The 144179-nt window shown below is 41.3% G+C and overlaps 3 protein-coding genes across 3 annotated transcripts; all 3 read right to left on the bottom strand.

Annotated features, from left to right (window-relative positions):
• Positions 1 to 25090: 25090 nt before the first annotated feature.
• Positions 25091 to 33082, bottom strand: Epgn (epithelial mitogen). The gene is made up of 5 exons (XM_032916537.1): positions 32783 to 33082; positions 32157 to 32243; positions 28858 to 28978; positions 27719 to 27871; positions 25091 to 26279 (listed from the first exon to the last, which is right to left on the bottom strand). Exons 1-5 carry the CDS (start codon positions 32910 to 32912, stop codon positions 26225 to 26227), a joined length of 546 nt encoding a protein of 181 aa, XP_032772428.1. The 5' UTR covers positions 32913 to 33082; the 3' UTR covers positions 25091 to 26224.
• Positions 33083 to 38185: 5103 nt separating this feature from the next.
• On the bottom strand, positions 38186 to 124185 carry Mthfd2l (methylenetetrahydrofolate dehydrogenase (NADP+ dependent) 2 like). Its single transcript, XM_032916743.1, has 8 exons — positions 123931 to 124185; positions 108403 to 108587; positions 107364 to 107486; positions 99416 to 99568; positions 98253 to 98360; positions 85217 to 85309; positions 57582 to 57707; positions 38186 to 39424 (listed from the first exon to the last, which is right to left on the bottom strand). Exons 1-8 carry the CDS (start codon positions 124044 to 124046, stop codon positions 39312 to 39314), a joined length of 1017 nt encoding a protein of 338 aa, XP_032772634.1. The 5' UTR covers positions 124047 to 124185; the 3' UTR covers positions 38186 to 39311.
• An 11444-nt stretch (positions 124186 to 135629) lies between these two features.
• On the bottom strand, positions 135630 to 137671 carry LOC116912726 (C-X-C motif chemokine 2). Its single transcript, XM_032916858.1, has 4 exons — positions 137529 to 137671; positions 137322 to 137442; positions 137120 to 137203; positions 135630 to 136373 (listed from the first exon to the last, which is right to left on the bottom strand). The coding sequence occupies exons 1-4, from the start codon at positions 137605 to 137607 to the stop codon at positions 136358 to 136360; spliced, it is 300 nt and encodes a 99-aa protein (XP_032772749.1). The 5' UTR covers positions 137608 to 137671; the 3' UTR covers positions 135630 to 136357.
• Positions 137672 to 144179: the final 6508 nt, after the last annotated feature.

Below are 144179 nucleotides of genomic sequence, written 5' to 3'. Positions count from 1 at the left end.
TCATGGAGGAGAGGAACACCGCTTACTGACTTGCTTAGCTTGCTTTCTTATAACACCCAGAAACACCAGCCCAAGAATGGCACCACCCACCACTAGGTGGGCCCTCCTACATCAATCACCAGTCAAGAAAATACTCCATGGTCTTGTCTACAAGCCAGTCATTCAAAGTTCCCTCTTCCCAAATGACTCTAGCTTGTGTCATGTTGAAAGGGGACATTTTTTTCAACTGAAGCACTGGTGTTATGCACATTTCTTCTTCTGTGGCATTTAAGTTAAGCATATTTTCATGACACTTGAGCTCCAGTTTGTACTCTTTCTGCTCACTGACTGTCCTGGTGAACTTTCAATGAAGACCATACCTGAAATAATCCTTTCTCTTGAAACTTTCACTGATGTTCCTTACCACATCAGTCCTTTGTCATCCTAAAACTTTGGACTTCTTCTCATGCTTGATGCTTTCCTTCTTGAACTGGAAAGTAAGCTCTAGGATGAAGTGACCATTTCTCTCTCAACACTGTGATCTCCATGCTTAACTCGGTAGACGGCATATTCGGGCACTCTCTACTAGCTATCTATCTCTTGAATAAACTGATTGGCAATTATACACTGATGTGGAACAATATGTACTTATTGTATGCTATACAATGAAAACAGAACTGCAAGTTATCATTGCAGAGTCACTATGGGGCAACATTGTCTAACACTTGAAAGATGTTCAGTAATTATCAGCTATTGTTCATATTAACGCTGACTTTGAAGCTGTTTTTCTGGGCTGGGAGATAGCTCAGTGGTAGAGCACTTGCTTTGTATATAGAAGGTCCAGAGTTACACAACACTCTGATTTTCTTTAATATTCTTTATCGGTGTCTGGATATTCTGCAGTCTCTAATTGGGTGTCTTCTACGTACGAAAGCAGTTGGTGCATAGTTGTTGGATGAATTTATGCATTACCAAAGCTGAATTCCAACCTACAAATTAAAGGAAGCGACTGAAACTACATTTGGACAAGGATGTCCTATATCTGGTGGTGATCAGACATGAGAACGTTAATAATTGTTGCAGCTGTGATTCCTGATGCCTTAGCCATGAGGTCATTATCTCAATTAGCTCCTGGACTGGTTTTGTTAGACACGAGTGATGCAAATTTAGATCCAATAGAAGAGAAGAGTGCGCCATTAGCCAATCCACTTAACGCTACTCCTCAACCTCCATCAGCACTGCCCAGAAATATTTCTCAAAACATGGTGCTACTGAAGACTCCAGAACATTCCAAAGAGTGCTTAGAACAGTGGTCAGAGGTTAGATGAATCCTGAGGAAAACACTGTGCAGCCAGAGATGAGGCAAATCAACACTGCTTCCATTGGTCATTCAGCAATTAGAAGCTGAGGACATGTGTACGTCACAGAAAAATTAATCACATTTGATGTGCATGAAATAAAAATACGAAACAATACTGAACCCTGAGGTAAGCCCGAATGGAGTCAGTAGGTTCCCATCCCCCCTCAACACACTGCTGTCTGGATCCTACAAATTTCCGATAAAATTTGAATTTTCACTTAGTCAAAAATATTTTAAGATTTCATTTAAGCCTTCCTTGAATCACTTGTTACTTGGAAATGTGCTCATTGCGAATTATTTAAGGATTGCCCAGTTATCTTTTTGTTGTTAATTTCAAGGTTAATTCTAATGTCCATTTTAAGTACTCAAAAATCATAATAAATTCTGATCACACTCCCTACCTAGAATTTGTTTTGATGACTATTTCATACACATGTCTGCAGTTATCAGATATATTCTATAAACATCAATTAGATCACATTGGGTGATATCACTATTCAGGGAATAATTTCTTACTGGTTTTCATGAGTGAGTGCTCAGAACACACATGGATGGGTTTGTATATTTCCCTGATCTTTACATTTACTGGTTAATAATAAGTGCACGAGGTATTTTGGTTTTGTTGGGAGCAATTTGGTGAATGCAGAATAGTGGTGATTTCCCTTGAAAATGGGAATTTAGGCAAAACTATCACATGGCCGTTGATAAATACAGTTATTTTATTCTAATTTTAACTACTAGTATTCTCTCATCTTAGACACTGTGTGTGTGTGTGTGTGTGTGTGTGTGCGCGCGCGCATGTGTTTCCCTTTTACCACTTCTTTCATTGTATCCCATAGGTTTTGACAGCTCTTATTTCATTTTTATTTGATTTAAGGAATTGTTTCATTTCCTTCTTGATTTCTTTAATGATCAAATGCATCATTTTTCCTAGTTTTTCTATCGCTGTGATAAAACAACATGCCAAAAAAGTAACTTGAAGGAGAAAGGGTTTATTTCCGCTTATAGCATATAGTCCTGTATATGAAGACAGAACTGAACTCAAAATAAGAATCTGGATGCAGACACTGCGGCAGAGGCTGCGGAGGAATGCTGCTTCCAAACTTGCTCTCTATGGCTTGGCCAGTTTGTTTGCTTATACGATCCAAGACTGCATCATCCACAGTGGGCTGCCAACCCTACATCAATTATTAATCAAGAAAACGTCCTACAGACTTACCTACAGGCCACTCTAATGGAAGCATTTTCTCAATGGAGGTTCTCTCCGTTCATACGAACTGAGGTGGTGTCGAGCTGACAGCAAAACGACTCAGCACATTCAATGGTGTATGTTCAGACTCCGTGAGCACGAGCGTGTTCTGCAGTTTCCATTGTGGTTGATTTCTGGTTTTAGATCGTCATGCTCAAATAAATATATAATATTGTTTATTTTCCCTGTGTTTGTTGAACCTTGCTTTGTGTTCTATCATATGAATTCTTTTAGAAACAGGTCTAAGAGGTCCTGAGAAGGGCAATCTTCAGTATATAGAGAAAAAGAGAATTGTCTATAGATATTATTAGATAAATATGGTCTACAATGCCTCTTAGTTCCAATGTTTCTGTTTCGTTGTTGGTGAGATGGACTATCTATTGGTGAGAGCCGAATACTTAAGACATGCACTATCATTATATGGGAGTTAATCTGTCTTTACATCCAGTACTTCTGGTTTTATGAAATTGGATAATCCATATTCCATCTATCTATATTTAGAATTGTCGGTTAATTGTTCTTTTAATGAGAATGTAATGACCTTCTTTACTTCTGACTAATCTTGGCTGGGATACATCTCGTCAGATATTCAAACTACAATATCTATGTGCTTTCTGATTCGATTTGTTTAGAATGCCCATTTTCAACCTTTCACTCTTTCATTGTTTGGTGCATTTCTTAGAGGAAAGAAATAGATTAATCTATTTTTGAAATATAATCTACTAATCTACGTCTTTTGATTGAGAGAATTGAGAATAATGTCATTCAATGCTATGATTGAAAGGTGTGTGTTCTTTCCAATCATTGTGTTGATTTTGTAGAGTTTGGTGTTTTGCTGTTTCTTATTTTTTTTAAATACTATTCTAGCATGGTGTGAGAATGAGATGAGATGTCCTTTGGAACTAAAGTCTTTGGGAGCTCCCTCCTTTAATGAATTTTCTATTTAGAAAACTCATTAAACTTGTGTTGTTCTTTTGACAAGGAACTAAGAAAAATCATGTATTCAAGAACTCTAAAGAGAGCAAAATTAATACCTTTCTCCCAAGCAGAATGAAGCTCCAATGAAATCTTTCCTGTGGACTTTGGTTAAGGAAAGTCACTGTACCCGTGCTGAAGGGGTACACCCACCATTCTTTTGGGCTCTCCCAAGACACCTCAGGAACACCCTGGATATGTCCATCTTCCTCTACAGAGAGAAGCATTTTTCAAGTATTTTCTGTGGTTCTTTGCTTCTCAGTTATGCATTCCTTTAGTCTGTGTTAACTTGGAACGTTTATCTTTTTCCTTCAACTATTGATAGATAGTTATGTTGCATATAGTAATCTGAGTTAGCAGTTCACATCTCAGAATACACTAGTCTTTCCTAGTGCGTAGGGTCTCTGCCGAGAAATCAGCTATAAATCTGATGGGTTTACCTTTGTGTGGGCCTTTGTGATTCTATCTTGCAGCTTTCTGCATTTTTCTTCGCTCTCCATATCTAGAATGTTAACTGAAATACGGAATGCAAAGGCTTTTTTCTGGCCTTTCTTGATGTTCTCAATATGTCTTCTGATTTTAGACAGCCATTTCTTTCCCTAGATCTAGGAATGATAAATGCAGCTAACTATCCCTTCCATGCCCAGGCGTGGGTGGAAGATAATTCCCCAGTGGCTTTCACTAATATTGGCTGGAGACACAACCTGTATTAGCACCAGCTCATGATTGGTCCTGCCTGCTCCCCTACAGAAATCTCACCTGCTTTAGTAGATTGTTTGAGCTACTGTCTCGTAAAGGACTAGAGCACACAACTTATGAGTCTACCTGTTTTCTTCACTGTAACATAATGGGCTTCTAATCTGCCTTACTTCCAAGTTCCCATCACAATTAATGTCTTGTCTATCCTGAGTCCTTGTTAGCTAGTACATAAGGAACACTTTCAGGGAAAAGGCTCTTCCACTGACAAGGAGGAAAGGTGGTACCTCTTTAAGAAATTTGTAACATGCCTCAAAGTTTTCTTTTTATTCATCTTATGATCTTTAAGAAACATATAAGAAACTAGCCAAAGTTACAAAGTTATTCTAGCTCGTTCGTAAAATGACCTGAGGAAAATTTTACTGATTACTATGCTCAATTCTTGTCTGGAAATGTTTACACCAGCCTTCTCTTCTTTTAAACAAGTGATTCTGCTGGGACTCAACATGCTCAAGCATGTGGCTGCCTCTTCACGGTGTCTTCCCTGTGTGAATATGTATACGTTTCTCCAGCCATGGCCCTGTTTTCTCTGTCTGAGGGAAAGATCACTTTACAAATTGAGTTGTGCTCCTGAAAACACCAAGCCTTTCTGCATTCCTTTATCTGCAGCCTGTACTGACTGGCTTCTCTCACCTGTAAGTGAACTCCTGAATGCCTTCATGTTGCGTTTTTCCATCATGCTTCTTTTTTACACATGTATATTTTTGTTGATGGAGGGTCTATCAGGAAACAGAAGCACAGGTAAGGGCATGTAAGTGGGAATTTCATATAGATAAAGGGCTGGGCTGTATCTCATGTTTGCTGCAACTGTTGGTGTCGGTGCCTTAAAATTCTTGTGGTCCATTTTTGTTGTTTGGTTTGTTGCCTCAGTCGTGACATGGCGTCTCTTCCTCAGGGAGCTCCCATGTGCCTCTTCCTTTTTCCTTTAAATAGTTATTCTAGCTACCATCTACTGTTGAACCAGAACTCACTGATGAGATGATAAGGTGTGAAAAAAGAAAGGGCTCTACAATCCTAAGACTGTATCTTCCAGTGAATTGATTTTCTTAGGTAAGGTGAAGTGTAAATGTTTCTTACCTTGCTTTTTCTCTTTCAGATGGAGTGGTCTCGATGACCTGGCACAGATAGAGTGACATAGAGAGGCATAGATCAAATGGCCTAGATTGAGGAGAATGGATGGCCATCCATTTCAGAAACAAATCATAGCATAAAGGGCAGACGAAACCTTTTCTATGGACTTTGCTTAGGGAAAACCTCTGAGTCCATTCCAAAGGGATAGGCGACTTTCCACTGTTCTTCCTTAGTTCCTCGTCATAAGAACACCATGGGTTTTCTAAAGATAAAAAACTATTAAAAGATGGGGCCTTTAAGACTTCAGTCCCAAAGAAATTTGCACTCTCATCCTAATCTGCACAGCCTCCAGGGAATTAGCAACATCGATGAAGTGTGTGTTTCAGCGGCTACTGCCTCAGGTGAGTGTATTTCCCCAACTCTCTGAATTCACCGATTTCTCTAGCTTTGAAGGGAGGTGCTATTTGCCTGGTGGCTGAAGTTCTCTGAAGGTTTTTGCTCTAAGGTGGGGAGTGACAACTTCTTCGCACTTTACAGATCGGGATTGAAACTGCTGTCCCTCAACCAGGAAAGATGCTAGTAATGCTCCTCTTTGGAGTCAACCAATCCTGTTCTTAGCAGCATGTTCCAAATGAGATCAAAATTCATGTATTTTCCAATATTTAAAATACTCCATTAAAAATAACAACACATCCCACCCATAAAGCCAGCAATTATGAAGATGAAACAGAATGATTGATTTGAGATCAATGCCTCTCTGGTCTACACAATAAGTTTCTGCCTAGCCCAGGTTTTATAGTAAGACCTTGACACAAGAAATAAATTCCTTATGAGACTGAATAAACTTGTCACTAAAAACAATAAAATGCTCATTATTCGACCTCCGTGAATGTATTTTCTTTTTGGAGCACACACACATACACACAGTATAAAAAATATTACCTGCTTATAGAATTATGAAGAACTGACTTGTGAGGGAGGCGGGACCTTGAGAAGTACCTACAGCTCTATCATGTGTTACCGGAGCAAAGGGCCTATGAAATATTACTATTACGGCTTGAGGATTCAGGAGTGGGGACTGGAGAGCTGACTCAGCAACTAAGAGTGCTTGCTGCTCTTATAGAAGATACAGGCTTGATTCTCAGCTTCCACATGACAACTTACAATCATCTGTAACCCCAGTTTTAGGGAATCTGCTCTTTTCTGAACTCCATGGGCATCAGATATGCACAGTGGTCCAAAGATCTATATGTAAGGAAAACACTCATAACAGAATAAAACAAAGTACATATTTAAAAAGAGTTCAAGAGTGAACATGAATTAGAGCTGTGGTCATAGAAATTTCTAGTAAAATATGCTCAGGACTCATTGGATTTTTTTTATACCATATATAAGTTTTCAAAGACTCATTAGATTTCGTTTATTACTTTGTAGAAATTTAGTGGTATTTGAGCATACTCACCTGTTTCTTCTCATCTCTGCAGGATTTTCTGTCAAGCAGATACAAAGCAGCTTTAGTAAATGCCCAGAGACCTAGCCCAATGCCAAAACATTCCCATTTGAAAGAAAAGCAGTGTTAGCAGTTACGTTGCTGAGAAGACCAAATGGACTCCAAAAGTGGACATGATTAAGGGACAGCTTCATTCTGCAGCCGGAGCACAGAGTCAAGTCAGCGTGCTTACTGGAGACCATTGTAGATCAGAAAATAGGAAACAGATACGGGAATGGGGTACGCTGAGAAGTAAGAACATCTTCAGCTCTGGGTGGTGTGGTGAGCTGAGATGGGACATATCAGGAGGCTTCGAGGAGGTTCTCCAGCAGTTGGTAAGAACAGGAATTTGTCATAAGGGATAGATGTCCTCTCATTCTTGGAACTTTTAGATAGAAAAAATGGACACATTGCCATGATGGGGAAATGAATTCTCTTCTAAAGTGATTATTTTTGTTGTCACACAAAAATTAAAACTGATGACTTGTGTGGTCTTGAAGATTGTGGGGGTTTCTCCCCCTCAACCAACAAATAACTAATTCTGTAGCAGACACCAGCTGGGAACCTCTAATCCAACTTGGTTCAGACACTACCTAGAGATAATGTGAAATTCCACAGGTTGACAACCGAGCCTCTCCCTGTGTTCATCTATCCAAAAGTTCCCTACTCCCAATCCTTTTTGTTTGTCTTTCAATGGGGCCTCCATTACCCAATTCCAATAATAGGCTTGGTATAAAACCTTAGCCAGGCCTATCAACTTCAGCTTTCTGCATGGCCTTTCTGTGTAGTATCTTATCTCTAGGTTATAGGAAAGAGTTGCTTCAAACAGAGAGGGTCTGACTTAGAAGAAAGTGGGTCTGGGTATTTCTCTATAGTCAGCTCCAAGAGAGTAGTGACACAAATTAGAATTTCTCTGAGCCATTTTGGGTTGAAGAAATTCTACTTCCTATGGATTTCTTTGAGGAAAAATTATAAGGGAACATGAATAAAAATTCTCTCTCTCTCACTCTTTCTCTCTCTCTCACTCTTTCTCTCTCTCTCTCTCTCTGTGTATGTGTGTGTGTGTGTGAGAGAGAGAGAGAGAGAGAGACAGAGAGAGAGAGACACACAGAGACACAGAGAGAGACAGAGAAAGATAGAGAGAGACAGAGAGAGAGACACAGAGACACAGAGAGAGACAGAGAAAGATAGAGAGAGACAGAGAGACAGAGACAGAGAGATTCACAACTATAACCCATGCTTTAAGTGTAGTTTTGTACACTTAAAGGTTACACCTTCTCCTTGATGGTTTTATCATTGAACTTTAACTCATTTTAAAATGTTTTATTTATTTTTATGTGAAGATATGTTTTGTCTGCATTTATATATGCCTATGTACCACCATATTTATGGTTATTACCCAAAAGACCCTGAAGTCATTGGATGTACTGGAACTGGAATTAGAAATGTTGCGAGGCAGCATGTGGGTGCTGGGAATCAGTACAGCGCTGTTCGCCGCTGAACATCTCTCCATTTGTGAGACTAAGCTGTCATACCACTGCCTTGGAGTTAAAATATTTGAATCATAGATTAGTCTGCATAGATTAGGAGACCCTGAGGCCAAAAAACCTCATAAAACTGAAGAGAATCCATGGTGTACAAAAGGGCATCTGAGAAAGGGCTCTCCAGTTCTCTCCAAGATTCCAAATTCATGTATGACAACCACATACCCTTGTCAACTAAGAAAGGATCCTTGTTCATGACGAAGATTGGAGATAAACAACATGTGACTAAGCATCCGAGAGGGAGAGCCTCTCATACTATGGCAAAATAAATAAAACACACCAGATAGAAATGTCCTCATTTGTGAGGAGTGTCGCAATATTGTGACGGTCTAAACAATGTTTTCACGTATGCAGTTGTTGGGCTTTTGGTAGTACATTTAATTATAAACACTAATTCGTTAAAACTGGCAGTGGGCAGGATTCTCCATCTTCTATAAAAGAGTTATTTAATGGAATGAAATATTTTTAAAATGTAAACACTTCTGTCTTTTCGTGGATAATACAGAACACTTCAAGGGATGTTTAATGTTATGAAATACCATTAGGTGCAATATCAGAATAAATTTTGTTTTTAATTATTTATATTGTGCTACTTACCCACACATGAGAGAGAAGAAAGATGATTTAATGACTTCAGTGTCTGTTTATTCATAAGCATGACGGCTCTCTTCATTTGATTGCCTGAATTGACGTCAGTTGTGTATTATAAACGCTATAAGATAAACTTCATAAGCCAGAGTTTGTTTCAGAAAAAGTTTTAGAAAGTGTAAACATTACAACATTTGTGGACAGCTGCATGCTTGAAGAACTATTTTGTTCAAGGGCACAGCTAAGTTATCAAACAAGATTAAAGTCCCAAGTAAGAGGGAGTGCACACATAACCACAGTCCGGGCAACCTAAAAGGTCAGATAATATAATTCTGTAGTAGTCTGTAAAAGTCCAGGTACATACATCACATTTGAGATGAATACAAAAGTAGAATTGCCCACTAAAATGTATTGGCCAAATTGATTTTATTGGGGTCAGCTTAATATAGTTAATTTTACCAAAAATTATTTGTACAATAATCGTTTCATTTCTGTGCTCGCATTTGGTGTGATTCCAGTTACTAGTGGGCAATACTGCAGCACCAAATTACTAAATGGAAAACACCAGAAGGAATTCATATATTTTAAAAAGGATGCCATGGGGAGAGGCAGGGTAGACTCTCCCACCATCCCATTCCACACTTCCCATGATGTGAGTCACCCCTTTCCCATGTGTCCATGAAGTTTATGTTACTCCTCCTAGCCACTGAGCCATTCAGATTGTCAGTGTGATGTCTAAGTCGTCTTTTTGTAGTTATTGAACACTGAACCACAGTATTTCCCTCATACCTCTCAATCACCACATCACAGAGACACTGTGTTATCTCATGGCATCCTGAGAAGAAGGGGCAAGGGCATTATAAAAGACTGTTTTGAGAACCAGTTCCATTGTGTAGTCCAGCATCCAGGTTGAGCTTGAACTTTGAATCCTCCTACCTCCAGGGCTTTGGCATGCCAACATACTTAGATATTAGATACCATTATTCTGTATTATCAGCTGCTATTTTGAATCCTTATAGTTTTCGGTTGATTACTTAAATTTTACCATAGGTACTCATATACAGGGAAAACACAGTAAGCTTAGATTTTAGTACTTCCTGTAGAGTCAGACATGTCCAGGGAATACTGAGATGACAGTAGGGTTATTTTTAACTACTCAACCAGTTTTTATATTACTTTTACTTTCTTTTGCATCCCCACCAGTTTAGATTATTATGTCGAATCTGTGGTTTAAGGGAGGATAATTCACAGTCCCCAAATAAAAACAATATTATCTGAAGCTCAATGAACAGTGATTGGGCTGCGGGCTCTGCTGTTTGCCCCAATGTTGAAGTAGACCCATCACTTCTGAATGTGTCTCTATTAGAAGATAAAGTGGTGACTCTCAACCTGTGGGTTGTGACCCATTGGAGTTGTCTATTTTCTGAAAACACAGATATTTGCATTGTTTCATAATAGTAAACAATTTAGTTATGAATTAGGAACAAAAACATAATTTTATGGTTGGGGGTCACCACCACATGAACTGTATCAAAGGGTAGCAGGATTAGGAAGGTTGAGAACCCCTGCCTTAAAGAAATTCATTTAAAATGTGACCTCTAAGGGTGGCCCTGAATTGAATCTGTATCATAAGAAGATGCTTTTGGACACACAGAGAGACTCCAGAAAGGTGTGACTGCAAGGAACAAGGAACACAGAGCCACTGACCACAAAGTCACAATGAAAGGGTTCAGAAGCAGGGTCTGCGTTGGGACATGAGATGCCAGGAGGGATGGCCCTGCTATGTGGAGTCCTGAGAGGAGACTCTGTGTGTCGATTCAACACAATCCGACACTAACACTGCTCCTTCTGCCGTGGAAAGATGGTGATATGGCCAAGTGACTCTGTTGGGTGAGTCTTCATGGAGTGATGTCCTGTCCCACTACCGGGGCAAATTGACACTGTGCTCCAGGAACATGTCACCAGAAAACAAAGGACTGGTAAATCCTACTTCACAAAATGCATCAAATAATCCCAGGGATGGCAGCACATGCCTTTAATCCCAGCACTCAGGAGGCAGAGGCACTCAGGAGTCTCTGTGAGTAGATCAGCCTGGTCTACAGAGAGAGTTCCAGGAAGCCAGGGATACATAGAGAAACCCTGTATCAAACAACAGCAACGACAAAACCCCACAAAAGCAACACAAAATGAACCAAATAAACACCACAAACTTTTATATAATGACCAACCTATTAAAAGTACACAATTTATTTTCAGAAGCTTCATTTGGAGAATTGGGTAAAAAACAGTGTATGTTTTGAACAGGAATGAATGTTCCCTAACTCTGTGACCCGTTAGTACAGTTCATGTGCTTAAATGCTTGGCCCACAGGCAGTGGCACTATTGCGAAATGTGGCTTGTTGGAGGAAGTGGGTGGGCAGGCTCTGAGGTTTTATATGCTCAAGTGTGACAGTCTCTTTCCTGTTGCCTGTAGATAATGAAGTAGAACTCTCTGCTCCTTTTCCAAGATCCTGCCTGCCTGCATGCTGCCATGGTTGCCACCATGATTATAACGGACTAAACCCCTGAAACTGTAGGCCAGACGTGACTAAATGTTTCCCTTTATAAAAGTTGCCATGGCCATGGAGTCTCTTCACAGAAATAAACCCTAAGACAAATAGCTACCTCAATCATGACAGTTAAGCTCAATATCGAACTTCTAACTTTACCTGTACTTTAAGTATACTATAGAGCTACAGATATTAAATGTATGTGTTTATTGGAATGAAAAGATGAATGTTGAGTGGAAAAGTAGAAAAAAACTTGGAAATATGGCTATAAAATAAAGTTTTGCATCATACATTATAAATTGGTACTGATGAAAAAACGTGTTTCTTTTTAAAGAATAACTAAGATTTTTAGTTTGCTATCTGTGGTGATTTGAATAGGTTTGGCCTCCATAGACTCATGTGTCAGTGCTCATCCTATAGAGAATGGCATTATTAGGAGGTATGGCCATGTTGGAGGAAGTGTGTCACTGGAGGGAGGGACTTTGAGGTCTCATAAGCTCAAGTTATGCCCAGTTCGGCACACAATTACTTCTGTTGTCTTCAGATCAAGGTGTGGAACTCTCAGCTTCTTCTCTACCACCATGTTGGTCTGTATGCTACCATGCTTCTCACCACAACAATGTACTAAACCATTAAAACTGTAAGCTAGTCCCAAATGAAATGTTTTCCTTATAATAGTCACAATGATCATGGTGGTTTTTTTCTGAGCCATAAAAACCCAACTAATACACTATCTACAAAAGAAACATTTAAAAACTAAAATATATGCTACTGTTGTGGATAAAAAAATCTAAAAAAAAAACCACTTTATTTATAATAACAATATTTAGCTATAAAAACATCAGGCTTATATTTTTGTTCAAAGAGAAATATACACAGATTTGGGAAACATAGGTGTTCATGATGGTTCACTGGTAGACAGAGAGACTTCTGCTGCACAAGCCTGGAGACCCGAGTTCGATTCTTGCAACCTATATTAAGGTGGGGGGAGGGGGGAAGAACCCACTCCACAAAGTTGTTCCCAGACCTCCACATATACACCATGACATGTGGACATGTGTCCCCCCAACACACACACCATACACACACCATAACAATAGCACGAATTTGTTATTACATATGAAAAACATTGTGGAATATGCATTTGCAACACAAACAATGAGGGAAAAATACCTAAGCATTTAAATTTCCTACATGTGAATGGGACGCTGCTGAAATGCCACTTGAAAGCGAAACAGTCTCTCTGAAAATGCATAGGGAGCTCGTAAGATAGAATTCAAATGCTCAATAAATGCATAAAAACACCGAGTTGTATTCCAACTCACCTCTACTGCCTCGTTTTTTTTTTATTTCCTATAACATCATGTTTCTTTCACTCCTTTATTCGTTTTCTTGTCATTTGGCCCAAAGGGTGTTCTCTAGTGTTTTCCTTACTCTCTTCTTTTAGGAGTGAGATAGACCACTTTTCCTTAAGGCCCAGACATTTAAGAAGAGCATGCTTAACCTCACCCTTAAGTTCTATAATTTATGATCTCTGCCAAGCAGACTTTTCCAGCCCTTTTTTTGAACAAGACCTTTCACACTTGAAACTTTTTCCTGAATTTTGCCTCAGTTTTCAGTGACATCAGCTTAACGTGGTGCTAACTTTAGTGTGTTGCCACAGATTTTGCTTATTTAGTTGTAGTAGCAGTAGTAGCAGTAGCAGTAGCAGTAGCAGTAGTAGTAGTAGTAGTAGTAAGTAGTAGTAGTAGTAGTAGTAGTAGCAGCAGCAGCAGAAGTAGTAGTAGCAGTAATAGTAGCAGTAGTAGTAGCAGCAGCAGGAATAGCAGTAGTAGTAGTAGTAGCAGCAGCAGCAGCAGTAGTAGTAAAAGTAATAGTAGTATGGGTTGGGGATTTAGCTCAGTGGTAGAGCGCTTGCCTAGGAAGCACAAGGCCCTAGGTTCGGTCCCAGCTCTGAAAAAAAAGAACCAAAAAAAAAAAAAATAGTAGTAGTAGCAGTAGCAGTAGTAGCAGTAGCAGTAGCAGTAACAGTAACAGTAGTAGTAGTAGTAGTAGTAGTAGTAGTAGTAGTAGTAGTAGTAGTAGTAGTATTGATTATTCTATTGATTTTTACTTACCAAAAATGTCTGGGTTTTTTATTCTCCTTCCCACTTAGATGGGATATTTCTCACCCTGTGTCCTTTTGTCACCTACTGAAACATAGTCTTCATTCTTGCTGCAGTTCTTCCAATATGATTTTCCATGCTAAACTTGCAGTCTTTAAGAAATGAAAAATATAAAACCTACATCCTCTCATTTCTATTTGCTAAGAAGGACAGCCATGCGTTATTGGTCTTAACGGGAAAGTTTGTAATGAAATAGAAGTCAGTTACCACCAAATCATTCCTTGAAAAGGTGAAGCATTGATTATACTATGGATCATATAGATAAGATACTCATGCATAAATTACTTTTGCACTGCAGTGTCAGAATACCTGACAGAAACCGTCTGTGGGAGGAAAGATTTATTTCAGAGGGCTTCAAAGGGTTCTGTAGCAAAGAAGGGAACATTGCAGTAAGAGTTCCTGGTGGTGGAGAGAAAAATGAGGAAGAGGAGTGTGGAGTGGCACTGGGGTGCACACACCATGATCTGCTTCCTCTAATAGACTCCTCCCATTCATCAGAGTATGTCACTGTGTTACTAATCCACCAAGGGATCTACCCATTGATTAGGTCAGAGAGTCCGTGACCTAATATCCTCTAGAAATTCAGTCATGGCTCTACTTAAAGGATATCTTACTAATCCTCTTAAGTGTTCTCAATCCTAGTCACACTGACCATCAAAATTAACCATCACAACTCTACCAGACTAGTTGACACCTAAACATAATTGTGAAAATCCACTCCTGGCTTCACAAAAGATCTGTGCCTGTCTCACAGTGCAAGATGCATTTCACCCGTTCCCATGGGTCTTCACAGTCTTAATGGTTTCAACACTGTTCAAAAGTCTTCACTAACAATCAAAGCAAATTTTTAGCTGTACGCTACCATGAAATCCAAAACAAAATCACACACTTGTGGAACGGGGGTATAGCAAGAACAGATCTTTTAGGTAAAATCCAAACACAGGAGGGTAACAGTCAAACCTGTAGTCAGTGCATTGCATTGAGAATGTTTTGTGTAAGTGCAGAGCCCGTGCTTCTGGGATATGAGGGAAACATGGTGAACCCATGATGTTTAGTTTCATTATGATAGAACTGCGCTCACGACAAATGGTTGTTCTCACTGAAGCAGGACTGTCCAAGTGTAAGCGCTTCCGTTTTGTGCGTCAGAGTTTCCAATCTGTTATCTGAGTAGCTGTTTATGCCTCTGAAAAGATGTTGCTTAAATTATACCACAGTAAGTAAAAACAATTTACTAAAGTGAACGGGCTAAAAGGAAAGTATAGACCTTTATGCATGTCCTCATACCAGGATTTGACATCAGCCTTAACTTCCGAACTTTTCTTTTTTGTCTTATAGTAAAAGATACATTGTTTATTGCATGTATTATGGAAAGGACTCTTGTTACATTGGGTTTTGTTTTGTGGTGGCTACCATGAGAGGAACTTCACATGGAGGACACACAGGGAAAACTATGACATATAATTTAGCTTCAATAAGTTTTGTGCTTCCAGCTTGGGAAGCTGGAATATTGCTATTCAATAAGCTAGAACAAACTTACTGAAGTTTGTTATTGAAGAAGCCTGAAGCCAAAATTTGATTGTGGTTGGATTGTCAATCAATGTTCTTCTGTCCATGGATTTTGAATAAGATGTTTTAGAAGCAATTTCTTAGGAAACCTAGGGTGCTGAATATTTCAGATTTTCTTTTATATTTTAAAACCATAAATTTACAAAAATGACAGAGGTAGCACAATATTGTCCTTGTAATGAGAATAACATCTTTTGTTTTTTATTAAATGTATGGCATCAAATATCTCCAACAGTGTGTTCTAATAATAACTGTGTGTGTGGCGGGGTGTTATTACTGAAAATGTGGGTTCCCAGTCATACCTAACAGCATTCTGATTTTCTCAGTCCATATTGAAACCTGGGAATCTGAATTTTAATGAACCTTCCCTGCACATAACTCCTCCACCTGATAGATTTCAGAAATCATCCATACAGTAGCAGCTACGTATAGGAACATGGCTGCCAGCACATCACAGAAACTTGTCTTAGCCTGGATGACCCCAGGGTTCAAACTCATCTACACGAACAGAACTTATCTTAATGGCGAACACGCTCTTTCCAGATACAATTGCAAAGGCAAGTAAAATTCAAACTGTGTTAATCTGAAGATTAAGATTATTAAATAGGATCTACAAATCTTGATTAGAAGAATACCAAGAAATAGCTTTTTTTCTAGGAAAATATTTACATGAAGTTAGCTATATATGCATGAATTGACAGTTTCAGAATCAATAAAGGATTTTTATTTTAAAGTAACTATAGAAATTGCTCATAACTTATTCATGGATTAGACAAGAAACATACAAGACTGAAATTCAAGTAATATGAGTGCTATGTCATTGATAAAAGTAGTCAATAAAAAGTCTTCCAAACTATATGTAAGTTATTAGTAATAAAACATTTATATAGGTGATTTGAACATTCAATCTTAAAAATATATATTTGTTAAATAAACCAACTTTGAAGTCTTTTGTTGTTAAGGTAGGCAGTATGTTCGATTTCAATCTTCAGACTTGTTTTTGAAATTCCTTATTGTAATCTTACTATTTTACTAGTACTATTTATGCAGAAAAATATTTAGCTTTATGTTTGAGAGTTGAGAAACATCTAAACTCCAAACGACAAAGCTGGGTCTATGTGACAAGGCGAGCCTTACGAAACCTCAAAGGAGCAAAAAATTTATATACTTTCCATATAAGCCTTTGAGTGAATTGTATGGTCTGGGAAGAGATAATTATTACAGTCACAGCTGATGGGTCTGCAGTCCAAGGTCACAGTTAGAGCTTCCGTGTCTGGTTTGACTTTGCCAGGGTTTGAATTGGAAATCCCCCCGGTAGGCATTTCCCACTCTGTCCCCAGCTTATGGTGCCCATTTGGTGCTTCTGAAGATGTTACTTAATAGGTGGGCTCTGGGTGGCAAAAGTGGGATGGCCCTTTGGATTGGATGGCTTCTTGCGTTCTTCCGGCTACCCTAAGACGAGTCATAACCACGTGATCTGGCCACCACTAACGCTGCTATAGGCACAGTCGCTCCTGTAGCCATGCCCTCTCCTCCAAGATAGGCCGAAGCTTCTGTGGAACCACGGGTCAAAGTAAACCTTTGCTCTCTTAGGCTGTACTACGGAGTATCTTGTTCTCTCTGCCGCTGGCTCGGTCTCAGGCAGTCTACTGCAGTCACGTAGCCGCTGTTTCACAAACCTAAGATTTCATTCTGCTAGTTTGGGAACGCAGTCTGAGACAGAGATAAAGTGGCCTCTGACAAGGAATGCCACTAAAAATTCCAGGGCTGAATTTCACTTATCTAGTTAGTTGAAACCCCTGACTCTCTTTCAATGGCAATACCTGGTATTGAACGTGGTGGGATGTTCTGTTTGCCACCTAAACTTAGGGTCGCAAAAAATCACAACTAAACCTAAACACGCAACAGAGGTAAATGGAAAATCTAGGCGATCTTCAGAAGGGGTGGTCACTGAGATGCAAATAACAAACAAACAAACAAACAAACAAACATTGTCTTAGCCAAGTTCCATGTATTCTCTTAGCTCCGCAAAGACGAAGCACTGGAGGATGATGCTGCTGAGCTCTAAGAAGCATTGATTGGTAGCATGCTTCGTTTGCTTACCTACAGGAGGCTACCAACCCCTCAGGAAAATGGGACTGCAGGAGGGTCCATCTGTCCGGCATGCAGTTCCTGGTTCTGGTGTTTGTATTTGCATAATTTCAGACTCAAGGTGGGACAACTGGGGGCGCCACCTCTCTTGTCTCCTACAGGCTTCCTTTAGTCTGATGGTACCTTCTTTCTACTGAGTGTGTTGTGAACTCCTAACCAACTTCTTGCCACTAAAACAAGCACAAGTTGGGCTAAGTTCCTCGCATTTGAACTGAGAATCAAACCCAGGGTCTTGTGTATGCCAAATACAAGCTTCATTACTAAACCACACTTCCAGACCAGCCTGGGTTAATTTATTGCCAAATGTGTTGCAGGAAGTAAAACTTATTTCTTCACCACTTGAACACTTGACTGAACATTAACAGTTTGCTCAAAGCAGAAGGAAAGGGTTGGAGGAGTTGTGACGAGAGCAGGGACAACCACACCTCTACCTTAGCTCTAGGAGTCTGCAATGGAAGGGTGAAAAGTACATTACGTTTGTTAGTTTAAGACAATTCTGTGTGCAAGGTCTTCTAGTCATTTATAGCTTGATGGGAATGAACAAGCGCGGTGAAAACAGGAATTTGAATCCACAGTAATATGTGTCCTCGAGACTCTTTCCAAAATTTGGGTAGATAAGAAAGTTAATGACAATCTCTCCACATTCCTAAGATCTTACAGGAAAATACTTCAGATGCTTAAAATAATTACAACGAAATCATTGAGCTTGAGAGACAAAGGCTGTGATGATTTTAAATCATGCTTTTGTTCGGATGCCTATTTTGAAACAAGTGTATTTTGGCATAGTGAAACAATTTGTGAATTATTTGCGTTTGGTATTTGATTATGTAGGATTTCATCTGAGATAAACACTATATAGGTGCATGGAACTATTGAGCAGAGCTGATGTGAAAACACAATATATACACACATGAGCACAGGTAAACATACGTGTGTTGTAAGCTATACACATTCTTATCTGACATTATAAAATCCCATCCAACTCAATAACTCTGCCTCAATCATGTGAAATTAACTCACAGTCTACAACTCTGCCAACCCCTGCTTCCACAAATAAACCGTAGGTCATTTTAAGATAAGTCTCTTATTTATGGTATCATCTATATATATCTTGGCTATATCAAATATAGAATACTGTTTGACCATCTTTAGTACTGTCCTTTGCTTGTCTGTTTCTTATGCCGTCAGTAACATTTTCAGATATTATTCTGAAACCCCAATTTTTCAGTAAATCCTGTGGATGTTTTGCTCCACTTGGTGGTGTGATTATTTTCAGAAACTGTCTTAGTTAGGGTTTTACTGCTCTGAACAGACACCATGACCAAGACAACTCTTATAAGGACTACATTTAATTGGGGCTGGCTTACAGGTTCAGAGGTTCAGACCATTATCATCAAGGTGGGAACATGGCAGCATCCAGGCAGGCATGGTGTGGGAGGAGCTGAGAGTTCTACATCTTCATCTGAAGGCTGCTAACAGGATGTTCACTTCCAAGCAGCTAGGATGAGGGTCTTAAAGTCCACACCCACAGTGACACACCTACTCCAACAGGGCCACACCTTCTAATAGTGCCACTCCCTTGGCCTCGCATGTACAAACCATCACAGAAACATATGTCACCTCATCATAAACTTATTATAGTGAGAGTTTAATTACTTATTAGGATGGCACTGCTTGTCTACATACATCAGCTCTAATTTAATTTCATTCTAAAATGACTCTTTAAGTATAGTCTACCCACTTTATGAATGAAACAGCTAACATTTAAAGGGGTGCAATTCTTACTCTCAGTCACAAAGCTAGAAAACAGTTGGATTTCTGACTAATATTATAGATCCTGCTTCAAACAGCCTTGATCAAGGTTAGCTAAAACAGTGTCTTCAGAAAAGCCAGCACTCACCTGCCTTGCAAGCAGACAAACTTAGAACACTCCCTTCCATAACTTAGTAAAAGAAGTCCTTAAATGTTACTTACCTTTGGTTAGTTCTTGATCTGACAAGACAGTCATAACAAAGTACCCAGGAATCACTGAGTATTTCTTCTATAAACAGATGTTATCCTCTTCCAAGTGGCAAAGTTTAAGTTTGAAGAAGTAAAACAAAACAAATAATAATCACAACAAAAGATAGCCCCCAGGATCAAAATAAAGCACATATAGGGGACAGAGCTAAACGTTAGTCTATTACACTGAAGGGACTTTTTCTGTTAATCAGTTTGCCCTAGTGCCCAACAGTACTTTCCTCCTTGCTGTCTCCAGGACAAGATGCTGTATGTAAATTATTTATCACTCTGCCTTATCCTACCAAAGGATACATTGGCATTACTATCATCATTGAGACTTAGTTAAGGACATAACACAAGTTCACCATCTTCATCTCTGTCTGTGATACATGGAGGGACGGCCAAAGATGCTAATACACTAGCAGGATTTGTGATGTGCCTTGGGATCAGGGGAAGGGAAGATGAGGACCCTCACACTGCTGAGTGACGAGTCCTCGCTTGGTATGGTGTACAATTGGACGTCGGTGTCACTCAGAAAGACATGCCTGGTATGCATTCATTTCTAAGCAGCCATTAGCCATAAAGTACAGGATAACCATGCTACAATCCACAGACCCAAAGAAGCTAAGTAGTAAGGAGGGCCCAAGGGAGGGTGTGTGAATCTCACTCAGAAGCGAAAATAAATAGACATCAGAAGTGGAGGAAGCAAGGGAGCTGGGTGGGAGAGGAGGTGAGGAGGGGAACGGGGATGGAGATCAGGTATGGGAAGATAGGGCTGGAAGAGAGAATATCAGTGGGGATGGGCATCTCTGGGACTAGCTGGAGACCTGTGATGGGAGAGGCTCCAGGAAGTCCATGGGACTAAACTAGCTGAGACTCCTAGCAGCTGGGGATATGAAGACTGAAGTGGCTCCCTCCTGTAGCCAGTCAGGACTTTCAATAGAGGGAGGGGGACATCAACCCACCACAAAACCTTCACCCAAAGTTTGTCTTACAAGATGTACAGGGATAAAGATGGACCAGAGATTGATGGGACAGCCGACCAGTGACTGGACAAGCTACGGGAGAGAGCCAACCCCGGACACTATTAATGGTACTCTGCTGTGCTTGCAGATACGAGCCTAGCATAACTGTCATCTGAGAGGTGTGATCCAGCAGCAGATGGAAACATATGTAAAAACCCATAGCCAAGCATCAGATGGAGCTCAGGGAATATTGTCCAAGACTGGGGGACAAGATTGACGGAGCCTGAGGGGTCAAGGACACCACAAGAAGACCTACAGAGTTAACTGACTTGGGCCCATGGGGTTCACAGAGACTACCACCAACCACAGATCATGTAGGACTGGACCTAAGCCCCCTACACATTTGTAGCAAATACGCTGCTTGGTCTTCATGTGAGTCCCCTGACAATTAGAACCGGGCTGTCTCTGCCATTGGATCCCCTTTCCCTAGCTGGACTGCCTGGTCTTGCCCCAGTGGGAAAGGATGTGCTTAGTCCTGCTGAGAACTGGTGTCCCAGGGTTAGGAGATAACCAAGGGGGTCTTCCCCTTCTCTTCAGGGAAGGGAAGAGGGTATCCGAAGGGGGGATTTATAAGTGTAGGACTGGGCAGAGAGGAGGGGGACTGAGTATAAAGTAAGTAAATTAGTTAATTAACGAAAAACATTAGGCTAATATTATTAAGGGTAACAGTCAAAAAGAGGAGTTAATAAAGAGTTTTCTATCAGTTGCTGGGCAGGCAGGTGGGAGAAGCTAGTGTCAAGCTTTGAACTGGGAGGTGACTTTAGCAGACTAACTCGCTGAGAAGATACACCCAACATGCACCATAGCAGAAAGCAGCTGGGCATGTGGGCAGGGCAGTGTCTGAGTCATCACATGTCACCTTGCCAGCTCCCAGGTGAGCCTGGCTTCTCCTGCCAAGTACATTCCAGGGCAAGTCTTTGATCTGAGCTCTCCTCTGCCCTGTGAGGTTTGCAGCACAACAGGGCCCTCTACAGTCCTCTTGATAATTAAATTTAGATGAGGAAAGACCTTAACACTAATCCAAACAAGGTGGCAGGTTTAAAGGCTCCTAGGAACCTTGCTTAAGCACCAGAAGCCGCTTGGTGTTGAGGACCAAGCATTCCTAACCACAGCGCTGCAAGACAGTTTCTTGCCTTCTCTTCGCAGGAAAATATCTTGGCTTCTAAATGTGGGCTTGATTTAAAAAAAAAAAAAGGAAGTCAAAGGAGATAATGTCTGTGGGTGGGATATTCCTGATAACCATCAAAGTTTTGTTTTCTTGATAATCAAACCATGTTTCTTATAACTATTTAATAGAACTTCATATCCAAAGGACCCCATGAACTTAAACAGCCTCAGGGCTTGCATGAGAAGCCTTGTGGCTGGAGTGACAGCCATCACACGGTTATTTTTCATATCTCAAATTGTTGCCTTCATCTAGTCCATCAAAACTTAGTATTTTTCTCTAAGAGGCAAGTTGGATGAGGGTAGGACTGAAGGTAATGAAGAGGAAGACAGTTTCTACCGAATTCTACTTAGATGTTTTACTTCTTGATTCTGACCACCAACCACGGTCAAGTGCACCCACTGAAGGTGCCAGATGACTCTTGTCCACAGATCAACCAGGAATATTCTCAAGTGATCTCTTTATCTCTTCAGTCCTGAGGATAAACCTGGCTTTCTTTCCAGTCTCCACAGTCTGTGAACTCTGCTGTCAGCAGACTCGTCACTCTTGTCCTGACCCCACCCTGAGACTGGTATGCATATCTTAATCTGAAGATGACCGTAGGGAATTTCTGTGGTTGATCCATGACAAAGGCATATATATATATATGAAAAAACCTTCATATATATATATATATATATATATATATATATATATATGAAAATAACTGTTTTTTTTATTTGTCGAACACTTGGCTACCTCTCTAGGCTCACCAAGCAGTTAGCCTGCAATCAGAATTTTCCATACTCTGTCAGGAAACATTGTCTAGGCTATGGCATAGAGAAAGAGCTGAACGTTGTGTGTCCTTGAACAAGTCTGCACAATTAAACGTGTGTCTGTCAGGTTAATTAAAACAGTGCTTTGAAAGCCTTGGAAAGGCTGATAAATGACCGTGCTAGCGCACTAGTATGACCCCTTGATTTGTTAAAGAATTTTATATTGGTTCAATACCTTTGTACAAATTTAAAAGACTAGAGGTGTCATTCTTTCAAAAAGAGCTACAGCATAATTTGTCGTTTTTAATTTTTAGAATTTTGTTGTCGTTGTTTGGTTTTGCTTTATCTTTAAAACAGTCTAGATAAGTTGTAACCCAAAGGGCCTTGAAGATTAGAGATTGTCCCTCTGCCTTCTAAATGCTGGGATTGTAGACCCACCACCAATCCTAGCTTCTCATTAGCAATTCCCTGAGGACCAGTCACAAGCTTAGCTGTGGCTGCTTGCTCTTGATCTTAACTGCATTTCAATCTGCACACATCTGTGCTCCTGTATCTGAGGCATAAAAATGAGAAAGAAGGGCCGTGAGGTGTTTAGATAAGACTTGACAGAGCAGGGCCATCCACCTCCTTATCCTGTAATCACATTCCTATCCCTGATGAGCTGTTTCTTCGGAAGCAGCAGGTATGGCCCCCAGTCTTTCCCGTTTAAAGTCAAATAAAACAACAGCACCCACAGTTTTAAAAACATGGATCTTCTCAAGACAGAAACTCGTAGGTCACTAGTAGCTCAGAGGCTCCCGTAGTCACCAATCTATTTGAATAATTAACACAACTATCATCCAGGACTTGAAGAGTATGCTACTGGATAGATCTGTGTCAAAGGTTTGGACAGAAATGTGGACTCACCCAGATCAGCAGTGCCAGACTGACCAATTCAATTTCAACACTTCCACTGCATCTGGCCGGTATCCAGATCTGATGTCATCAGTCAATGATGTAAGTCAGAAAGAGTGGTATTTTGCAATAGGGATTCTGGTAACCCTTCCCATATGTGTGGGTGGCAAGCTATCAATATTTATATCACACGGAGATAGCATGTAACATTTTGTAACATAGAGAAGTCAGTTGGTTTGCTCACGAGTCTTCTGCACACGAGAACTGTCCTTGTGTTCAACATCAACAATTTAAACTGCTGATATTTGTCTTATGTTCATAAGATTGTTTCTAAATTAAACATAATGAAGGAAAATCTTATTGACGTCACCAAAAGGGGGCATGTCAAAATTTAAGGGCTAGATCTTTATGGCAGCAGGAAATTCTAAAAGATGGGTTAGTTTATAATTTCATCCCACGAAAGCGTGACTAGAGAAAAAGCTAACTTGGGATACAGTGACAAGCTGTTGTAAATCAGCTTTTGTTTTGTCTTGCTTTGTTTGTAAAGTTACTAGCTTGGTATGGCTAATATTACAGGATTTGCCCCACCCCATCATAGTCTGAAGAACTACATCGTGAAGTATTCGTGAATATGGCTGACCTAAGGATGTACTCTCACAGAACTGAGAGGCACACAGGAGGAGGCGAAGGGGGAATGAAGGAAGGCGAATATCTTGGACTGTCCAGTTTTGTTGCAAACGCCATAAATATATCACCGATGATCCACCTGCATGGTTAAAAGCATAGTTCTGAGGCCAAGGTTTTAATGAATTGTTCTTCTCAGAGTTTTATTGTATATCTATTTCAGTTTTTCAGATGTGCACAGATGTTGCCAGATGTTCCTTCAGCTCCATAGGTGTGTCAGAGATTCTTTTCTGACAAAGCAACTCCCGTTGTTACATCAGGAGATCATTTTATACAATAGCCCACAAACAGGCAACTTTCATAAATCCTGGTCTAGGTGTCTGTGTTGTTTTGCTGAGTGTGTTTTAAATGGTTAATAAATAATGCTATGTGAGTGAAGAAGATTGAACTGGGATTGTTACTGGGATTTTTTGGGGGGGGGGTTGTTTTTGTTTTGGTTAACATTTCGATTTGACTATAGGGACGTCAACTCTCTGATGTTCTAATTTCGGGTTATTGTGTCCGATACATGTAAGCACTTACAGACAGTAAATGTGCGTGATCATTTATGGTGTCTGTTGCCTTTCCTCAGGTAGTTCTTGGTCGATTGGAAGTAGGCCTCCAGTGTTTCTTCCTGGACGCTCTTCAGCTTTTGGACCTCTTTTTGAAATGCTCAGGAAGAGGTAGCTTTCTAGGTGTGGCTACCGGAGTCACTGGGTGGAACCAACACTCCCCACCCCTTAGCATGATGTAACCTTGCCATACAGAAAGTGCTGACATGCAAAGCAGCGCCATTACACTCCTTCTGGAGGAAACACAAAGACAAGGAAATTCCTTCTCTTCAAAGGAAAGCAGAAGGTTGTATTCTTAAGAGCGGATGAAAAGCTATGTCAATATATGCATGGGTCTTATGACTAACTACTATTGGAATGATATTGAAGCCTGATTTTTTCTTTTAATTGCCCTCACAATCAAATCGTTCTACCTACGAGAAAAAGAAGTAAGCCCCTGCCTCTTGACTGAATCCAGAAAGGAAAGGCAGAAGCTGTTACTACTTTGTAATTTCATTTTGTATTTCCTTTTAAAATAAATTATTACTTTACAAACTGAACATTACAATATATACTAAGGGTAATATCCAGGGGTGTTGGGGAGGGGTAGAGATGGGGCGGAGAATAGAAGCATTGAGGATAATCTTACTTGCCATGCAGATATAGGAGGGGTTTTTTTTTCTTCTATTATAGTTCAATTTTAGAACTACATAGGTCTTGTGGAAAATAGAACCAAAGCACAAGGAAAGTAAGAGACTTGCCCAAGACTGGATCATGTAGCCTAAACAATTCCAAAGAGGTATACCGATTCCCAAATAAGTATTTCTAAGATCGTTTCTTTTTCACTTATGTGCAAATCCGCTATTAACCAGTCAAAAATGGTTACATTCCCCATGCTGTTGTTCCCATATCTAGTTTTCAGTTTCCGCTTTGGGAACAATTGTAGGCTTTTACTCATTTGGTGAATTCTAGGACTTCGGTTCAAGTGATGGATACCAAGTGTGAGTCTTCCAATGAAAGGCTGAGATGATGCCCAAAAGCATCTGGGACAGATGAGCCATTACAGGCTCTATAATCCATATAGGAACAGCTGTTTACCCGCTCCAGGTGACTTTCAGTCCTCAGGAATTCACCTGCTTTTTCCAAACTATACAGATGGAGTTTGCAAATGGTCACAAGCTGGGTATGATTCATGCTTGCCTTGGACACTCCGCTCCTAGTGATTTAGGTTTAATGCAATTTTGGTTCACTGGAGGAACTGAGCCATTCATTGCTTTCATCTAAAAGTTGATACCAAATCCCCTGAAATCCCATGAGAACAGACGGTTTGTGATGAGGTCCATCAGGACAGGTGCCCATAACGTTGAGTACCGAAGAACCCAGGAGTGCCATTACTTTGGCTTGATGTGTGGCCAAAACAATTAAAATGAAAATTCACATCTGAGATGATCAGAAGCATGGAACAAGTCTTCCTGTGGTGACAACAACCACCCAATACCAAACCCCAGGAAGGGTAGGGAACTTGGCTTCTGTTACTGTAGTTCATTCACTGAGCTTCCATGACACCCAAAGATGACCAAAGCTAAGAGCCAGGTGTCAATTACATCATCATGACCACAACCTCCGTTATTTTCAAGTCAGTTTGTCACATTTTGTATCATCCAAAGATCTCCATGGGAGTCCCTGTTGCTTTTGACAAATGGCTTGATGACTGTATCTTATAAGGTCTCACAATGGTCTCCCTCCAGAGCAGATGATGTAGGGTGATTTCACATTTAGACACCTAAAACAGAGAGAACATTGGTTTCCGTAAGAGGGCTGTGTGTTAATCCTTATGGATTACACCTACTAGTGTGCTGTTAGAGCGGTTGCCCTTCGTACTCTACCTAGACGCCATTTATCTACTGGCAGTTGCATCACCCAGCAGCAGGAAATAACCCATGCACAGTAGCATCCTGTGCTAGAGAATTACCCAGGGCCATTAGAGTAGCTTGTTAGCAAGTTTCTAAGAGATTGTAAGGCCCTGATCCCTATCCTCACTGTGATCATCATGACCCAGGACTGATTGATATAAAGCATTAAAGCCAAGATGGACTCCACTTTGGGATGGATTTATGATACCATTCACATCTCCACTCTTCCTGTGGAATCAGGCTGAGACTACACTGAGCTGAAGCCACATTTTTTTTTGCTTAGTAGCTTTGGACTGCATTGTCATCTTTCGTTAGCTCACGACACATTTGTCTTAACTGTCACACCACTGTCACATGCACAATCATCTACATCTTGGATTCTTCTTCTAGAAAGCGTGACTTTCCATGCCAGCTCATGAATGTGTACAGATATTTCTTCCTCCTCCCACTTCCTCCCCCTTCCTTCTCTTTCTCATTTTTATTCTTCATCTCTTTGACCAACATAAAGCTAATCAAACACATATTCAACCCTTTCTGATAGACATCTATTAAGCAAAACAAACTTATCTAATTTTGGTCATGGAATTTTAGTTGTTTTTTTTTTAATGAGAATAGTGAAAGTACCATAATATGAATATTATTGTAGAAATATATTTTTAATGTGACTCTTATTAAATTTTGACTTTTCCTAGGTGTATGGATTTAATGAAAAATAACCAGTGTGGGGAAACTAGAAATAATATGATACATACATAACTAATATAAACTTGTCAGTAGATTAAGTTCTTAATATTGGGTTTTTATCAGTAAACAATATTTCTGAAGATAACTTCCCTTGATGACTAAGGAGAAAGTGGCGAATGTTTGTCACATGTTTTCATTCATTTAATATTCATTTCTTAAAATTATTTTTACTCAATATTAATGCTTTGTTGGACACTAAATGTCTACTCATCAGTAAGATATATTTAATCTCTGCCTTCAAAAGGCCTGCTATCTTTCCCACTTAGAACTTTGACTCAGGTAAACATAGATAAGAAGAAAGGGAACTATAAATTTCCATTATTCTAATTATATTGGTAAGGACTTTTCACCTTTCTTTCTCTCTTTCTTTCTTTCTTTCTTTCTTTCTTTCTTTCTTTCTTTCTTTCTTCCTTTATTTATTTTTTAAGCACTTGTCTGGGTTCATGAAAAGGCACCAAAAACATTACAGAGGGGCTTCTCAGACACACACATCAACAGTAAGAACTCAATAAATATTTGTCAAGTGAACACACACAACTAATTTAATGCTTTGTCTTTTTCATACCTTTTTCTTACATAGCAATAGAAGACAGCAAGGAAAGCGCTGATTAGCAATCCGACGCCAATCCCAATCGCAATGTACTTTTCATAAGAATCCACAGCATATGATGTTAGGGTCAAATGCTCACACCGTTCTCCCGTATAACCAGTAAAGCATCTTCAAAGAGAGAAAAGAACATGCAATGGTAAAGCCTACAGTGACAGAAGAACCAATAAGTGATGTATTTCAAAGAATGGGAAAAGAGACATTTGCTAAGGCACACAGGAATCAGTCCATTAATGAAACAGCCTGCACTTTAGCACAGCCAATTTAATAGGCTTCACTCGTTCCCTCATTGACAGGAGGAAAAGGTAGAGTGCTTGTCAAGAAACTGAGCAAATCCGTGTAGGGTAAGGGAGGGTCATGGTAGCTCCAGGATGTTATCTTCCAGAATAGATTTTCTTCTTTTGGAAATCTGTCTCATCCCGGAAACCTGTGAAAGTTCAGAGTCACCTTTGCATATTGTCAGAAATGCAGATACTGACTTGATAGTTATAGATCTTAAAGTCAGCATTCCAAACAAGTTTCCTGTTCTGTGCATGCTATAGTCTGGGAACTATAGTTTTGAGAAATATGGATAAGTAGTTTAGAAAAAAACAGGTCATAATATTCAAATACAATGGCCAGTCACATTCAGATCAATCGTCATTTCCCCCTTCCCCTGCCATCCCATCATCCCATTCTTTTTAAATTATTTTCGAGATTATAATTACATCATTTCTCCCCACTCCTCTCCAACCTCCAAGAACTCCCATGTACTTAAGAGGAACAAGGAGCTTTCTGTGAGACTGTCTCTCCTAGAAATGACAGAGGAAACACCCATGAGGTCTCCCCAACATGGCCGCTTGAACATGACTTGAACAAGGACGTCAACAGACAAGCTAATGTGGACCAGGGTTGAAGTAGGACTCATGATTTCTCAACCCCATATGAAGAATTATGGGTAACTAAGGAATGCTGGGAACAGGAAGAATAGTCTTCCCCAGGGAAGTACAATTCCTATTGGCCAACAAGAACCATTTGTAGTGGACAAGACAGAGCAGTTTGCAACTGCTTCACCTTCTCCCATCTCTAAGACTTGCTAAGTTCTTTGCAGTAGTTACCTGCAGATGGCTTTCTTCAGCTCATGGTGGAATGCGCATGCTCCGTTAATGCAGTAACTATTATGGTCTTCCAGACAGGGATGGGAGAACCTCAAAGCTACAGGTTCTTCTATGTAGTCAGCTAGGAAAAAGGGATACATTAATTAACATTTAAATGTGTCCACTTTCATAATACAAGCTCAATACATATGTAAAGAGACATTTTATTTCAAGAATATTTTAGATGCCTTACCCTTGGAAGTGTTGGAATTTTTTTAGGGGGGGGAGGGGTGTTCTATCTAAAAGGTTGGGTTCCTTGTTGTTCCACACATTGTTAATTAGTTATAGGGTGGAGGTGGATTAGGATTGTCCCATTCTTTACAAGCGACACAATAAAGCATAGAGATGAGTTGGTCAAAAGGTGGCAGCATTGGTTCTAGCTTAGGAGGAAGTTTTGAACCATGGTTCCCAATGTAACCAATGCTAATTAGAGCAGACCTCATATCACTTTGCATTTTCCCTGCATATCCCTAGGCAGTAATATGTCACCCCCTAGGGATGTAACTTTGCTCAATAATAAAATAGATGCTTATTTCCTCTTTAGAGGAGAGGATGAAAATCCCCTCTTTCACTCTTCCATGAACTTCCAGGAAATGCTGACAAGAGAGGGAACATTTTCATTGATTAGCTAGAGGGGGGCTGCCAACGCTTGATATAAGAAGCCAGAACCAGTGTGGGCTCAGGTGGACACAGGTAATGGCAACACTACAACAGACTAAGTGAACGTTCTGCTTAGTTAAGAGGTGTTGTGGAGAAGTGGCAAAGCCCTGGGGGATGGGATCCATTGTAGCTTTTTCTTTCTTTCATTTCAACACTGCAAAAATGACCATAGTGTGTTGTTTGTGACCAGAAACCTCCTCGAGGGACACCCGTGTGAGGAAAGGGTACTCTGGAAAATCATCTGGGTTTCAGGATGCTACTAGTGCTGGCATGCGAGCCGGAACACCTACTTGCACCATCCTTGGTGCTGATGCAATGGGAAAGAGTCTTTGGGAAAACCGCATAATTGAATCATTGCCGTCTTTAAACTTTTAAGTACAATTGGTGGCATCTTATGGTGTGTTAAGTGCATAAATCCACCTCCTTACTATTAGTCATTCCCCATGCTATACTACTGTATGTGCCTTCCTACAGAGGCTAAAGCAATCCTACTTAAGTGTCTTTATGGGGGGAAAAAACAGACTTAAAAACATTCCTTCTCATGTGAAAAAATATTAAATCTCTATATACCAACAAGATACCATATCGCTTTGCTTAGAGGACACATACCAGAGCTTAACGTTGACATTCAGATTTGCAGACTGCGATATTTTTAACTTAATTTATCCCTTTAGGAATTTATTTGGAGACATTGAGAGTCTCTGCCAGAGCCTGACAAATACAGAGGTGGATGCTCCCAGCCAACCGTTGGACTGAGCACAGGGTCCCCAATGAAGGAATTAGAGAAAGGACTGAAGGAGATTTGCAACACCATAGGAAGAAAAACAACATCAACCAACCAGACCCCACTGGAGCTCCCAGGAGCTAAACCACCAACCAAAGAGTACCCATGGAGGGACCCATGGCTCCAGGCACATATGTAGCAGAGGATGGCCTTGTTGGGCATCAATGGGAGAAGAGGCCTCTGTGTAGGGGAATGCCAGGGCAGGGAGGTGGGAGTGGGTGAGTGAGTAGGGGAGCACCCTCATAGAAGCAGTGGGGAGGGGGAATGGGATGGAGGTTGGCAGATGGGAAACCAGGAAAAGGGATAACATTTGAAATGTAAATAAATAAAATATCCAATAAAAAGAAGAGAATTTTCATTCAAATTGTACTGAGTTATTCTTAATTTAAAACAAACCAAGTTCACTTAGGCAAATCTAAAGGATTCTCTTGAAAATATGAGAATTTGAAAGAAACCATTTCCAGAGAAAGGGCACCCCAGAGAGACTTAGTTTTCTTTGGAGGGGAAGAAGTTAGTTATAACTTCATTAAAGTGTTTATAAGATATAAGATGTATATTTTTAAGTTAAAAAGCAAAACAAGAGGCAATAGCCCACTGTTAGAGACTTAGCATGCACAAGGCTCAGTCTGTCCCAGCATTGCAACAAAGCAGGGGAAAATACAAACTTTTTTCCCACAAAGAAAGCAAAGGAAAGAAATAGCTCCTCCCTTTCTTCATTGCTGTTGTTATGTAAATCAGAGACTTCATTTACAGCTCAGCAATCTGAGAGAGGAAAAGGGTAAGGGTGGAGGTGCTGGAAACAAGTCTATGACATCAACCATTGAGATGAAACCATGTCCTCAAACTTTCTTATATTTTAGGGTTGTGGGCCCAGCCTTTAATGGCTGAGCCATCTCTCCAGCCTATCTTTAAATTTTCTACACATTCTTTGTAGCAAAATCGACATCCAAAAACCAAATGAGCAACACATTTTTTTTTTAGGTGTTTAAAATTATTGGCAAAATGGGGATCAGTTAGGGATTCCCCTTTTTTCATTTTTAGAAAAGAACCATTTGGCTTCATCTTCTTTTCTTGGCTAGACCCTGAAGACAAAATAAAGAGTTCCTGGGTCCTGTTCACAAACCATCATCTCTCTATCAGGGGCCATTATGAGTTCTGTGAGAGTCATTAGCCATTCAGACTCAGGTCTTGACAGGCAAGTTCATCTCTAGTTCACATAAGTTTGAAAGGTGTGCTACAATGCCATGCCCAGCAGCAGCAAGAAGTCTTCATGATAAAGCACATTGAGATGGAAATATATGACCACCACCAAGGATAACCAAAGCAAGTTTTGACCAGGAAATGCAGCATACGCTAAAATGACAAGCCACAAGAAAAGGCCTTCCCAAAGATCAACAAAAACACTGCTTCTTGTAGCTGTCATTTCTGTGGCTGCTAAGCTTCCTGTCCTAGTCAAAATACAATGTCTCTCCTCTAGAATGTCAAAGTCATATTCAGTTACACCCAGTATAAAGGGTCATTGGGAGTCAAGCAGAATCCCAACGGAACCCATGGCAGGTCTCACATTTTAGGAGAGTAGTGGAAGATACACAGCTTCTCTCACCCCTGCCTCACTTCCTTCTTGTATATATTTTTTTAAAAGGCAACCCTTGGCAGACACACCTAGTTGTCACTTCAGCTTAACTTCATCTCTCTGAAGTAGCTGATTATCTAAAAAGATTTAGTTAAAAATTTTCAACTGTTCTCCGTCCTAATGCAACATTCTGTTGAAAGTTTGAAAGAAGTCCCTTGAACTAGAGTGGGAAGAAGAGGATACCTTCTGTGATGTTAAGTGTCCAGTCGCTCTGCTCCGTCGTACTGGGAGGGACCGCCTCGGCTTCTTCACTCAGTGCTGCCTTCATTGCTGTGGTGGGGAGGGGGCGGGAGAAAGTCTTTCACAGGTGAGCTTCCTTTGTGAATTAACAACAGACCCAAAGGGGCTCTTATCCGGGGCGGGGGGGGGGGTTTTCCCATTTTCTGTTCTGGTTCTAACTCATTGCATTCATTGAAGTCCAGAACCTGACAAGAGCAGTTCCAGACTACTTTTTAGCTGTCCCCTTGACAAGAGTACAGTTATGGAAGACTAGAATACACTCATTCTCGGGAGAAAGTTCATGTATTCACATAACTCATTCAGTCGCCACGCACAGCTTACTGTAGGACAGTAGCTGTTATCAAGTGTGCTTCAATTACATAAAGCAAACACTTCAGGCAGAGAGAGAGAGAGAGAGAGAGAGAGAGAGAGAGAGAGAGAGAGAGAGAGAGAGAGATTGATTTTCTATAAAAGCATAATTAACCCACACATCCCTTGTTCTGATCCTTGCCAGGAAGAGCTTCGAATCCAGAGAACTAGATCTTCTCATTTGAAGGTGGCACAAAGGTAATAAAAAGGAAATTACGCACCTTTGAACAGGAGGCAGACTGCTATGGGAACCCTCAGAGCCATATCCTGCAGCTGCCGAAGTTCTTTCTCTGGTCCTCCTAGACAGAAGGGTGGAGGGTTTTTACTGCGCGCTCTGAGCCTTTCTCCCATTTATATTTCACGAAGCGTCATTTGGCCGTTCTTACCAATCCGAAAACTATGTGCTCCTGGCAGCAGCGCGAAGCCTGCAGGCACTGGCACACTTGTTTAGGATACCTGTGTTATCTAGAGATGTGATCAAGTTCCCTCTTGAAACACTGGTTTCCTGTCACCTGTGGGCATAATCGTCCATGTAAATGTTCTTAAAGCTACAAAGATGAACGCGAGTGCGGATAAGTCCCTGCTGCTGTGAACGGAGCCCCAGGTTTCCTCGCAGACTATGAAACATCACAACCGAGATACCGGCAGACCAACAGACAAGATAATCAATCTGCTAGGATCTGTGAAAGTCCCTGATGCCACCCCAATTACCTTTCATTATGGCCTCCGAAAAAAAAGTACTCAGCATATTTTTAAAATATTTTGTTTCTATGGTTACAAAGAAGAACCAAATCTGTGTAAATAGCATGTTTGTTTCAATTTTATTTTTGTTACTTACATGGATTTACGATAAAGTTTATTAGGTAAAATTACTTCTATTACTATAACGTTAGCCTCTGTGTCGTTCTGGCATTTAATGCTTTATAAAGAAATCGGATGGACTGCTAAGTTCCAGGATCGTGTGATTAAATCTGTCCTCATGGTCGGCTGCAGAGAATGAGTATATTAATAATATTGAAACTGTGTATGGTGGTAATAGCCATTATAAACTTTTCATTGAGGTAGCCTCTAGCTTGGCTAAATCTAATGAGCAGCTGGTCCTAATTGCACTCAAACTCAAGGTTTTTTGACTGTTTAGCCAGTAACGATTAAAAGGAGATTACAAAAGCCCAACTGTGTAATTATGCCTGTGCCTTTTTGTTTAAACCATAGGGGTTACTTGTAACTGCCCCAAATAACTATGAATATATATGAATATCGTTTGCTAAAGTGGCATGCCTTCCTACCTGGAATTTTATTTGCTTATATTTTCTGAACCTTGAAAACTTGTTCAGGATGGGTTAGCGTGTGAATCATGTCCACCAAGCAAATTAGATTTATCAGAAAGGATCCCTTTCCATATTTAAATAAGAATTTGGCTTCAGGAATTACACAGGCATGAGCTTGTTGCACTCATTACAGCTTGGGCAATCACTTACCACAAGAGTCATCACTTTAAAGCTAAAAGGATACGTACCACTTGGCTTTCTGGTGTCTACACACTGCAGCTCTGGTTTTGTGATCTTAAAGAACTATTTAGTACATCAATTTCTGGGCATTATTTTTCACAAGAAAATAATAGTTGAATTATAAATCAAAAGATTCTCTTAGCCCCTCGTGAAGAATTTAAAACACAACCAAGGATTAAAATGATATCGAAAGTCTTTTGACGTTTCTGGAAAAAAAATGTTGGTATCTTTATCTATCTATCTATCTATCTATCTATCTATCTATCTATCTATCTATCTATCTATCATCTATCTACCTACCTATCATCTATTTATCTGTGTGTTTGTATTAGAGAACAGGAGAGAGAGAGAGAGAGAGAGAGAGAGAGAGAGAGAGAGAGAGAGAATCAAATCGAGAACTTCATCACATATTAAGGAAGTTCTACTGGTGTCAAATATACCTGATATCTTTATTCTTAAGACTGAGCTATTGATACACAATGATCAGCATTGTCATTTAACCACTAACTGGAGGAACTGGGGAGATGGCTCAATTGGCCAAGTGCTTGCCATACAAGTGTGAGGACTCTTGTTTGGATCTCCAACACCCATGCAATAACTGGTAGTGCTGGAACATTCCTAAAATCTCAGTGCTGGGAAGGAAGGAGCAGGACCATCCTTGAGGGTAGATGCAGGCCAGTCTACTGGAACTGGTAAGTTCTAGGTTCAGTGAGGTACAAGGTTGGTGTTGATTGGATTTGGTCAACTTGATACAAGCTTAGACATCTCTGGGAAGAGAGAATCTCAGTTTAGAATTACCTCCATCAAATTGTCTTGTGGATATGTTTGTGGAACATTTTCTTGATTGATGATTGACATGGGAGGGCTCTGCTTACGGTGGATGGTGCCACCCTTGGCCAAATGGTCCTGGATTGTATTTTTAAAAAGCAAGTTGAGCAAGCCAATAACCAGTATTCTTCCACGGAGTTTCTGACTCAGGGTTACTGCCTCAAGTTTCTGCCTTGATTTCTTGATTTCCCTCAGTAACGGGCTGTAACCTGTGACATGTAAGCAAATAAACTCTTCTCCCTCCCGAGGTTGCGTTTGATCGTGGTGTTGATCACAAGATAGACCCAACTAGGCAATAAATAAATAGATAAACAAACAAACTTCAGATAATACAGGTGAATGGACCCTCAAAAGGTTTAAATCTGGAGGAGATTGTAGCTGAGCGGTTGAGAGCACAGTTACAGGAGCCAGGGCTTGTATTTAATCCCTAGCACAGAAGAAGAAGAAATGATTAGAGAAAAGGGGAGGGAAGGAGGAAGGGGGGAGAGAAGAAAGACTCAAGTCACAAGACAAAGAACATGCATTAGATAGGACTTGAGTCTCATTTTCAAATCCTTCATTAGATGCCATCCCTACCTGGAAAGCTGTGTCCTGTGACACAGGTTTCTGTAGCGATTACTGAGGAAGTCCCTTAACCCCAAAACTCAAATTTTAAATATATTTTCTTTTATTATTAAAAAAAACAACCACTAAATATTAGAGTAACCAAGTTTTCACTCCTATCAGAGAGTAGAGATGGATGAGCAGCTCTCCGAAGAGTCCCACTGTAGGCTAGGCCACATCCAGCCCTCCGCCATATTGGCTGCATCCTTGGCACCCATTGACCCATTGATGGTGCTAAGCCACCGTACCTGCTGCTTTTCCTCTGAGGTCTGCTCTGATGGATCCTACTTCACTTGTCATATGAGAGCCACTTCAATCCTCTCACCAAAAGGTCCCCTTTTTCAATTTTAAGGAGTAGAGACGATGCACACTGCAAGACAGAGTCCCCGGCACCTTCATTTATTGCTAATACGCATGGAAGCAAATTAGAGTTAAGAAAAGAGGGCAGTCCACGATCACCTTTTCCTCATGCCACACTTCCTTTAAGACGCATCCATCTCTCTCTGGTCAGAAGCACCTCTAGACATTTATTCTGCTCTTCACGTTTTGGCACTTTTAGTTCTTGGGTTTTGTTGGTCTTTCACTAGATGAGGACTTATGGCTAGTTGTTGGCAGGAAGCATTTATGAGGATTATTTACTCAGCTACATTTATTCTGTAATTCTTTGGAATTTGTTGGCATTTCTGCCACCATGACACTGGGCTGCACAGAACACTCCAGAAGCAAATCTACAGAGCACGCATGTTTTCTGACCTCCAAAAGGGAACGTACATGGGTAACGTGGTAGAGGGAACAACTCCCTTGATGGTTAACGCAAAGGGCTGTGGCACTGAGAAGTGGAACTCAACTTTTCATGGCAAAGCTTCATTTGGAATGAATCTTAAAAAGTAGGATTTTTACAGGTAGTGATGAAAACATTGTAAGTGAAGGCCATTGTGGGGAAGCACTGTAAAGTGGTGAGTAGACTCCAAGGGACATCCTCACGGTGAGCCTTCTTTAAATTCAGAAAGGAAGGTATGACCTATGCCCTTGGCTGAGCATTTGCTATAACTAGGATTTTCCTCACCTACCCTAGAGAGGGTTAAACAAGAGAAAAGACAAAAAGAGGTCTTTAGCACACAATAGCCTCTCCATTAAGGAGAATCTGCAAGTATTGAATGGGGCAGAGGGATAAAGGTGGATAGTGACTTCCAAGTCTGGGAATTTATTTGTTGGTTACGTGCAGTTGGAGCTTGTATTTTCCCCATCGGTCATGAAGATCCACCCCTTTCCAGGATTTGTGTTACTTCATGACTGTCACTTGTGTGTTATGTCATTGCCTCACACTCAACGTGTCTTAAATTGAACTGATTATCTCTTCTCTCAAGTCAACTTCCTTTATAACTTCCTTATGCTAAAGAGGGATGGAGTCTTCTGGCTGTCTGCATTCCTATTCACTTGTTAAACACCGTCTACATTCTTGCTTCTCTCAGTTTCTTCTGACTCTTAGCACTCCTCTCATTTCATCTAGCTGCATTGTTTTTTATTCCACTTATATTTCCTTGTGCCACAGCACAATTTCCATCAATTCCTTAAGTGTATCTACACACCTCTCCTCCAGGCCATCAGATAGCCACACTTTGCAGACTCCAAATACCCGTAAATGACGTCATACCATTCAGCTGATTTTGTCTCTTAGGTATGAGAAAAGGCTCCGGCCTTTACCACACACTTATCTATACCCATCCAAGCCCTCTCGTTAACACAACCTGGACCACAGCTCAATTCAGCTCAGTTTTGAAAGAGTATCTTACAAGCTCAGCTCATGGGCACATCAACCCACACCTTGTATATTCATAATGCAACTCTTGTCCCCACGCCCTGATGTTAAAGTCTCTGGCCTGCTGTTATCAAGAAAATTGACAAGTCATGTCAGTAAAAACTTGCCTCTCCTTGATATCTAAACAGCCTCATCTATTGATTTTTTTCTATCTTGGTAACTTGGCCATAAATACCCATGAGCCTTTGCTTTTGGTAGTTATGGGGTCAATCTCTTTCTTTGACTGTTGACCCCACTGCACTTGTTTTGACAAAACTCTTCCTTTTCGATGTAAATAAGCATAAGAATTTTTCTTTTTTCTTTTCCTTTTGTTTAGTCTCCAGGAAGACTAACCCCTAAATACATAATATACCAAAATAATTCCTTTTATCCTGCTGGGATTACTATAGTCCCCACATTTTTAATATTCAGGCATTTCTGGACATTTTTCCAGATCCAAGCTCCTTTAAAATTTATTTAACCCATGTCCTTTCTTATGTGTTTGCATGCAAACTGAATTTACAGCTCTGTTAGGAGTACTCAACTGGCTGTTCTAACTCACTTTAGAAAGCATTCAACTATCTTTTCTTTCATATTTGAAAACGTTGATACATTTTCCCCAGCACACAGTAAATGAATAGCTAACAGATACAGTAAGATGGCTCAAAGAGCAGAGGTGATTGCTACCAAGCCTGATTTTTCTATCTCTCTATCTCTCATACCCCAACACACATACACATACATACATACATTCTCTCTCTCTCTCTCTCTCTCTCTCTCTCTCTCTCTCTCTCCCTCCCTAATAGGAAAAACAAACAAAAGAAACAGGTAACAAAAATGTGAACCAACATATTTCAAGCTATCATAATAAAAGAATAGAGCTATAGTTCTTCTTCAAAATGCTTTTATTGGACAGTTATTAATTTATTGGACAGGATATTAACGATAGACAGCTAGTCTATCTCCACACAAGGAGGACACTGATAAAAGACATGCATTGAACAAGGATCATTATTAGTACATAAACATACTGGGATTTGGGCGTGAAATCACAGTACCAATTACATGGCTAATTAAATAACCTTCAAGTAATAGTCACACACAGTTCCCAATTTGAATTGTGTTAGAAACACAGCGTCTATGTTAGGAACTAAATACTAGCCTAGGAAAGAGAAGATGTGTGTGCACAAAAACTAGCTATTTGTAATGTCCAAGGGTTTAGTTTTAACAAAATCTTAGCATTACGATTCTATCAGATTTCTGTCCCCGTGAACAAACATATCGCTAACAGTTATTTAATGACAGGTTCACTCAAGATACATCAGCATTGTATTTGGTTGATGTTTGTGGGGAAACACTTTAGTTTGCCTTTGTCCATTCATTTGGTTGGAGAGTTTGTTCCTATCACCAGTGAACTGAACTGAACTGAACGGTGTGGAAACCTAACACCCGTGGCCTTTACTACACAATGTGATCAGTCGCTCTTAGTTTTGCATGTGTCGTTGCAGCCTTTGCTTTCTGGAATAGCTTCCAGTTCTTAAACCTCCCAGAGGACTGCCTTGCAGAATGCTCTTCTCCATAGACAACCTAGAGTATAGACTGTATAGAAAAATCATGGTTATACCAAAACTTAAGTTACAGTTTACATGGCACCATTTAGCTGGCAAACATACGGTTTTGAAAACATACAGTGTGCAGTACTTAGGTTATGTCAAAAATATATTTATTAAATCTGAACTCTTCATTTGTTTTAACATTATGAACAAACATCCATAAAATAAAGAATTGCTACCACAATCGTCATTGGAATTGTTTTGATTTTCTTTTCTTAAGACTCAAATCTATCGGCAAGAAATCCATAAAGTCATGGAAATAATCAGTTCCAGAATGATTCCACTCATGAAAAAATAAATACATGTAGAAATAAATAGCTTTGTAGTAAAATAGAAAGGATTTCTCCTGTTGTCAAATAAATAGGCAGCAGTACTCCTTTTGTGTGCTCTCCCCTGCGATCTAGTAGGTGATATTCTTGGCAGCCAGAAGTGTGTTCTTCAGAAGCATGGCCACAGTCATGGGTCCCACACCTCCTGGGACCGGAGTGATAAAGCCAGCCTTCTTCTTAACCGCTGAGAAGACAGAACAGTTCTTCATTTAAAATGTATCTAAGAATATCAATGTCTCAGCACACTGCATAATTTCCCCATTATACAGATTATGTTACCAACCTTCAAAGATTTATAAGATAAAGTAGGCCACGATGAAAATAGACAGAGACAGACAGACAGACAGACAGACATTGTTCTATGATGCCTAAGGTGAAGGCACAAAAGGATCTACTCAAGCTCTTTCAGGCTCAGTTACCTTCAGCTTTCTAAGAGCAAAAGCAATAAACTATGCTCACTGTGATAATTTGTCAATCTTGTAATAACGTTAGAAAAAAACAGACTTCTAGAAAGGAGGCTGATATAACATTACTCGCGTAACTACAGGCAGTCATGACCCTTGAAGTAGGAGAACATTAACCTGTGTAGCTTATGTGTCAGGAGTTACAGGGAAGGACATTTCAAGGTTGTCTCCAGTCTAGGCATCAGGGGCTGCTAGGTTTGCTCACAGATATGAGGGAGAGAGTGGTAGGGAGAGGGAGGGAAGGGTAGAAACAGAAACAGAAACAGAGAGAGCTGTAGAGAGGGAGAGAGGAGGGGAAAGCATTCTGAGGACTGTTAGGCATGGCAGCCTTCTGTAGCTAGCCTCCAGAGAGTAAGCCTCTGAAACTGCAGGAGGATGTAGCCTTAGGGAGAAGGAGACAGCTAGAGGATCTGTGACCTAACAAATGCCATTGAACTAATTCAAAAGGAGATTAAGTCGGTCACACCAGGAAAGCATGATACAGCCACTCATCCCTCTTCCGCTCTTTGACAGAGGCACTGACAACTAGGTTAGGAAAATTCTATATTTTCATAATTGTAGTCCATCCCTGTACAGTTGTATGTCATAGAGAAGGATGGAAAAGTCCCAAGTAGGTGAAGGGTCAGCAAGGAATCGTAGGAAGTTCCTAAAAGAATCACAGTGGAAACAACCACAGCTTATCAATTTTCCTTCTTTTTTATACTCTGAGCACTCACAGAATAAGTTACACATTACACTTAAGTCATACAGCTGCTTAACAAGCATCGTGGGCAATTTTCTTTCTTGGGAGTCAGATCTCATAAACCAATGGTCTGCCTGGGTCTCATGATCTTCTTGCTGACTGGTAGTTTTTTGTTGTTGTTTTTTGTTTTTTTGTTTTTGTTTTTGTTTTTTACTACATTCTCAGAATTGTATTCATGCTCTGAAAGTAAGAACTGGGCAAATGGATAGGAAAGGGAATAATAGACTGTTGCACGAAATGCCTGTCTGACAGTTTAGGTCAGAATCTGCATTTTTGCACAGGTTGTTATGAAAAGCACACACACGCACATGCGCGTGCACACACACACATGCACACACATGCACACACATGTGCAGTGTCCTGCCTGTTGTTCTTCATGGGAATCTTCATCTGTCTTCAGTTTGGGCTTGTCTGAATGTTAACAAGCATTTATTAGCATCAGTAGACCTCTCAACACTACTCTGTGGCCGAGAGATTCAGCACTGCTACACACACAATTGAGCATTCCAAGTTCTCTTGTCGATTTTTTTTTTTTTTATGTTTGAGGTAAAGTGAACAAATGTGGAGATAAGGCCTGTACACAGTAATAGGGGGAGGGAATAGTGAATTGATTTTAAAACTCTTATGAGGTTTCTCCATCATTTTCTGTTTCATACCCCTGAGTGACCGTGTCTGATAAGAAATCAGTCTATATGTTGTTGGAAAGTGTTAATGGAGTTTATGGTCTATTTATATGAGGAACAGGATACGAAAGTATGTCTTTCAGGAAAAAGCTGTCAATGGGTAAGAAAAAAGTGCTCACTTGGGGAGGGAGGTAGCACCTATGGTGCCATGATGTGGAAGACTGAGATAGGAGAGTGACCTGCAGCCAGAAGTTCAAAGCCAGCCTGGACAATATAATAAAACATTGTTTCACAAATAACAAGTAAGTAAATAAAGAATATTCTTAATAACGGTTGTGCATAACTATCTTCAGGCTATGGTAAGCTATATGTTTGTGAAGTACCACAGATGGTTTGGGATGAAATTAGTCATAAGAGAAGATACAAGTTCAGTTCATGCTGAATACTATGACTCGCATCTTCCTCATCATGTCTCTAAGAGAGAAAGTTATTGAGCATGGAATCACCAGAACACCCTCTCTTAGGCTATTTCCCTAAGTCAGGCAGGCTTTGCACCTGTTTATAAGGGAGATGCTTTCAAAAGGTGAGCGTGTGTGTGTGTGTGTGTGTGTGTGTGTGTGTGTGTGTGTGTAAGTGTTGAGCTTGTGTGGGGGTGTTGAGTGACTGTGAATGTATGTATGTGTGTAAGTATGTGTGTGAGAGAGTGTTGAATATGTGTATGTGCATATGACTATGGGTGCTTGTATGTGTATGAGAGTAGGTATGCATGTGTGTGTGTATGTATGTATGTGTGTGAGTGTGTGTATGTATATGTGAGTTGTGTTTGTGTGTAAGTATGTGTGTGAGTAGGTATGCATGTGTATGTATGTGTGTGAGTGTGCATATGTATATGTGAGTTGTGTTTGTGTGTGACTGTGTGTGAGCATATTGTATGTGTATGAGTCTGTATGTATGTATTTTGGAGGCTTCTCTACCCAGAGAAACACAGGAGAATCATGAGGCAATGATTCCATTCAGGGATGACCTCCCAGGACTCTACACATAGGATAATATGTGTAAGCATGTTTAGGAAAAATACCAAAAGTCTTTACCGAATTGTAACAGGCACGGGAGATATTAGTAATTTCATGATTCACTAAAGGACATGCCGAAAAATTATAGACAATAATAGATTCAATTCCATAAAATCATCAGAATTGTAGAGTTACTGAAACTGACAATTAAGGCAAATAAACACCTGTCTAGTTCTACTGTCTGTGTGGCATGTGCCCTGGGACGAGACGTGCATGGAAATAACAATTATGTTTAAAGGAAATTATTGAAAATAAGGATATCTTCAGAAAAACCAATAATTATCACAGCATTTCATTTGAATGGCTGCTTTACAAAACTTTAGATGCCACAAAGTAACTTCGGGAGATTTCTCTGAACTTAGAATGTGAGTTAGACCACAAGAGACGGTGCCTCGTGCACATTACCTGAGCATTTGTCCTTCCTCCTCAGTCTAACACAAATGTCACTAGAGTTGGTTAACACCCCAGGCTGAGTTCACTGTTTACTCGCTGGCCCATGGAATTTACAGGATAGTTTTTCTGGGTAATGTCCTGAGTGTATTAGGATAACCCATCAAAGGAAGTCAAACTATGGGTTTCCTTCAACCACTCTCCAGATTCCAGTGTGAACCAGTTGGTGTGAGAATCTGAAGTCTGAGATGACTGAATTGGAGAAAGAGCAGAGTTTCCCATATGGGCAAGGCGTTGGAAGTTTAAAGCTTGATCAAGATTATGATTCATTGTTTTGGAATAGTATGGCAGCTTCCTGTTGCTAGGCAAACCCTGATGGGCAGACACTTTTGAAACCTCTACAGTGTCACAGTTGATAATGTCTCATTCGCCAAGGCAAGTCTCACCATCATGTTTAAACTCTAAAATATGGGATAATAATAAAAGCAGTCATTTTGAGAAAAGGGTATGCATGTACACAGGACATACATGACTACTTTTCGTACAAAACTCCCATCTGCCATTCCAGCCACACTATCTCTAAAGCAGATCTTACTGTCCCAGTTACACATCATTGTGGAATTGTCCCTAATACCAGAACAAAATAAAAAGCGTTCTTTCTGGCAACTGGGATCTATTATCCCCTGGGCCTATTCCCATACTTGGTCATTAGTGTCCCTACACATGCTACAAACTGGCCCAGATAGATTCACAGGAGCCATCCCTTGTGTAAGACATAGTTACTAACCCTTGGAACCCGCAGCCTTATTGTAGAGATACTTATTTTGAAGATGCAATTACTCAAGCAATAATTGAGTGATGGCTGTGATGTGTGCTGCAGTGAGGTGTCTGTGGCATTGTGAATGTGTATGGAGGACCTACCTCAGCCTGAGGGTGGTGTGGAGATATAGGTAGGCCAGAGGTTCCAGGGAAGGAACATAGAGATGAGCCAATGCACTTGGTAAGGGGGCTGTGTTTGCAATCAGGGGGAAAGGAACCTCTCTTGGGTGGAAAGTGACTTGAATCTTGGAAATGCCACAGAAAGGCTGGTATAGGCTCTATAGGTAAAGGGAGTTATAGGAGAGGAGGTAAAACAGTAGGTGGTTTGTAGAGCACTGAACATATAATAAACCTGAAGTCAATGGTTAACTTAGTTCTGAGGAGAAGAATGAAGGCAAGCTTCGTCATCATTTCCAACATTCTTCCTTGAAGAGAAGTGTGTTTTACTACCCAAGTAAGGACAATAGGTATGGAGCAAAGGTTACTTCATGTTTAAAGGGGGGTGGTGACGGCGGTGATGAAAGACACTAGGTGTTCAGTCTATGCATGTGCCTCAGAAAAATGCAAGGTGACATGTGGTCACAGGGTGTGGAAAGATGACTCACACGGGACACGACTAGAGATGTAAGGAATGTTAAAAGGCTCTTTAACAACGCAGCAAAAGAAAAAGGACATGATCGTTAACCTTCTGGCAGCAGCTGCCAGGCTTCACGAGAGGGTGTCTCCAGCCTGTGTTTTCTGTGTCATTACTTCCTCAGGAAACTTTATGGTCCTGGTTCCCAGGGCTGGCACTTAAGAATTGACATTATCGTCAGAAATCATGTCATCTGGAACATTCTCCAGTTCCTCAGCAGGTAGCGAATTTTAAACTTCAGTGCCACTGTGTGTTTCTCTAGGGTCCTTCAGCAAGAGGATGGATGGATTTGAACAGAATCGACTGTGCTAATATTTAATGAAAACTATGTTCTGTATTCCAGAAAGGAAAAAAAAATGTATTTGTGCTCTAACAATCCATGTTTGGGTGAAGCAACAGAAGCTGATGTCTCTCTGGTGCTGTTTGTCTTTCTAGTTTGTCTGTTGGTCATCTTTAAGGAATCACTCTGTTAGATTTCTAACAGGGCAACAGCGAACTTTGAGAAGCATCTTCACTTTGAGAGCAGCGACACAAAGGAGGTCCCACTTCTCTCGTGAGAATTTCGGCCTCCGAATATACATACATAATTGTCTAAATTAAATGGTTGGAGGAGTTTCCCATGCTTCTAGATGCAAACTACTTAGGCACGGCCTCTCAAACATATCCACTATAATGAAAGGGAGACAAGCTTTAGGAAAATGAAGGACAGCAGTAACAACCGGAGAAACCTGAATGGCGTAGGACTGGAGAAATGGTATGACTCAGGAGGTAAGACAAAAACACTCCACTTTCTCGTACAGGGGTTATAGAGTGATGCTTAGGTGCACGCTGAGCCGGAGAGCAAAGGGCTCTTTAGCATGTGGTCCATCATTGAGCTTTCCATGGCAACAGGATCAGGCATGGCCAAGGTAATGTACCAAGCTTATCTGGGGTGCTGATCCTCTTTGGAAAATTACATTTTATTTATGGATCAATTGATTTACTCTGTGCATGTGTCTTCCTCTGTCTCTCTCTCTCTCTCTGTCTCTCCTTGTCTCTGTCTCTGTCTCTCTCTTTCTCTTTCCTTCATCCCTCTTTATATTAAATCAGATCTTTATATACCTGGCTAGCCACTTCATAGATGTGAATGCCTAAAACAATGTCAGCCACACCACGTAGAAAACACGTAGAATGGAGTCAGATAGCAACCCAGTTGCCTGGATAAATCAAAAGTGACGATCTGTGAACTCATCACAAGTGAACATCTTCGCTGTCCAGGGATGACGTCAGACGTCATTGCACTTTCATTCTGGCTGGCAAGTTTTTAAAATACTGCTATGACATTTCTATTGACAGCTTGGAACCTGATTAACACTATCTCCCTTTCACAGTGTCTTTTAACCAACAACACGATAATCTTGTGCTGCTTTTTTCCCATCCTTTCTCCTGCCTTCTCGCACCCTCCCCCTTTCCTTCAGGCACTGAACACAGACGGCCATCGGTGCTGAACTGAGAAACTCCCCACAATGTTGGAGAATCTTCCATATCCCTTGGCAGGACCTTGATCTCAGTAGTTTACCATAATCAACCCAAAATAGGAGATAAATGTCTTTCTCCTAGGTAATTGTATTGTAGGATGCTGGAGACCACTGCAAAAACAGTCTCATCATAGCATAAGAAAAACTTTACCAAGGCATCAGACATCCCCTTGTTCCCATGGATGTGGTTTTGTGCTTCAATCTTAACGCTTTCCTACAAAACTACAGCCATTCCATGTCAAAACACCCTACTAACTAGAATGTGGTTATAGATTTACTTCATTTCAAAGACCCACACTTTCTAATAGTTACCTTGTCCTCTGTGAACAACAGTGAAGGTGGCTGGCCCGGAGATCTCATGGTGACCTCATGCTTCTGCCTGTTCTTAGAAGTGGCCTGTGTGGGCGCTGTAAACACAAGCTTTCCCGGACAACTACTTCCGCAACCTCGATCAATTTCTCAACTTACAGAGACAGATCGTCTCTGGGTTACAGTATTATTCTTCCCTTATAGTAAAGCTAGACTGTGGGCTGAGATGATCACGTAACCCAAAAGGTTGACACTTAATTCAGATTGATCTACCATACCATCGACTCAAGTGAACGGCCCTGAGACAGAGTTGGGCATGAGATGTGGCTGAAGAAGTCTAGCTCCTTAGAAACCGGGGACATTCTCTTATCACCCCATGTGGTGGAAGGCACATGTAGGACTAAGAGGCTCCCAAAGACTTTATTTGAAGTGAATTTTGACATGTCTGAAAAAAATATAAATTTCCGAGGCTTATTTACTGTTTGCATGGCCATGTGCTTCATACTCAGAACGTGCTCCTCACTCCACAAACTCAAGCAATACGAACAGTGCATCGTGAGAATCCAGTCACTGGAGTAAACTCTGGGCACACCACATGTGTATAATCCCTGTGCAGCCTCCCTTTCATCAGACGATTCCACAGAGGCTGCCCGGCTGGCCCATCCAGATCTAAGCAGTCTGCTTTGCCTTAAAAAATTTCCAGCTATGCTATAACTTTAGATCTGAATGATGGACTTGTGGTTGGTGATATCCATGTCAAAAGCATTTTGAAAAAGTTAAATCCCTTCAGTCTCTTAAATGTAAAAAATCCCAATGCTAAGGATCGATTACCTGCCTCCTCTCAACTGCTTAATTAACAAACAATGGAGTCTCCCAACAGAATCACCTACTCTGCCTCCTGGCTTAAAGTAAGCAAACAAACAAATAAGCAAACAAACAAACAAATTTCCCTCATCTTAAAAGACACTGGGGGAGAGGGGCTTCTTCCACTAATAAGCAAGAATATGTACAGACCGTTATGGACTCTGTTGTTTTTTTGACACAAGCTGTAAGAAAGACATAAAAATGAGATAGCCATTCACTGACTTGTGAAAATAGAAATTCTGACTGGGCCTCTAAGTGTTTCAAATGTAGAAATCAGGCCTGGCCTTTTCCTAGAGCTAGTAGGATTTCAAAGTAAGTAAAGTGACAAGCAGGCTCCAATGGAAAAACAAATTCAAAACTACCTAGGTCGGAGTCCTGGTCCACTCATAATTTGGACCCGAGGACCACAACTGTGCTTTTTCCTACAGGATTTTTTTTCTGGATCCCAACAGGACTGTTAAAGCTGTACCTTTAACTGACACCATAAGACAGGAACTGGTAATGAAACAGGGACACTTTCCTAAATTTCAACCACAAGGAAACTCTATGTCACTTGTAATTCTCACCCTAGCTACCAAGATTCTTTTCCTTGCATTGACACCTGTACCATATTTTGTGGACTTCTTATAAGTTATTCAATGTTATTAATACTTTTAACTCTACTATTTTTTAAAAATTTATTTATTTTTATTTATATGAGCACACTGTAGCTGTCTTCAGACACACCAGAAGAGGGCATTAGATTCCATTCCAGATGGTTGTGAGTCACCATGTGGTTGCTGGGAATTGAACTCAGGACCTCTGGAAGAGCAGCCAGTGTTCTTAACCACTGAGCCATCTCTCCAGCCCTCAACTCTACTTTTATGATATTACAAACACCCTCTTTTATATGCATTCCTGTAAAACTAAAAGAAAAATTGTCTCTAGAAAACATAAATGCTACTTTGGGGAAATTATTGATGGTGTTAAAAACTAGAAGTAATTTTTATAGGGTTGGTAATTGCTGGCATCTTAACACTTATTGGAATCATACCTGCTACTACAGTAGACATACAAATGTGTCAGGTTACCAATGAGATAGCTAAACATGTTTCAAGCATAGAAAGAACCCAAGAAAAATTATACATAGATTACTATGGATGCCCATAATAATGTCATTGACTGGCTTGGGCAAAAAATTGAAGCTATTAAATCTTGACTATTAATTGCCATTACAGTTCACTTATATTTGTAGCTCTGCTTTGCCTGAGAGACAATATAAATATCCAAGGGAATTGGTTAAGAACTACTCAGATGGAGTATGGTCTCAAAACGATTGTACTAATAATGACCTTAGACAGTTACATTGAGAGATATATTCATTAGAATAGTCCCATTTGTCAAAAGCCTGCGACCAACAGTTTGCAGATGAATTGTGAAGTACATTGCATCTCAATCCATTTAATATTTTACACGACTGAACTTCTAAAGCTCTGCTAAATATAATATTAGCTGCTATTATTCTTTTATTGCTTCGAATAGGCTGCCTCTGAATCCAAAGAAGCCAGAGATGATTAATAGCCCAAGAAAAAGCTGATTTTTCATGTCACCATGGTGCTACGAAATGAGAACAGGAGAGATGTTGGAGAATGGGAGGTGGTCTGCAATTCTTTCTCAGGCTCCACACCTGACCCAGATGCACTAATGTGACTTCGAAAGTCTCCACGAACAAGTTAAAGCCTAGGAGGACTGTCCTCTAGGGCAAAACAAGGCCACAAGAGCAAAGAAGCACAGAAGAACTCAGATAAGGGATCAAAAATACCGATGCCACTCTGCTTGCAATGCTCTCTTTAGTCCTATCTATGCAATATATGGACTCAGTGGGAAAAGCTAAAAATGGCTCTTGAAGTGAACCGAGACGAGAGTCTTGAGTCTTTCTACCGTCACCCTCCTTTCAGGTCCTTGTGGTGCTCAAGGTTGTGTTGTTTGAGGCGCAGGAAGATGAATAGTAAGGCTAAAGCTTGGTGTGGGAGAGAAATACAAAATATGCAGGGCAAGAAGCTCACATTGGGGAGGAGAGGTTTAGTTGGGACCAACTAAATGTAAGGCAAGATAATATAGAAGACGCTGTCAGCTAAGCATGCTAAGGAAGCCAGAAGAATATAGGAAGGAACATGAAGGCATCAGGTTGAGTCCTTTGACAGTTGGGTGAAGAACAGACAAAACCAAAAAGTCTCAAGGACGGAAATCAGTGAAGAACGCGGTGGTAAGGTTCTGAGGCACAAAGCTACAGCCTTCTAGGTCAGCAGTGCAGTGGGAAGGAAGGGGTGAGCCCCGTATACAGGTTGCTGCCAGCAGAGTGCTCAGTAATTCGAGTGCATTAATTACCTCGTGGAAGGTGATTACTGCATTTAATCTTTGCGACAACTTTCTAAGACAGGAATTATCGTCGCCTTTTCTTCAATGATAAAATCAAGTCTCAGGGGTGAAACGATTTACCTAAGATCATAATTGCTTTAAGCAATAGAGCCAGGATTCAAACCCAAGTCAGCCTGACTCCGGAGTGTGGTCACCGATGAAAAGTTAAAGAGTGTGGAAGTGGGGGTAGCTCTGAGGTTTCAAAAGCAGAACCTTCAGAAAGAAGAGAGACTCAGAGAAGACTGGGCCTACCCTCAGCAGTTTCTTAGAGGAAAGGTCAGTGCCTTCGCCACCCTGTGGGGTCTTATGTTGAGGAGCAAATTTCATCAGAGTTTTTGCTGTCTCTTGTGTTACTTGCACTTGGAAAAGCCTTTCTCCTTCCCACACCTGCTCTCCACACACACATACACACTGTATACACACACATACACACACACATATACACCCTGAGTCAGCTCCCCTCTTCTCTTGTTCACACTCCATACCAGCTATACGTCCTGGGTCAAATTCTCTGGTCTGGTATATAATGTTCCAAGAGGATTATGGAGCTGGAATCTCCACGCACACTCATTCCAAGGTCCTTAAAGTCATACACAATTCTATTTTTTTGCACACATAATCATTTGACCAATCACCCCAACTCCCTTTTAAATTATATCTACCATCTAACGACCTCATAATACTTAAACCTATTACTACCCTTGTCCACACCCCATCATTTCTTACTTGGATAATTACAATCGCCTCTTAACAGGTACCCCTGCTTACACACTTAATCTCAACACTCCAGCCAGCGATCCTGTTGGAAACCAGTCAAAGACCATGGCTTTGCTAGCCATTGCTTAAAGAGTAAACTCCAAATGCCTTTCTGCAGTCTTTAAGGCCCAAGGTGATATACAGTCCCGTCTGCCTCTTTTGAGGTTTCCCATAACACCTTTCCCTTTATTTTCTGTGCCCAGTTCCAATGGGCCCCCTGCAACTCATCAAAACTGCCACACAGAGCAGAAGTCGATCGCGCACACTAGGCAGTAGGGACTTTCCAGTACCAGTTCCACTACTAGGGATATCGAGGCAGAAGAGTCATGAGTTCAAGTCAGCATTGGGAACATAGCATATTTACGGCCAGCCAGAAAGTCTCTGTCTCAAAAATCACAAAACAAAAATAAAAATAAAATGCCAAACATGGCCTCCTGATGATTTTCACAATGGCCCCTCTAGGCTTGGAGCTAGCCCCAAATGGGGTAATTAGCATCTGGAATTGCAACATTCCCATCTCTTCACAGTACTGATCAACACTAATCAGTCAATCAGTCTCTGCAAACAGAGCTTCTTTTCATAAGTTTGTGTTCAACGTGTGTGTGTGTGTGTGTGTGTGTGTGTGTGTGTGTGTGTGTGTGTGTGTGTGTGTACCTTCAATACAGCTATACACCAATGTGGACAGTACCCTCAGAGTTCAGAAAAGAGTGTTGGGTACCCCAAAACTGGAGTTACAGATTGTTGTGAGCTGTCAGGTGTGTGTTAGCAATTGAATCCATTTTTTTTTTCTGGAGGAGCAGCCAGTGCTCTTAACTGCTCAGACAGCTCTCCAGCCCAACTTATTTTGCAACATTTCATGCTATAAACACTGTTTCATGCTATAAAATGTATTTATTTGCTTATTATTATGGATAAAAATTTGTCTATTTAGACCACAATTGTATCTCATGGGATGGACTTCTAACATCCACTCAGCAAATAATTGCAAACTGAGTGAATCTAAACTGAAGGTTCCCAAGGACAAGTTGGATACACACATTCTTAGGCTTAAGGTAGATTTCTATTCACTCAAACAGGGCCACACTTGTAGAAATTATGGATTCCACATTCCCTCTACTCCTACATATGTCTATGCCCAGATATGTGGGAGTACAATGGCAATGACAAGGAAACTTCCGGTTTAGTGTCTCAAAGGTGAAAGGGCTTTGTGGCTGTACACGCTCTCCTCCCCTTGCCACGAAAAAGCATATGAATGAGAACTCGAAGACCGTATGCTTGCAAAGCAGACCTGTGCTCGCCTCAGCTGTTTGCTTGGATGCTAGCCCCAGAATTTGCGAATGTGCCTAGATAGGGTCCTTGAAGATAACATAAGCCACGTGAGCTCATTACAGTAAGGTCTAATGTAACGTCTGATGTCATCACAACGGGGAAACCAGTTCATTTCCAGAAGGAAGGCATTATGAAGCTAATAAAAACAAGATGAACACCCACGTGTTAAAGAGAAAGAATACAGTAGGAACCCTCACGCCACCTCTGTCTGAGCGTGAGGTCTCTAGAAGTGTGCGTCATCTGCTGGGGCTACGTGAGGCAACTCGTTGGCTGCAGTTTGCTTTGGCGGCTCTGGTGATGTGCTGCAGACGTGGATGAAAACAGTATTCCCGAGTGAGGAGCTCTCCGTGTCCTTGACGGAGACTTAGTGTAGAGGGCTGTGACTTGAGGTAATGTGTTTAATATACCTTTGCTATAATACCTCTGTTTATCTTGTATTCAAGCATAAACCTTATGAGAAAAAAAAAAAGAGAAACCACCAAATTGTTTAAAGAAAGGGAAAAGAAAACCATAAATAATCCTTGGATATATCTGTGCATTTGAGCTTTAATATGGAAAATATTGTTCACAGTTCCCATGTGTAAGCCACATTCCCCCAAACTGTAAGCAGACCTAAAACATCAGAGAGGAGTGATATATGACTATGATCGAGACATACTACATCTTAGTACGAAATTTTCAAGGAACAAATAAAACTAACATTTTCAGGGTACTAGGGGTATTTGAGGGGTAGACTTTCTTTTCAGTAAAACGTAGGTTCTCTATTCTGCGCACTTAAGTTAGTGTCACTGATGGTTTTCATGGTTATCACTATCATTTCTACTTACTGTTCTGTAACCTTGAAACAACGTGCTCAGAAAACCCCATTTCAGACACTGAACCCACCCACTCTGTGAGAGAAAACGTAATGTCCATCCCTGTCCCGTCTCTCTCCCTCCTGGCTCCCAGCCCTTCCCTGCATCGTGTTCCTGTTTGGTGTAAACCTGCAAAGAGGTGTGGTCAGGGCTGTAAGGGAGGAAGGAGGGAGGGGCAGGCAACGTGCAGTAGACATTCCAGTTCTTTCCATTCCTTCTCAACCCCTGTGGAACAATGCTTCATAAAACTGAAGCAAAGCCATTAAAGCTTCGGATGTTTGTAGAAACCTCTGTGTGTCAGGCCTGGGATACAGATGAGGCTGGAGAGGTAACCCACAGAAGCAGGGCTAACTGAGTTAGCAGTATGGGACATCATCAATTCCGCGTCCAGCCGACCAAATCCATTTGGTGAGCTGTGGCAGTAAAAGCAGTGTAATTATGAGTGTCTAGGGCTGGAGGCTGCGTTTCAGCTGCTAACTCAGAGGGTACTGTAATTTCTTGGTTTTGTACCTTTGGGAATATAGATTGCTTTGTCATAAATGTGTGGTGTAGACTTCAAGACTTCAACAGAAAACAGTTGAAGGAAATTATAGGAGGAAGTCAGTATGATCATCTTAAAACCGTAATCTATGAAGGAAATTGGGATATCTCCAATATATTATTTATTGCATGACTATTGATGGAGAAAAGGTTCTATACATGAAAACAGTTCTGTCATATAGATGCTTTTAAGTACTGTCTTGGGGGTTATAGAGATGGCTCAGCAGTTCAGACCATGTAGTGAAGATGGGTCTTGTAGAAGACCATAGTTCGGGCCCCAGCACCCATACTGAGTGACTCACACCAATTGTATCTCAGGCTCCAGAGGACCCAGCATCTCTGACTTCCTCGGGTACCTATGCTCACATGTACATACCCCTCACACAGGCACAAACATAACCAAAAAGAGCAAAAATGAATCTTAAAAAATAAATACTGCCTTAAAGTAGATGGATGGTAGGAGTGTGCTCAGAAAGTTGAGGGACGATGGTAAATCTTGGTCAGAGACGAAAGGTATCCGTGAATTCTCCTGAGTCTGTTATAATCAAGGGTTGATGCAAAGTGAAACACCAGGTCAGTGAGGAGCTAATTTTAAAGCCCCTTTTTATTCTTGGCATTGCAGGAAAGACCTACTAGGACTCTGGGGTCTTCAGGGAGTTTCTAAGAAAGCGATGCCTCCAACACTGGGCAGTCCGCACAGATGTGCTGCAGAGCATAGGGGGAGATGCTGGAATGAAGCAAGCCGAATAATTTCATGAGAGGTGCTTACGTATCGGATAGGAGTCTGACCTACGGATCCTCTAACTTCCTGATGTTCAGATTGTCGCAGCCATGGAGATACTGCAGGAGTGTCATGCTCTATTGTCGAAGCCGTGTAAAGCCACCCGAATAATTAGGGCAGGGATTAGATTTGCTCAGTAGATGGATTAGTCTGTCAAAGTACAGAAAAGTATCTTTCCATAATTGATAAGTAATATAGAGAATTGGATGTAATAGTCAAGCTAACAGCTATTAAAATCCATTTGGAAACATCCAAATTCTAAGTTTTATTACTTTACAAAGACTCTTTGGGGGACAGTCTGGTACTTACCTCCCCACACGAGAAAACATTCAACTCACCCCTCAACAATTTCTTCTTCCTCCTATGGTTTCCACTTTGCCCCTTTGATGTCATGGCATGTCCCTTGGGAGTTCCTTTAGTTTAAAAGGGCATTGCTTCCTCAGGGACACTGGGGGGATACCCCACCCCTTTCCCTACTGGGTTCATTTACATTGAAACATCATTCCCACCAGTGCAATCTACTTTCCCTGCGTGGCCTGAGTTCTGCATTAATGAGCCAAACTTCTCTGCAAGGAAAATTTTCTTCTCCATTTGAATCTACGCACATCTGCTTTGTTCATCTTGGCGGAAGAAACTTTCACAGATACTCAACAAAGCAGTCACGCTTTCCCTGTGGCAATTTGCAGCCAAGTGCTACCTGTGAGATCGTGGTGTGTCCCCGTGGTAAAGTCCCTCCCTCTCAATGGGGGAGAGGGACCCATCCCTTATTTCAAGTTCCATCCTGATGAAGAACCTGAGGAGCAACATGTCAAAGCCCATTCATCTGGGTGACTGAGTCTCTACGTCACCAGCAAGGTCCTCCTCACTGAATCCAGCTCCTCTCTGGTGTTGCTGATCTGTGAACCCCCAGGGTGGTAGAGGTGGGGGGAACCCTCATGTGTGCATTTTATGATAGGGGCAGAATATTCTGATCTTTGGAACTTCTTCCTTCCAAAGGTTTCTGTGCTTTTATGTGGTCATTTGGCAGTTACTCTGCTGAATGTCCCAGACACTGAACATTAAAACTAAAAGGGAGCCCTGAGAGACAGCAGTCCCCATTGCCTATGGGGACTTACTCTGAGACCTCTAGTGGCTGTTTGGATCTGTCCGTAGCACTGAGCTGCACAGCTGTGAAGTTTCTGTCTTTACACACCTACACGTGGTAAAGTTTAGTTTATAACTTAGGCATAGAAAATAAGAGGATAGGATAATTATAACACCATATTATAACCGTTTTGTGAACATATATCCTCTCTCAAAATATTTTATTGAGCTAGACACAGTGACGTATGCCTTCAATTCCATCACTTGGGAGACAGAGGCAGGCAGATCTTTGGAGTTTAAAGCCAGGCTGGTCTATTCCAGACCTGCTAAGGCTACATAGTAAGACACGGTATTACAAAAACAAGTGAGCAAAACCCCAATTCCACAGTATCTTATTGTGTTATAATCATACATTTTGTATGGAATGAGATGATATCGGGGTGTTTTCCTGATTTACTGTGGTACAGAGGAAGAGTCCGGGGACAGAGGAGGCTGGGCTGTAATCACGGCTGAACTGGCACACAGAAAAGGTGTAGAGTAACAGCGCTGTATCTAAAACAACCTCACCGGTTCTCAGCCCAGCGCTCTAGCCTTTCCCCTTACACTGGTTTGGAAGATCCCCTTCTTTATGCCACTGTCTTCTTTAATACATAGCACTGCAGGCAGCTTCATTAGAGAGATGCTGGCAGCTTGGGTAAAGCAGAATCGACTCTCACAAACGCTCGCTTTCCAAGTGTTTTCAGGTGATCTTCCTAAGCAAAACCTTTACTCATTTAAAAATAAGAGAGCCTGTCTATGTCCTATACCCCCTGGGGGAGCATTTTGCTAGGTAAGCCTGACCCAGAAGGAAGTCAGAAGTCGAGGCTGTGAATGGCAGCCACCTCTGCTCCTCATCTGACTGTCTCCTGTAGCCAGTGTCCTCTGCAGACGTCCTAGGCGTGAGACGAGTCTGCCATGAGCACAAAGTTACTCTGTGTAACATATAAATTCTTAGGGGCTGGACATCCAGCTCAGTTGTAAAAAGCCTGCCTATTCCTTCAGAGGACCCAGGTTCAAGTTCCAACACCCACCTAGTGACTTACAACTGCCTGTAGCTCTCGTTCCCGGGGATCTGACTGCTCTGGCGTTAGCTTCCTCAGCATGCATGAACTGCACAGACATACATGCAGGCAAAACACTCAGACACATAAAGAAAATAAAGGAAAATGAAATCTAAACTTTAAAATCATAGGGTTCATTCCTTTAATTTGCAGATAGATCTATAACTCATAAGTACCCCCAAAGAGCCCTGCTGTGTTGGCCATGATGACCACCCCAGACACAGAATATCTAACAAAAGCTCCACTACCAAGCATGAGAAACTTCCCTTTGAATTGTTGGTCGGGGAGGTCTCAGAGACCCTAAAAGCCTTTAGGCTATTGCCAGTGACCTTGGCTGCCTCTTAGAACTGGAAAATAGGGCCTATTGCTTAAGATGGTACACACTTCAGACACAGGACTTAGAGGGACCCACCTGGAAGAGAAGTGGAAGCCTCCTCACGAAGACTAACTCTCATAGTATCCAAAGGTTCTATGTAAGATATCGAGAGAGAGAGAGAGAGAGAGAGAGAGAGAGAGAGAGAGAGAGAGAGAGAGAAGATAGACCTGGCCCCCTGTAAAGTCTAGGAACCACATCATTATCTGTCTACCAATCATTTAACCTCAATAGTGCCAGAGTGGCACTTATATCTTGGGGACAATCAACAACTGTGTGGATTCAGGGTCCTTTCACCTGGATGGAGTTCATGTCAGGTACTATACATCTAGCCACCTATATGTGTCGGGAGAGGTCATAGACCCCAGAAAAGAACCTGCTACTGCCATTTTCCTAAACCAATATGATTTCTAATTATATCCTACTTACACAGTCGGTACACCTACGATACAACTCCCACACCTAAGGCTCGGGAAAAGGGGAGGGAAGATTGTAAGAGTCAGAGAACCAGGATACCTGCTGTTAGACAATGTTTTGTACTCATGAAATCTCAACAACGTGATTGCCTAAACGGGATCTGCATAGTGATACCAGTCAACATGTCAACTTGGATAGGGGAAATTTCATAAGGTCCCACCTCTCCATGAAGCGCTGCTGGCAATAAATGGGTGCTCAGAGAGGGAGATCAGTCTTCTACAGGGAACATCTCCCTGATAGATTATCCCAACCCAAGCAGTCAGCCCTAAACATACATACATTAGAAGCATCACTAAATGAGATCAGTAGGTTATGTACATGCACGCATGTGCATGCGCTCACACACACCTATGTGTATATATGTATGACAATAATAATTATAGAATAACAGATTATAAACTTGAAAGGGGGCCACAGGAGAAGTTGGAGGGTAAAAGACAGGGGTGAAAATGGTGTGTGAAATTCATAAAAACAACTTTAAAGGAGTGAATGGCAGAATACAAAGCAGAAATGTCTAAGTATAGTATAAACCGGCTGTCATAAGAGCCACAATAGGGGTGACCACAGGGCTAAATAAGTAAAGCTGCTGTTACCAAGGCTGGCAACCCAACACTGACCCCCAGGGATCCGCATGGTGGAAGAAGTGAGCCAATGGCCACAAGCTGTCCTCTGACACCCTTAGGCATGTGGTGGCACGTGAGTGCCTTCCGTCTCTACATGAACACATGTAGTAAAAATTAATTCAAAAATAAAACATAGGTCTCCAAGTCTGCAATCAGCTAGGTTAATTGTTTCATTGTTTCATTAAAAATATGTAAGAAGAAATTTAATCTCATTACCAAATATTGCTAAGCCTGGTGAGATCTCTCTCTCTCTCTCTCTCTCTCTCTCTCTCTCTCTCTCTCTCTCTCTCTCTCTCTCTCTCTCTCATAGTTAGAAATCAGAGTTTGTTGGTAGAGTGCCTGCCTGTGTAAGCCTTAGGTTGTTTCTCAGAGAAGAGACATGCAGAAAAATGAATGTTACATTTAGAAGTTTGAGAGCATGGATGGGAAGAGGATGAGGGACAGGTGGAGGAAGGGAGGGTGGAGGAAGTATGGTTGCCTTCCCTCACACGGAGCGGTGATGAATAACAACACTGCCCTGAGCCCAGGGACAGTTTCTTTCTCAAAGCATGAAGGTCAGAATCTGGCTCCCCCTCCATTTATCGGATTCTTACCTTCAAAGTCCACATCTCCAACTAACTTGGTCTTTCCTGTCACAGGATCTTGTACGTAGTTGATGCCCACGTCGATCACTGTTGCGCCTTCTCTGACCATGTCAGCCGTAATCAGCCCGGGAATACCTGTGAACAAAACGGTCGTAAACACTCCAATGCTCACATGTTGCTCCGTGTCCTAAGAGTATAGAAGTAAACCCTTTGCAAATAAGAGACCAGCTGATTATTGATCATTAGGCAGAAGGACAAGGTGATCAAGGAAGCGCATCTGGCTTTCGAGGAACATCTGGCCTAGAGCTGTTCTGTGTCCTCAGAGATTGCTTACCTGGCCTCTCCATATGAGTACTGGTTTGCATCTAACACAAAATCAGAGAGATGGCATAGGCACCCACCATTTCAGAGTAAACGGGAAGCAACTTGGGAATTGAAAAGGAAGAAATGAAAGTGGACAGATAGCCCTAACTCCTACTCTCCGGTGTGATGTAAGCAGTCTCGCCTGCTCCAAACGGAATCGTCACCTTTTGTTGTTTTCTGGTTTCCTTTGATCCCTGTGTCTACATAGACTCTGAAACATGGAAGCTATGGTAACTGCCCTCATTCTTCTCCATCTGGTTGAAAAGAGAGATCTGTAGAGATAACATGCCATCGTCTATGGTCTACAGCTAGTTTCAAGATTTATGGCAAGTCGGGCAGTACTGGCTAACCCTTGATGACACTGCAGGGTTGTTTCGTTTTGCTTTGCGAGTGGCTCTTGAGCTAGCTCAAAACAACTAAGTGACATAACAATGTATATGATGCCTTACGTTGTGTGTGCACTGACTGAGTTCAGCCGGGTGCTCAGACTTAGACGGTTATGTAACTAGAGTCAGATAAATTCTGACTGGAGTCGTCTGAAGTCATGATGTGTGGGTCTGGCTGTCACCAGTTTAGCTTGTGAACTTTCTCTGTGGCTTGTGCCCATCCAGTCTGGCCAGCTGACAACCAAGCATGCAGAAGACAGACAGTAGATGCTGCCCACCTCTAGAGGTGACAATCCTGAGACTTGCTTCTCAGTTCTCTTACATTCTCTCAGTGAAGAAGTGACAGAGTCCATTCAGATTCAAGAGCCCCTCCTAGCAGGAGGCAACTTGAAGAACCTGTGACATCCCTCACTCTACAGTGCTCTTGTGGCTGGAAGGCTGACGAGTGATTTACTCACATCAGGTGTGTGTCCCTTGCCGGTAGTTCATTAGCATAGTAAATTTAATACAGGAGTATTTTTAGAAATTCTATCTGTTCCTGGGTTAGAGACCTTCTTCTAGTCTTTCAACATTCCAAATGGCTTGAATGTTTCCTTGTGAAATACGGTTCTTGCATAGGCGGGATTTTCAAGCCTGTAGAATGGTCAGTGCTAACACAGAAGCAGCTGCCGCAGACATCCAGTCCCTAGCTGCAGAGACACCAGCATGTGAGCTCTATCTTCCCTACTTCCCAAGCCGGGACACAAACTCCATCCTTTATAAGTTCTAATACACCCATTGACCAGATTTTTCTCAGTCTCCAGAGTCAGCCATTAAATCCTCTTTCCTCCTTATACAGGAAAAAGACGTACACTGGTTACAGCTTCAGGGGACTTCCTCAAATGAAAGCATTTATGGAATAATTATTAAATCCTTAGTTATTATTCTCTTAAGCCAAGAGTAAAATCTATGTTTAAATACTATGAGATCTCAGACAATATCAGATCAGCAATGAACAATAGCCACAATTCTTAAAGCACAAGGAAATTTGAACTTCATTTTAATTCCCAGAAATATTACAAAATAGAAAAATATTTGTCTTATTTTCTAATAAGGGCATTTATTTGTATGTTCATTGTAGAAATGTTGAATAATATTGGAAAGCTTAAGAGCAAAATAAAAATAAGTATTTTCACACCTTTCAAAATAAGAGGTATTAAAAATTTCATTACATTTCTTGCTAGTATTTTAAGATATTTAGTAGGTATAAAATATGATGCCTAAAATTCACACACACACACACACACACACACACACATATACATATATATATATATATATATCACTTCATCATTAAAATTAAACTGTGATTCTTTCCCCATTTCATCAATTATTTGAAGCTTAAAAATTAGACCAAATAAATCATAATATGAGGTACTATTATTCCCGTATTATTTCCAAATTTTTGTATTAATGGATCATACAGTAACGGTCACATGTATTCGGGAAACCATGGATACATTTGACTGCATCAGACTTGCTGCGATTTTCCACTGGATCTTTGAAAAGAACACACGGACACCTAGGTCAGATGGAAGTATACTGAAAGAGCTGTAGCTGGTTTAACTCTGCATCCCCAAACAGTCGGCCAGTGTGCCAACCACAGTGGCCACAAAGCCCAGGAAGTCCTTCGTCTAAAGTATTTGTCAGCATCCCCGTCACAATTTTATCGCGAATTGGGACCCACACAGTGGTGCCGCGTTAATGATTTCTTCTCTCTTCTCTTGCTTTCCTCTCCATTTTATTCTGCCTGGTCTGATGTCAGGGGCGGGGCTAATCCTTACACAGATCTTAAGCACCTCCGTGTTCTCTGGAACCCAGTCACAGCCAAGGGGACAAGCGCGAGCCAGCCAACAGGAACGCATTCGCTCTGTGACTGGAGCGGCTTCAGCTGAGGCCGCTCTAGACTGAGCAGCTTCCAGGTTGGTGGCGGATACTTGAGTTTCCCTGGTAACAGGCAGGAGAAATGGGTCAAAGCCACTACAGCCAACCGAACCACAGACTCTCAAAAGCTGTAAAGCGTGTTGCTTAGGCGCCTGAGCTCCGAGACGTTTTAGTACTGATAGCTGAATGGGCCATGTTTGAAAATGACACACAGTTGGTTACAAGAGCAAGCAGGCTGTGACTTTGGAGTGATGGATTCTAAGTACCAAGAAGAATTTGAAGAACAAAGAATGTATAATTCGCAATAGGTGCTGAACGTGGTTCAAAATTCATTGAAAACTGTGGTGTCGCATTTCCACTTCACGGTTCAGGAGAATTCTCTTGGTAGAGCTGTTTGCATCCGGACTAAGCCTGGTCCGGGACGGGGTTCCTCATATTTTTCCACCATGACTCCTATCACCCAAGAAACTTCTACATGATCTTGGGTATATAAGTATAAAACGGGCAAACAGATCAAATATTTACTGACATAAACGATAAAGACTTATTTTTAAAAGAGATCTTTGGTATACATATAATTCCACCATCTTATTAAAAATAAAAATACGTTGCATACTGAGGTGTATGCACTTCTTTATTTTATACATAAAGAATTAAAAGCTAACTGGTTATTTGATACTTCAGAATGTAAAAGATATTTAAACAACTTTCAGAGCTCATCGATATTTGCTTTGTTTTGGGTTTTGTTTGTTTGTTTGTTTGTTTGTTTGAAACAGGGTCTCACTGTGTCATTCTCCTGTCCTAGAACTCACTGTAAAGGCCAGGCTGGCCTCTGCTTCCTAAGTGCTGGGATTAAAGCCATGGCCTGCCATGTCTGGCCTGGTATTTTGGATTTATGTTTTTCAGTGGTGAGAATTTCAACACATAAACACATAGGATAAAAATGGAAGAAGAATGTTTAGGGTCATTTCAAAAAGGATGGAAATTAGGTCCTAATCCCAAGCCAAAACTGAGTTTACAGTTTTTATGAAACTTAAGCCAACAATTTAAACAGCAAATTTAAAAGTCAAACATTTGCCATATAATAAAATCCCAAGAAAAACTAATTTGGCAATTTCACGATGGACAATATTAAGCATTTTCTGTAATCAAGCCATTATATTTCCTTTCTTTCCTTCTTCCTCCCCCTTCCCACCATATCTCCCTCCTTCCATCTATCCAGCTATCTCTCTGTTCATTTCTTCTGAGGTGGGGTCTCCTTGAACCCCCCAAACTGGCCTCAAACTCACTGTATAGTCAAGGTTGGCTTTGAAATCCCAATCCTCCTGCCTCCACCTCCCAAGTTCTGGAATTACAGGTGTTCACTACCGTGACTGGATTATGTGGGGCTTGGGATTGAGCCCAGGACCTCGTGTGTACAGTAAGGAGCTGCATCCCCGGCCCACCATGTCTCTGGAAGACCAGAAAGCTTTGTAAGAACAGTAAAAACACTGCGATTCCTAACATGCCGTAGTCTGGAATCCGAGCTGAGGTGTTTCAGGCAGAGTTCACTGGCATTTGTCATGACAGCATGCACAAAGCCAAGTGTGTGTTCAAAACCAGGACTGTAGTGAAGGTGCCCAATATAACACAGTCAAGTGTGGCCGGAAGCAGCCAGAGGCTTGCACATTTGATTTTGAATAATTTTTGGTTCTTACACCTCCAGAAAACGTTTATTATGGCCCATGTTTGCACAGTTCAAGAAACTGAAGTTTGAAAATAATTAGACAGACTCTGAATTATACCAGCTGTGGAGGTTTGGTCTGGTACTATCTATTATAATACTAAATACCTGCTCCCAACGTCTGGTTGCTCCTCACAGACGCCAAGTGAAGCTTTGTTAATTTCGCTCCTTAATATAAAACTATTGAATAAAGATGCCTACAGCTGGGCAGAGAGAGGTAGACAGGGCTTTAGTTTCTGGGCTTGGGGTGTGAGGTAGGACCATGAGAGAGAAACGAAGAGAGAGAAGGTGGAGTTAGGAGAAGACACCATGGGGTAGTGAATCATGAAAGTACGGACATAAGGGTTGGCAAACTGGAGTAAACAGTGGCCCAGGCAGAACATGACAAGTTATATTGCGGGGATATTGACAGGGCAGTAGACAAAAGAACTTAGAGGGTTATCTGCCAAGCTTTAGTGCTATTAGGGCTTCCTATAAATCTAAAAGTTTTGTGTCTTTTATTTGGAAGCTAAATAATCAAAGGTGGGGTAGAAATTCCCAATGAAATATTTACTACAACAATCAACTGCTCATGTATTTGACTCAAATCATTGTTATCAGCCTGCAGTGGAATAAAGAGAGTTGGTGCTATGATGTAAAATGACCATGTTCCCAAACATACTGCTTAATTATTTTTAGCTCTGTTTTTATTTGAGGTTTTTCCTTAATAAAAGAAGTAGCATGTTGATTTAGAAGCTTCCTACTTAGAAACCTGCTGTCTTGCATTGAACCACTAACGTATAGCTTGCAGAGGTAAGAAAGCAGCGACAGAACACCCCCACATCAAGTACCTCTACAGGAGGACAAAGACTGAGTACGCACAAGCTGCTTGTCTCAGAAAGGAGGAAACAGCAAGACTGAGGGGCAAAAGAAGTTGAAGTGCGACCATCAGCTTTAGTTCTTTGTTGGAGCTCGCTCCGGAAATGGAGACCTATGAGGAGAATTCTGAACACCTGGGAGAAAAACGCCAAGAAAGACAAGAGTCTTATGACCTGAGTTTCTTCAAAACACAGAGCTATTCTCAGCAAGCGTTTTCATGCCTGTCTTACATGTAGTGAATAAGGATGAGTTTCCTTCATATGATCCATTACAACTGGCTATTATTATGTGTTTATATGCCCCTATGGGAATAGATATAGATAGATAGATAGATAGATAGATAGATAGATAGATAGATAATATAGATAGATATAGATAGATATAAATAATATAGATATAGATTTAGATGATATAAAGATAGATATAGAGATAGACATATAGATGATATAGGGATAGGCATAGGGATAGGGGTAGGGGTAGGGGTAGGGGTAGGTAGGGGTAGGGATAGGGATAGGGATAGGGATAGGGATAGGGATAGGGATAGGGATAGGGATAGGGATAGGGATAGGGAATAGGAATAGGAATAGGGAAGAGATAGATCTCCACGTACAGCTTGTCTGCCATATACAGCTTGCCCTTGGGATTGTATATTTTATTCTAGTGACTCCTCTTAACTGTCAGAGTATAGATTGTCTGATGCTCTGAGTAAAGTTGGCTCCTGCGTGAAACTTTAGTCTGCCACATTTATCGATCGGCTCCATTCTTACGGGTCTCTCCACCTAGAGAGTGGTAAATAGTTCTTCAATATGCTAAATTGAATACATGATCGAACTACTCTCTGTGGTTCCAGACAGAGAAATGAAAGAAGGAGGGAATACAAAGGAAGATGGTACAACTGAACTTAAATATATTAAGAATAATAAAACATGCCACCAAGAGAAATGTATACGCTCATTATTCTTCAATAGAATATTCAGGGGGATAAAGAATGAAATTGGGAAAGATACTTGTAGAAGCATCTTCAAGGAAGCCTTGACCAACCCAGCTCTGTGCCCATCTGTCTCAGTCAGGGTTCCTATTCCTGCACCAACATCAGGACCAAGAAGCAAGTTTGGGAGGAAAGGGTTTATTCAGCTTACACTTCCACATCATTGTTCTTCACCAAAGGAAGTCAGGACGGGAACTCAAGCAGGGCAGGAAGCAGGAGCTGATGCAGAGGCCATGGAGGGATGTTACTTTCTGACTTGTTCAGTTTGCTTTCTTACAGAAGCCAGGACCACCATCCCAGGGATGGCACCACCCACAATGGGCCCTCTCACCCTTGATCACTAATTGAGAAAATGCCTTACAGCTGGGTCTCATGGAGGCATTTCCTCAAGGGAGGCTCCTTTCTCTGTGATAACTCCAGCTTGGGTCAAGTTGACACACAAAACCAGCCAGTACACTACCTCCCTGTAACTCTCACAAAGTTCTTAGAGCAGAACATCTTTCAAGAAAGAGGCAGCATCTGAACAGCCCAGGCTAACTCTCCATCGCTCTTAGAACGGTGTCTGTAGAGCTTCAGTGCAAAGATCCAAGTGGTACCCGCAGTAAACAAACTCAGCGTGGGCTGCTCTTAGGGGTCCCTCCTCTGTATGCAACAAGGACAACAGGAGGGTTCCTGTGTCTGGAAGAGCACAGGGTGCTCTGGACCAGAGGTGTCCGTTTATTCTCGCTTGCGGTTCTGTGAGCGATATTTCTCCTATGTTCCCTTTGGGTGGTCTGTCTCACCCACCTCACGTTAGTTGTAAGAACGCTCAAGCTCCTTTTGTTTCGCAGCTGCTCCTGTTGACTCTGAGGACATCCTTCAGGGCTGCACCAGTGCTGAATCTCTAACTTCTGTAGCCACAGTGCCTTCCAAGTCTTCAGTTTCTACACTCTCCTTGATGTTCAAGAAAAAAATGTCTCCCTTTTGCCAACTACCTCATTTCTGATCCTTTGTATACTTCTGACACAATCATTCTATTTAAGGAGAGAGAAATAATCGAAATAAAATTTGTATTATAAGTATCTCCAAAAAGTCCTGGCGCTGATGACTTTTTGGCAGCTTGTGGAAAGACTCAGAAGTGGCAGAAAGTTAGGAGGCAGGGATAACAAAAGGCAGCTAGGATTTCCGTTGTGTCCTTGACAGAATACTAGGACCTTAGTTCCTGATTCTCTGTCTCCTGCCGTGAGAAGGTGAGTAGTTTCTTGTACACACTTCTACTATGATGCCCTGTTTTAACACGTGCCCCAAACAGTGCAGCCAACCCATCATGCATAAAAAACCCTAAAGCCCGATATTTAAAAGAAGCCTTTGCTGGTTGATTAGCTCAGATATTTTGCCTATGTGATGGAAAGTGGACTAACAATTGGTATTTTATGGTTGAAATTACGTCAAGTGGACATGCAAAATTACTGTTTTGGATATGTTCATACTATGGTGTTATTTGTAATGCTGTGGAGGAAGTAGGGATACTTTCAGACATTGTAATTTAAAGATTTATACTTTTCATTGCTGTAATGAAATATCTAAAACAGGCTGCTTACTAAGAAAACAATGTTTGTTTTACTCACAGTTTGTCAGGGTCAATGTCAAGGATCAAGCAGGAAACATTGTGTTGGCCTTTAGTAAGGATCTAACAGCATATGGAATCACATGATGGCAAGTGTGAATGAGGGGGAAGGAGGCTAATTATGTTTCAAACAGGGAAGTTGTGTGATTTTTCTTGGGGACATGTGAATAAATGTCCATGCACCCCATATAGGATAGCAATGAGAGACCAAAGAAATAGTTCTACCTGTCCAAAGCAGTGGGCTAATCAGTTTAATCATATTGCTTACGAGAGTGTGAGTGAGGAGTTATCTACAGACACGTGTGACCTGGAAGCAGTTGCATCACCAGCACCGTCAAGGCTGATGATTCAGAAAAACAGCATCCCTGAATCTCCCTGCATGACTTGCAGGCATCCTGGCTGTCCAGAGACTCTCTTTTTTGATAAATCACCAGTACTTATGTAAGTTTGTGGAGTCCTGAGAATCCTGTAAATTTTAGGAAGTTCCTGAACCTTGCAGGTTTTAGTTAGTTTCTGACTCTGTTTTATTCTTTAAAGATTTTTTTTAATTTAAAAATTTTGTCATAAATGTGTTTTGCTATTCTTTCCCCTTCCCACAAATCCTAATGGTCATCTTTACAAGATGGAACATTGAAAGAAATTGCCACACAACAGGAAAAGGAAGAAGACTAGCATCAACAGGTTTGCTCCTTTTATGAAATCTGTCTCTAGCCTACCAATTGGTCACCCTATCTCCTTAGGAAGCATGCCCGCAGGGACCTAAGAGCCTACTCTTCTGCTCGACTTCACAGTAGTTCTACTACTTCTCAGTATAGTCACTCTGGGAACTAGGCATTTAGCATATGTATCTGAGGAAAATTGAAACAACATCTAAACCACAGTTATTCCTCCATGTGTGTCTATTTGCTAATGTGTATAGAACTCTAAGACTCCAATTATGTAAGAAATAGATTTAGAAAACTGTATGTTCTAGACAGCTTTGAGAAGCTATGTCAGGAATAATTTCTATAAATAATGTAAATATAGACTAGATTCTTATCTTTTTGCCATCAAAAAAAAATCATCAACTCATTGGGAGATTTGGAAACAAATTCTTTCTTCTTTTCCCACTTGTCTTGTTTTGTTTTGTTTGAGACACAGTTTCTCTCTATAGTCCTAGCTGCCTTAGAACTCACTCTGTACACCAAGCTGGCCTAGAACTCACTCTGTACACCAAGATGGCCTAGAAATCCAAGATCCACCTGCTCTGCTGCCTCGGGGCTGGGATTAAGGGGGAGCATCACCACCGCCCAGCTGGTCAGAGTCTTACTGCCTTGAGACAGCATTCATAAGAAAATCGTGATGCAGATGAAGCCTCCACTTTCTGCTCATTTGTCCTAAGACTCTTAGCAAGAAACAAGACAATATACTTTGTTTTTAAATGCCTTATTACTGAGTAGAGTAAAACTCAGAATAAACATATGGCCTTATAACTTTTTGTTAAAAAGGGATGTTGTCCATCATAAAACACAGGGTAAATATGTTTGAAGATAATTAAACAGGAAAAAAAAACACTGTAGGGAGAGGAGACCTTGAATTGAAGAATGTGAGAAATACTGTTATAGATAACAAATGCTCACCTTCTCATCCCCTATCAAATTCTCAGAAAGAAGGGATTTCTTCTAATGTTATAGGGCAACCTTTATAGTGATGAGGGCAATATTTCATTAGCTGAAATCTGCTGTTCTTATTCAAAGTGTCCCCTGGGCACTTTGCCTTCATATCCTGCCCCAGACAGAGGCACTGACACCCTTCTTCTGCGATATTCCTAGTAATATCACACTCTGAAAATTCAAATGTCATATTAAATGATGTCCCGGTGTCTCCTCAAAGCCTATTGGGTACAGATTGTTCACATTAAATCATAGCTAATTTGACATTGAGTTATGAGTCATACCTTTGTGTCCAACCAAGGATCACAAGGAGATGCCGGAGAGCTTTTAAAATAATAATATTGCAGAATTTTCGGGTGACTACATTCACAAACATTCACATTTACTTCTTTAATTCCCATTGATTCTTTAATTTTTACTTCTTTAGGTACTCACTTAACTCAAAAGCTGACAAAGAGTAAACTGATTGTTAAACCACCTACCCTTCCTGTTAATATACACAGCACGGGATGTGGGTTTATCGGGGAGCTTAAAGCCATGAACGGACATAGTAGCCCATTTCCTTACAGTAACAAACTTTATCATTTTACCTCCTAAAGTTGTACGGTCGGTCAAAGATCTGCATTTTGTTACCTTTACACTAAAAGAATTCCCGATGATGCTCTGCAAATAACAATACCCAGTTGAGATGCTTCGCCTGAGAATTTACTAAGGGGCTTCCCTCACATGTTCTACTAGCCAGAAATCAGTATCTAAAGTCAGCGATTTGCCTATAATTCCTTTAAAAGATATAAATGTCAAAAAATATAAATCAGGCTCTGAATGTGAAGTGTCCAACAGTTCAAATTATCATTATGTTATGTTTGGCTCATCAGCTGATACATTTCTGAATTTGCCACAAGAAGCAATCCAACATGCCAGTGACCAGATTTCACAGAAAACTCCCACCTTAATATTCCGGAGTTTTCAGAGTTCTCTTATGAGTTGTCTGCATTTCCAATCAAAGAGTTAACTAGGTTCCCAATGACCAAAATTCCGAATCATTTAGTCAAATACGAAATTGAGTTACTAAATGCCTAAAATCTTACTATTAAATTTTCTACTTTACAAATATAATTTCTCATTAAAGCTCTTGGCAGGCTTATGGAAACAAACCACAGACTTTCCCACAAGCTAAAATATCCATCTATAAATTTATTTCTGGCAGAAGGTTTATTATTAACTTAGAATTTAAAAATTAACTTAGATGATCACTTTCAGATAGAATGGTCTCATGATAAAAAGTATGGTTTACTATTTATATAATATGTGGTGGACTGATGACGTCTGAGGGATAAGTAGACCATCAGTAGATGCTAATACAGAATTACACTAATTTGGGGACTACAGCTGGCTAACCAGGTGCTGCAATTTGCCATTCTCTCACTCTTTAAAATCTGCCCCTAACCTTCAGACAAAATGCACTGAATAGAGTAGGATAACAGTACTAAAGCTGCAGTTGCCAATCCATACTGCAGTAGCTTAGGTGCTTAGCTCAAAGCATGGACTTTACCACTGTTAAGTGGTGTTAAGTGTGAAGTTACATCTCATTAGACATGAGGCTAAGTGGGTATTTCATACACCAATGTGACAGGTTCAGAACTGTGTTCACACTCACATGCACAGACAGAATGAAGTCTCCTCCCTGTAGCTCCCCCTATCACAGCCATCTTCAAGTCTTTATGAAACGAAATGGCCCAGGCCAGGGATCCTGATAAAAGGAAGTACTGTATTCACATAACACTCTAATTAGTAGAGTTCAAAGAGCTCGGTAAACATTACCTAATTAAACCCCACAACGATTCAGTGAAGCAAGAGAGCTTTACCCATTATCCTCATTCACAGAAGCTAGATTCTGAGGTACTGAGAAGGTAAATGATTTCTTGGTTTCACAATGTTGAGTCAGAGGCTGGGAACAAGACCAGAGCTCCAGTTCAGATATAAAACTAGTGGCACGGAAGTGCCTATTCAGGTGGCTTTCTCCTGCAGCTGGAAGTCATCCTGCTTCAACAGTAAGGGCAATGGAATTTATGCGGATGCATGGTTTCTTCTAAATCAAGAAAAATGTTCTAAAGCATTATTTGCTTTGGAGGCAGTCACATGAGGGACAAAGACAGCCTGGCTGGCTTAGCTATGTTTGTGGAGCTGAAGCTACAGTATCTAAGAGGAAATGGTAAAAGTAAGGAATTCTCTGTTACTCATAATTCCAGGGGCATCCATCAGGGAAGCCAAGAGAGAAAGTTGATGATACCAGGGCGAGCAGAAAGCAGAAAGGGAAAGAAGGAGGCAGATGGCAAGTTGTCAGGAAGGGCCTATTTTCTCCATCTAGGCTCCCGTCCTAAAGTTTCCAGACCCTGTTAGACTAGAACCACCAGCCTGGGACTCAGTGTTCAATCCCCTGAGACACAGAGAGTCACTCAGACTGAAACCATAACACGAGCGGAATAGGATCCCCATAGACAGCCAGACTGTTCTCTCCTAGGTATCTTCCTATTCTTTCTAGGAAATCTTAATGAGTGCTGAGTTAAAGGACGGCACACTCTGTTCTTTCCGTTGCTCTTCCTCTGTGATCTTTGCTGCCTAACTGGTGTCTGGCTGTGAGGTGTCAGAATACTCATGTTCACAAGAAAGGCAACATCCTGTGGATGCCAGGACAGGGGCATGTCTGTTAACAGAGCTGAGGATAGTGATCTGCACTAGATTACATCAGCTTGAAATACAGAATTTTGGTGGGGTTTAGAAATTCACAGGAGAGCTATTAAGTGGTCTCATTAGCGTCAGCCTCGAATACTTTCCCTATAAAGCCAAGGAGACGCATGCTTCTCTTTAATTCCTGTAAGCAAATCTTACCCTCTACAAAAAGATACCGCTGCATTTGTGGATTTGGATATGAGCATAGCTTGGAGGCTGGTGAGCTAAATATCCAAAGGTTTATACTGTCAAATACTATTTTATATGTAGAACACAGAAGTCAAATGGGCTCTGTTTCAAAGGCATCAACCTCTTTATTCTGTGCCCGGTGTGTGTACATTGTGTGCAAGTGTGCTTACAGTGCCGTACACATAGGGGCCACAGGACAACCTCAAGTATCATTCCCCAGTAGCTGGCTACCATTTGTTTGTTTGTTTGAGACAGGGTCTCTCACTGGCCTGGAATTGGTCAAGCAGAATCTCCCATGCTCCACCTTCACATTGGAGAACTACATGGTATGATGGTCTGTATTTGTTTGGCCCAGGGAGTAGCACTATTAGGAGGTGTGGCCTTGCTGGAGTGGGCGTGTCACTGTGGGTGTGGGCTTTAAGACCCTTGTCCTGTCCTAGACGCCTGAGAGTCAGTCTTCTTCTGTTTGCCTTCGGAACAAAATGTAGACCTCTCAGCTCTTCCTATACTATTCCTAGATGCTGCCATGTTCCTGCCTTGATGATAATGGATTGAACCTCTGATCCTTTAAACAGCCGCAGTTGAATGTTGTCCCTAAAGGAGTTGCCTTGGTCATGGTGTGTTTACAGCAGTAAAACCCTATGGAAGACACGTGGGTTCTGGAGAAGGAACCAGAGCCTCATGATGCAAGATGAGTACGTTTATGACTGAGATAATTTCTCAGCCTCTGTCTTGTTTCTTAAATTATTTTTGAAGTGTATTTATTTGTATTGTATGTGTTGGTACTCTGTCTGAAGGTAGGTTTGTGTGCCACATGTACGCACTGCCATGGAGGCCAGAAGAGGGCATCAGATCCCCTGAAACTAAAGTTACTAATGGTTGTGATTCACCATGTGAGTGCCGGTCCGGGGCAAGAGCACCCAATCCCTTAACCACTGAGCCACCTCTCCAGCCCCTGAAATTTTTGTTTAAAAGAAAAATGTCTTCTGGCTCGATAGTTTAAAACAGTCAAAGGAGTGAGATGTAGGAACTAAAAGGAGAAGATGGCGTTAGAATAGAACAACCATCCCAAAACTGCACCCTGCCCACATGCAGCCCAGCCCAAGAGGAAAGCCTGGGTTATATCTCTAAAAACAGAGAGGCGGCTGCTAACTCTCAAAGACCAAAGAATCTAATCAGGTCACTGAGATAAAGTGGATAGGTACAAACGAGGTTTATAACTCCAGTCACCTCCTTCATATGCAGCCATTGACATCTCCCCGTTCCTATACCTTTAGTCATTAAGGCAGCAGCTACACATTTCATGTCCTGGGGCTCATGCAAGCAATATCCACAAGAAGGAGAAGAAAGAACTTATTCTCTAGACTCAGAATTTCAAAAGCCAAGGATGGAAGGACTCAAACCAGAAAACAGGAAGGGTAAATAAGAAAAAATAGAACCAGAGAAGAGGTGAACTCTTAAACCTCAGAGGTTGCCCGGGAAAGTCTAGGGAACCTGGCGTGTCTCGGAGAGCTAGCCAGACTGCTACACCTCATTTGGGAAATTTAAAAGTTAAAGGCCTCTTTTTCACCTCTTGGAGATTAGGAAAGTGGTATGATCCCAAATAATTTAAAGGATATAAATATGGCTTAGACGTCTGCCTAAGATACTTCCAGAGGTTCTACCTGTATATCCTAGAGCACCAAAGGATTAGCAGAAAACTTGAAGCAGTTGAACATGAAGATGCTATAACAACAGAAGTGGGAGCACGCGGCAGGCACACGTACAGTGATCAAGTCAATGAACAGGAGAATAGATGCCTATCACACTGGATGTGTGTGTACAAGCACATTCATGAAAATTAAATGTCTCCACTGTGTCTTTATATTTAGATGGAATCTTAGGAAAAGCAAATGGAAACTTTATGTAGGTTAAACTTTGGTTTCTATTACTTTAAAAGATGGAATGGATTTTGAGAGAGAGTTGGGCTGTGGTTTGAGACTGTCCCCCAAGGATTTGTGGGCTCCAAGTTTGTTAAGAGGTAGTAACTAGTGAAAGTGGTTACGTCCCTGGGGTACTGTTGATTGGGATTAATGCAGTTCATTTAGGGCTCTGTTTGGTCCTATGAGAGGGCATGTCTAGAAAAGAAGAAGTTGGGCCACTTAATCTGTCACCTTTTGTCCCTTCATGTGACTTTTCCCACATGATTCTACCATTTCATACTGTCTGAAGTGGTGTCTTCATCAGTGTCAAGACTGAACTAAGACTTTCTGCCTCCAAATCTATGAACTAAACACAGTTTCTTTATATCAGATATCTTGTTATGGCATCTGAAAATGAAATAATTCATAAAACACTCCATCTTGGGGCCATCAGTTTTTTTAAAAAAAAAAAAATAGTAACAGTGTACCAGAGCTTGGCACATAGAACAACACATACAGTAAAGGTATGTGTTCTTTTACTAAAAATTATGTTATATGTGGATTAAGACAAGAAGTGAATTGCATGTTTCATTAGAGGCCTAATTATTTCCATCTTGCCTTCTCCCCAATGCACTAGGATTCCTGCCAAGGCATGTGGTAGCACCTTGCATTCAAAAAGGTCCAATCTGAATCTGAGCCTGACTATAGGAATCAATTTGGAGTAGATGGCAGAAATTGCATTGCCTACCCCTAGTGATCCCACATTTCCTTACTGGTTCTCTGTTGCTTCCGTTATCACTATAAGGAAGGTCACATTTGTTTATACACTCGGCCTTTGATCAGAATGTGGCACATGTGGAATAGATGCAGTGCTTCAAACAAGCCTCTATAATAGCAAAGTCTAAAAATGACTCAAAACATAAGAGCAAGTCAAGCAATTCATCAATGTATGAATGAATCAATCTGAGATAAACTGAGGCCAGACCACAATGTCAATATTGAGGTTTTGCATGATTAGTCCAACAACAATAATGTCAATAGAATATGTATGTCTTCCTGTTGATCATAACTAAAATATTTGTGAATATTTTGACAATACTACATAAGTTAAAAAATATATTATATATGCACAGTAAATTATCTTTTCAACTGATATCCAACAGCTCCATTCCACAAACAAAATAATATTTGCCATTATCCCTTCAAATCACTGTATACCATGACTTCTCATTCATGGTATCCAATAAATCCATTTTCTTTGTCTGAACACTCAATAATATAGATAAACATTATAGAAATGTATGCATATTAACAAAGATACAATTCAGAAAGCATAGAATTAAAAATAGAAAATTCCATATCACTGCTACTTGAGTTAAGATTTATGTTTACACTTCAAAATGGTAAAAACTCATGTTCCATTCACTACCCTTTAAAATGTAAGGATTATGTAAATAAAGCATTTCTCAAGGTAATCCTCATTCTCATCCTCTTAACAGTCTCTTGGATATTCTCCAAATCTTCCAACCTTTTGTTCTCATATTTTCTACATTATGAACTCATGAAACACAAAATACACATTAAAAACACTACAGTGGTTTTAAGATATGTAGATAAAATAAGAGAATCATATGCATATAAGATATGCATTATTTAGAATAATATAGTTCTTGGATTGGTAGTTTGAATGTATAGCTTTCTTGGTTATTTTGATATAATGATTATATGTTCTTTTAGCCTCTTAGCTTAAATTATAAAATCGATTTGTTCTTTTTAGTGTCAATTTCACTTTATTTTTAGAATAGATGATCATGTTGTCTGAAAATAAAGTCACCCAGCATGGATATATATCTCACTACTTTACTTGTTTGTACTAGATAGACCAATGACAATGTTAGACAGAAGTTATAAGTACCTTACATCTTGTATAAGACAGAGGATATTCTAAAGGGAGATAAAATACTCTATCCTGCAAAGTGCCTTAAGCTCAGGAAGTAAACAACTCAAAAGCGTAAGGAAGTCCCTGAAACTGAGCAGAATCACCAGGCCTCTATAGTTCCAGGTATATAAAAGCTGCAGACATCGCTTCTCGGCCTTTTGGCTAAGATCAAGTGTAAAAGCTGCAGACAAAGCAGACAAAGCAGACAAAGTAGACAAAGCAGACAAAACAGACAAAGCAGGCTGCCTGGAAGAGATTTTCTCTAACCTGTTGAGCTGCAAACTGTGTAGTATGCTGCAGGTTCCAGCTTTTGTGGATGTTTTTGGTCTTACAATTGTCTGAGTCATTCTTTGTCCAGTAAGTAACCCCTCATCTACACTCTTTTAAGTAACTTCAATAAAACTCATTGGACTACAATGTTGGAATTTAGTACTATCCTTATGTGGGTCTTTAACAGTACTTTGTCTGGGGTATTAAGATTGTTCCTCACATCTTCCCAGAAATAGAGTTACACAAGAAAAAGAAACATTCATTCTTTTATCAAGTACAATGCTACCTGTAAGATTTTTATGAACACTTTCATCATGTAGAAAAGTCTCTTTATACTCCCAGTTTGCTGAAAAATATTCATCAGGAACTTTTGCTATATCATTTCTAAGATTATGAAGACTTTGTAAAATTTGTATTTTGGTTTGGGTTGCTAACATAGAAAACTACACGAATGATTTTACAATGTTAGACTGATCTTGGATTTATGGGCTAAATACTATTTTAGTCACGATGCTTTATCCTTTAATGTAGTGGGCTAAATTTGGATTAAATTTTTTAAAAACTACTTTATTGAGGTGTGGCTGACATACAAAATTCTGTATCTATTTAATGTAAACAACTTAATGGGTTTGAAGGTAAGCATACTGTCATGAAGCCATTAGCAGAATTGATGCTATAAAAATATCCATCATCTACAAAGTTCTTCCTCCCACATTTTAAATTTAATTTCTTGTTGATTATTTTAAGGGGATAAGAACACTTAACATAAAACCTACCTTCTTAGCAAGGTTTTAACTAAGCAAGAGAGTGCTATTAATGCTGGCCATTGTGATAAATATGTCTCTCGGGATTTATTCATCATGTGTAACTGAAACTTTCTAACACTCCAAACCCTGCTCCTTTCCCCTCATCCCAGCCCTGGAAACTACCATTCCAATATCTGTTTCTATGAGTTTGGATAATTTAGCTTTCTCATATAATCATGTCCTATTTGTCACTCCACGTTTGCTGTATTTCACTACAAATGCTGTCTTTTGGATTTATGGTCACAAATATTTTTTTTTATGTGTGAGAGAGATTTACGTGTGTGTATGTGCTTATGTGTACACATGCACATGGGGCCAGAGGGGATGTGGGACCTGTTCCTCAGTCCCTTCCCACCCTAGTTTTTGGGTCAGGGTCTCAGTGAAGTAGGTCTTTTTAAGTTGGCTAGTCTGACTTGACAGGGAGCTAGAGTTCCTCCTCTTCCTGCCCGGTTCTGGGACTGCTTATTTGTGCCCTTGTGCTCATCTTCTATGTGTGTGCTGGGGAGTCAAACTCACATCATTATACTCACACAGCAAACACTTTACCAACTCAGCCATCACCTCCCCAATATCAATCTTCTCTCTCTCTCTCTTTGGATGAATAATATTGTATTTTAGATCACTGATAGATGACCTATCGGTGAATGGATAAATAAGTGAACATGTCATTTACATGTCTCCACTCCTGTGACTGATGTTCAAATGAGCAAGTGAATACAGATAATTCAAGATACTGGTTCCTGTTGCTTTGGATGTATACCTAGAAGCTAGATGGCTGGAACCTTTTATGAGGAATAGAGCATTTTCCATAGTTCCTGTTTCCATTTCCATTCCAAGATTACAAGGACTACAAGGACGCCTTTTGTTGTACTGGCATGTATGATCTTTTTTACATAGAAGCTATCCTACTAGGTGACGTACAATAGCGGAGCTTTGTTGTGTTTTCACATGATGATAGTAGAGTTTTGGTGTGTATTCCCATGATGACATTGAGCTTCCCATGTATCTGTTGCTGCCCACTTTTTCTTCATGAGATAAAGGTCTCATGCAGTGCCATTGTCCAGTTTTAAATTAGGTCCCCTGTCCCTGGGCCTGGCTCTGTTCTTTTTCTTGCTTGTTTATGTACTTTGGCCACTGACACGTTCTAAGACAAACGATTTGCTTATCATTCCCCCATTCTGTAAGCTGCCCTCTCGTTTTAAAAGCTATGTTAAAGACTTGTAGCTAACAATTGTCTATGTTTGCTTCTGTTGCCTATAGTTTTCCTGGACCATAAATCATAAAGAAGCTTGTTAGAAAATAATTATTTGATAAACCTAATTTTACCATTTAGAAAATGCAAATTTTTCATGGGGATGAATGGAATGATTCATTTTTAATAAAGAATTAAATCTTAGATGAGTATTTGCTATTTCGGGCCTTAGGTTATGTTCAACGTTTAATTTATAACCATCACTTCATATAAGCACGTACCATAAAAGACAAAGCAATGTGTGACATGTGTGGAGTCAACAGTAAAGCGGCTGCCCTCAGTACAGCCTCAGAAGAGCTGTACACGGGGAACTTGACTCTATTCCACGCACAGGTGTAAAGCTCACACTTGGGGTTCTCTGTAGTTCTCAGGTTTCTAATAAAGGCTCATGTACAAATAAGTAATTATGACAAATTGAGAGCAAATGCACTCATTGTAAATTTGAACAGAGTCACAGACCCTTTACTGACTACATAAGTAGGCTCCATTTGTCTCTTTAGTTTGAAGACCTTCACATGATGTTACTTCAAGAGGTGCAGGAAACGCTTTTTCTATCTCGTGGTTCTCCTTTTGAAATAAAACCAGACAGAAAGCAGGTAGCCAGGATCACTGTCAGATTCTATAGCCCACTTCAAACGTCGCCTCTATGCAAACGGTAATATCGGCACTGGTGGGCGACACTTCAGTCACGGGTTTATCGCTTTTCTGCATCTATGCCCGTGAGTGCTCCTGCAAGGCCACAGCTGAGCATAACTGACTGCAAGCCCAGTGAAATCATTTGTTCCCTGCCAGTCAGCACATGTCTGCAAGAGACACTCAGCGATGCCACACACTGCGAGCCCACACGAATGATGAGCTCACCCGCAGATGGGCTCATGTTCCTACCCGCACTAGGAAGTGCACTGGGAGTGTTTGCTTCTTCTTTAACCAAAGAGAGTCACCATTTACTCTTACTTGGTCGTTTCTCCTCCTCTCCTCACCTTGACCTCTGCAGGTGCAAGCCCTGAGTCACAGCACTGATGCAACGCCAGCCATATTTACTCTTCGTAACATGGGACAGCCCCAAAGAAGGAATTAAGAAGACTCCAAGGCTGGATGGGATTGGAAAAAAAAACTGTCTTCCCCTACAAAGACATCATCTTCTAGAAGAGAAGCTTGAACCAAGATAAGACCCTGGCTTCCGAGGAACTCATCAGTGGTTTGTCTGACAGCAAGGTTCTTCATCAGGCTCAAGAATCATAGTGACCAACAAGCCGAACCTAGTTGCTGAGGACCCAGTACAGTGAAAGTCACTTCAGGAATGTTCTCAGTATTTCCTGCATCACATCTCAAATGCTTCTTTGTAGTTCTGGTCTCCTTTTCACCTATTTTATTATTTTTTTTAACCACAGCATTTTTATTAGTTCTTCAGTAATTTTGTACAATATGTTTTACTCATGTTCACCATCCCCCAACTACACTCCCTTCCATAACTTTACTTCTTTTATTGTTTTATTGTGTATAAAACAGACCAAAAGAACAGAAGATCCAAAAATTGACCCATACTGCTACAATCACCCTGATTCTTGACAAAGGAGTCAGAACCACGTTTGAAAAGAGACAACCTCTTTTATAAAATGGTGCTAACTGGGAAAAAATGTTATCTACATATAGAAGGGTGAACCAAATCTTTGTGGCAAACCCTCTATACAAATCAATCCATGGGTTGGTGAGGTGGGTCAGTGGTTAAAACACCGAGTAGTTCTTGCAAACAAGTCTAGTGACTCAAATTCAACCCTTGAAGCCCTCATAAGTTTGGAAGAAGAAACCTGACTCTACAGAGTTGTCCTCTTAGCTCTGCATACATACATGACATATAAATCATATATACAATAGTAAAAACATTTTTAAAAAATCTCAAAATAGATCAGTGACCCTAATTTAAAAATAAGGATTTTTCTACATTAAGCAGAGGAACAATGTTCTCCTATGTGAGATGACATATTTATATTTTATATTACATGAAGGTATATTTCATATCTCAAATAATCATAATAAACATCATTTTCACAACCACAAACTAAAAGTTGATATGATAGAATAAGACATAGTAATCTTTACTAAAAAAAAAAAAAAAAAACCTAAAAAGAGGTAAATCCTGTAGAAGTATGGTTAAAAAAATACTGTGATCTTTTCTTTTGGGTTGGTTTTTTCTTTTGGGTTGTGTTTTGTTTTGTTTTGCTTTTGGTTTTGGTTTTATGTTTTGTTTTGTTTTGTTTTTGAGCTGTAAAAGCTAGAGGTAATATTCAAGGGATATACTCAAAAGTAGATTTTTAGTCATTTGATAAGCCAGGAAAAATTAATGATTTTTAGCTACCACTCTATTAAAGATGTCTTAAGGATCCCCAGACTCTCCTGTTTTAAGATAACCATTCACTTCCTGAGGGAGACAGAGGTTGTAGTGTCTACTACTAGGAAGCACCCTGTATGCTGTGAGCTACATCCACAGTGTTGAATGGACAGCCCAAGTGTGGACCAATTACAAGACATGAGGAAATCACAGAGAACAGACTGATGACGAATGCGAACTTGATGCAAACTTGAGAACTTTCAAAGAAATGTAGTTACCAGGTTCTCGAAAATTAAAAAGGAAGGAGGAGAAGGAGGAAGAGGAGAAACAAACAATATTTTGAAACTGAGAGCTAATTACCTCCCGACACTAATTTGGTTAATAAACCTATGGAGCTTCCCAACAAGACAACATATTTGTATCATATATATTGCATATATATACACATATATTCAATACACTCTCTCTCTCTCTCTCTCTCTCTCTCTCTCTCTCTCACACACACACACACACACACACACACACACAGAGCACAGGACTTTTGCCATTTCTGCCATTCACCTCACAGGAGAGCATCTTATATTAAATTTTGAAGCTTCTGTATAGAGAAGAAAACAAAAGGGAGTTGCTTTGCTAGTCACTCATCTGATAGGGGATTAATACTTAAAAATAGAGAGAGAGAGACCTCAAAAGTCAAACTCCCGAAGAGAAAAATGAGCCCATCAAGAAATGGGCAAATGAACTGACTAAATAAAAGATCTCAAAGCGGAAGAACTAATGAGCTATAAACACACAAAATATACTTAACATCTTTATCCATCACTAAAATGCAGACCAAAACTAATTTGTTTTATATATATATATAAATACATATTTACAAATATTTTATAAATATTATATATATGTAATTAAGATATTTTTGGCTACAATAAATCCTGATGGAAATGGAATGCAGGGGGAAGGAGCCCTAGATACCATCAATTTGAATATGAAGAGAGACAGTGGGCTTTAGGGAGATGAGGTAACTTGTCAAGGCTGTCCAGTTAATAAGCAGTAGAGTTAGATCTTACATATTCCCCCTTCCCAGAGCTTGTGCACATCCCTCTATACTGTTAAAAGTAATTGACAAATTCGAGATAAGGGAGGAAAAAATTCTAAATGGAGAAGCAGAGTCTAGCTAAAATGGAGAAGCAAGAGAATGAGAAACAGGGTGTGGAAACAATGATATTTTGGTGTGGCATTGCTACAGTGGGGGCATCATTCAAAACTGCTGTGGGCTCTATGTGAGCTCACTGTACTCCCAGAGTGCAGAAGTTGGAGATGGGGAGTTGACGATAGCCATGCCCTGCCCCTAGGGATTTCGGTGTTTAGGTATTTTTAAAATCATTAACCCTAGTCCCCGGGAGTGAGACATCAGAGAGAAGAGTTTGAGATCCTAGGATGAGGATGGACGGGAATGTACCTAAGAATTGATGTGGTGTTGAAAGTACAGGCAGGAAGTGAGTTGCTCACCTTTTGTTAGCCAGACATGAATCTTCCACATCACTGCACTGACCTGCCGTTCACCCTACTGTATATTACCCTGTCTGTCATGAAAAGTTTTGCCATAGAGGTGGTGAGGTCAGGCTTGGAGGTTCATCGCCCTGCAGGAGAGGGTGTCCTAGGGAACAAGGCTGAGCCTACAAGTGCTCTAGCCAGTGACTCAGCACTTCTCTGGGAACCCAAGTCGATCTGAGCTTACTCCAATGGCTGGAGGGACTTTGGGAAGTTCCAAAAAGTTGCTGTCCTGTCTGAATAATAATTCCAAGGAGTTTTAAAAAATTTACTCTGTCCTTCAGTTTTCTTGTAGAACTACATAGGAGAGGGCCCAAGGACCCCCACTACCATCTTTTAATGTATGTCTTATCTTCAAGAGCCTCATACAGAACGGGTGTTGTCTTCGTGTCAGATACTCCTTTCCATTCAAATGTATACTTTAGACATCTATAATAGTCTGTTTTGTCTTCAATCTCAAGCTTCCTTAATCTTGATATCTATATTCAAACCAGCCTGTCCGCCACTTAACGCTACAAGGGATTCTTCACAGACAACCTATTTCATTCGCACGACTTTATTAACTACAGTACAATGACACCCTAGAAATACTGTCAGTTTTTCAAAATAATGTTACACTATGTAAATCATCCGATAGCTAGAATAAACATCTCGTATTTTAAAAATTATAATCTTAAGGTATATCGGCTAACTTCCAGCCAGTTTGAAGAGGTCCTTGTTTCCGATATAATCTTAAAAGATCAGTACATCACAGCTTGGCTTGGCCGTTGCTGTACATCAGATGTATGTGGTGCTGTGCATCAGAGTCTATGTGTGGTGCTGTGCATCAGAGTCTGTGTGTGGTGCTGTGTATCAGCTGCTGTGTGTGGTGCTGTGCATCAGAGTCTGTGTGTGCTGTGGCACGGGTTACACATTTATGTACCTAAGTAGAGAGAATAGTTTAACCTCCGTGTCGCTGCTCTGGCACCATTTACCATTTCCTTTTTGACACGAGGAGGTCTTTTATTATCCTACAACTCATCAAAAAGTCTGGGCTGGGTGGACAGTAGCACCCAGGGACCTGCTAACCCTCTTTCCCAGCGGTGGGATTACAAGCACATTCTATCATGCTGGGACTTTCCTGTGTAGCAAACCTAGATCTTGGTGTTTATAAGGCAAATACTTCACTGACTGAACTCTCTTCATAGTTCTGTGCCAGATACTATTCTAAGCACGCATCTATCAAGCATTAAGAGAGGAGAAAGAGAAAAAGAAATAACAGTAAATCAGGCCTATTCCTGCCATAGGAGAATGAAGAGGTCAGACAACCACACACAGGTATTCAGTGCCCTAGAAACTGGTGGTCTCTGTGACCTCAGAACGATAGCTTCCCATAGACTTGAAGCCTAGTTTAACAGGGCCTGATTTTCTGATTTGAGATTCTGACTAATTCCAAATATCAGTTCTGGGGGCATATGTTCAAGAGTTAAGTAGCATATAGTTAGTCCTCTACAGTGAACTGGAGGGGCGAGGTCAGTACTAACCTAAGCTAATATTACTCATGCTCTGGGGTCATCACACAGTGATTTCTTCTTTTACTCTTCCGCAAGCCCATTTCCAGAATTCATCACCAAATGGATTGCCATTTATAGAAGGTTATCAATCCTCCTGACACATAACATGCTCACCGCCCCCTCCCCCTGCTCTTTCTGACTTCTAGATGCGACGGCTTCCTTATATGCTGACATTCTAGTTATGAGACTGACCCAGCCCTCCCTTCTCTAGCTACCTCTGCCATTAGGTCACGCTCTGCCTGCTTAATTCCCACTCCTAATTGTATTCGTAGGTTTCCCACACAGGATGCACAGTGTGCCGTTCTAGTAATACCTCATTGCTACTGTGTAGTTATGTAGACCTCTTTGTAGTATAAATTCCTGGTTTCTGTCATGACTGCGATGACTAATATCTCCATGTTTTATCCTTAAATTCTCCTCGTGAATATTAATGAACGAACTAGAAATGTAACAACCATGTGTATTTGTCTCTCACAAAGTCGAGATGTTCTTCCCAGAAAAGTTCCCATGACTAAGTACTTATTTCTTTGGGATGATTTCAGGGCTGCATATGAAGCAGCCCTCCAGCACTCAGACAGAGTGACATGCTTCTGAAAAGAACAAGGGAGAAGAATTGTTCTCACTCTCTTCCTTCAAAATGTCTTTTTGCCATGGTGGCCTGTGGCCAAATTACCATTACATAAAATAGGAGTGGAGCTGTCTGGTGGATGTGGAGGATCCTCCCAGGGAGATGGGGTGGATTGGAGGAACTAATCCTAAAGACCTTGCCATGCATCTTTCTACATCCTGGCCCTCTGCGTTAATTACAGAGAAGCTCAGGTCTTCCTTTCCTACCCTTCTTTGCTTGCCTTTCGGCTTTTGTAATACACTAGGCTGGACAGAAGCCCCTGGGAGAAGCCTGAAGACGGTGACAGTGTCTGGTATAATGAATGACTTGTGACATATGTGTTGAGTCAGGCACAAGAGACTGTCAGTGGATCCCACAAGAGGATTTGCCACTTGTCATGATGACAAGACAAACGTGAGCTCGGATACATGCTGAGAAAGTTTTCTCCACTGGGAAAAACTGTGCACTCAATACTACAGCTGAGAGATGCAAACAGTTTGAAACATCGCTCACTATTTACAAGTTACTAACATTAAACACACATTCAAATGACAAATACTCGTGACATTTAAAGCCCGGAGGTCACCAGTAACATGCAGTGACGCAGGAGAATGATAGAGGCTTCGTTCAGGCGCTGGATATGGCAGGAGATGGAACACTTGATGTAACTAAGAAATAAACGCCAAGTCGGGGAGAAAATGGAAAAAAAAAAAACTTGGATCCATTAAATGAAATCATAGTAGCTTTTCTCCTTTTCTCTGCTCCTGGCTCTATAGAAACAGTTCGTGACAGTCTGATGGAGGCTTTACAAATGTGAGCTTCCTCCTGCTCTCTTCTCCATCCTTGCCTTGTACCAAAGTCCATATCTTTGGGCTCACAAATAATTTGACTTTATTTGTATACGTATTTTTTATACTATCTTTCATAATGTTTTAATGTACAATCATAACCAAACAATATATACAATAAAATCTCAATATCTCCAGCTTGGACCTTACCATGTACAGACCCCCTTCTAAGGTTTTCTCTCTTTCTCTCTCTCTCTCTCTCTCTCTCTCTCTCTCTCTCTCTCTGCTTGGAATGTTATTCTCTCAGATGTTTCCTTGAATTATTTTTCTTCCACTTTACCTAGGGCACTGAATCCACCTCAGACCATCGAAGCAAACATTATGCTGTGATTTATAGAGCTGTGTTTGGGGCCACTGAGGGCCCAGAGTGCAAGAGACCAGATAATGCGTGCTGTGAGTGTGCTCATGCCTTGGGGGAGGGGCAGGTGGAGGGAGGACACAGCCTGACTGCCGCACAGTGAAAGCACTAGCTGTAAGAACATCACTAGCAGACCATAGACACCACAGAAAGTAGCAGGAGGGAAGTAGAAGAGAGAAGAACCAACCCTTCCCTTCAGATTTACCACAGTGCCAAACCTTGGCAGAAGCCAGTGGCTAAAATATACAGGCCAAGCTGTCCACAGGTCATAAAGACCGAAGCAAGACAAGGTAGAGTGGATCCAGTGGGTAGATGAGTGACCAGGACTGAGACTCTACTCAATGGCCACTTCTTGAAAATTATTATTCGTGATGGATATCTAAAATGGTGTCTCATCCATATTCTTTTCTCTTACTAATCCTCAATGTGGCACTCATCTTTTACTTGACATGATTTTCGATTGATTGAGCTTTTTATGCTGTTTCCCACAAATGTTTCAACCTCTTCAATGCATGGACCTCATCATTTTATAAAGTATAATAAATTACAATTTGTAATGTCTTCTGCTGTATAGCAAGAGTTCATTGAGCGGACAAATCCAATCTTCCCTCTGCTATCTGAAAGTATTCATGTTTGGTTCAATCAGAGACATGCTGTAGACTCTCGATATTTCTAAATAAATTAGTCACACATATGAAGTCTGTATCCAGCCTTTTCTAGGGTCTAAAATATCATTCTGGTTACCTTAGTTACTCTTAATTAAAACATCAATTTAAACATGTCATAATAAACATATACACATATTTCCTCTCTTTATTAAATTACAAAAAAAACTAATTTCAAAACTAAAGGGAATAACAATATTTAGTGAACACGACCCACTCCACTGCTCCATGCCTGAGCATTCTTTAAAAGGTGGGTGACACAGAGGGAATGTAGTACATTCTACAGACAAGGTATTTAAAATACTCCCGCCTACTTGTGCCTGTTCGTCATGGTACTTGGTCTGTTGAAACATTTTAACAAAGTTAAAAAAAGAACACAAAATGCTTATGCCATTCAAAATACAGCAAAAGTTCATTCTTAAAATTAGCAAAGATTTCTCCAGAATTCCCATTTTATTGTTCGTTTCTTTGTTTTGTTTTGATTTGATTTGATTTCTCCTCCTAAGAACTTCAGTACCAGGGAGCTGACCAGCTCAAGAACTGGTGGCTTTCAGTGGCTCCATTAATCAAGTCTTTCTCCTTATTCTTTAGAAAATACAAATTTTGATTCTTCTTTCTAAACCTTTCTTATATAAAGCCGAGGCCCTAAGTTTGTTGCACCAAACTGCAGACGACGCCGTCCTCCGTGTAAATACCCTGCCTCTCTGGCGGATGCAGCCAGTGGGACATGCTCTAGTTGACTCCGAAAGCCGTGCCTCACACTCGGGTGTGGTCAGAGTCGCACGGTGGTTGTCTGTCTCTCTCTCTCTCTCACTCAGACATTCTGCTCTCACCAACACAACATTAAAGATCAAATCCAGTTTCCTTTTGTTCCCCTACACCACAAGGTATCACCAACCAGCACCGATCTGTTTGTATAAATGGTGCTCCATCGTGCTTGTCGAAGTGTCTGGGGAAGGGCACACTGTGGTGTGACAGATGCTGAGGCAGGTACAACAGGCCACCATGGTGACCACACAGAGACAAACTTCAGTTGGCAGACATTGGCCATACATTTACCTCTGTGTCTTTCATGTGTTCAAGGCAGGAATGACCCCACCATGCCACTCCCCCCCACCCCCCATAACTGTCAGTGGACACTTACCTGCAGCCACTATGATAATCTCTGCCAGCTGAGTATGGGCCTTCAGTTGCTCTCTGGGTGTGTGTCTGTGAGCTATGGTCACCGTCGCATCGCCTGCAATGCAGAGGAGCCTCTGTGAGAAGTTACCCGGGCTTTCCAGAATTCTACCCATGAATAGGAACATGCTTGGACATGAATAAGTCACGTTAACAATTCAAAAGGAAGTCTAGATGAACCAGAACTTAAAAGTCTACCTTTCAACTAGAAACATGGACAATCCAATCAGTCTAAATGAAGGTAAGAGCTGCCCGTCCTCCGGCAGTGTTTCTTCTCAACTTTTTATCAACTGACTGTTCATCGAGTGGTGTTAGGGCTGTACACCAGTGTCTTAATGGCAGAGAAATAAGTACAGAGAGCAACAAGATAAATGTTCTTAAAGATGGATAATGTGTTGCAGAAGAATCAGTGAGGGATCAATTCTGCCAAGAGGAGATGTCAAGAAAGAGTCCCTAAAGGAGGAAGTATCTTTTAATGTTTCCAAGCATTAGTATAACAATTTGGGGAAAGGAAGAGAAGGACATTTCAAGCGAACTGTTACAGGAGGATAAAGTGGATTAGCTTGGGGGCTGCCTTTAGGAAGAGTGAAGGGGATGAGAGTAAGCAGGGAACTTTGGTGTGAAAGCCTGAGTGGTTTACAGACTAACAATGGAGAGTGGCTGTGCCATCCCAAGATGGAAACATGGGCCTGGGAAGAAGAATAAGACAAACCCAGTGATGAGATGACCCAGGGAGGAACATCCTGCAAGAGACTCAACTTTTCATCTCTCCTGGAAGATATCAAATCCTTCACACAAAACTGTACAATATAGGGCTTTAGAAAAATGAAAACTCCTATTTTTCCACAGACTTCACAGTATATAAAAGTCGTGTAAACAGGAGATAGTAAATACCACACACACAGAGATACAAGAAGGAAGCTCTTAGACAGCAGTGGCAGACTTCTAAAAATGACTATCAGTGCATTTCCTAAAGGTGACAGGCTCAGCTCCAAAACACATCAGTGGGCTCCTGTGCTGTAGCCATGAGAAACACAGGAGGAGGTTGGAGCCTGCTGGGGATGACAGTGTGCTTAACACACAGGATGACACAGAGGAGTTGTCCCAACAGGAAGCACTGGGAAAACAGTAAGAGGAGTGGAAAGAGAGATATTCCTCCGCCCTAACCCCCAGCAGAAGTGTCCTGGTCCACAAAATAGCAGGTCTACAAGAATCCATCCATTTAATGATGAGTAATAAGTTAGAAGGATTTGGTGAAGCATCGGTAAACAGCCCGACAAAGAACAAGTCTGGGGTGAGCTGGGGAGGTGACGAAACTTTTAGGATTCCAGTGGTCATTAGTCGAGTCATGATGACTGTGCATATATCTGAGTCAATGCAACCAGGCACCAAAAAGCAGTCACTTTACCTTATGAGAAATGTTAAAGCCAATAAAAGGAAGTATTTCAAAAGTGGCAAAAATAAAAAAATTAGACAAAAATGAAATATGTTTTAACTAGGTTACTATGCACAAACACTGTAACTTTTTTTTTTTTTTTGTTAGAGTTTAAAGTAATAAAACTCAGAGAGAGCAGGTTGAATTCATCCAAACTGATCTGTAATGGGCAAGTCCCAGAAAGACTTGGTTAAAGAAACTGGGGTATGACAACTTTCCAACCAACTAGTCAAATCAAGACTGAGAGTTGCAAACGAGTTTGAAAATTCAAGACTGTGGAGAATATGTCCCATGGTGAAAGGAATTCGCTACTATGTGTGCTTCGACTTAGCAAAACCTAATTGAAAAACATCCAACGGACTACTGGAGAGATGTGACATGTTTTAATACAGAAATAAGACTTTTGAAAGACGTGAGTTGGACTGATAGGCTACCATGGCTTGATCACCCTCTCCTCAGTCATCTTGAAAGGTAACTGCCATGGCAACAAGAGTAAACGGTGAGACCGGAAGTGCTTATTTAACCCGTGAGAGTCCTGGTGGGACCGGAAGTGTTTACTTAACCCGTGAGAGCCCTTGTGATTAATGCTTCCATGGGAGTGGATTTCTTATGAAAGATGATTTCAGCAGCAGCATCTTGTAATACTCGAGCTTCAGAGCTGTAAAGAAATGATCTCTGCTCTTAGATTACCCGCCTGTGGTATTCTGCTTAGAGCAGCAGAAAACTGACTCAGCCACTGACAAGTGCAAATGCTATTTACACTGCTTAGCTTACGTAGAAAGAACGCAACACACAAAGGTAGACTGGGAAGGGAAGGTAAAGTCCGCTGGTTGTTCATATATAATAATAGGAATCAACAAGTCCTCTTCAAAGCTAATTAGCCAACGACACAGGCCTATATTTCACAATATAAATATTCTGAAAGGTGGCTGTATATTGATAAATGTCAGGTAAGAAACAAAAACTGAAACAGTGGGAAATGTTACCAATTCTTTTACAGCATCTATAGATACTACACAAAAATAATTAAATCTACTATGTATTATAATTAGTGAGATAATAAGATCTTAAATATTAAGAAAAATAGAATAGGAAGTACATTGATAATGCTGACCATATATATTTACCATAAAAATAAATGATTTTCTCAGTGGCCTATAAAAGATAATGGAGGGAGAAATTCCATATTAAGTAGGACAAAGGTATATAAATTAGAAAGCAAAGGGGAAGGCTGGGTGTGGTGGCAGAAGTCTTTAATCTCAGTATTTGGGAGGCAGAGGCAGGAGGGTCTTTGAGTTCAAGGCCAGTCTCTCACATAATGAGTTCCAGAACAGCCAAGGCTATGTAGAGAGACCCTGTCTCAGTAAAGGGAGAGAGGGTTAAGGTAGCTGTGACGTTTAATGGCTGTAATTCCAGCACTCAGGAGCCAGAGGCAGGGAATTTCCAAACTGAGGCCATCCTAGGCTACATAAGGAGTTTGAGGCTAGCCTGGGATACACATGAAAACCTTATCCAAATCCTTATTTTAAAGGGGAATAAAAGCAGAAGGAAAGAGAAGGCAGTGGAAGAGGACAGAATGGGTTACTCAGTGACTATAAACATAAGTTCTAAATAAAATTGATACAATGAATTAAATGGATTCTAGTGAATATAAATGTATAATTAACAAAAGAGAAATGCATGAAGCAGAAGTTACAAACGATAGAAATACACTGTAGTCACTGACTTTAATATACCCTTTTCAGTTCCCAGCAGATGAAAAACAAAAATTACAATGACCATCATACGATTATAACTTATTAAACTCTGAAAATAAATAATATACTTTATGGACCGATTTAGTTTGGATTTCCATTGCTGTGAAGAGACACCATGACCAAGGCTACTCTTATAAAGGCCAACATTTAATTGGGGCTGGCTCACAGGTTCAGAGGTGCAGTCCGTTATCATGGTGGGAACATGGCAGCATCCAGGCAGGCCTGGTGCTGAGAATGAGCTGAGAGCTCTACATCTTCATCCACAGGCAGTAAGGAGACTCCCTTCTGCACCGGGTGGAGCCTGAACATAGGAGACCTCCAAGCCCATCACCAGAGTGACACAATTTCCTCCTACAAGACCACACCTCCTCCAATAAGGGCCATACTTTCTACTCAAGCCACTTCCTGTGGACCAGGCATTCAAACCTGGTATGGGCACCAAACCTACTCAAACTATCACAATATCCAAACAACCTTTTTAATAGTATTATTTTGGTTAACATGTTCATTAAATCAAAACATAATTATACAATACAAAAATAATTATCCTCGATCACAACTAGTAAAGTTATTATTGTTGACATAAAAGATCCTTCTATTGGAAATTTTTTAAAAAATCATTTCAAAGCATCAATGGATCAAAAAGAAAATACTAAGCAGTACTATAGAATTTCTAGAGATCTTTATAATAAAGCAGCTCATATTAAATCCAACAAATTAAATATGAAGCAATTCTTCAGAGATAATAGACCAAAGTTACTACATCAATAGAACAAAACCCAGAAAATTTAGTCCACCTTCTATATAATGTGTTAAAAATTACATAAAGAAAAAAGTACAGTAATAGAAAAGGTTAATGAATATAAAGTTTATATTTATATTTAATAAATAATGCAGAAATTATTATCATCATACTGTTAAAACACTGAGAGAATTCATCGCATTATCAACAAAAATGAACACGCATGCATGAATACATTACATGTAAAAACATGTTAGAAGATGCGTGGAAGACCTCATTGTAATAATAGATCAAAAGGTACCATGACCAGGAATGTGTAAAATCTACCTGGTATGAAATTCCCTAGAACAATACCAAGAGACATAAATTATACAGAGGAACTAGACAGGCAATCATGTTCCCGGGCTGAAAGCCTCACAAGTCGTGACCATTCTCCTATGGCTGTTGAAGAAACAGTATAACGCATCAATACTTTCCTTTTGGAGGGAAGCACCTAGTTGATTCTGAAGTTATTATGGAAAACATGCGAGGAAGTCCTGAAAAAAATTCTAAACTTATGAGCCCGAACTTTTCTCTCAAATCTTGCATTACTATAACAAACATTTGAGAGAAAATATGCGGGCTCCTAAGTTTAGAAGTCTCAGCCCACCATCGGATGGCCTCCCTGACCTGGGCGTGGGGCAGAGGTATGCTCTCACAGAATCCTTCATTTGCCAGAGGCTAATGGATACGGGGAGCCTAGGGTTCCACAGTTCTCCTCGAGAACATGCTACCAGCAGCTTCCGGTAAGTTCTGCCTCCAAAGTTCTCTTTACTCTTCACGCTCCTCCAGTCTGCCCAGGGAGAAAACCCTTACCACATGCATCCTTCGAGGACACTGTGGGAAGGGCGATGGGAGTAGTCAGAAGGAAGGGCTCATAAACGGAGTGTGAGGTGTTTGCAGAGCCTGTGAAACCTTTGAGTGTACCCATAAGTCTAGAGGACAGTCGGTGTTTGGAGTCATGAGCCTCCAAAGGATCGCCTAGGGATTGGTGTGGATAAAGATCTCAAGTATGAGTCTCAGTCTGTGTTTTGAGAAGCCACTATCAAGCCCAACCACAAATGTTCCTCCAAGCTTTCTGAAAATATTGATGCTTTGTTTCAGCTCCTAGATCCTCATTTCCATTTGTTGAGTGATGGGATTGGGCAACTGTATTTTTAAAGGCACCTCAGTGATGCGGAAGCCAGATGGGATTATGAACACTGGTTTAGACGCTGAAAGGGGGACCGGCTTAAAAACAGAGTAAACATGGACATGAGCGGTAGCTTTAATCTGCACTTAAATGATTAGAGAAATAGTCCTGCTAAATGTAGGCATTGCCTCAACTTGAAAAGCATGTCTTACACATTACTGAATCCATTACATAGTTTTCCATTTCTGTAAGAACCCTCAGGAGAAATTAAATGTTCTAAAATTAGAAAAATACTTTATTTTTCCAAAGCCTGTGTTCATTTTTAATCTTACGAATACTTATTCCTTTCTAACTATTCCTTTCTTCTGCTAACAAGTTTTAAAGGTGAGACTAATGACCCATCTATAAGTACTAAGACTGGAAGAAATAAATTCAGAAAATATATGCATAGTTCTAAAAATAAAACGTAGTCTGCTTGACAGTGTGAATATATCCATGAAAATTTAATGATGTCCTTATAGGCTCCATTTTTAATTCCAGCCCTTCTCTTTCTTTTACCATTTCTTGTTTCTATTACTTCAGAATCTTACTTTTTAAAAGATTTATTTATTATATATAAGTATACCATAGCTGTCCTCAGACACACCAGAAGAGGGCATCAGATCCCATTACAGATGGTTGTGAGCCACCATGTGGTTGCTGGGAATTGAACTCAGGACCTCTGGAAGAGCAGCCAATGCTCTTAACCACTGAGCCATCTCTCCAGCCCTCTTGTTTCTATTATGACTAAAACAGTTCCATGGATCTAAGAAGATGAAATTTTTAGTTTAAATGTAGTCTTAGTACGTAAATATTAAACGTGATCTTAGGGCTAAGGGAGTGAGCACCCAGTCAGTACAGGGCCTGCCATGGAAACATGAGGATCTGTGTTTGGGTGCCCAGCATCCATGCCAAAGCCACACATGGTGACGAACACCTGTAATCCTAGAGTTTGGGAGTGAGGGGCAGAGATGGGCAGACCCCTGAGTTCATCCACCAGCCAGTCTAGCCAATCAGTGAGCTTCTTTTGAGAAATGAAGTCTCAAAAGATAAGTGAGAGAGAAGACTCTTGATGTTGACCTCTGATCTACACACACACACACACAGAGAGAGAGAGAGAGAGAGAGAGAGAGAGAGAGAGAGAGAGAGAGAGAGAGAGAGGTGGATACATACATTATACACACAGCTTTTAAAGATTTCGTTATAATACTAATTGGAGTAGGTCTCTCAAAAGGTAGCATTCTTGTCTACTTATATGTAGAACCCATTCACTCTGTCCCACAGCAAGCTTTTCCCATAATGCTGTGCAACTGCTTCAAGCACTTCGCGTGCACCGTTATAATTAGAATCATTTACTTCTTGTGGGTTAATGAGTATCTTTCCCACTGCTCTTCAGTCTCAGGAGGACGGAGCCATGCCTGGTGTACACTGTTGTATTTTATTTATCTAGCAGCAGGGAAATCAGTTCCTCTATAAGCAAACAAGCTAAACAGAACTGTGACGTTTTGTTGTAGAAAAAGTGGCTTCCTTCCGTGAATGTCACCAGGAACTTCCCCTCCTTTACACAGTGTCCGGAGGATTCCTCTTCCCTTCCTGGTACTGATGTGGCCCATTCCAACCCTACTGATACAGGCGACTCTTGGTGGGGGCGGGGGGGATAGTGAAGATTTAAGTCATCATTCTTCTGTATGAGGGCTTATAATTTAAAATGTGAAAGAACAATCTGTGGGAGCACATATGGCTGCTTCTCTTCTTCTTTCCTTTCTTCCTTCCATATGAAAATGTCCTTTCAACAAATGACAAATTCGTATTTTAAAATCTGTGGCTCTATTTTGTACAGTGTTAGGCCAGTGCTTGGCGCATAAACCTGTCTTACAGACCTACTGTTGGATGAATTATTCTATTATCACTACCTATCCTTATGCTGAATTTTACAAATATAAAGCCTAAAATATTGTTCTTAAGAAGTTTACATCTAGCCGGGCACCGTGGCACATGCCTGTAATTCTAGGACTTGAAAGGCCGAGCCAAGACAATCGCTGTAAGGTCTAAAGCCAGCTGGAGTTACAGAGAGAGTTACAGATCAGCCAGGAGTCTCCTATGTAAGGAGACTTTATCTCAAACTGCCTCACCTCCAAAAAGTTCATATTTACTTCTTTTTGGAATGAGAGAGAAGTGGGAGAGAGAGAAAATCAGTATAAGGATGGTGATGGCAGGCTATACAAAGCCATGGCTGGGTGGCGGGGAGTGAGCGTTTCAGGCCTAAGGACCAGGACACAGAACTCCCAGGAGTATGAGGAACGGAGCTTTGGTTCTGTGACGTCTCAGCGTACAGTGGGGTTACTCGGCAGGTGTCGTGGCTGAGAAGGTAGGGTGATGAGTGTACAGAGGTTAGGGCGTTCTGGGCTGACAATGGGGCTAATGAGTGGTATTCTGAGGTCATGTATCAAAGAGAAAGAAAGCAACAGAGGATAGAGAAAAAATTTGTATTTTGCTTTGTCCTGGTGGGGCTTTCTGAAAACTTAATGTTTACAGTTATTTAGTGTGGGAGGGCAGGTAGGGCTTGCGTGTACCACAGCAGGTGTATGGAGGTCAGAGGACATTTTGCAGGAGTTGACTCTTATTGTCTACTCTGTGGGTCCTACGGATCAAACTCAGGTTGTTGACTTGGTAGCAAGCAGCTCCACCTACCGATTGGTCTCAAGCCTTGCTTTACTTCCACCAAGACTGTGGTCCTGTGAGGAGAGACTCTCCCTCTGGAAACTGTGGTAGCTGAACCTCTCCCTTAGTCCCTGCAGTGCCTGTGCTCACCAGCAGGGGGCGCTATCCCTGCTTCCTTTCCATTTCTCTCCCTCTCCCCTCCCCCTCCCCTTCCCTTCCCTATCTTTCTTTCTTTCTCTCCTTTCCTTCCTTCCTTCTATTCATTTTTCATTTTTTCTGTTTTCTTCTTTTTTCTTTTCCTTCTTTCTTTCCTCCTGTTTTCTTTTTTCTTTATTCAACTCAGTCTTTCATACAAAGCATCAACTGTAGCATTCCAACTGCAGGGCCTCCCCTCCCTCCACCTCTCCCACCGCACCCCACTCCACCCCACCCCCACCAGACAGTCCCACCTTTGTACTTAGGGATTTAAGGACATTCCCACTCTTGAATAGTTCAAGCCCCAAGTAAACAAGAAGATTTTTCTTACAAAGTATCCCAGCTTTGTGCTCTTAGTGTCAAAACTTAAAGAGAGCTGGGAACAGAAACATTTAAACTAGGTGACAGTGTGTTTTTATTTTTAGTGAAAACATTTTTGTCTTTGAGATAAACTTGAATGATTAGGCTTCTCAGTCTCCTTTGGTAAAACAATACACAGTGTGTGCTAAATGCTCAACAATTGTGCCATTAGAACAAGTTCTATAGATATAAATTTGCAGTTAATCCTCCTTCATTATCCCCATTAGCTAACAATGCATGTAATTACTGCTCTGCCAGGCGAAGACTTCCAAACACTAACTTTCCCAGAGACTCCAGACTCCAAATATTCAGTAAGCACTCGCCCCACTTCACTATGTGAATAACATGTGTCCCAACGCTCCTATTAAATGTGTATTAATTAAACACCACCCATGTAGCAAACCTTCAATATCATTTTTACTATAACTTTTTACCTTTCGGATACAGTACTTATAACGGCTACAAGGTACCACTATAATAAAGGTAAACTTAACTTTGTAAAACCTAGGTTTGTAAGCAACATTATAGTCAATTCCAAATGTATTCTGTTTTTAGCATTCATTAAAGTGGAGAAATGTTATTGAACAAAATATAAAATGTTTCTAAGTAATCGGTTTTAATTCTATAATTCTCTTCTCAAAAATCATTAGGAGTTAGGAACTAGGTCTGCCCCAAGCCTACCTTCAGTGACTCAGGGCCAGAAGTCACACCATTGCTAGCCAAAAAATGCAACATGTCCACTGTTGCAGTGAGTCACCTACCCTTTAAAAAGTCCAGGCCCTCATAGTCTCTCTGTGTGTCTTTCTCCAATCTCTGTCTATCTGTCTCCCTCTGGTCTCTCTGTTTCTGACTCTCTGTCTCTGTCTCTGTCTCTGTCTCTGTCTCTCTCTCCCCTCCCCACTTCAAGGCAGCCTTTCACCCCTCCCCTTCAATAAGTCTCTTGCATAAGATCTTATGCACAGTGTGATATCTGTGGCATTTGTTGGGCCCCAATCTGTCAAGATACTCTTCTGCCACAAACCCCAAACAATTGCCACCATCAATGTGTGTTTATTTTGCTATTTTACTACATACGTATCTATAAATAATTAAATATGCCAAAATATTGCCTTATATATTGCAATATTTTTAACATAGTATTTTGTAGCCTTAAATTGGATAAAAAGGGGATGGATTTTCTAAGGTAGTTTATAAATAATTCATAATTGAAATATGACAAGAAATTAGAAAAAGCACAATGTCAGGTAATATTGGAATATTATGGAACGAGATATCTAATGGTGGCTTTGTAAACCTTCATAAGCTGAATTTGTTCTTTCAAAAGAAAACTAAATATGATTTTAAAAGTCAAAATTAAAGCTCAGCAGGAAAATAAACTAAATATCAAATTAAAGCCAAAGAAGAAAACTTCTGTTACCTTGGGGCTCCTCATGTAACCATGTGAGCGGTGGGTTAGAGGTTCTTAACTTAGAACTAATTGAGATAACAACTGTTATGGCTACACAGGGTGACTTATTTAACCCATTGTGTGCCAGGCACTAATGCCTCAAACCCGCTGTAACTAGTGCTGTATTAAATAAAACTTATCCTCTATTCACTTTTCACAATAACTACGTAAGAGAGATGTGAATGCTATGCACTTCTTACAGACAAGAACAGCAATGGTCTCTAAGGAGAAATTGGCTGATGAAAGTTGTAGGATGGGCAAGAATTCTACAGCTTCATCTATGGCTTGTCCTAAGCACAGCAGGTACTCAGCCCTAGTTCCCAGTCCTGGGACTTCCTCGGAATCCACCAGAGCCTTACAAGCTCATCCCTCTGTCTGAAAATGGGAATAACAATTCTATGTACCCGAACCACTGAACTGGCTAGACAGTTCATAGACGGTGCTCCTCAGAACATGGGGCTGGAAATGGTGTGTGGTACGATATTGATGAGATGAGAAAACAAAGTGTTGAAGATAAAAAAAAGCTAGCTGGCTGTCTTTTGATCAAAGTTTCCATAAAAAAAAAAAAAGTATGCCCTTCTAAAATTCCTTCTGGTCTTACCTTGCTTAACAGAAAACCATCACATGACAGCCACTGTCAACCAAAATTCTACACCTGGGAGGAGGGCAGACAGTAAAGTGAACCGGAAGGGAAGAGTAAGCCAGCAGGAAGGAGGCCTTGGAAGGACTGTGCATGCACAACTGCCTGGAGTCACTACCAAGCCCTGACTCACTGTGATCATATGCATGTATTAGTTTCCTATGATAGGTTCTTAAAACAGAAACAGAAAGTAATATTCAAAGACTGCCTGTTCATCCTCATTATTCATTACTAATTTTTTTTTGAGACAGTGTCTCACTAAGTAGGTCAGGCTGGCCTAGAACTCACTACATAGACCAGGGTGACCTTGAACTCACAGGCCGACCTTGCCTCTGCTTCCTGAATGTTAGGACATCAAATGCATGCTGCCGCACCTGCCCGTTGCTTTAGACAAGTTAGAATTGTGTGTATTTTTCATAGGACTTTGTGTTCTAAAAAATCTCCATATATGAATTGTGTCAGTCAAGACCCTAAAAGAAGACTTGCCAAAAACCTGATATCAGGAAACTAAAATTCAACATGATTCATACTACTTTAAAAAAAATCTCTATAAACCTTTGTATATGTGTGGGTGCTTAACTACACCTATTGTGGTAGTGTGTCTACATGTGTGGGCATTTACCACACCTATAACCATACATGTAACTATGTGTGGTAGGGTACATGTGTGGGCATTTACTACACCTATAACCATACATGTAACTATGTGTGGTAGGGTACATGTGTGGGCATTTACTACACCTATAACCATACATGTAACTATGTGTGGTAGGGTACATGTGTGAGCCCCTCTCGTTGTAATGAAGGAAGCCAGCTAAGTGCTTACTGTATAAAGATTAGGCAAAACGCCCTAAACAGGAAGGATAATCGGTAAAGGTCCCAGTGGACATCACTGGCACACACACGGACTGCTTCTACTGAAACCTCGAACTTGGTCTGAGTAACCATTTGTCCCCTGCCACAGCATTGGCTCAGGCAAACTGTAAGCAGTGCCCTTTGCCTTTTGCAAAATATCCTTTCTCTGGTCACCAGTCCTCACTCTGGATCTGTCAGGTTCAGGGATGAGACAGCTGAGAGCACCAAGGTCGTCTAACCCACATAGTCAGCTCTAAGTCCTGGGTCTCTTCCTATTAAGGGAACTAACCAATGGTCTTGGGATGTGCTAAGCCATTTTACTGCTCAACACCCAACTGTAGGCTTATAGTTTTTAAATCCTGCTTTAATACGTGTTCTTCAATGTGTTAACCTCCCTTCTAGCCCACCACCCACCAGATGGAGGGAAAGGGAAAGCTTAATATGGCCAAGCAGGATTTGGACCTGCTTAAAAATGGTTCTTTGGGGACGATTTTAATCTTTGTTGTCAGAATATTAGTACTTCAGTTCACACAAATCAGCAGTGGTAGCTGGATCCACTCACGAATACCATTTACAAATTAGCAATGGCAGTTTGATCCAGAAACAAAACAAAAAAACAGAAACACAACCATGAGTTTTGCCAATTGGATGAGTCTGTGCGGAAGCTGGAAGGGTCACCAAAATATCATGAGACGTTCTTGGGTGCGTTTCTCTCTACAAAGTCACAACAAACAAAACCAGCAAAAACGGCAAGTGAACCGGTGTCACGGCATCGTCAGTGAAGACCAGCATCAACAAAGCCCAGCAATAAACATGTCAAGGCAAACCAGGGCCACGCAGCATCCACCGCTGTCCGTGGGGTTACAGTCAGACCCTTCCCAAACGTCACGTGTTCTCCCAAGCGTCCACTCTAGCAAAACGTCACATGGCCTTTTCATAGGCAACTTCTAAAAATCTACCACATGTCTGTCCTCAGCGAAACGTCCTTCCATGCAACTGCTTCAACAAAGACAGTTTCTTAAAAAAAAAAAAAAATATGAATGACATGACCACATGAAACCGAGTCTCCAAAAATTAAAAAATTTCCACTTCACTTAACTTCTAACAGTTTGGAGAATTTTCCGAAGTAGTGACTTTTATGTCTCTAGTGGCTATTATCCATTCTTAATGTCTATATTGCTATTGGTTTTTTTTTAAATATTTGCAGGCATAATAAGTTAAAAAAATGAAAGGAAGAAACAAACAAACAAACAAACAAATGAAAAAGAAGCAAAGAAAGGAACAGAAAGAAACAAAGCAAAAGAAACAGACCAAAGGGGTCCCGTATTTTCAGGAGCAGTGGTGTGAATTGGCCTCCAATTGGTGGCACTCTTTGGGAATGATTAGGAGGTGTGGCCTGATGGGGGGCGGGGCATCACTGGGTTTTGAGGTTTTAAAGCCTCTGTCCAATCTCTGTTTTCCACCTCCTGCTTACTGATAGGGATGTGCACTCTTAGCGGCTGCTCCAGCCTCCGGCTACCTCCCCTCCATCATAGTGACCGTACCACTCTGAACCGTAAGCCTGAAATGAGTTCTTCCACAGCCTCTTTGGTCACGGTGTTTTATCACAGGAGCAGGGAGGTAACTCCCACATCAGCAATCCCTCTGTGCCCAGGGTTTCACACCCTGCAAGCGATGAGCCGCAGAAACCCGCACTCACCTCCGGGGCGCTCGTGCTCTCCATCCGTGTGCAGCAACATGGCGATCGGCATGCCCACGTTCTTGGATCGTCCTGCCACAACCACGTTTTTCCCAAATGTTTCAATGCCTTTAAAAATACAGTCTCCTTCAATGCGTGACTAATGCAAGGGGCAAATTAAGTATGTGAAAAGTCCACAGAAGCATTCTGTAAAAACTTCTAATTAAGTGTGGATTTCATACCCTGTCTAGAGCATGCCCTCACTGGATTATTTATAAATATTTCTCTTCCTCTCTCATTATGTCCTTATTTAAAAAAACCACAAAAATTCTCAAGTTGCCATTAAAATCCTTTTAAATACCAAGTTTCCCAGGAAGTGCACAGTCTTAAAATACGTTAACTGCTAATTAGACTGGAAGTTCATACAACAGTATTAAGCACCAATGGCAGTCGGGCTTCTAGCGAAATGGGATAACAGAGTGGAAGGTTCATGCACTTTTCTTCACAAAATCAAGCAGTACACTACAGAGTTAACGCTGTATCTTTTGTGGGCACCAGGAAGACATTGGAACCAAGATGTGTCCAAGTACTGATGAGCAAGTGTATGATTCTAGAATCTGCTTTCTCTTGGAGAGTTTGTTGATCAGTTAGAAAGCAGAGGATTAGAAGGAAAAAGATGATTCCAGAAAGGAAGTGACTGTGGGAGGGGGGGGCAGGAAAGCCATTATGCCATTATGTGCTAAGCCACCGAGCTCCATGAATGTACCTTCCAGCCTGTGAGACCATATTGAGCCTGATACTGTCAAAGCCTGCATGCTTGTATTAAAAACTATAGTCAACGGACAGGGAGCCTATATACGCGACACATTATCTTAGTAAGAAAATGTTCTCCACTTTGACAAGATCGTCATCAAAATTCATAATTTGAAAGTAGGAAGTCATGGCCACATCTGGGTAGTCCGCTCTCGCTGCAAGCTACAGTGTCCCTGCCTGTCACATGCTCTTCCGGTTTTCTCTTATGCTCTCCTGTTCTGTGCGATTGATAAACGTACAGCCCTTTTACAGGCTTTAGTTTCTGCTCATCACTTCAATCACGTGTACACAGAGGTGGTTCTACCCAGCCAAGGCCCCGACGAGGCTCCTCGGCAGATGATCCTGGTTTCACACACACCCAGGTTACCAACCTGCTCTTTTGATGATTTCCCAAACGGCGCTGGCCGTGGCGGGGATCAGCGAATGCTGGTCAAGGCACAGTCTTCCGATATTGATAATGTGAAACCCGTCTACGTCTTTTTTGGGAGCGATCCCATTGCATATTGTTCTCTCATCCACGTGGTCTGAAAAATCAAATACAATTGGTCTCCTTTAAAATGTCTGCTTCTGTTAAAGCTGGAGAATGGGAAATGGGGGTGTATAGCTGGACCACTTATGATTTCGCTCAGGAGACTGGCTACATCTAGAGCGTGGGCTACCAAGGGCTTACAGCGGCCGAGCTGGTGAACTGTCTGTAATTAAACCCTTCTATGGGAGTGCAGCAGCAACGTGCTTGCAGATTTAAGGGATTCGAATCCACTTTTCTCTACCACAAGATGCTTCCACTAATAGACTACTGTTAAAAATTTAAACAGGGAAAATTACATGGGGTAAGAGAGAAAGCCACAGGGGATAACCAAATGTGGTCATAAATTCTGCTAAAAATCTTTGACTCACCACTAACGGCAAGGACTAAAGAGGAAGCAGGGTTACAGCTATGGCACAGGAAACAAAAAACAAAGCTGAGATGTCAGTCTGGGACAGGCATTTTCACAAACCCTCCGCTTAACTACAGTGTCAAATAAATATTCTCTGGATGCTACATTGAAAAAGCAAGACAGAAAATATTTATCAGGTGCCTGCTTGGCCCAATATCATCCATAATTGTCCATCATTAACAAGAGGAGGGCAGGAGAGGAATGGGAACAAGGCTAACCTCACAGAGCCACGCCATCCCAATCTGAGTCTACTGTGGAGATTGGAAATGGTCCTCTAGGCCTTCCATCTCAACCTTCCAAATGCTTTGACCTTTAATGCAGTTGTTCATATTGCGTGACCCCGACCATAAAATTATCTTCATTTTATACTCCATAACTGTAACTTTGCTACTGTTATGAACTGTAGCGTAAATATCTCTGTTTTCCAGATTTATTTATTTTTATTTTTATTTATTTATTTCCATATTTATTTTCCAGATATCCATGGTCTTACACAAGGTGGCACCCACAGGTTGAGAACCACTGCTCCAGGCACTAAAGGAGTGGATCTCTTTCTCCACAGGTCTACAAACTCCCTCTCCTACAGACACAGAGACGGCTCGTGATTCTGGGGACTTGCTATGCAGACACCAGGGTTAGAGCCTACGCATCCTTCCTAAGCTTAGCTTTTTCTTTATGATTCTCTGGTGTGCACTGAAGTGTATGTGGACATCGAACAAGACCATATTCCTCCGAAGAGGTTGGGAAAAGTTTTCTTAAGTCCTCTGTCTCTGGGGAGGGGAACACCCATAAAGAAGGGGGGGGGGGATGTTTGCCTGGAAACCGGGAAAGGGAATAACACTCGAAATGTATATAAGAAATACTCAAGTTAATAAAAAATAAAATAAAAAGGAAAAAAAGAAATATACATGTTACAAATCTCAAAAAAAAAAAAGTCCTCTGTCTCTGAAGCACCATCTGTAGTAATTTCTGTCAAACATTACTACCTTCAAAGCAGTGTGTATTCTATAAAAGAAAAGACTCAAAAAAGTATTTCTTTCCTAATAAAAATTTAGACCCACAGTAGCGAGGAAGAAATGGTGCTTTGAATGAATATCCTAGTAAGAGCACCAGTGGAAGGGGAAGCCCTGGGTCCTACTAAGACTGAACCCCCAGTGAACTAGACTGTTGGGGGGAGGGCAGCAATGGGGAGAGGGTGGGGAGGGGAACACCCATAAGGAAGGGGATGGGGGAGGGGGATGTTTGCCCGGAAACCGGGAAAGGGAATAACACTCGAAATGTATATAAGAAATATTCAAGTTAATAAAAAAAAAAAAAAAGAAGAAGAAATGGTGCTTTGGGGACCTTGCCTGCCCAGGGAAAGTCTCAGGATCAGTAATTTAGACTCAGATTTTTATTAGCTAGCCCTCTCCCATAACTTGTCTGGCCAGAGTTTTTGAAGATTAAATTAATAATACAGAGGACTAGAGACGGAGCCTGTGCACACACATATTTTGATTTTTTAATTAAATTATTTAAAAAATTTTTGTATATATATGCATAAATTATATCTAAACCTTTTTAAAAGAAATATACACCATACAAATTGTATTTTGAGATGAATAGACTCAGAAGCAGATGATAAAAGAAAAAGCAAAAGATGGGAAGGAAAGCCAGAAACTACTGTTTTCATAAATTCCTGAATGTGAAGAAGGTTTTGTTTGTTTAATTGTTTGTTTTTGAGACGTCTTAAAACAGATATGCCCATAAACTTGGACATAAAAATCACCCTCTTAGGATGTTTTCACCCTGGATGTGAAAGAAAGAGACATTAATGGCTACAGAGACCAACCAATCCCTCAAAGACCTCAAAGACCAATGGTCTCAGTGGTAACACAGTTTCAAACGGTGCTTGCTCGGTGCTGCCACCTGGTGGTACTACACTCCATTTACAGGACGGTTTACCTCTTCTTGTCTATCATAAAAAAAAAGTTACTTAAACAATTTTTAAAGTAAATAGACAACGTTATGAGGGTAGGACTATAAAAACCCATGTCAAAATTATTTGAAGCTAAAATGTGTTCTAGAAATATTGTTTTTTCCTTTGAAATGAATCTTAAATTGAATTAACAATAATTAGCAAATAATTCATTATTTTTTCATAATAAGGTATATTCAAATCTGCCGCTGAAAATGAACACATTGACAAAAGCCTGTGTTTACCCTTTAGACAAACAATCTAACTATTGAGCCATCTCCATACCTGTTCCAACCTGCTTCAGACGTCACCCTGCCTCCTGCAGCTCCTATCTTTTCAGTGCCTGAGTCTAAAAGATGTAATGGTGGGAGAGAGCATCAGACTGGTGTAATATTTACACATGTAATAAATCGGAATTTTAAATTACTATTCTGTGGCAAGCGATTCTTTATGCTGATTATTTTATTTGATGTTCAAAACCCCATATGGAGCAGGGGACGTCTTTACGTACCAGATGGGGAGACGGATGCAGAGGGGTGACTAGTTAACGGCAGGGTCAAGACTCAGTCCCAGACAATTTCATTATAAGACGTGCCTTTCCCGCGTCACTGTCTCTCTGAATGTGGAACGGTGTAGCATGAACACAGGCACTGCAAACATTTACAGCGTTCACTAGCTTAGACTCACATCTCGGAAATGTATGAACTGTGATTAATACATTAGCAGGGGGCGATCAGTCTCCCTGGATATAATTCAGCTAATCAGAGGGAACGAACTTAATCTCCGTATTCTTATCACCAAATTACGCGTATAACAGCTCCACTCCCCAGGGTTATTGTAAAAATTCAAACTGAAGTAATAAATATAAAATCTTCATACGACCAAGGCTTAGTTCAGTGGATGCCGACCACTGGTATTTTTGTGTACACGCTGTTGGCTTTCTGTATAGAAAAGTACCTTCTCTCAAAACTCCCTCCCATTTCCAGTTTCTTATTCAGGGAACACAAGCTTCAAGCAGTTTGTCTGTACAACAGATAGGTAACCAGTGCCATCTACTGGCCATTAGTGACAAAATCACCAAATAAACGTCACAAAGGCAACGTGTGAATATATATTTGATTTTGTTGGAACAAACTAAATATAAAGTAGTCAGGAACTCTGACAAGGAATATACTAGTCTGGAAAATAACTGTAAGACATTTTTGAATTATAAAAAATTAGATATATATATATACATATACACACACATTTATATTCATAGTGTGTAATATGATGTTCTGCCACACGTGTACTTTATGTAACGGCTACCTGAATCTATTTTTTTTGTGTGTGTGTCAAGCCAGGAGAGGAAGAGAGGAAGAGAGGAAGAGAGGAAGAGAGAGAGAGAGAGAGAGAGAGAGAGAGAGAGAGAGAGAGAGAGAGAGAGAGAGAGAGGAGGAAGAAGGAGAGAGGAAGAGTGGAAGAGAGAGTGAGAAGGCTACCTGAATCTAATCATCACATTCTACACGTCTTTTTGTGTGGTGAGAATATGTAGACCTGTTTTGTGGCAATACATAATTCACTCTCCCATGGTGTTGTCCGATAGGTCTTTGGAAGTTACTTGTCATATCTAACCAAAGTATTAAGTTCCTTGGCTGATACTTCACCCCCACCCCCACCCCAGCCCCTTATAGACTGTTCTACAGTGTATTTCTCCAGGTTTGAAATGTTTGTTTGTTTGTTTGTTTCTGTGTTTATGGCATGGCCTCACGGAGCCTGGGCTGGCCTTGAGTCACTGTGCAGCCAGGCTTGGCCTAGTTTGACATGTTTCAGACCCCACATGTTAGTCCAATACTGTCTCGGGACGTGGTTTGTTTCAAATGCAGGTCCTTTCCACGTGCTTACGAAGACTGCTTTCACTCATTGATAAGTGGCTATTAGCCCAAATGCTTGAATTACCCTAGATGCCTAGAACACATGAAACTCAAGACGGATGATCAAAATGCCAATGCTTCACTCCTTCTTTAAAAGGGGAACAAGAATACCCTTGGCAGGGAATAGGGAGGCAAAGATTAAAACAGAGGCAGAAGGAACACCCATTCAGAGCCTGCCCCACATGTGGCCCATACATATACAGCCACCCAATTAGACAAGATGGATGAAGCAAAGAAGTGCAGGCCGACAGGAGCCGGATGTAGATCTCTCCCGAGACACACAGCCAGAATACAGCAATACATAGGCGAATGCCAGCAGCAAACCACTGAACTGAGAATAGGACCCCCATTGAAGGAATCAGAGAAAGAACTGGAAGAGCTTGAAGGGGCTCGAGACCCCATATGTACAACAATGCCAAGCCACCAGAGCTTCCAGGGACTAAGCCACTACCTAAAGACTATACATGGACTGACCCTGGACTCTGACCTCATAGGTAGCAATGAATATCCTAGTAAGAGCACCAGTGGAAGGAGAAGCCCTGGTCCTGCCAAGACTGAACCCCAGTGAGCGGATTAGCAGGGAGGCGGTAATGGGGGAGGATTGGGAGGGAACACCCATATTGAAGGGGGGGGGAGGGGTTAGGGGGATGTTGGTCCAGAAACCGGGAAAGGGAATAACATTCGAAATGTAAATAAGAAATACTCAAGTTAATAAAAAAAAAAAAAGAAGAAGACTGCTTTCCTGCCATTTGGGTGTACGAATACGTCTGTATTTTGAATTTTAACCTATTATTAGATATTCATGGTTCACAAACATTTTCTCCAACTCCGCAGTGTTGTCTCTCACTCTGCTGTTGACTTCTTACCGTAAATCAGTTTTGAATGTGATATTTTCTCGCTCTTCGTGCATTGCTTGGGGGTGTCACAGCAAGAAATATTAGTACAGACCAGAGGCTAAGACACAGTCTCTGAATTTTCCTTTTGTAGTCTATCGTTTCATTTAAGTGGTTAGGTACTTTTGCTTTAAAGGGTGATATGAGAGTCTATGTCTTTCTGTTTCCTCCCACACCATTTCTGGATGAGAACATCATTTCCTCCAGATCTGTTCGTAGAAATTCTGACAGATATAGTTGACCACGAGTGGGTTGTCCCACTCTGTCCAATGTGCTTCACGGATCCAGTGTTGGTTCCACGTTGCTGTGACTACGGTAGCTTTGCAATGGTTTCTGAATGCAGGTGGCTTGAGTTGCTGTGACTACAGTAGCTTTGCAGTGGTTTCTGAGCACAGGTGGCTTGACACTGCCACCTTTCTTCTGCCTTTGTTTATTTGGGACTTTGGTGGCTCCATATGAATTTCAGGATTGCCTTTTGTTTCTTTGGGAAGTGTCATTGGAGTTTTGGGCAGGATTTCATTGACTTGGTAGATCATTGTCAACAGCCTGGCCCTTTTAAAATGAGTACTATAAATAGTTCGTGAAACTGTTTGAGGACTGTCTAAATGCAAGCGTGGGGACTTTCAAATGAAGCAAACTCTGAGTTGATGGCTTGCAACTAAAATCAGACTTTCTCCCATTTTTGCACGAGTTAAGCAATTGATTGACAAGTACTTCTGGATACTTTAGACAGTCAATCTAATGTCAGTAAACTCCTGATCGTCTTTAAATCTCATTTCCCTGCAGGATAAACTAGAGTGCCCCGTGTGTTTGCTTCTTCCCTAGTTTTGAAAGAAGGAGATGCATCCCGACATCAGCTTTTCCAGGACGCGTCTGCAGTGTCATCTGCAGACCATTTTTCTCAATGGGAAACTTTGAAAACATCTAAGATCCCTTCCGACCTGATCATGTTTCAAAGCAGTGGTTCTCAGCTTCCTGATGCACCAAACCCTTGATACATTTCCTCACTTTGTGGCAACCCCAACCACAGAATTATTTTGTTGCCGCTTCACAACTGTAATTTTGCTACTGTTATGAATTGTAAATGTAAGTGTCTGATTATATAGGATATCTAATATGCGGCCCTGGGGGGTGGGGCTCTCCACCCAGAGGCTGAGAACCACAGATTTAAGGTGATGTCATAGCAGAGGGTAAGAATGAGAAATCTGAGATTTACAACAAAAGGAAACCTTCGGTATATATTGAGATACTGTGTGTTTGTCTAACAAAGCATAAATGCGGTCCATCAATTTAAATATTAACTCACGTCACAATGGCATCGTGCAGCCTTGCTTTTGTCACGTCATAAGAATTTATCTACTGGGTGATTTAAAAATTCAGATATTATCCCCTATACTTCACCAGTACACTTGCATAGTTTAGACACAAACAGATTTCAGAACTACGGTTCAGTGAAATCGTATCAGCCCTCCAATAGCGTCGTTCAAATTTCGGCTCTGGTGCTACACTAACCATGGCTATGTAAATGCAGTGAGCATCTTGTCACGGGCAAGCTTGGCGGTCCTTGGCTGACCTTGTATTTCGGGAGCATTGAATGTTTACTATTCGGTTTGCGTGTAGACGTAATGTGTGTCCACTCTGCACTCACGTGATATGCAAACACAGAACAGATCAAGGGGATGAGCCTATCAGTGTGAGAGACAGAGAGACAAGACGCACTGATGCTGTGAGTAGATCGGGAAAACAGTGGGCAGCAGGGAGAGGCAGGCGACGCCTATGCCTGCGCGAAGCAAAGGAGGAGCTACGCTGTAAACCCTGGCATCAACGCGATCCGACACGAGTGTGAATGGAGACGGGCAAACCAACCGTAGGGCTAACACTGGATCCTGTGAGGAGATGTCGCTGTGCAACACGGAACTCAGTGAAGGCCAGGGTCAGGAGATACAGCAAGGGGCTGTGGTGAAAAGCAAGACAGAATCCCAGAGGAAGCAGCGTCTGCTGAGACGTCACAGTAGGGAGGTCCCAGCAATGCCCCTGAGGTTGACTGAATACACACACAAGAGATCACCGCTCAGGAAGGAATGTCAGGTGCGTGACAGCCACTGGAAAGAGGTTTGCTCCCCTCAGTCGTACACTGAGCAAGCGGTCACTGTGCCAACCCCTCCTGATGTAGCTTTATTTAAAAAAAAATAAACAAAAAGCCAGACACTTTAATTCTGTGTCTAATGCTTCGAAAGATAATATCGTAAATAAATATTAGTCATACTACTTTTTATTTCCTTATATATCGTCAAACCGCAATAAGATAGTTTTTAATACGTGACCAAAACGTTCGAGAGACACAAAAGAACTGCTAATTTTCCCCATTGTTTTTGCAGGAGCACGGCCTGCCTTCAGCTTGCAGTCTGCTGCGGCTGTGCCCTGCTGTACCGACAGGTATGTCTCGCGCAGGCCTGAATTTTCCATCCACAGTTTTTCATCTCGTAAGGATAAAGCATTAAGAAACTGTTAGCTATTGCCGCGGTACTAAGAAAACAGTCCGTCTGCTTCTGAACATGTTTTATAGTTTGCCCCCGACGTCACGAGGTGCCCTTTGTCCGGCCCAGCCCAGAGCATACCTGGAAGGGGTAGCTGAACTAATATCCCACTGACTCTTGGGTCCATGTTCAGTTGATCAGTGATATCCAAAAGTTCCTCCTGAGAAACATTCTTGGGCTTAATGATGAGCTCACTGCAGATGCCTGGAGGAAAACCAAGCAGAGGAAGTCACTTGAATACCATGTGGCCTTCATTAAAGGACTCTTCTCCAGTGAGCGAATGGAAGGAAAGCCCTTCTGCAAAGTCTCTGTTCTAATCACCAGGAGGAGGGATGTCTCTGTCACGCATGGATTCTCTCCTGATTCCTGTGCATTGTTTGGCTGCTACCCAGGTAACAGCTTGTGCTGACTGGTGAAGCCGGCTCATAGCAGACTTGAAGAGGCCCGGGAGACCGGAAATCAGTGAGGTTTAAGATTCAGCTACAGCAAATGTAATAAGTATACAGGCTCTTTAAATGCGAAGAGCCCTAGTGCCTCGCCCACAAAATATGAAATCACACTGAAAAAATTCCACAAGGACCCTGAAAACAGTAAGAAATTCACCCAAGTTTTAGTGATTGAATAATTGAATATCTCTAATAATAACAATCCGTGCTATGTGAATGGTGCTTATTGGCTAACTGCCTTTCATAATTATGTAACCTTATGTGATGTCTTAATCAGGGTTTCTATCTCTTCACATAACATCATGACCGAGAAGCAAGTTGGGGAAGAAAAGGTTTATTCAGCTTACACTTCATCACCAAAGGAAGTCAGGACTGGAACTCACACAGGGCAGGAACCTGGAGCTGATGCAGAGGCCATGGAGGGTGCTGCTTACTGGATTGCTTCCCCTGGCTTGCTCAGCTTGCTTTCTTATAGAACCCAGGACTACCAGCCCAGGGATGGCTCCACCCACAATGGGCCCTCCCACCCTTGATCACTAATTGACAAAAGGCTGGGCAGCTGGATCTCATGGAGGCATTTCCTCGAGGGAGGCTCCTTTCTCTGATAACTCCAGCCAGCACGTGTGATAACGGAAACGTTTAGTGACAGTTACAGCTGACACACACACACCTACCTACAGCAGAAGCGGCTCTGATCTTATTCCTGACGTAGGTGTGGCTTGCTGGGTTATCTCCCACTAAAATGATACTGAGGTGAGGCCTCCTGTTCCCAAGAGCAATCCACGATTCCACACCTTGCTGTAGTTCTCTCCGGATCTGTTTGGCCATTTCAGTTCCTGAGATGATAACGGCTTCGTGTCTGTGGGAAGCAAAACACTACATATAACACTAAAAAGCCAATAAGAAACACTCGACTGAAGAAATGTAAAGTACGGGAAGATTCAAAACAACCGTGGCGCCTGCTAAGATGACTGGGCAGTTAAGAGAACCCGTTACGGGGCTGGGGATTTAGCTCAGTGGTAGAGCGCTTACCTAGGAAGTGCAAGGCCCTGGGTTTGGTCCCCAGCTCAAAAAAAAAAAGAAAAAAAAAAAAAAAAGAGAACACTGTTACTCTTGCAGAGAAAGGATCAGATCCAGTTCTCAGCACACACGTGGTGGCTCACAACTGACTGTAACCTGTAAGTGGCCTCCACAAGCACTGGACACACGGTACACAGCCATGCATGTAGGCAGAGACACATAAAACAAAACTAAATATTCAAAAACTACTGTGAGTGTCTAAAATTGGACTTTTCTGGCTACACCTGACCTTCATTTTCAGGTTCATAAATAGTACTAATGAGCTTTGGGAAGGATTATAATTCCTTTGTACTTCTATCTTTTAATCTGCCCCCTCTAAACTAAATGGGCTCGTACCCCACAAAATTTATGCTGTAATTCTAAGCACCACTGTTCTAAGATTAGGAGGATGATCTTTGAGAGGGACTCGGTGTAGGGGGTCACTGCAAACACCACGGCCAACAGAGTAACGGTCCACGGGAGGCAAGAACCAAGTCTTGTTCAGCATGACTCAGTAGCCGGTGCTGGTTCAAACTTTGAAAGCCTGGAATTGGGCAGTTTACTTTAGGCATATGTAAGTGCAGGACAATGTTGTAAAACAATGTTTTTTGTGATAATTAACTCAATCCCATGTATACAACAAAACTTAAGGTGTGATTATATTTAAACTCCTTTCAAAGTACATGTGACCTCTTCCACGAAGATGGGCTTTATTGATTGACAGGTGACACCTTCAAGGTCTTGTTGGGAATCGGTTCTAGTGCTTTGTCTTGATTTGACCCCCAAATCTGGAATCTGCAATCTGCATGTCCAGATGCTGAAGGTCCCTGTCCTCAGTTGGATTTTGATTGATCAATAAAGAACCAATGGCTAATGGCTGGGCAGAGAGAGAGGGAGTAGGATAGACTGTGCTGGGAAAGAACAGGAGGCTGAAATGTAGGTATGAGAAGGAAATCGTCCCCCAGAATGGCTGCACAGAGGGGTCTTGGCCACCCAGAAGGAGACAGACAACAAGATAAAAGCTGGATTTAAGAGATATTAAGTCAGGATAGCCAGGGGGAGAATGGGCCATCTTTGGGGAGGTTTAGAAGTGCCCAACCACCATTGAGCTAGTGGTCAAGGCATAACAAAATTAGCTGGTGTGTGTGTGTGTGTGTGTGTCTTTCATTTGTGAATCCATTGAGCTATTGGGCTGGTGCAGTGCACACTTGACCCACCAGGAGCCAAAGCGGTTAACTAATCCACAGCTGCAGGGTCTTGGGGAGGATCTGGTATAGTCTTGGTCACACAGATAGCGATTAAGCACCTCTGCTCCCGTTTGTAAAGAACATGTGACATTTCCTATAAAGATGGGTTCTATCGCTGAGAAACAATGCTCAAGCTAAGGGTGTAGGGAGGATAACTGAGATAAACATAAGAGTCTGGGAGCCCACTATGGCCTGGTCATAGAGATAATACAGGGATCACCGGGCTTAACCACACCCATTCCCAGCCTTCTGGGAAGAAAGCAGGCCATGCATCCCTTCCTTGGAAGGAACAACCCTGCATGTCTATCATTTCTGGCTTCCCAAATGCTAACCTGTGAGCACATGAACCTCTTGCCCTCTACAGATTAGACCGTGAGGCAGAGCCTTTGTAAATAACTTCAGGGCCCTTACGAGTCCTTCCAGAGGCTCCCATTCACCTTCCTGTGCATTAGAAAACACGGAAAAATTACTTCATGGTGACACAATCAGGAGAAAGGACAGTGCCTTCGTGGGTTTGTGTTTGTTTCATATATTCTAGGCACTAGTCCTATATCTGAAGGGCGGTTGACTTTTCCCACTCTGCAAGCTCCCTCTTCCCTCTGGTTATTGCTTCCCTGACTATGTGCAAGTGTTTCAGACAATCCCACCTGTCAGGATTGTTCCCACTGTCCTTGGAGCCTTTCTGGAACATTCTGATCTATCTCTGTATCTTTTGCTTTTAAGGACTTTTTTTTTAATATTTTTTTGAGAATTTCATGCATGAGTATTGTATTTGCATCATTTCTACCCCAGTCCCTCCCCACTCCGGCTCCTCTCACTCTCTCTCAAATTCATAGCTTCTTCTGTAATTATTAGTGTTTCACACACACTCTCTCTCTCTCTCTCACACACACACACGCACACACATACATACATACATATACATCATATACATAAACACAACCTACAGAGTCTATTTAGTGTTGTGTATTTAGGACTGACCACTTGACGTTGGGTAATCTACGAGGGGGACAATCCCTAGAGAAGACTGATTTCCCTTCTCCTAGGAGTTAGCAATTGCCTTCCTCTAGGACTTGTGAAAGTCTCCCATCCACACTGGCATGTCAACTGTGATTGTCATTGTGCAGTCTTATTTAGGTGATGTGAATTACCACAGAAACAGGGAATGCAGCAAAGGATCATGGGGAGGGAAATGGACACAGTGTGGCACAGACTCTATGAGGGGAGACATTAGAAAAACAGGAGGGCTCTTAACTTGGGGGAACAGAGAAAGGCAGCCAGAAGGAAAGAGAGGGAATGGGTTAAAGAAACTTAAGGATAAATATTTTCTGTTTAACTGAAAACGTATACTATATAAGAATATATATATATATATATATATATGCACACATAAATAATTTAAATGAAGTTACACCACTTAGGGTGATAAGGCCTTCCCCTCAAAGCCATACACTATCCAACAAAAACCCTAGTACCAGGCATGCAAATCCTCCCTTCAAGAACAGCACAGACTGTTTCTGTTGTCCATTTCTGTCTACTGGAACTTGACGGTAAGAATCTGTTGCTGAAGACATCATCTACTTTGGCCCAGGACTCGAAGGAATTGAACTAGAACTGATCTAGGAGACTCTTAAATATCATTTGCACTTCTCTACAGCAAAGAGAAAGGCTTTCTCACCCCAAGGTCTTTGATCATTTTTGTTTTGATTTTTGTCCTGGATGAGAAATGTGGACCTAGTTTTCTTTTTCTACATGAGGAAATCTAGGCTTCCCACCACTAGGCTGACTCTTCCAGGGTGTTTGTTTTTAATGGTAGTCCCTGCACGGGTTTGTGTCTTCTGTTTTATTTTGCTGGTCTATGGATCTGTGATTGCGCCTGCCTGACCTGCACTATTTTAGTTATTAGAGCTCTGTAATATAATTTGAGGTGAGGTGAAGATGATGTCTTTATGCAGGAAGGCAGATACAGGATAGAATGAGGCCTGCCATTGGACAAGAAGGAAGGATGGGCGGGTCTGGTCTGGATGTGATTTTAATGTGCTCTCGAACTCATTTTACCTGAAATCTTTCTGAGAGAGTTTGTCTTTGTGCATCAGGGAACCTGATCTACAGGTTCTGTCTTTGTGTTGCTGTTCCCGTGAGCACCTTTGGCTTCGTGGATGAATTTGGCTGTGTTCTGTCCCCTTCTCTCTTGTGTAACATTAGCATTAGCTCTCCCCTAAGGGTTTGGCAGAATTCTGCACTGGGTCTACCTGGTCCTGAACTTTTTGGGGGGAGACTGTTTATCACTGCTTCAATCTCATTGGTCCCTACGGTTCTGTTTAACATGTTTCTCCTTGATTTAACTTTGGTAGAACACAGGTGTCTAGGAATCCATACATTTCTTCTGCATTTCCCAGTTGTTTGGAATATGACATTTACAGTCCCCTCCCCTTTCATCGCCGTTGTTATTAATTTCGGTCATCTTCCTTGCTCCCCTCTGGTAGCTCTGCTAAGGTTTTCCAGCTGGTCCCGCCTTTCACTCCTTCAGTTTCCAGTTACCATTGTTCCTTCGTATGCATTGCCTTTTGAGTTTGGATTGTTGTTTTCCTAAGCTCTTGAGGTGTATTGTTGTATTGTTTATTTGAGGTCATCTTGATGTTTTAATCCAAACATTTACAGTTACAAATTTCTCCTAAGAATGGCGTCAGCTCTATCCTAAGGTTTCTGGTAAGCTGTTCCCTCTATTGACTATAAATGTATTGGTTTACTGCGCGGCACCATCTTCCATCAATTGATCCTCACAGCCATGTATAATAGTGCAGTTCAGTTTGGTTACTACACATTAGCATTGTATATCAAGATGAGGTTGTCTCCCATTCTTGTTCTTAAGATCAAGGCTGTTTGGCTATTCAAGGTCTTTCAGGTCCTACTTAGACTTTAGGAATTTCTCCTTCTAGGAAAATTGCCTTTAGTATTTTGGCAGGATTCGTATTGACTCTAGATAATTGCAGATAGTGTGGGCATTTTAATATTAATTTTTCAGACCATAGATGTAAATTTAGAATTTTGGGGTGACTTGTGTTGACTCTATAGGTCATTGCAGATAGTGTGGGCATATCTATCAATATTAATTTTTCAGATCATTGGTGTAAATTTAAAATGTTATCAGGAATTGTGTTTGCTCTGTAGATAACTACAGACAGTGTGAGCATTTGCATATTGTTTGCTAGACGATGAACATGAGAGATTTTCCACAGTTTTTCTCCAAACTTTTTCATCAATGTTTTGAGTCTTCAGTGTGCCGACCTCTTGCCTCTTTGTTAAATTCCATGCTATTGTTGGATAAAGATACTTTCCTATTTTAGGAAAGTCATTCATTATCCGTATATAAAAATGCTACTGATTTCTGGGTGCTGACTGTGTTACCTTCTGAATTCATGCACCAGGTTTTCAAGATTTTTACATGGAAGTCCATGTATCTGTCTGTCTCTGCCATTTTGTATGTCATTAATGTATGCCTGCACACACACACACACACACACACACACACACACACACACACACCCTTACATAGGAGAATTGTTCCTTTTTAATTTGAACTTTTCTGCCTTTTACTTGACCTCGCTCTGGCTTAGATTCCAGTGCTATATTAAAAAGAAGTGGCCAGGGTAGACGTCCGAGCCTTATTTCTGATTTTAGAGGGATTCCTTTTAGGTTTTTAGCATTAATCTGTGGGTTATGAAAACAAAGTCAATGTGCTGAGATACTTCCTTTCTATGTCTAATTTATTGAATTCATATAAACACTCAATTTTTAAAATGGCTTATCTGCATCAAATGAGACAATCATAATTTCTGGCCTCCATTGTATTCATGTAGAGTGTCACATGACTTTATTTGCTTATGCGCTGAATCGTTTTGCAACTCAGGCCAATTATTTACGCAACTTACACAGTCCTTTTGATGTCTGATTGAATTGTTTGCTGCTGTTTCACCGAGTGCTTTTGCGTCTGTGTTCATTAAGGACCCTGTTTGTTTCCTTGTGGTGTTCTTGTCTGGTTGTGGTGTCAGACTAATGCTGGGTTTATATGCGTTTGAAGTGAACTTGAAACTACCTCCTCTTCTTCTACTCTTCGGAAGGATTTAACAGTGTGGGATCCCTGCCCAAAAGATTAACATAGTCCAGTGACTCCTTCAGGTCCCCGCATTGTTTGTTGTTATTGAACAAATGTAGTATTTATTCCAATTCTGGATTCATCAATGCTGTTCACATTTTGTATTTCTTCATAATATAGTCTTGGTGGCTTATGGTTCTAAAATTCCCCAGTTTCTTCCCGATTATCTGATCTGCTACAATGGAACAATTCCCAGGAGTCTCTTAGCACCCTTCCTGTAGTATATTTGAATTACAACTTTAAGTTTTATTTCTATTTGTGAAATTTTCAATTTCACCCAATTATTGATACTTAACCTCAACAAAACTATTGATACCTCATTTCAACAAACCAATAACAACACAAAGCAATAAAATTTTATGCAGATTATTCTTTTAAATATTTGGGTTCTAGCCTGTGCATTTGAGAAGTATTCTGTTGCTGATGGATGGAATGTTCTATATGCTGTGAGGTTAATTTACTTTAAGGTGTTATCCAAACCACCACAGTCCCTTACCATTATTGAACTGGCCTTTATTTCTGTTTCAGTGTTGGCAACATATATTTTATCTCCTTGAAAAATTGACACGATTATTATGCAATGACCTTCTTTGTCTCTTTAATAGATTTTTTAAAAAAAAACTAAATGTCTATTTTTGTACATACAGTTATGTTACTACTGCATGGAATGTTTTTTCCTGTATTACTTTCAGAGAATATGGTATCCTTATAATTGAGTCCCTTAAAAGCAGAATGAAGTTAGAGCCTGTTTTAATTTATCCACAAATGCACTCCATGCCTTTTAATTAGTTAATGCCTTTTAATGCGTAGTCAATATGCGATGACCGTGAAAACGTAAGGGTTTGCTACTGTCACGTTTTTCCTGGTTTCACATGGATCCTTCAGTCCTTTCTTCCCCCTTACTCATTTTTGCCAATAGCTTCATGGAGAGTTCCTTTGAATGGAATGACTTGTGGAAGGTCTTTGGCCTTCCTGGATTTCTTTCCTCATGTAAGGAGTTTTCTCTCATTTATTTAAGGTTTCTGTTCCTTTCATTTTCTGTTCTGAGATTTCCATAATTTATACTTTGGTTCACTTTCGGAGTCCTGTATGTATGGGACCATAAGGTTGAAAATACTGTTTTCATTTTCTCTTTTGTGACTCTAATGTGGTAAATCTTTGAGCTCACTGAATGTTTTTGTTTTAAAATTTTCTCTTTGTTAAGTTTCCGATTTTGATTATCATGTTTCTGATTCCACTTAGGTGTGTTCTTGGTTTTGTGTGTGCTTTCTGTAGCTGGAAGAGTTTAAGCTATTTTGAATGCTGTTACTGAAACGCAATAAAGAGGGGCTATTATTCTGTTACTTAGTTGATGGTACATCTACTGTGATTATCTGTAGTGTATCAATTATGGTTCATTTAATGCTGTGGGTGGCTATATCAGCTTCACAGACTAGCTTCAGCAGAGAATCCTTCCACTAGCCAACTCACCACGAGATTCCAAGTGAGCCTTGTTTGAGTTCTTAGGTGGGCAACTGCCTGGACCAAGTAGCCATTAAGTCCACAGCAGTCACTTTGCTGCCTGGATTTTCCAAGACAGACCTGAAGTTTTGGTGTATGGGTCGACCTGGCTCCAGTGTCTAATTGGATGACTGTCGACTGGCATTGCTATCAAGGTAATGTTAATCTCTCATAACAAATTTTAAACTGTTTCTTCCTCCTTTTTGATTTTTGGAAGCATTCAGTAAGAATTGATCCTCTCAAATTTTTGATAGTGATCGTGAGTGGTCATTAGGTAGTAGAAGGCAGGTCTGTAGCATGTGTCTATGGGGGCAAATCTGGAGCCTTACAAAGTTTTAGGTAAACTGCAATCAATGAAAGATAAGCTTATAACAAGAAACTTACCCTTCCTAATCCAAAGAGCTAAGCTAATTAAAAAATTCAATGTGCAAATAATTTTGAAATTATATGGTGCCTTAATCCATTCCTTCAAAAAAAGAAAGAAAAGAATATGTTACCTCCTCAATTCAAGGGCCTTGTGTCTCGTGTGTCTAAGACGTCATACAGAACCTTAGTCCACTCTGATTGCTGTCCTTGCAGTAGACACACAGGGCGTGGTATGACACAGTGAGGGGAGAACAGGGAGTGATAAACGAGGGAGAGGCTGGAGTCCTGCCAGTGCCACCTACAGAAACCAAGGACTGTGGCAAAACCCAAAGACAGGGAGAGGAAGCGTGGTGGCACTGTAACTTAATATCGTACTTCTGGCTTACGGAAGGATGGAGAATAGATTCCTCACTCGTTTTACAGTTATTTTTGAAGCAGTTTTGTTTTTCTTGGTTTGCATCAACCTTACTTAGTAAATGTTAACACCTGTGCCGCAGCCCATCCCCCACTGGCTCTGAAATCCTTTATCTATGTGGAAACAAACCGGACACAGCACAGCTTAGAACTGAGGCGGCTTCTAATGAACAACGTGTAGGCCACACAGGGAGCAGAAGTGCTCTGAACAGAGGGTGATTTCCATCTGAAGGGAATGATGACAGACAGTGCAAGGTTACACCACAGTGTGTAGAATGGCGTGCTGTCTGAAGCACGCTCACCTCTGGAATTTTTTGTGGAATGTTTTCAGGTAACTGAAGTCATGCAAAGTAAAACTATGGAGGAGTGCAGACTACTATAACCCCAGTGTAAATGCTCCAACTTATGTTGAATGTTGAGTTTATTGAATATTGAATGAGTGAGTTTAATGTTTTCATGTAGATTTCACCTCGAAACACAAAAATACAGTTGGAAAGCAATTTTACTACATCTAAATATGGCAAACCTGTTCTAAAATCAAACAATTCTTGTGATGGAGACTTTATCTTTTTTCCCTTTTATTAAACATATATTCTCTTCTCATACAATATAATCTGTATAAAGATTCCCCTCCCTTTACTCCTCCCAGCTCCTGTTTCTTGATGTCTTTATCTTGAATTGTGGTTCAAAGACACTCCAAAAAGGAGACAGGCATCACCGGTGAACTTATGCAAAGAAAAATATCTTCGTATTTCAATACGAAATCAAGTAAGATTGAATCTGTTTAGTTTAGAGGTTGCCCTGAGCTTAGCAGCACTTTAATATCTATAGATGAAATAAATTTTAAACTAAAATTATTATTGCTGTCTGGCAAAAGAAAACATTTAAAGTTAAAACTTGTAAAATATTGCAAGAACTTTTAAAAATTAAGTATGTGCTTAACTTTTTTCAGAAAACTCTAAGTATCAGTATTTAGAAAGGCATAATTATGATCGGAGTTGCCGTAAATATTAAGAGTAATTATTCAGTCTTACTAAAGGTTAAAATTCTAAAAGTTCATAAGAAAAGTTTGCTTTACTAGGTAAGTATACAAACTTTCTTAAAATATTCTGGAGATACTGTTTCATAAGTTCCATAATATGTTTCTAAGACAACAAATACTCTAACATATAATTTTTCATAATTTTAAAATCCTTTTTATTCCTCAGAAATGTCTTTGTGGTCACTGGTTCACATGAGAAGTACACCTAACTTGACCCCTTAGACGTGGCCCTCACAGCACGCCTGTGAGATCTTGCTTGGATGCCATTTCCTGAAACCATGGAAATACCATGCTCAGTACCCAAGGGAGGCAAGGAGGCGCTCTCCCCATGGCCGCTCTTCCATTGCTGGGCCAACTGCTGAATGTGACGTTATTGGTAAGCAATAGATCACCGCAGAAGGCAAGGAGTGTGTAAGAGCCAGCCTATGCAATAAACGTTACTCAATGGAAAGCAGATGGTTGGGTGGACGCCTGGTCCACAGGCAGAGCACTTAACTGCTTCCAAAGAACCAGGATTACCTTGTGTGTACAGCCAGAGCGCTCTCTGCTGATCTTACAGAGTAAGGCTAAGAGATGCCTGGCTACTTTGTAGTTCTCTTTAATAATGGAGACACACTCACGTAACCTGGAGTGATATGGCAAGAGAGCCATCTCTAGTTAGCCACGTCTCTAGGAGCTTATTTGTCTCACTTATAGACATGGAACTTTCTTAAACTATGGCTACTATAACCAGATACAGTGCATAGAGCAGAATAACCTGGACAGAACAATAAACAAGGATGACAACTTCTTGTGTATTAACCTGTTCCTCCATAAGTACCAGAGCCTAGTCAAGACCAACATAGTGTTGAGCTTGGACACTTGACAGTCCTTCAAACTTTTAGAACTTTAATTGGAGCGTCAGGGAACTGCTTTAGGATCTATAAGATTTCAAGTCATCATAAACCATCCTAAGGTCTTCACAAGTTCAGCTTCATCACTATGTATCTTGAGGCACAACACGGGTATTTGAGGTTTATGTTAAAAATATCCAAAAGGACCAAGGCAAAGCCAGATCTAGAATAAATATAATAATACTAATAACAATAACCCTGGGCCTTTAGTGGCATATTTTTAAAGTAAACGAATCCTAAGGAAAGTTAAGTTTAGGACCATGTTGTGGGCATCTCATTTCCCAGCTTCTGTATTTCACTCGAACCTTGAAGCAATGTCTATGAAAAATCACTTATCTGTAAATAAACAAAGCAAAGCACGGTCTGTCGTGAATGATCCCTTCCAACGTCAATTTTATAGCTTGCCAATTTAGACCCCTCAAATAAAACCAAACTATTAGTAATTATCCAAAATATATACTTTTGTATACCAGAGACCATACAGTCATTTACATTCTTCTCCAGAAAAGAATTTGATATCATGAGAAGCCCTGTTTTGTAGAATGATATCATTATACAGGTGAAGGCAGGTATAGGATAGAACGAGGCCTGTCATTGGATGAGAAGGAAGGATGGACGGGAGAAAAGCTTTAGAGAGGGGGAGCAAAGGAGGAGACGAGAGAGAGAAAGCAGCAGAGAGAGAGTGTGGAGGCGGATTTCTCTCTGCATATTTACAGGTTGTTGTGAATATTCTTAAGGGATGGATGTGTACAGGCCTTTGTATGTCTAGGTGGGCAATTATATCTTATCAATTGGATCAGAGGTTATTGTGCTGTGTGTTCTTTCATGTGGCGATTTAAGTTCAAGAGAGTGTGTGGTGGCTGGAGACACTGGGCCACTATGGAATTGGGATGTGTATGTCTGGCATGGTGGCAACCTGCCTTGGGAACTAGACCGGTAGAGAGATTGCTGCCAGGCTCAGAGAGAAGCCATCTGCAGTGTGATATGGGATGGAGCAGAGTGGGTGAGACACTTTGCTGACTGAGATGAAGATATCCACCGGATATCTTGGGGCACTACAGTGCTGGATCTAGTGCGGGATAAAAGACAGCATATTTTATAATTTTACAGCAACACTGTTTTACCTACAGAAATATCTGGACACATACTCAGAAGAATGGTTTCAGATGTGGATGCACAGAGTTACCAAGGAAACCAATTTTATCAAGATATCGTAGGGTGGGGGTAAGTCTCAGAGTAAGTACCATATTATCAAAGGGATGAGTATAGATAATGTTCCGTGATATCTTAATCAACAGTGACGTTAGAATATATCTGTGTATTAGCGACCTCACAAGTGCTGACTGACGATAATACTAATGTGATTTGTTGCCAAGGGGGAAAACACTGAATCTATCAGATGTTAGTGACCTCCCTTCCGGGTTCATGGGTCCCCTCAATTCTATCTATGGGATCCTACATTAAGATGTGCTACATTATGGGAATCTGAGAAAATAGTAATGAACCTGGTTCTATTTAGAGTTTAAGAAAGTATATTTTGGCCAGGCGCAGTGATACATGCCTTTAATCTGAATACTTAGGAGGCAGAGCGAGGCAGAGCTCTGTGAGTTTGAGGCCAGCCTATAGAGATAGTTTCACGACCACCAGGGTTATGTTGTGAGTCCTGTCTCAGAGAAACAAGTCTGTTCTGTATACAAGGGTGTGTCTCTCTGGTTACTGCACCTGCTCGACACTTCCGTGGCCCTGGGTTCAATCCCCATGGCCACACACAAACAAGTATCACTTTGGAAAAGGTATAGACGATATATGAATGCCTGTGTGTATACACACACAGACACACATAAAATAGTGCATCAGAGACAACACAAGTAGGCCTTAAAGAGAAGAATAATGAGCTTGAGAGAGAGAGAATCCTCTGGACAGGATGATGGGAGGGAGACATACAAGAAGCCTTCAGAGAACCCCTGAAAGAAAAGGTAATATCACACTCATGTCCTTTCAGGGGCAGTGGAAGTCCCACAGCACATGGCTTCATCTGGGGTAGCTTACTTGACATGGAGTATAGTGAAACAAGGCACTGGGCAAGACCACAAATTGGGAACTAAATCACAGTACAGCAAATCTCCCTAAGCATCCCACAGGGCTGCGGGAGGTGTGGCCTGGTCTCTTCAGGCCGTGGGATCTGGCCTCTTAAAGTGATCAGTGTTTTACCAGGGCAGGGCCATGATCTAACACTGTGACTCTGGAAATTCGATTTTGAGGATGAGACATACTTGAAAGGATCGCATTTAAGCAGGAGACACCAAGTGGTGAAACATTTGGTTTCCTAATGCAAAATAACAGAGGTGCTTAGAAAACAATACTGTGGATAGGTAACTAAGTCCAGCCAGAAACGGATTGCACGATCGCTTTTGCCAACAAAAGAGTACAATTTAGAGAAAGCGCATTGGTAGCCTTTATGACTTGTGCTCCCTTCACTGAAATCAATTTATATAAAAATCAGCTTGGGGGGGGCTGGAGAGATGGCTCAGAGGTTAAGAGCACTGACTGCTCTTCCAAAGGTCCTGAGTTCAAATCCCAGCAACCACATGGTGGCTCACAACTACCTGTAAGGGGATCTGATGCCCCCTTCTGGCGTGGCTGAAGACAGGTACAGTGTACTCATAAACATAAGACAAATAAATAAACCTTTTTAGAGTTTTATTTATTTCATGTACGTGAGTACACTGTTGCTGTCTTCAGCCACATCAGAAGAGGGCATCAGATCCCATTACAGGTGGTCATGAGCCTCCATGTGGTTCCTGGGATTTGAACTCAGGACCTCTGGAAGAGCAGTCAGTGCTCTTAACCTCTGAGCCATCTCTCCAGCCCAATCGTTTTTTTGTTTTTTAAATCAGTTTTTGTAATAGTCCTAACTGCAGTCTAGGTCCTTCAAGCTTCAGGGAAGATCCAAGGTCTTTAAAGCAAACAGTAACTCTACAGAAAAGGCAATTCTGAGTAAGTCCTAGAAGGGAGAATCTGCAGACGTTAGTAGTTCACCACTACAACCCATCCTTTAAAAAGGCTAAACAATGTAGGCTGGTGTCACAAATGTCAGATGCTAAAAGGCGTTTGTAAGGAGAGCAAAAAGAGATTCTACTAAATCCGTGGCTGAGAAACCAGTGGTAGCAACGTAAGCATGGAACAATCACATGGGATCCCACTGAGCTACGGAAATGATAAAAACAAGCCGTGCAGGACTACCCCTGTTGTGGGTTACCCGCAAATCTTCCTCAAGCCAGGCACTACCTAATGTGCAAAGCCTGTGGCATTCCTGCTAAGTTCCTCCCAGTGAAAAGCACTTGTCCCAAATTTAGGCAGTGTTTTATCCAGAGCCATTCTGACTCATAAAGTCCTCACACAGTACCACAAAGAGGGAATAATTTAAGCACCAAGAATGCTTTTTAACATTTTGGCCACATAAAAACACGGCAAAGGAAGCTTCAAAAACCAGAAAGACATATATGAATTTACATCAATTTCCCTTAATTACTAAGCTGTAGTTTTCATGCATAAATAGGATACCTAACAAAAAATTTTAAAGGGGGAAATTATTGCAAAATGAATGGTAAATAATACTGTGAGATCTTACAGCTTCCAAATTGTATCAAATATTATTACTTGAAATTCAACTTAATAAATTAACCCTCCATGTAAAAAATACTTAGTGTGTTCCATTTTTATAGGTGTCTCCTTAGACAAGAAATATAAATAACGTCAACAATCTTTTTTCATTTAAGACCATAAGAGCTCTAAAGCGTGGTTAATTTAAAATAGTTAATGTCACTGGGGAAAGAGTCTATGTAATCAAGGATAATTTCCAATAAAAATATATGCTATGATTCAAATGTCACACCAACAGGAGTGATGTTAAGTGTCACTATGAGGGACCAGACAAATGAGGTGTCACTAAAAAAGATGACTGCGTGGGGAGGCAGACAGTGGCGACCTCTGGAAGATGGAGTCTCTTCTCTCTGCTGGTCCTAGAAGAGAAAAGAGACACCAATAAACATCAACACACTGTCCAAATTCCTCCCCACCCGAGATACACCGGTCTACTGGTGTTTCTCATCCTTACAGCCAGCCTTGCCTTCGGGTATAGTGGTCAAGGCCAAAAGAAACGTCAAAAAATACCACCATATCCGAACTCGTAGTGCCGTCTTAAAAACAAAACCACTACAAAAGGCACTTCTTTCTTAGGTCATTGTGATCTGCACCGAACAGAATGGAAAGCAGGCAGGCACAGAGTGACGTCTTATATCGTCGCAGTTTGAAAAATAATCGTCCAAAGTCAGACTGTACCTTTAATTCTAAAGTGGCCATTTAATTATTTATTCTCTATGCATATGTTAGAGTTCAAACCCAGGGCTTGCCACCAGACGAAAATGCGTGGATGAACATCTGTATGTTCGTGGGTGTGGAGCGTGTGACTACAACTAAACATCAGGGTTATAAGTGTTGTTTCAGTGGGCACTGGGCATGGAGCAAATGGGGGTGGGGACATTAATCACCTGTACACTGACACCAAGATTACCTTTACTTTAGAGGGAAGCACAAAAACTTGAAAGTCCAAGGATAAGGATTTAAATAGAATACTGTTAGTAAATAATCCCTTCCATTACAGATTGCTAACAGAACGTTTCCGAATCTGTACTTCCAAGGGAGCAGAGCATTCTAGCAATGTCAAGCGAAACAACAAATCCCAACGCTACCACAGCCCAGCACTGTATGGCAACAGATTTCTGAACCACTATCATTGTTGCGTCTTCTCTTCTCTAGACCTAGTCACTATAAACCATCTCCGAAGTTAAAACCACAGAAAGTACCTTAAATCCAAGTGACTCGAGATTACTATCCAAATATGCATGCTGGGAAGTTAATTTAAATTAAACAGCATCTATGGGCAAAGCACTAACTTTCCTTGAGGTAGCAAAATGAATATAAACTGACGAGCGAGTCTCCAGCCCACTAAGAAAGCAGCTAATGTACATTACTGGAAGTCCTGAAAGTTTACAAACGAGTTTTTCTGAACTCGAAGGCCCTGGGCAAGACCCTGAATTGTTACTGTTCCATTGGTTGGGTTCTCCAGCAGACAAGGGAAGATGAGGCAGAATGGCCTGTTCCTGGGCACCAAGGTCTCTTTCATTTTCCCGGCCAGCAACCAAATCCGAAGGCTGGCAAGCGCCCACCCTACAAGCTGAGAGGCCCGCACTGCAGTTTCACGAAACCATTCAGACATTCAGGGGAGGGAAAGACTTCAGCAAAGCTAGTGACAAAGGAACACAGAAACCGAAACGCTGGTCTCCACAGCGCCTACTCCTGCTCGCACAAGAACAGCCTGAACAAAGCCCTGGGTCCGAGCGAGCTGCCCACGCCCGCCGCCCTTCGCCTGAGCTCCTTTCACTGCGGCCACCCGGGGCCTCCGCAGGCCCCGCCACCGTTCCGCGTGCTCCGCCCCGCGCCCGTCCCCTGTCCACAGCTCCTACCTTCGGCTGCTGCTCCCGAAGCCCCGCCACGCGCGCTCCGCTACGCCCTGGGCTCGCGCAGGCCCTCGGCCCAGGCGGCCCCGGAGCAGCGACAAGCCGCGGGCCCGCGTCGCCATGCCTCGCCGTCCGCCTCCGGGGGTCCTGCGGTCAGCTCTGCGACACGTCCGGGGCCCTCAGCAGGGTTCCGGGGCGCGGGGCGGGGCGGAGCCCCGAGGAAGCGGGTGCGCCGCTGGTGGCCGCGGGGTGGCGGGCGACTCGGCTGCGACCCGCGCGCTGTGGTCACGGGAGTTCAGGGAAGGCCTCTGCGGTTCCTGCAGGCTGCACGCCCCTCTGCTCAGCTCTGGTCCCTGGTCTGGTTTCCATGGTTACGGGAAGCACAACTTGGAGCAGTAAAGTTGTTTCAAGTCTTCGCTTTTGACTCCCTGTGTGACCTTAGGACGCATTGAGAAAGAGACTCAAGGAGAGGGAGAAACAAAGATGGCCTTAGGATTTCTATGACTCTGCAGCATCCTTGACGCTTCCAGAAAGATCCGTAGCACTCCCAGAGTTTATGGTCCCTTCAAGCAGAGGGGGTTTGCAAGGCGAAAGCAAAAATTAGAGCCAGAGATTTGCGAGTCAAATCAGCCCCAAAGCTAACAGGAAATACTACTCCCAAGGTCAAGCTGTGGCTGTGTGTGAGGAGCATGGCTTGTTTCAGAGCTGCTCTCTGACTGGGGAACTTGTTATGGAAAGTCCCAAATGTTAGAGATCTTGTTCTGTGAAAATCCTGTCAAAAACAGCGGTGCATCATCTGGCTGATAGAAGGGGCGATTAAACATGGAAGAAAATCTTGGCATGGAGACATTATATAGAACACTTTATCTCAGTGTGTAAAAGGTTTTTAAATTTTCTGCTGCGGAAAAAAAAATCTGTTAAGAGAATGAAAAGCCAAGGGAAAAGTTGTGGTGGGGGTGGGGTGTTTGCAAAATACTTGATGCGAACTTGTACCCCAAATATACAAAGAGGCAAAACATACACCAACCTCTAGCTTTAAATGGACTCTGGGAATCTGAACTCAGGACCCTGTGTTTGCACAACAAACACTTGACTATCCACCGAACCGTTTCTGTTTGTACATTAAGGTCTTTAATCTCAAGCATCATTAGATATAGATGTCATCTTTTCTCCCACATATTGTTGACCATTTTTGTCAAAAATTAGATGACCTGCTTCTGGACCTTCTTTTCTATTCTCTTGATTTATATATCTGTCTTTACGCCGTTACAACACTGATTTGGTTACAACAATGACCATGCAGTAAATCCAGATACTCAAATTAATTCAGTTACAAAATGGGGAAATTGTGTTTTTCCTGTCTAGAGCAATGGTTCTCAATCTGTAGTCATGGCTGCTTTGGGAGGTTGAAAGAGCCTTTCACAGGGGTCACCTAAGACCTTCAGAAAACGCAGGTTTTACAAACCACAGCAGCAGCAAAATCACAGTTGTGAAGTGGCAAGGAAAATAATCTTATGGCTGGGGGGGGTCACCACAACATGAGAAGCCATATTAAAGGATCACAGCATCGGGAAGATTGAGACTTACTGAACTAGGTACATTATTATTCTTGCATTGAACGCTGGCCCATAGGAGACTGCATTTATTTCTTACACACTGCTGTCTGTGATCTGATGGTTTACTATAAGATGCAGGGTACATATCTATCCATATGTACCTTGTTGGGAATGCTGGATATAGGATGTTTTATCTGTGGTGGCCATGGAAGAACATCACTCAGACACAATGTGCAGCAGTATGGCCTCAGTTGATGATGCAGGGGAACAGGAGAGCTGGTTTAACTGTGGCGTTTGTAAGCAGTCTCTCCATCTCTATGTTACTTGTCTCAAGGTCTATTCTCATGCCTGTAGGTTGATGTCCTTATGCAGGTAAAGGCAGACACAAGATAAAAACGAGGCCTGTCATTGGACGAGAAGGAAGGGAGGTGGGAACAAAGTTTTAGAAGGAAAAGGAGAGGAGAAAGGAGAAGCAACATGGAGGCACTCGTAAACGATTTTCGCCATGCATCTCTACATAGATATAGGATGCCGTGAATATTTCTTAAGGGATGGTCAGTTTATGTTGGTGGGCAGATTATATCTTTATTAATTGGTTGTGAGTTTATTGTGTGGATGTATTGTGGATTAAGAATTTAACATATAAATCTGATTGTTGAGTTATAATTTATTGAGGCCCGATTTCACCGGATAGTTGGGAGTTTATAGTTTAGCTATGGGAATCGGGGGTGGTTGTTGGGAGTGTGAACAGAATTTGTGGCAGGAAGCTGCTGCTGGACTTCTAGAGCCCAGATTTTACCAAGTAGCTGGAACCAGAGGGTTCTCAGCTAACAGAGAGCCGCCAGGAGAGATTCTAATCAGAGATAAATGATGATTAGTTCCATATGGCCCTACGGGGGCCAGAACTAACTCCAGGGACCAGCATGGCAAGATGCCACACTGGAATGGCCTGTGGACCGCCTGGGTCTGAGAATACCTGGGGTATCGTGGAGATAAAAGTACTCCACAGTGCCATGTGACCCTAGGGGAGGCGGCTCTAGTGCGGGATAAAAGGTCCCACCATCTTTTAATATCTACTTCAACACATGTCCTCCGCACCCAGGGATTTGCTGGCGGTTTGAAACTGGCCTTTGAACAACACTAGGTTGTAGATATGGGATTTCCTCTGAAAGAGAAACATTTTAAATTTAGCTTATTCCATACATTGATATTCAATTTGCATATGACCCACATGTTGATCTGAATAAGGCAACTCATCTATATGCTTAGTGGGGATAAATATAACATAGGTGTCACTCTCGATAGTTCAGTGCATCACATAAGATGTATAGCCCTAATTCATTCAATTCTAGAGTTGACCTTTTGTTTATTATCATCTAACAAGAAAAATCCTATCACAGAGGAATGGAAGCATCAAAGAGTAAAATTTCAATTTATGCTAGTGGTATCAATAGGCTTCATGCTTAACTCTTATAAATTGGCCAAAACTCCACCGCATGAAAGAGAACAAAGGTTCTGAGAAATAAAAAAAGATTGGTTTTATGGATGCAGAAGGACTTGAAAACTGTGCCCAAACCCAAAAGCTACTTACTTGGCCATTCATGTTTCTTCCCTTCTACACTTGGACAGAGCAATAGGAAAGTAGTTGAAGAGTTAACACTGCTTGCTTCAGATGTCTTACATCATTACTCCATTAAAACAGAGTGAGCATCACTATCGTGCCAACTGAGACAGGACTGTTTGGGAAATTTGCCTACTATCCCTCAACCTCGGCTGAGATAAATGTTATCCAAAGCCTCATGTGTGAAAGCCGTTTCGTCTCCAGACCATAATACCGTTGGAATGCAGTGGAGTCTCTAAAAAGTAGGGCCTCAGGAGACGTCTTTAATCCCCCAAAGAAGATTGCAAGACTCTGAACTTTCTCTCGGTGCTTCACGCCTGCCTGTGAAATGAATGAGCCACCCCATACATGCCCTCCAGTGAAGAGATGGGTGAGCCACCCCATTCATGCCTTCCAATAATGAGATGGGTGAGCCACCCCATTCATGGCCTCCAATGATGAGATGGGTGAGCCACCCCATTCATGTGCTCCAATGATGAGATGGGAGAGCTTCCCCATTCATGCCCTCCAATGATGAGATGGGAGAGCTTCCCCAGTCATGCCCTCCAATGATGAGGTGGAGGAGCTGCCCCATTCATGCCCTCCAATGATGAGATGGGTGAGCCACCCCATTCATGTGCTCCAATGATGAGATGGGAGAGCTTCCCCATTCATGCCCTCCAATGATGAGATGGGAGAGCTTCCCTAGTCATGCCCTCCAATGATGAGGTGGAGGAGCCTCCCCCATTCATGCCCTCCAGTGATGAGATGGGTGAGCTGCCCCATTCATGCCCTCCCACCTAGTTGAGTGTCCAGCCACAGGCACCTGCCAACCGGAACTGTGAGTAGTTCATTGACCTCAAAGCTATGTGGTGTATGTTTAGCTATTCCTCTTTTTCAGTTGATTCATCTCCGGCATTGCTACTGTACTGGAAACTCACACACTATGTATGGACACGCATACTCTAATCCTGGCTCCTTGACAGCTCAAGTTCAGCTTCAGCTTGGTAGTAGAAATGTTGGATAAATGTCTTGATTCACACTCTAACCCTGGTGTGTGCAGGAGCTTACCCTTCTACAATTTTTCAAACAGCACTTGCCAAATCTTCTCCAGAACAACTATTTGCCATGCCTTCATTAGAGCCTTCATAATGGTTTCCATTTCCGTATGGGAACTCTAAAAAGGAAACTGTCCCAGTTTATAATTTTAAAGTAACTCTGTATTATTTATTGTTTTTAACAACTATGTTTATGCTCAAAGTAAGTTTGCTTCAGGTGTTGCATTAACTGAACTTTTTTTCAACATATCGTTCTTCATTTCTGCTATAGCCACCTGTTACTAATACCGCTAGTAATTTAGGATAGGAATGTTTTCTAATGAACTGTCCAGCAACCATGTGTTACCATATATAAAGTTATATGCCAGGTTTGGTAGGTTACACAGCAAATTTCCAAAGTTGATGTCCCAGAATTTTTACTACATATTCTTTAGTGTCTCTGACAGTCCTTTTCTTCTCTGATTGTTTTGTTTCTGTTTGTTTTATAATCTTAACGGGGCCTCAGTTATTATTGGAAAGTGTTAGGAGCCTGCCCGAGGTGGGACACAGCATTGGATGCGGGTCAAAATATTGATGACCTGTGGCCTTTTCATTCTTTAACTGTTCTGTGCTTCATTACGATCTGGAAAACTTAACTCTTATTTACTTTATAAACTAACTAGACAATTCTCCGGCAATTATCATATTTATATAGCAGTGGAGAGTACAGTACAAGATTTATTTTTAGAACTCCCTTTTTTCTGGCAAGTCAGCCAAAAGCCTCTGCCTGGCCAGTGAGCTCCTTCACTCTTTTTTTAGACCAGAGAGAAAGGGGAAAGGAAAGATGTCACTCACACAGACACATACACACTGGGTGAAATGGAAAATGGCTGCCCCCCTCCTTTCCTTATTGCTTCCAGACTTTCCTATCCTTAGTACAAAATGTTCTTTCTTACATGAAGGAATTACCTCATAGATAAAATGTTACATAAAAGGGGAGTAACAGGATATGAATAACAAGTTCAAACCAGTATTTCATTCTGTAAACTCATTATAAATTCAAAGCAACAGTTTCATGTGGCCTTGCTTTATCCTGCACACCTGTGGCTTCATCCTCGGACCTAATTGTTCTTCCTTGAACGTAAATTTACCCCGTCTATTTCTCTTTCTAGTGTAATTATGAAAGCTCACCGCATTCCTTATTATGCAGCCTCTACTTACTATTATGAAGAGCAGGCACATTCTACTTTTGATTCTAACTTTGCTACATCTTTCTGGTAAAACAACTAAAAAACCACTTCTTAAAACTGTTTTCCCTGAGACCTTTTGAGTCAAAGCAGGATTTCCATAGAATCATAAATTAATCTAAAAGGCATTAATTCACGAGAGATCATCTTTACTTTGATCTGCGGGAAGTCTGCTCAATAGGGTGGGCTGCTGCTTAGGGATTACTATATTAATTTAATAATGGCAGGAAAGACATATTGGTTGCAAGAAGCCATCCTAAGATGATGTCTCTGGGGCCTCTCAGAGCTCAGTCATCGCAGACGTGAAAAACAACGGTGGCCACCCGCTGGCCTTAGCGGGTCCTAGATGGCCTCTGGCAGGAAAGTAACAGAATCGATCCTCCAAACCATAGAGATTTCTGTGTTCCTTTTTAAAGGATTTTTAAAAATTAGTTCTGAAATTTCAACTGCTCCTCGCAAAGCACAGAGTTCTACCTCAACCCCCAGGATTCATGAAGTTCATTAGCTTTAAACTTGGCCATCAATGAACTAGGTGTAGAAATAATAATAATAAAATAACGATAATGATAATGATTATGAGGATATTAATAACAGTAATAATAACAATAATAAGCAATAATGAATAACAATATTACAATGTGGTATTAATTCACAGTATAAAAGAAAACAATGCACTAATTTCAAACTATATGCTTACAACGACATACGTAGGGGTGAAGGGGAAATGTTTATGAGGCTCGTTGAGAGCCAAACAGCAGTCCTTGCTATCACTACCTGCATTCAAGCATGCACTGCAGGGGAACGTCTCACCAGCGGAGTAAAGTTGGATGGAGGTATAAATGAGTGTGAATGAGAAAATGAATCTACCATTAGTGACATGTGCCATAACTCTCCGTAAAGAAAATTCTAATCTTCATACGAGTACACCACTACAATACCAGTGGATATAAAAATTACACTTCAAGCACCGGGAAGCACAGGCTGAAAGATCCTGGGTACAACATTCAAATAAAAGCCACAGAAGTTTATGGGCACACGTTTGAGAAGAAAAATGCAGGAAGAAAATCTTGTAAACGTTATTTAAAGAATTTAAGGGTTGGGGATTTAGCTCAGTGGTAGAGCGCTTGCCTAGGAAGCGCAAGGCCTTGGGTTCGATCCCCAGCTCCGAAAAAAAAAAAGAACCAAAAAGAATTTAAAGATTTCATTTCACAGAGTATATGAATATTATAAAATGATTTAATATTTTAAAAGACTCACCAACTGTCTCTTTAAACTAATCTATAAATTAAATACAATCTGATTCTAAATTGCTATATTTAAGTTTTCCATAACTACATGAAGCTATATTCATGTATGCATATTACAAAGTGCACTTGTAATAAGGGAAAAGAATATGGAGACCAGGAACTACTATTATGCAGTCAACAGCCTGACAGGTTTGAGTCTGGCAATGACCAGCAGGTGGCAGACGAGGAAAGCTCATGAATGGCTTTTGGTTCAACCATCACAATCATTCTGACATTAGTTTTCAGTATTAACTTGCTCATACCTCATTACTTGAAGATAAGTTGATAACTAGTACCTCATAGCTAGTAAGTCTCTTTCCATATGTATACTCTTAGGTCTCTATAATAAATACAACTGGAAACCAGTACAAAAAATTTTGAGTTTGCACAATTCCTAATAGCAAAACTCTAAGCAACTAAAATTTCTAGCCCTCTTGGTGAATCAAACATGTGCTGATATGAAATTCTATAAAATGAGTCGTCTTTGTACGAAGTGCACATAAGTGTGGCCAAATGTTATGATAAACTCTCACATGTTAGAATAAACTCTCGTCTATAAAGCATCATTTCTGCACCTACAGTTCAAAGATAAACTAGAGAGGTGTTTGAAAGTCCGATGATAGGTTAGCCATAGAGACACATGTAAGACGACACTGAATTCAAGGAGAAAGTTCAACAGTCAGGGAGAAAGAGGGGCTGAGTCTTGGAAGGGCACAGAATGGAATGGGAATCCTGGTAAAGTTCTGTGACTAGGTAATGGGAGTGTGCGTGACTGTTAGTTTTGTTATTGTTCCTAGAGCTGTACATATTATATACATGTGTGAATTTTAATATGCACATGAATATGCAACGTTTTATAGAAGCCTTAGTATTAAAAATATAAAAGTAGATTTCCCTATGAGCTGCATTTTACATGTTCTGCATCTATGTTATTATGGAACTACAAGGTTTGTAAGCCTGACCGTGAGATGGTCCTGCAGGCCAAGGGGCTCCCAGACAGTATGATGACCTGATATCCATCCCAGGAATCTACACAGTGGGAGAAAACTGACTCCTGAATGACGTCGTCCTTTGAGCTCCACATGTACTCCTCGGCTCTCACATGCCCACACAGAGGAATAAATGAGTACGAAAGCATAATTAATAAAATAGCAAAAAAAAAGCAAACCTAGGAAAACATGCTGTGCCTTTTAAATGTCCATGTAACCATATGACTTTCTGTGTGCGTGTGCTTATTATATGCGATTGTTGATCTCCAGCATCAACTTGATGGGGATTAGAGTCACCATGGAAACGTAACCCCTGCTGTGTTTATGACACTGCTTTGAGAGACCAGGGAAACCCACCCCACCACTCAGCAGGAAAGCAACATTTGGTGAGAGCAACCTATTACAAAGGGGTTGGGGAAGGGAGAAGGTTCGTGAACTCTCTGATGCAAGCAGAATTCTGTCAAGCTCCTGTCCCGTGACAGCCCCACCATGAACTGCAAGGCAGAATAAACCCCAAGTTGTGTTTGTCCGGTGTTTTATCACATTGATAAGAAGCTAACTAATGCACCATGGGTGTTCACTCACCTTCAAATTAACCCAGTGCTTTCTCAGTTACACCTTACTAATGGGCCTGTCAGACACTCTCCTAGCTCTCCTGTGGTCTCCCGCATTCCTGTTTAGGTAGTTTGTGATCATTCCCACTCAGAAAACACCATCCGAAGTCCTTCTTTCAACCTGGCGTGTCCCAATTTTTTTTAACTTTTTTTTTCAGCTATAGTAAAAGCTTTCAAGTATCAAGGCGACATTTTCAATAAACGGGAGAAAAAAAAAGAAAAACCATAGGCTTCAATATGCTGACACGGCACTCGCTCACACAAGTTTCAGCTATGACAGACAAATACGACAAATTGAATGAAGCTAATGACAGTCACATTGCCTAACACTAGTGAATATTTAAAGACGATGTAACAGGCCCCAGCATTGGACCAAAAACTCAACATTAAGAGAAATGATCATGGAGGATTCACCACAGTCTAATTATCTGATAATAAAATAATTAATAGGCATCTAGCAAAGAGCAACTATGGGACGCTGTTGGTCATTCCTAAGGCTCCCAATGTCACCAAGATAACAAGTTATATAAGTATCAAACCACCACTTCAGGCAGAGGCAGATGGTCTCTGAGAGTTTGAGGCCAGCATGGTCTACATAGCAAGTTCTAGGCCAGGCGGGCAGATATAGAGATACCGTGTCTTAAACACGGCAAAAGCAAAATCACTCCAATCCAGAGAAACTTTATTACTATGATAATTAGACATGAGATCTCAGTTGAATATAATAATTTGAATCATTTACCAAACAGTCTGGATTGAACTGTAGGAATATTTCCACCACCACTCCTGGTAAGAAAAAGTAAAAACAGATCTTGTACTCAGAACTACTCGTTGGGGTCTTCCCACCATTACATGGATTTCAGTGCTTGGCAACCTGTTTGGATGCCCTGCTTTAATTTTTGTAACTCCCTGTTTCTCTTTCACTCAAAGCCAAAAGCCATCTCGGGGTACAGTACCTCAGGTCTGTAATCCCAACCTTTTGGAGGCTGAGATGGGGGATCAAGAGTTGGGACCAGCCTAGATCTCTAAAAGGGCCATGTCTCAAAAGAGAGGAAATAAGAAGTCTCTCCAGGTAGACGCTGTCTTCTACAAGTGTCCCAGAGGACATAATAAAAGGATAAACTGTGTAGAGCAGACAACAGAGGATGCTCACCGGCTCTCCACAGACAGCCCTGATGAACTTAAGCACCACATTCTCCAGAGCAATGTCTTGTTCCTCTTGAAAAGGAAAGGAAAACATTATCAGACATTAGTCAACACAGAAGTAGATTTTTTTTCCAGTTTGTTTTATTAGAGAAGGAAAGGAAGTATGGGATGCCATAAAACTCTTAATAAAGTCATGAATTTCTCTGGAGGAGGAACTATGAAATTTTGTAGGAAACTGATATTTGCAGTTAATTTAAAGAGTGCTGTAATGAGAAGTGTGTGAGTGTGCGAGTGTGTGAGTGTGTGAGTGTGTGTGTGTGTGTGTGTATGTGTGTGTGTGTGTGTCGGGCAGAAGTCAACACATATCCACTTTTAAGTGGGTTCAGGGAACCCAGACTAAGTTCTCCTGCTTCTGGGGCACAAACTTTGCTGACTGAGCCTTCTCCCTATTTCTAGAGAAAGTTTTGGTTTTTTCCCCCTTTGAGAATAATCTGGGTCAGTACAAGGCAAGACTCAGCATGCTGCAATAGTCTTTCTTCTTATGTTCTTTTCTATAACTGTATCAATATTTAATTGTAGGCTGTCAGGACAATGGAATTCAGAATATAGCAATCGTGTGTATTTGGTTAGAGCTTTGTGCTATTTCCATGTACTTAAAGTTGAATTACGGAAAATGAGTTGTGAGTTACAATTCCGAGGTCTTGTTCAATGTCTCAGTTACTCCATATTTAACATACTTTTTCTGCATCAAGAAACTAAGCTCTCTAAGTGGAAAAATTAATAGAATTGTGAAGATCATGCCGCTTGGTAGTCTCAAAGCTCAGAGTATCTTGTTAGCCTTAGAATGAGAAATTCCATTCAGTTTTATCTAAATAGATGAATTTAGTCTGACGGGGTGGGGGGTCATGGGGGGAGTGGATTTTCTAGTTAGGGAAGTCCAAGAAGATAAATGCAGAAGAATGGGGGGGGGTAAACAAACAGTAAGGGTGTCTGAAAGGGCATAAGGAGTTGTACTCTTAATAAGTGCCAGACCACCAGGCAACCTCTGACCTTCATGCTGTCAGAGTATAAGCCAGCATGGCTGGCCCAGGGATAGGTCCCAGTGAATCACCTCCTTCTATCTCTGTCTCTCTGTCTCTCTCTCTTGCTCTCTTTTTCTCTATCTATATCCCTTTCTGTTTCTCTCTGTCTCTTTCTGTCTCTCTCTGTCTTTGTCTCTCTATCTCTTTTTCTCTGTCTCTCTCTGACTCTGTCTCTATCTCTCTGTGTCTTTTTCTCTGTCTCTCTGTCTCTCTGTCTCTCTCTCTCTGTCTCTGTCTCTCTGTCTCTCTATTTCTCCCTCTCCCTCTCCCTCTGTCTCCTTCTCTGTCTCTCCCTGTCTCTGTCTCTATCTCTCTGTGTCTTTGTCTCTGTCTCTTTTTCTCTGTCTCTCTATCTCTGTCTCTCTGTCTCTCTATTTCTCCCTCTCCCTCTCCCTCTGTCTCCTTCTCTGTCTGCCTCCACACACACACACTCCCTTTCCTTCTGTTCAGGTCTGGGGGATGTTTCCACAGCTCAGATCTCCCCCCTGTTCTGGAGATTCCATGTGCACCTGTCTGTCTGGGCAGCTTACATTAAAACTGACAAGACTGGAGAGCTTTCAAACTTGGTGACACTAGAAAAGCATTGCATTTCAGGAAATTAAACCATCTCTCCCTGAAGGTTAGGAGAAACCCCTCACATGGTCTTTTACACCGATATAGTGCTCAGTCTCTCATGTTTTCTAAGAGTTATCTTCATTATGCAGATTGAGTTCTGAAGAAGGACCTGCCACATGACTGCAGTTCCGATCAACCTCATTAGGAGGGAAAGCAAGACATGTTTATAACACACACACACACACACACACACACACACACACACACACACACAAAAGCTTATGAAAATAATTCAAGCGAGAGCTTTAAAAACACCTTTTAAAAAATTCCACAAACTACTATGTTAGTGTTGGACTTCAAGTTGGTTCTCGGGGGAAAAAAAAACACGTTAAAGAGGGATTCTTTCACAGACAAATCCCACATAGACTTTGAAAGGCATCAAATGTGCCTCCTTGACAGAAACATGGGAGGATTCAGTTAGTAGCTGTCCCTGAGGGGAAGACAGTTTCTTTTGCATTCCTGACACCTCTGGTACAACGGAAGAACGAAATGTTGAGATATAAAACCAACATAAGCACAAGATTTTTTTTTTTAGTAAAAGTTTTTATTTTTTTTTGTTATTTGTAAAAGTACATGAATAAATAAATGTCCCCACTTCAAGACATGAGAAAGCATGACAAAACAATTGCTAAACGAGGCACTGTGCCTTACAGAGAAGACCTAGAATGTCCAGGGGATATTCACATTACGATTCTTGAACATTCAGCTTCAGAAATGCTGTACACATAGTGTAGAAACACGGAGACAGAAATAACAGTCGTCCCACCCTTCTCGGGGCTTACAGAAAATGACGTGGACAGGCACAGTCCTGCCTTGAAAGCCATCTGACTGCGTCTGTTTGCCCCCCCACCCCCTCATCCCCAATCTCTATCACAGTGTGGAGGTGGTGTAGTTAGTACCCAACTCCCCCTCCCCCCAGAAAGTAATAAATATATATTTAAAAACGCATCACCTTCCAACTACATAAGTAAAATACCACTGACTGAACACATTGAACATTATTACAATAAACTTCAACATATTAAAATGACCTCTTAAGATACTACAGTGAGCTGACAAACGCATATCTTTAAATATCATAGTAAACGTAACAACATCTAGGCACTGAAAATAAATAAATAAATACATATATAAATAAATAGATAAACTCTCAGACAGCGAGGCACATCAGGTACGATCCAGGCTTCCTGGGTGCAGTTTGTTTCTTTTCTCTTTGATTCTGCCCGTTGAGGTACAGGAGCCCACGTTCTTCCTTTCCAGGTCAGTTAGCCTTGCCTCTGTGATGAGAAGGAAGCGGTTGCTGTTAGTGGGTATTTTAAAGGCAGACTGCAGAGCCCCTCTTCCTTTGACTTCACCCAGGAATCTTGTTTTATTCGCCAAACGCAATCATCTCTAGCGCCCACCAGGGTCCCGTTACCTAAGCCACGGCTGTGCTATCTAGCAATCACCATTCTGGGTGCCTTGAAATTAGAATGATAGAGCTGGGGTTACAATTGCACCAGCTTCAAACTCTCCAAGATGTTAAGAATAAAAATGTAAAGGCATGGCTTCCCCCCGTTGCTCGTGAACGAGAAGAGTACTTAGTACTATTTCACTTAACTCAGACAGGGTAAGAGGGAGAGCCTACACCTGAATTCCAAGTGGTCTCACTACAAATCCCTGCTCTTCATCAGAAAGCCTTAAAAGCTCACCTTGACCAAAACCAGGAGTTTTTGAGCTCTAGAGCTCAAAGACAGGGAAAGGGCAGGGATAAAGTATTGTATCTTAATAGATAATGGGTTTTACAGCAGCACTGGCCGGTTCTGCTTAATTCTTAGGGACACCCGTCGACCATCCATTAGAGAAGGACTTTAGATGATGGAAGCAGGTCAAATTGATGATCACAAAAAGTTAACAGTGGAAATAATAGTCCAGGTTCCTGAACTGTAGTTAACCTTCATTTCCCCTGCTATAATTTTCAGAAATCGGATGCCAGGACTCTGACCAACTCTCCAGTCAGGTGTAAGCATAAATCACGACTCACTTGTTCAGTATCTTTTGGACGATCCTCTGAACCAAGGGGGCTTCAGGGTTGAGACAAACTTCATGACCATCCTTAAGAGTGGCTCTGCAGAGAGAAATTGGGAATCGTTATAGGGCATGAAGTTTCACAAGGGTGAGTACCGGGTGATAGGAGGGTCTGGGCGACTCTGGTTATGGCAGAAGCTACCCAGGGAGACACTCACATGACTTCTGTCTGGGCGCAGTGGGGTCCTGGAGGGGTCACCGTCAAGCTCTGGATGTTCTTGAAGTCAACCCTTGGTAGGGTCGTCAGGCATTGACAGCGCAGCTCACTGGCCACAACCCCTGTAGGAGAAGAGAGTGGGTCAGAGGGCCTGGGCATGGCTGCGCCCACCTGAGGCTCCTCCAAGAATGTCAGCCTCGAGTCTCACCTGTACCCTGATGGTTGGTGGCCAGCAGGAGGAGCAGGACCAGTACAGCATTGAGGAGCTGGCGAGTGGGAGGGGCCATGGCTCTGGACCAAAGAGTGCTTGGAGCCTTGAGCACAGGAGGGAGCTTGCTGGAGGCCCTGAGGTGCAGTCTGGGGCTGTGAGGTCCTGGGAGCTGCTTTTATGCATGACAACTGGAAAAGCCCCAGGGATCAGGGAAATCCCCTGAGCTTAGGGTCCCTGCATCAGGAAGAAGGACAGCGCCCCGCCCCGAGAGCTGAGTAGGTTGGGGACGTGCACGCATGAACTGCGTGTCTCATCCTACTTCCCTGCCCTTCCACTATGGGACCCTGGGATGTCCTTCCGCAAACCCTCAGGAGGAAGGAAGTGATGTCTGTGCTGAAGTGACCACCTGCTAGAGGACAGCGGTCACTGAGCGATGTCATCAGGGCAGACAACAGTTTGAGGAACTTTAGTCATTAGGACTGGAGAAATTAAGGTGTGTGTGTGCTCGCGAGAGCGCGTGCGTTGGGAGGGGGTAGTAAGTGGGGGTGCGTCTCCGTTAGTTACATACTCATAGATAATTCTAGGTAAAGATTTATTTACGTCTGCGTGAGTACACTGTTGGAATACAGTCATCTCAGGCTGTACACAAGAGTGCTTTGTTCCTGCTGTGTACCGAGCACGAGTAAATCACATTTTGTGTCATATCCTTCTACCGGGCTTGGGGAAAAAGATGTGTCAAATGCTTAATTCATCTTTAACCTAGGACAAAGTGTTGTAATCTCATATAACTTCCTCTGTGAAATTCGGGAACTTCCGAGGCTCCAGTGTGCCGGTGAGCACCACATGGGGTGTAAGAGATTTTCATGAATTCAGGAAACAGAGACTCGGTGGGCTCCCGGTGGGCTCCAGCTGGGGGAGGCAAGGGCTCTCCAGGGGACAGTCTACTCGCCAGTCAGTGCTGACACCTAGAGGAGGTAGCGCCCTTCACATGCCCGCTTAGAAAAACCCTGTACCTGTGAAAAAATATCTAAATGCCAGGTTACAAATCTCTCTCTCTCTCTCTCTCTCTCTCTCTCTCTCTCTCTCTCTCTCTCTCTCTCTCTCTCTCTGTCTGTCTGTCTTGCGCCCCCGTTATCGAGACATATTTAGTTTTCCCCCCACTGTATGCATCCTTACATCCTTTCTTGTCCCCGCGATTTGATTTCTCCACTAGAGGATCGTATTGCCCTTTCACTGATTGTGACAAGCTATTGTAATGCTCAACTCTAGCCTTAGTCTTTCACTAGCTAGTTCTCACCCTGGGTTTTGACTCTTGGTCACGTAACAACTTTTAGGTAGTCGTGGGTCTGAGCGCAGCTCTCTGAGAGCCATGTGGTCATTTTACAGAGAAGTGTGTGAAAGGCACTGTTGGATACTCAGAACCACCAGATAGGAAATGTTGTAACACCAGGTACTGGGACTTAGACTGCCCACCTACGACTGACGCTCTATTTTCCTATTTTCTAAACGCACCCAAGTGCTAGTTACTATCTTAAAATGTTAAGATGAATAAACGTTAACAGTTTGTAAAAGTCAGTGTATATTAAATGCTAAAATAAAAATAAAACAATTTTCCCTCCATATTATTAAAACAAGACTCACCTAAGTTTACACACACAGACACAAATAATTCTTGAAAAGCAAAACGATTTTCTATTAGTTGTTTTCTCTCTTAGGAAATAACTTGGGGCAAGGATTGATGGCACACAAAGCCCATCACTTGACAGACAGAGGCACGGGCAGAGCTCTGTGAGCTCCAAGTGACGGGGTCTGTATAATGAAAACTCTGTCTCAAGGAAAAGAATAATTTAGATGAGCCTCTTGCCTAATTTAATTAGTTTTAGTGACTAAAACTACAAAAAAAATGAATGGAAGTAAACACAGTGGCCTCAATTGTTAGGAAAATTTATAAATAATTAGATATTTCCTGAGATAAAGGGAACCATAGGTTTAGGAGAATTGTTCTTTTTTAGTGTTTGTACCTCATGCCTCATTCTCTGGCTTTCCTAATGTTTAGAGTTGGTGAAGTGGTGTAACGTCTCTGAACGTTGTGTTCACAGTGAAGCTTGACATTTGTAGAATGAATGTGGTGTTATCTAATTGAACAAATATGTGCGTTTGTCTGGTTTTCCCCCAAATTAATCTACATCCTCTTCAAAGCTGAAGCCGGTGGACATTGAAGTTTCTAAGAGGCGTTTTATTCATAGACACTTTATTTGGTTTTCTCTGCCTAGGTAAGGCTCCCAGACCTCTGTGCATTTAATTTGACCACTTTATGACGTTTTAATAACTGAAATATTTGTCTTCAGTATCAGCAGGGTGCTGGTCAGCCCGATAGTCTCTTTATGATGGTAGAAAGCAGAAAATAAATGCTGTAGGGATTTCCAGATGTAATCTGATATGCTGACATAAGGAAATATTCAGAGAGAATGGAATAAAAAGTACTGGGTTCCTACAGTAGTCTCCAAAAGCATAAAATGTTTCAAGAAGAAATTAGTGAATATATACCAGTAGCTCTCGCAGACAACAGTTGCTTACGAAATGGTCTTTTTCCTTCTAACGCCACATCCATCTTCATAGCCAGTCCCTAACAACCTTTGACTTGCTGATTTCGAAACTTTAAAGAGAGATGGCCTTATACTAAAATAATTCAACTCTTTCTGGAAGTGTTCAGTACCATCCCCAGCCAACTACATTTTGTATGAACAAAATGGCAAATTCTATGCCCAGACTTTAAAGTCATACTAACACCAATTGGAAGGGAACGGAGTCACCGCTAAGCATTGATTTATTATCCCTTCATGTTTTAAAGTATTTATTATATCTTTCCATTTGAATGAGGACCACATGATAGATAGTCCAGAGCTGTGCTCGTCCTGAGCATAGATGAAGCTACAGAGATAGTCCAGTGGTCCTTGCCGCTTTTCCCACTAGCCACCAGGAATCAAGATGTCTCAACTGCCTCTTGCAATTACCGCTTCCTGAATTAGGCATGAATCTGGCCGAGAGGGAACAATAATGACATCGTTCTGATGCATTAAATCCCTCGACTCAGGGATGGAGAGATGACTCAGCAGTTAAGAGCTCTTGCTTCTCATTCTGAGGTTTGGTTTCTAAGACCCACATGGCCGCTGACTCTATCACATTAGTTCTAGGGACTCCAATGCCCTAGAACTGGCCTTTGTGGCTACCAGCCCTGCATGTGGTACCTGTATATGCACTTAGGTAAGCACTCGTCTGCATATAATAAAAATAAATGACTGAAACGTCCCCAGGTCTCTCAATTCATTTAATCCAAAGCATCCATGAGTACATCTCTAATTGTCTTTTATGTCTGTCACCTTTGGTGGCAGAGCTCCAACTATTCTTTGGGAAGGAGGACTCCAGTCCCTGCTGTCTCTCTTTCTTCCCAGTCTGACACAGCCCTGGGAGTAAGCTCACAGTCCCACAGAGCATTTGCCAGTCCTCTGTGCCTGAGCCTGAACATTGTAGAGGCCTTGGTAGGCTTGCCAGTGGGCAAATGACGTAATCGTGTCCAAGTCACAAAAATTCCCTCTAGTCCTTTTTGTCAGGAAATGATTTTTAAAAAAAAAACAAAACAGGTCCTTACTTCCTGCTGGGTTGCAGCTGGGAACCCAGAACCTTGGAGCTCTGCCAGAGCCTGGGAGAGGCTGCTTGAAGCCGAGCCAGTAGAGAGAAAAGCCGGCCTATTATCCTGAGTGAGTGAGAACAGTCACCTAGTATAAGCGGTGAACTTGGAAATTCTGCCTTCCATCCACTCTCACCTGTCCTTTGATGTCACAGAAGGAAGAAATGCGTTCATTCACTCCACTTCACATGGAGCTGTGTGAGACCGATTCCACTCATTGATAGATTCTCTATCGAGAGGGACATTTCAGCTCGGTTTTAAACATCCTTTTTTTCTTTTTCCTCTCAGCATTTTCAATATAATTTCTCTAAATGTATAATGTAAGAATGAAGTTAGGTGCCTCGGACACCTAGAGAGTTAGGAGACCCTATGACCCTTAACCTCTCTTTGCAATAGGGAAGATACATACCTGAGGCAGAAGACACAAGGGCAGGGGAATTTGGGGAGGGGTGGGAGTAAGGGGAGTAGATGGGGGGGATACCCGTTTGGGGGAGGGGAAGGGGATGGGGGGCTATATGGACAGGAAACCAGGAAAGGGAATAACATTTGAAATGTACGTAAAGAAATAAATCTAATAAAAAAATTTTAAAAACCCAACAGATGTCGTGATAAGCTACATGAAACACACTCATGGTATTTGGAGAAAAGCTACACCTAATCCAGTTCCCACTGTGGCTTTGAGAGCTCAGGCATGCTTACCTAGAGGACCTTCTCGGTTATGACAGTATTAAAGAAACTTTCCAGGGTAAGGAGATAACTCTGAGAGGCAGGGAACCTTCTGCAGGGAGAGGACAGAGCAAGCAAAGACTTGTTTGAAAGGGGGATAGGCGTAGTAGAGGCAGAAAACGATCACAGTCTAGTTCCTCCCTGGGTCCTTTGTGAATTGACACTAAAGAGATCAAGACCCTGCATGAACTCTGACCCATATTCGTTGAAACTTTGGACCAGGACTCCGTAAATCAGTGTACTTGAGGCTTTCCCCTAAAGTAAGTTTTTTGTCACAAAGCTGACCTTCCTGAGTCATGCTTGTTTGTAATGTTTTTCAAGCTTTCTCTGAATGTATAATGAGATACATTCAATCTTTAAAAAAACAAAACTCAATTGTATTTTGCCCTGTAAGTAAATGAGAGAATTCGATTTCCGAGACTACTAAGTAACATATTCATAATTCTATCGAGTATTCACCTGATTTGTTTTGTTGTTGCAGGTGGAAGTATATTAAATATGGGATAACCAATAACAAGATAAAGAGAAGAACTGAAACCCATAATTCATTCTTAGTGATTCAATTTTATTTTTTCCAGCATATAGCTCTTTACTGAATACAAATTATTCACTTATTCTGAATTCCATTGTTCAGATACTTACACATAGAGGGTGGATTTCATTAGATCTTGACTCTTGATACAGTTATAGGAAAGGACATAAAAGGGAAGACTATAGTTGAGTACTGTTGGTACATGCTGAGACTTGCTTTGTACCAACAGTCTTAAGGAAAAAATGTTCTCCAGGAATAGGGAGATGGTTCAGTCAGCAATGTATGTGCTATACAAGTATGAGACCCTTTGTCTGGATTTCCTGCACCCACATAAAAGCTGATCACACACACACACACACACACACACACATATTTTCATATTATAGTACTCTTTAAATTAGCTGCTAATATCATTATTTCCTATAAAACTCCATAGTTCCTCCCCAGAAAAGGTCACAATTTCATTCTATCCCATACTCCCTTTCCCTCCTGATAAAACAAACTGGAAAAAATTTTACTTCCGTATTGGCTAATGTTTAGTAGCCTTTTCCTTTCTTCAGTCTTGAGAATGTAGTGCCTGGGTTCATCAGAGCTGACAGGGAAGGAGGGTTGGCTAGCATTCTTTGTTGTCTGCCTTTACACAGTTTATCCTTTTATTTGTTCCACTGGGACACTTATAAGTGTCTCTAAGGAGGCTGTGTCTTGAACAAAAAGGTGAGAGAGTTTTTTGTTCGCTTTATTTGTTTTGCGTGTTTTTTTCACCCTCTTTTCAAGACATAGCCTCCTTAGAGACCCAGTCTGCCCCCGATTCTCGATCTTCTCATTAGCCTGTTGCAGGAAGAGAGGCACTGTGACCCTTAGAATCTTGTCACTTCCTCTGGATGTTGCTTCTGTTGGGAAGCTGCTACTCAAACTGTCTCCAGGGTCAATGTGCAAAATGTCATATCCACTGTCGATCCTAAAGAGGGTGAGAAGACGGGGAGATTTTCATTGTTCAAATTACATAACAGAAAAAAGTGATGATGAATATTAAAGCCAAAAAGATTTATTAGATATAACAGACCAGAGGCAGCGACATATTTGTAAAAAATAAATAAAGTAAAACAGAAAAGGGAGAATTCTTTCCCATGTAGGATACTTTTATCCACTAATTCAGCAAGTATATCATTATCATTATCATTATCATCATCATCATCATCATCATCATCATCATTATTATTATTATCATTATTATAATACTAAGGATGTTTTATGCTTTCAATAGTTTGTAGTTATTTAAATTCAAAATACTAAGAAATTACTATTACTAATCTATTTGGTCTGGAACATATTCCAAGACTTCGTCACAAAATGACTCTTAATACAAAACTGTGTTCCCGTTTCCTTAAAAAAAAAAAATTAGAGCCTTTTGTGAGGTAGCATCGCGTAATTAAATTTCATTACATTCATGTAATGCCACCTAAGAAATATGGGAACTCCAAAATTGACCAAACTGTGTCTAAAATAAACATCAAGAATGAGGACATGTTTCCATGGTAATATTTTTATCACACTAGATGTTTATGCTGCACATGAAAAATCAGGATGACTCTGGCATTGTGAAAGCAAATTTAGGAAGCTGGGGGTGAGTTATTAACCACAGAGGGCAAGCACAGTGTATGGTCGGTTCTATTTCAACAAAAAAAGCAACATCATTATAAAA

The sequence above is a fragment of the Rattus rattus genome, chromosome 11 (genome assembly GCF_011064425.1).
Source record: "Rattus rattus isolate New Zealand chromosome 11, Rrattus_CSIRO_v1, whole genome shotgun sequence".
In the NCBI taxonomy this organism is placed as follows: Eukaryota; Metazoa; Chordata; class Mammalia; order Rodentia; family Muridae; genus Rattus; species Rattus rattus.
The sequence above is the reverse complement of the archived record's forward strand: the minus strand, read 5'-3'. Positions and strand labels throughout refer to the sequence as shown.

What these genes read in the sequence shown, in the direction of transcription:
- Epgn (XM_032916537.1), bottom strand. Translation starts at nt 32,912, where the DNA reads ATGGGAGAAAGGCTCAGAGCGCGCAGTAAAAACCCTCCACCCTTCTGT. An exon ending in AGTCTGCCTCCTGTTCAAAG is followed by an intron (nt 32,244 to 32,782) that starts GTGCGTAATTTC and finishes TCCCCACCACAG; the next exon opens with CAATGAAGGCAGCACTGAGT. An exon ending in CTGAAGAAAGCCATCTGCAG is followed by an intron (nt 27,872 to 28,857) that starts GTAACTACTGCA and finishes CTCTCTTTGAAG; the next exon opens with ATGCTTTACTGGTTATACGG.
- Mthfd2l (XM_032916743.1), bottom strand. Translation starts at nt 124,046, where the DNA reads ATGGCGACGCGGGCCCGCGGCTTGTCGCTGCTCCGGGGCCGCCTGGGC. An exon ending in AGTTCAGCTACCCCTTCCAG is followed by an intron (nt 99,569 to 107,363) that starts GTATGCTCTGGG and finishes TTGATTTTTCAG; the next exon opens with ACCACGTGGATGAGAGAACA. An exon ending in TGGAGATGTGGACTTTGAAG is followed by an intron (nt 39,425 to 57,581) that starts GTAAGAATCCGA and finishes CTGTCTTCTCAG; the next exon opens with CGGTTAAGAAGAAGGCTGGC.
- LOC116912726 (XM_032916858.1), bottom strand. Translation starts at nt 137,607, where the DNA reads ATGGCCCCTCCCACTCGCCAGCTCCTCAATGCTGTACTGGTCCTGCTC. An exon ending in CACCAACCATCAGGGTACAG is followed by an intron (nt 137,443 to 137,528) that starts GTGAGACTCGAG and finishes CTTCTCCTACAG; the next exon opens with GGGTTGTGGCCAGTGAGCTG. An exon ending in TGCGCCCAGACAGAAGTCAT is followed by an intron (nt 137,204 to 137,321) that starts GTGAGTGTCTCC and finishes TTCTCTCTGCAG; the next exon opens with AGCCACTCTTAAGGATGGTC.